Genomic DNA, 144179 nt, shown 5'->3' with positions numbered 1-144179 from the left:
ATCAGGGAGCCACTATTCATATATGGGAGACTCCCGGAACTTCCGGGAGAGGTGGGATGTCTGTCATTGTTCTATTATGAATGATGCCTGCAAGAAAATGAATCTCGGGGTAGTATATGGTGACATGTGGGTACTTTGATAATAAATTTATGTTGAGGTTTGGAGTCTGGTTCACAATGAATAGGCCTGCCGCAGTAAGCAGGCCCCATTGTAACCAGTCTAATTACAATTGCAGTGTTACTGTTTGCTTTGTGGTTCTATTGAATCCAGCAGTACTCGACAGAATACACCCAGTGGTTTATTAGACTCTTTTCGGAACCAGGAATAATGATAAGGAATCTAAATTGTTCTACAATGTACATCTGTGGCTGTGTGTGCAGGAATCAGCTTTTAGCTGTATAGCAGAGGGTGGGACCTCTTAAAAAAACATTTTATAACCTGTTCCAGTTAACTGTCTGCAGAACAGTCATAGTGATGGAAACAAAATCATTAATGGCTGTCGGGAACTAGTCCTGGAGTAGACTGCCTTCTCCTTGGAGACCTGGTCTTTACATTTATTCCACCACAAACCAAGCATAGGAGCTTCTGCAGATTTTGAGCAACACACACAAGGTGCTGGAACAATTCATCAGGCCAGGCAGTAGTTATGGAGAGAAATGAAGGGTTGACGTTATGGGCTGATCTCCTTCAGCAGGCCCTGATGAAGGGTCTCGGCCTGAAAAATGAGCTGTTTATTTCCCTCAACAGATGCTGCCTGATCTGCTGAGTTCCTCCAGAATTTTCAGAGTCACAATCAGGTTTATTATCACCGACATAGGTTGTGAAATCCGTTGTTTGATGGCAGTGGTACAGTGCAATACAGAATAATAAAATATTACTATGTTACAATAAGAAATACAATAAACTAACTAGTGCAAAAAGAAAACAAAATGGTGAAGTATTTTGGTGGAGGAAGAGGCGAAGATGGCGTGATGCAGCTCGCAGCAGCCACTCTGGTGATGAATATCTGTTATCTGTCAAGTAGGGTGCCGTGCGCAATTCTGATTTGATGGAGACAGACGTGAGAGCACGGAGGAGCATCTGGTGAAACTCCTGAAATGCCTGTTTGGCTGCCGCTGCTACCGTGTGATCCAGAATCTCCGGAGGGGAAGGCCCCGAGTCCTCGGCTTTGTTTGTTGCTCGGCAGCCGGGACTGGATCGAAGTGCTCGGCAGAGATGGTGCTCGGTGCTTGGTGTTGGAGAGCTGGTTGGAGGCTCGAAGTTTTCGGACGGACTCAGAGTTGGCTGTGGTCGGGTGCTTCCAGGGCGCTGCATCGGCAAATTTGCAGTGCTGGAGGCTCATGGCAGGGAAAGTTTCTCCTTTCTACCGTCTACGTGAGATGTTGGGGCTATCGGGACTTTGAGACTTTTTTTTACCGTGCCCATGGTCTGCTCTTTATCAAATTACGGTATTGCTTTGCACTGTTGTAACTATATGTTATAATTATGTGTTTTTTGTCAGTTTTAGTCTTGGTCTGTCCTGTGTTTCTGTGATATCATACTGGAGGAACATTGTATCATTTCTTAATGCATGCATTTCTAAATGACAATAAATGAGGACTGAGTGTCCTCATAATCTAATCTAATCTAATCTAAGTACTATTCATGGGTTTCAAGGATCGCCCAGAAATCTGATGGCAGAAATGAAGAAACTGTTCCTAAGATATTGAGTGTGGGTCTTCGTGCTCCAGTACCTCCCCCCTGATGGTAGTAGTGAGAAGAGGGCACATCCTGGGTGGTGAGGGTCCTTAATGATGGATGCTGCCATCTTGAGGCATTGCCTTTTGAAGATGTAGATGTAGTGTATATGGATTTCAGCAAGGCATTTGATAAGTAAGGCTATTGAGAAAGTAAGGAGGCATGGGATCCAAGGAGACCTTGCATTGTGGATCCAGAATTGGGCTTGCCCACAGAAGGCAAAGAGTGTTTGTAGACAGGTCATTTTCTGCATGGAGGCCGGTGACCAGTGGTGTGCCTCAGGGATCTGTTCTGGGACCCCTACGCTTCCTAATTTTTATAAATGACCTGGATGAGGAAGTGGAGGGATGGGTTAGTAAATTTGCTGATGACACAAAGGTTAGGGTGTTGTGGATAGTGTGGAGGGCTGTCAGAAGTTACAGTGGGACATCAATAGGATGCAAAACTGGGCTGAGAAGTGGCAGATGGAGTTCAACCCAGAAAAGTGTGAGGTGGTTCATTTTGGTAGGTCAAATATGATGGCAGAATATAGTATTAATGGTAAGGCTCTGGGTAGTGTGGAGGATCAGAAGGATCTTGGGGTTCGAGTCCATAGGACACTCAAAGCTGCTACGCAGGTTGACTCTGTGGTTAAGAAAGCATACAGTGCATTGGCCTTCATCAACTGTGGGATTGAGTTTAAGAGCCGAGAGGTAACGTTGCAGCTATATAGGACTCTGGTCAGACCCCAGTTGGAGTACTGTGCTCAGCTCTGGTCACCTCACCACAGGAAGGACGTGGAAACTATAGAAAGGGTGCAGAGGAGTCTTACAAGGATGTTGCCTGGATTGGGGAGCATGCCTTATGAGAATAGGTTGAGTAATACCTAGTAAATCAGTTTCTCGATTATATAATGCACTCTCCCATGCTAAAAATGTAAACACATTGTATATTAAAGAGAAGTAGAAGAAAGAAGCGGGGTTGGTACTTTCAGAGGAGGCTTGGGGGAAACTATGCAGCTTTCAGTGGTCCTCGACTAATTCTTTGGCTTGGAGAGAACATTGTTGGAAAAATATTATAAGATACTTCAAGACCCCATATCAGGAAAAATATAGAGATACAAACGTGACGTGTTGGAGAAGGTGCGGCTCCAAGGAGGCAAATCATTTTCATATTTTCTGGGATTGCCCTAAATTAAGTCTATATTGGGAAAGTATTCATAGAACATTAGTTAAGGTACTTAGGTCCCAGATACCTCTGAACTTTGAGACGCTCTATTTGGGGCATGTATTGTTTCTTGAACAGAAGGAAGATATAAAGTTGCTGCAGGCCCTCTTAGCGGCAAGTAAGAAATCAATCACTAGAAAGTGGCTAAATCCAATACCACCGACATTAGAAGATTGGCACGAAATTATCTTGGAAATATTTAAAATGGAAAAGTTGACTTACTCCCTGAGAATTCAAAAAGAAAAATTTTATCAAATCTGGAATAAATGGATTGAATATATAACCCCAATGCGAGCAGACTTTAGATGACTCTCCTGATGATTTATACTGCTCTTCTCATCAACACAGTAATATTGCTAACGTAAGCACCCCTAGTCTAAAGGTCTACTGTTTTTGTTTTCTTTTGGAAAAATAGAGAATTAATACAAGTAAAGGAAAAGATTTGGGAAAGGGATAAAAAATGATAAAATTAAGTAAATAAGTACATAGGGATTGGATAATTATGTCTGCGGGCAGGAGCAAGCACGAACAAGTTAGGATATAAACACCTACAATGGTTGTTACATAGGCTTACATACAACATTTTGGACCAGAAGAAATGGTCCAGAAGAGATTTATGGAAACTATTGTTACTATGTTTCTTAACAACTAATACCATTACTTAGCCTAATAGATTGGAATTACCACTGTACATAATTATCTATTTAAGTGTCTAATTTCCTTTTATATCATCTCAATGTGTACTTAAGAATGTATAAATAATTATACTTTTATACATATAAAAAATGGAAAAGGTTATAAGTGTGGAAAAAGTACATGATACTTGTGAATTCCTTATCCAAATAAAAGTAAAATTTAAAAAAAAAGAGAATAGGTTGAGTGAACTCAGCCTTTTCTCCTTGGAGCTGCGGAAGATGACCTGATAGAGGTGTATAAGATGTATAAGGGGCATTGATCGTGTGGATAGTCAGGGGCTTTTTCCCAGGGCTGAAATGGCTAACACAAGAAGACATAGTTTGAAGGGCATGGAAGCAGGTACAGAGGAGATGTTAGGGGTAAGTTTTTTACTCAGAGAGTGGTGAGTGTGTGGAATGAGTTGCCGGTGACAGTGGTGGAGGCGGATATGATAGGGTCTTTCAAGAGACTCCTGGATTGGTACATGGAGCTCAGAAAAATAGAGGTCTGTGGGTAACCCTAGGTAATTTCTAAAGTAAGTACATGTTCGGTACAGCATTGTGGGCCAAAGGGCCTGCATTGTGCTGCAGGTTTTCTATGTTCTATGTCCTTGATGCTGGGGAGGCTAGTGGTCTTGTTGGAGCTGGCTGAGTTTACAACCTTCTGCAAAGTTCTCTGATCCTGGAGCCCCTTCACATCAGACGGTGATGCAACCAATTTGAATGCTCTCCACGTTAAATCTGTAGAAATCTGCATGTGTCTTTGGTGACATATCAAATCTCCTCAAACTCCTACTGAAATATAGCCTCTGGCGTGACTTCTTTGTGATTGCATCAATACGTTGGGCTTAGGATAGATACCCTGAGAGGCTGATGCAGGATATTAAAGCTGCTCACTGACCCCTCAATCAGGACTGGTATGTGCTCCCTTGACTTCCCCTTCCTCAAGTCCACAATCAGTTCCTTGGTCTTACTGACATTTAGTGCAAGTTCTGACACCACTTAACCAGCCAACCTATCTCACTCCTGTATGCCATCTCGTCCTCATCTGAGATTCTACCAACAGAAGTCGTGTTATCGATGTTATGTTACACAGTTTATAGATGGCCTTTGAGCTGTGCCTAGTCACACAAGAAGAATTTTGAAACGTGCCAGTACGGTTGCTCAGAGAGGAAAGATGAGCGCTATTTGTCACATGTACATTGAAACATGCAGTAAAATACATAATTTGCATCAAATCAAACCAGCGATGATGTGCTGGCAACAGCCGGAATGTATCGCTTCACCTCTGGTGCCAATCGAATATGCCCACAAGTTAATAATCCTAACCTGCATGCCTTTGGAATGTGGGAGGAAACTGGAGCACCCAGAGGAAACCCACGCACTCGCGGGGAGAGTGGTGGGTATTCAACCCCAAACAGTGATCACTGGCACTCTAAAGCAATTGAACTACCGCTACACTGCTGTGACACCTCTAGGAACATAGTACACCACACAGAAATAGGCCCTTTGGCCCATTGAGTCCAGACTGACCACCGAGCACAAATCACATCAATCCCATTTTATTGTCTCCACATTCCCAGTTTCTACCAGCCGCCTACACACTACAGTGGCTAGTTAGCCTACCGACCTGCACAGCTTTGGGAAGAGAAGAGGAACTGGAGCATCCAGGAGGGACCCGCACCGTCACCGGGAGCAGAGAACGTGCAAACTCCACACAGAGATCACCCGAGGTCGGGATTGAACCAGGGTCTCTGGAGCTGTGAGGCAGTGGCTCTACTGGCTGTTCCTCTGCACCACCCTTTATGTTTATAAATTCATAATATTACTCCCATCACTAATCTCGGGTTACTGTCTTTATTGGAAGTAAAGGGCGTTACCATGGAGACATAGCACTCCATGTTAAAACCAGAGCTGATGACTGTGTACAATTTTGAAGTGTGTTGTCCCCAGCCCTTCTGCACCCAATATGGCTGCACGACAAACCCTTTGCTGCATTCAAGGTGATATGCTTACTCAGCAAACCACCGCCTCCTTGTACTCTTCGCCCAGTTTCCCTCACCAGCCGATCGCGTGAGTTTGGCTGCTGAGTGGCATTAGTTTCTGGCAGTGGGAACTCAGCAATTTCTTTCATCTAGTGCCCCAGGGTGAGGTGGTTCCTCTGTGGTGTTTTGGTGTTTTTGTCACGGGCCATGTAGTTCAGCCTGACTCATGCTTGCATCAAAAGGACCAGCAATTTCAGATATACGAACACCCAGCTTCCCTTAAAGTTGCTGTATGATGTGCGGTAGGGATAATAGGTCTCTATGAAGCAGCACATGTCTCAGGAATGCACTCACAGAGGCTCTGCACGCTCGCCAGCCAGCGACAGCTCACCTTGGAATAAGGTTAAATGGAGGTGAAGGTGAAGGGAAGATCGGGGAGTTGAGGAGATCTTTCTTGGCTCCGGCAGCGGAAGGAAATTTTGAGGGGGAAACTCGAGTAGGCCATTTACTCTGACAGATTCACATTCAGATTTACCTACCACAAGTACTTTGAAACGTGCTGAAAAATGCGTTGTTTGCATTAGCAACCAGCACGTCCAGTATGGTAGCATAGTGGCTGACATAACCCTATTACAGAGCCTGTGACCTGGGTTCATTTCCAACCACAGTCAGGAAGGAGGATGTGCATTCTCCCTGTGACTGTGTGGATCTCCTCCAGGTGCTCCAGTTTCCTCCCACATCCCAAAGACAGACGGGTTAACGTTAGTGAACCGTGGGCTTGCTGTGTTGGTGCCGGAAGCCCGACTCAGTCCTTGCTGATTTGATTTGATGCAAGTAAGGCATTTCTCTGTATGCTTCAATGTACCACATGACCAACAAACCTAATCTCTCCAATGTCTAATCCCTTTAAAGCAGAGCTTGACATGTTCTTGATTAGAAAGGGCGTAAAAAATTTCAGGGAGAAGGCAGGAGAATGAGGTTGAGAGGGAAAATAAATCAGTGATGTTCGAATGACGTAACAGACTTGATGGGCTAGATGGAATAAATCTGCAACTCTGTCTTACGGTCTAAATCAGTGACCTCTACTACCAAGAAGAGCGAGGGATAGGATGCATTTGAGGCATTTAAGAGACTATTACACACAGTGGTTATTTTATAAGATACACCCGTACATATGCCTGTTTATGCAGATATTTAATCAGCCAATCAGGTGGCAGCAGCTCAATGCATAAAAGAATGTCGATGTGCTCCAGAGGTTTGGCTGTTGTTCAGACCAAACATCAGAATGAGGAAGAAATGTGACTTTGACTGTGGGATGGTTGTTGGCGCCAGACAAGGTGATTTGAGTATCTCAGTGAGTGACAGTTCTGCAGGTGAAAACACCTTGTTAATGAGAGAGGTCAGAGGAGAATGGCCAGACTGGTTCAGGCTGACAGAGTTAGCTTGACCTTGGTCGTCACAACATTGTGGGCTGAAAGGCCTGTGCTGTTCTAATTTCTATGTCACTAAGCTTGCTGGTGTTCATTATGTAAGGGACATTTTGCAGCTATTAAATTGTACAGTTGCCAGAGGAGTCTGTGTGCGTTGGATAGCATTACTGTTGAACTGCTTGTTGCCTTATCGGGAGGGTGAATGTGTGGAATTGCATACACAGCTTCTCCCTGTGGGGGTACACCCATCTCAAATTCACTCATGAATCTACGCTGTGTCTTTAATCTGCAGGAAGCACATGACAGCAAACAGCCTTATACTGTCACTGACTGCAGTTTGCCCATCCAGGAGTCTCAGGCACAGAACACAGGAACAGGCCTTTCGGCCTGCAAAATTGTGCCAAACCAGTTAAATTAGGAATCAAATAGCCAACTAAACTAATCCCTTCTGCCTACACAATGTCCACATCCTTTCATTTCCTGCCTGTATAAGTGTCTCTTAAAATTCCCTAATGTACGTAACTGCCTCTATCACCACCCCAGGCAGTGCATTCCAGGCACCCACCAATCTCTGTGTTAAAAAAAAACTTGCCCCTCACATCTCCTTTGAATTTACACCTTCTCGGTTTAAACGCATGCCCTCTGGTATTAGACTTTCCAACCCTGGGAAAAATATACTGCCTGTTTTCCCACACTTCCCTGGTAAAAGGTGCGAAAGAGACAGAGCTGAGGGAACAGTGAACAGAGGGGACGTTGTAACAGCATTGAAAGATGAACAGCCTAGAGGTCGGGTGTGTGTGTGTTGGGGGGGGGTGGTAGAATGTCCTAGTAAATTTGCTTCTGGGGCTGGCAAACATCATTATCTGTGAGGCCTGGAGGTGGACAGTGGAGGGCTCTACCCTGCCTGATACAGGTGGACAAAATTATGAGGGTTATAGATAGGGTGAGTGAAAGCTGGCCTTTTGCACTGAGGTTGAGTGAGACTATAACTGAAGGTCATAGGTTAAGGGTGATAGGTAAAATAACTAAGGGGAGTCTGAGAGGAACAACTTCTTTTGGAGGGCGGTACAAGTGTGGAATGAGATGCCAGTGGAAATGCTGGCTGCTGTTTTGATTTCAACATTTAAAATGAGTTTGGATAAGTACATAGATGGGAGAGCTATGGAGGGCTATGTTCTGGGCGTGGGACAATGAGATTGGGCGGAATAACAATTCAGTATGGAGTAGATGGGTCGAAAGGCCTGTTTCTGTTCTGTAATGTTCTATAAATCTCTACGTCTGCTTGGCAATGTTCCGGGCATACATCTATGCCCTTGGTAACTGTGGGGAAAGAAACCCAGTATCTGTGGGTAACATGGAGGTTTTCTGGGACCACAGGGCAAAAGAGGGGATAAATGACATCCAAGGTGGGGATGGGAATGTTTTAATTTAGTTTGTGTCAGTCACTGTTATGGTCTCTGTGTTTCTTGTAGAATAATGAAATTGTAAATTTGCAATGAACACTTTTTTTGTAAATTGGTGGGAGGCTGACAACTGACACGCATTCAAGGGGAGAAGACATATTCCATTTAGCTAATGAATTATAAGATCTGAAAAATTGTCAGATAAAGTTTTTTTTAATAAATTAAATGTCAAAGTGAAAAAAGGGTAGGTTTTATTGGGGTGGGGGCGGATTCCAGGACCAGACAATGTTATAACTTGAAATGAATGCATCAATTAATTATAATTATAATTTGAAACTGTAAATAGTATGTATTGGTGAGGTATGTACAGCTGTAATAATATGAGCTTGTAATCACTGCATAAACCACCTTTGGAAAAGGACCAGAAGGAAATAAAAAAGAATAAAAAGGACAGGGGAATGGGGTTAGATATAAAGTAAAGCACTGTCCCATCACACAGTCCCAGTGCAAGGCACAAGAGTTTGATACAGGACAAAGCTCCCTCTACACCACCTGTTCAAGGTTCGAAGTAAATCTATTATCAAGGTACATAACTGTCACCATATACTACCCTGAGATTCATTTTCCTTCCCAAACACTCACACTAGAGCAAAGAACTGCAACAGAATCCATGAAACACTACACACAAAGACCGACAACAATGAATGTGCCAAAGGAAGCAAACTGTGCAAACACAAAATAGATAAATAATACTGAGAATATGAGTTGTCAAGAGCTTGAAATTGAGTCTGTTGGTCTCTGAGGTGAATGAAGTTATCCACACTGCTCAGGAGCCTGATGTCTGAAGGGTACTGAACTATGCCTGAATCTGGTAGAGTGGGGACCTAACCCTCTTGTACCTGCTTCCTGATGGCAGAAGCGAGGACAGAGCATGGCCTGGATGGACTGCCTACCGGGCAGGGTCAGCAAAGGTCAGATACGGAGTAAGCTCACTGGTAAAGTGCTTTGCCCACAGCTCTAACATCATTACATTTTATTTTATCCCAGGTTCCTAATCCACCCAAAGGGCAATACCTCTGGAAAGGTTATGGAACCGTGGTCTTTCCAACACTCGGGGCTCTTATTCACTTGGAACTGGACAGAGGAAGTCTAAAATTCCATCTCCACAAAGCACAAATGGACCTGGAAGAATTTATGTCGGATTTCCATGCTGTGTTAACAAGGGTGGCCTAGTCAAAGTGCTCAGGAAATTAGTTTTTCCTTCTGAGTAATTCTCCTTCAGTGAAATATGGCAGAGTGCTGGGACAAATTTAATACTTGAGCACGGTGATGTAAATTCAGAAAGCTAGTCCATATGTACACACAGTCAATGTTGGGACACAGTCCCTGTTACATATGCAATCGCTGTTACACACACAGTCCCATTACACACACAGTCTCTGTTACACACAAGTCCCTGTTACACACACAGTCAGTGCTGGGACACAGAGCTTGTTACATGTACAGTCTCTGTTACACATGCAGACCTGGTTACACACTCAACCAGTGCTGGGACAGAGTCTCTGTTACACACTGACCCTGTTGTACAAACAGACCCTTTTACACACTGACCCTGTTGTACAAACAGACTCTGTTACACACACAACCAGTGCTGGGACAGAACCTCTGTTACACACTGACCCTGTTGTACAAACAGATCCTGTTACACACACAAACACTGCTATTCTCTTTCCATTCTCCACCTCACTGTTCATTTTAATGTGATCAGACTGGAGCAACTGCTCAGGCCATAACCACCACCTCACAGGAAGAGCTGAAAGTGGAGTCTTTCATGAATCTTTTATGAGAGTTTAGTTAAATCATTTGGGGGATCAGAGCTTGTGAACTGTTTCCCCGTGGAGACAGTCCCCCCACTGTCAGCGATATGCACATCCCTTTTACAATGTAGCACCTCAGGCAACCCTGGAGACTCTGCTGCCTTCTCCTTCGTTAATTAACCCACTGATGCAGACCGTTAGCTGACAAGTCCACTAACAGTTCGAGTTATCACATTTTCCCTCCCCCACACCACACCAGTAACCAGGTGACCTGACCACAGCTCTGAGTGTCTTCCCTGATTAGCTATCCTCTGGCAAACAAGACAAATCGGCAGAATTCTGTGTGTCAGGAAGTCCCAGTGATCTCTCGTAAACATCAGAGCCGTGCACCAGTGTGTATCCTTTGAGCTATCTCTCGTGAGCCAGCCAGGTTCTATCAGCCTGGGGCCTGGTGCTACTCAAGATAATCTACATGGCTACATAATCTACAGTGGAATCGTATTCCTGGAAGCCCATTGCTTGCTCATCGCTGCTCTCAACTACTTCACCAGTGGGGAAGAGCAGCTACCCCTAGAAGCCTCTGCCCGGAGCTGGAAGCCAACCTCAATAACGTAACCAAATGATATCCTGCAACACTGAATAGATGGTAGGGTGTGATAGTGGGGAGCTTATTTTCCTCTGTTGGGTGTCCAACATACAAAGAAAACTGTATCCCGGACCAGTTTGGTAAACAGAATACACTCAAAGGCCACTTTATTAGGTACATCTCTATACCTGTTCGATAATACAAGTATCTAATCAGCCAATCACGTGGCAGCAACTCAACGCATAAAAGCACGCAGACATGGTCAAGAGATTCAGTTGTTGCTCAGACCAAACATCAGAATAGGGAATAAATGTGATCTAGGTGACTTTGACTGTGGGATGGTTGTTGATGTCAGACGGGTGGTTTGATTCTCTCAGAAACTGCTAATCTCCTTGGATTTGTACACATAACAGTCTTTACAGAGAACAGAGCAAAAAGCAAACAAACAAAAAAAATCCAGTGAGTGCCAGTTCTGTGGGTGAAAATGTCTTGTTAATGAGAAAGTCAGAGGAGAATGGCCAGACCGGTTCGAGCTGAGGGAAGGGCAGCGGTTATTCCAGTAACTACAAGTTACAGCAGTGGTGTGTTGAAGAGCATCTCTGAGCACATGACGCATTGACCCTTGAAATGGACAGGCCACGGCAACAGAAGACCACAAACATACAGAGATACATCCTGTACCCAATAAAGTGGCCAGCAAGGCCACTGAGTGTATGGCCTGAAACAGAGAATTTTGGTTTAGAATCCCTTTCCTGAGGCTTGTCCACATCACTCAGTCTACTGATTTAGCGTGGAGGAGAGGGAGGTCCTCACAGCCTTGGGATATTCTTTTCCAAGTGTCACATCAGTCCAAGATCCCGTCAGGCCCCTCACTCTTCACTCTCCGTGAATTTTATAGCCAGTTTTGAGCGGCAGTCATTCTCTCAAGGGTGGCAGAGTTTTTTGAGAGTGTGTGCCCAAACTGGGGATAATCTTCTAAAAAATTCTCTTGTGCGCCATGGTAATTTTGAGCAGAGATTTTTTTTTGTTAATGAATCAATACCAATAATTATGGATTTTTAAGGAGAAACGATGAGTCTTGTTGCTTATATATGTGTATTTATTGTTTTAATGTACCTGTCTCTTATCTCACCCCTGGCAGTGCATTCCAAGCACCCCCATCACTCTCTCTGTAAAAAGAAACCTCTGACATCCCCCTATAATTTCCTCCAGTCACCTTACAATTATGTCCTTTCATATTAGCCACTTTTGCCCTGGGAAAAGTGTGCTGGCTGTTCACTCTATTTATGCCCCTTATCATCTGGTACACGTCTCATCCTTCTTTGCTCCAAAGAGAAAAGCCAAGGCTTACTCAACCTCTTCTCATAAGACGTGCTCTTTAATCCATCCTGGTCAATCTCCTCTGCACCCTCTTTAAAACTTCCACACCCTTCCCCCTCCTACTTTCAAATCTCTTACCATCTCTTCCTTCAGTTAGTCCTGACGAAGGGTCCCGGCCTGAAACTTCGACTGTACCTCTTCCAAGAGATGCTGCCTGGCCTGCTGCGTTCCACCAGCATTTTTTGTGTGTGTTACATCCTTCCTCTAATGAGGTGACCAGAACTGAATACAATATTCCAACTGTGGTCAAACCAGGGTTTTATAGAGTTGCAACCTCACCTCGTGGCCCTTGAACTCAATCGAAAAGACAACTGAAGAATATCATGATTTCTAAAGATTATTGTTACTGTTCCCTATAAATCACATAAGAAATGTGATATGAAATTATAAGCTTTGGTGCATTACTTTACTTTATACTTTATTTTCGTCAAACAATTGATACTACGACGTACAATCATCACAGTGATGTTTGATACAATGCTTCGCGCTCCCTGGAGTACAAATCCATAGTAAGTATTAAAAATTTAAATTATCAATCATAAATAGAAAATAGAAAAGGGAAAGTAAGGTGGTGCAAAAAAACTGAGAGGCAGGTCTGGATATTTGGAGGGTACGGCCCAGATCCGGGTCAGGATCCATTCAGCAGTCTTATCACAGTTGGAAAGAAGCTGTTCCCAATTCTGGCCGTACGAGTCTTCAAGCTCCTGAGCCTTCTCCCGGAATCAGGTTTAAAGAATCGAGGGGCAGCCAAATGCCAACAATGTTTTTCTTGTGATTGCAAGACCTTGTTGGACATTGGTAATGTATAATACTGCAGATCCCGTTCATTGGTTCGTTGGTGAGACTGACAGCGGGAGAGCTGCATGACCTCCAGCTATTGCACGGACCAGACGCTCATGCCTTTTGCAGCCTCCAAGGGGAGAAGACGCCAAGATGGTGTGGGAGACAGCAGAGAATCAGCGGACACTCAGGAGTCCTGGCTGACCCCTCCTGTTCGTGCTGCTCTCTAGTGTTTGCTAGGTGAAAGACAAGGTAGATTGCATTTGTTTGTGGCTGCACTAGTGCAGCTGTGCGCTTGTTCTTGCAGAAACGCGGCTCCAGGACGATATCCCATGCAGGATCAATCTACAAGCCATGGTACTCCAGGACTTGGGCTGTATTAGTTTTTCTTTGACTACACGTTTTTCTACTGTCGTAATTATATGTGCTAAATGTGTGCCTCGTGCTGCAGCTCGATGACCTTTGTCTGGTCAGGGAGAGTGAGGAGGTGATAGAGAGGAGCTATAGGCAGGTAGTCACCCCGGGACCACAGGAGACAGCGAAGGGGGTAACAGTCAAGAGAGGGAAGGGCAAGAAGCAGGTACTAGAGAGTACCCCAGTGGTTGTCCCCCTTAACAATAAGTATTCCTGTTTGAGTACTGTTGCAGAGGGGACAGCCTACCTGGGGGAAGCAACAGTGGTCGCGCCTCTGGCACAGAGTCTGGCCCTGTGGCTCAGAAGGGTAGGGAAAAGAAAAGGATGGCAGCAGTGATAGGAGACTCTATAGTTAGGGGGTCAGATAGGTGATTCTGTGGACACAGGAAAGAAACGCGGATGGTAGTTTCCCTCCCAGGTGCCAGGGTCGGGGATGTTTCTGATCGCGTCCATGATATCTTGAAGTGAGAAGGAGAACAGCCAGAGGTTGTGGTACATTTTGGTACCAGTGACATAGGTAGGAAAAGGGAGGAGGTCCTGAAAACAGACTACAGGGAGTTAGGAAAGAAGCTGAGAAGCAGGACCTCAAAGGTAGTCATCTCGGGATTACTGCCTGTGCCATTGGAGAGAGGGCAGGGATTCAGATTTCTGGATCATTGGGACCTCTTCTGGGGCAGGTGTGACCTGTACAAAAAGGACGGATTGCACTTGAATCCGAGGGGGACCAATATCCTGGCGGAGAGGTTTGCTAGGGCTATTGGGGAGAGTTTAAACTAGAAATACTGTGGGGTGGGAACCAAACTGAAGTGACGGAGGAAAGGGTGGTTGGCTCACAAATAGAGAGAGCTTGGTGACAGTGCGAAAGGGAGGATAGGCAGGTGATAGAGAAGGGATGCACTCAGACCGATGGTTTGAGATGTGTCTACTTTAATGCAAGGAGTATTATGAATGAAGCGGATGAGCTTAGAGCGTGGATCAGCACTTGGAGTTATGATGTTGTGGCCATTACAGAGCCTTGGATGGTGCAGGGGCAGGAATGGCTACTTCAAGTGCCAGGCTTTAGATGCTTCAGAAAGGATAGTGAGGGAGGCAAAAGAGGTGGGGGCGTGGCACTGTTGATCAGAGATAGTGTCACGGCTGCAGAAAAGGAGGAAGTCATGGAGGGGTTGTCTATGGAGTGTCAATGGGTGGAAGTTAGGAATAGAAAGGGGTCAATAACTCTACTGGGTGTTTTTTATAGACCACTTAATAGTAACAGGGACATCGAGGAGCAGATAGGGAGACAGATTCTGGAAAGGAGTAATAATAACAGGATTGTTGTGGTGGGAGATTTTAATTTCCCAAATATTGATTGGCATCTCCCTAGAGTGAGGGGTTTAGATGGGGTAGAGTTTGTTAGGTGTGTTCAGGAAGGTTTCTTGACACAATATGTAGATAAGCCTACAAGAGGAGAGGCTGTACTTGACCTGGTATTGGGAAATAAACCTGGTCAGGTGTCAGGTCTGTCAGTGGGAGAGCATTTTGGAGATAATGATCACAATTCTATCTCCTTTACCATAGCATTGGAGAGGGATAGGAACAGACAAGTTAGGGAAACATTTAATTGGAGTAAGGGGAAATATGAGACTATCAGGCAAGAACTTAGAAGCATAAATTGGAAACAGATGTTCTCAGGGAAACGTATGGAAGAAATGTGGCAAATGTTCAGGGGATATTTGTGTGGGGTTCTGAGGAGGTACGTTCCATTGAGACATGGAAAGGATGGTAGGGTACAAGATCTATGATGTACAAAGGCTGTTGTAAGTCTAGTCAAGAAGAAAGGAAGAGTTTATGAAAGGTTAAAAAAAACTAGGTAATGATAGGAATCTAGAAGATTATAAGGCTAGCAGGAAGGAGCTTAAGAATGAAATTAGGAAAACCAGAAGGGGCCATGAGAAGACCTTGGTGGACAGGATTAAGAAAAACCCTAACGCATTCTACAAGTATGTGAAGAGCAAGAGGATAAGACATGAGAAAATAGGACCAATCAAGTGTGACAGTGGAAAAGTTTGTATGGAACCGGAGGAAATAGTGGAAGAACTTAATACTTTGCTTCAGTATTCACTATGGAAAAGGATCTTGGCGATTGCAGGGATGACTTACAGTGGACTGAAAAGCTTGAGCATGTAGATATTAAGGAAGAGGATGTGATGGAGCTTTTCGAAAGCATCAAGTTGGATAAGTCACCGGGACCGGATGGGATGTACCCCAGGCTACTTTGGGAAGCTAGGGAGGAGATTGCTGAGCCTCTGGCGATGATCTTTACATCATCAATGAGGATGGGAGAGGTTCCGGAGGATTGGAGGGTTGAGGATGTTGTTCCCTTATTCAAGAAAGGGAGTATGGATAGCCCAGAAAATTATAGGCCAGTGAGTCTTATTTCAGTGGTTAGTAATTTGATGGAGAAGATCCTGAGAGGCAGGATTTATGAACATTTGGAGAAGCATAATATGATTAGGAACAGTCAGCACGGCTTTGTCAAAGGCAGGTCGTGCCTTATGAGCCTGAGTGAATTTTTTGAGGATGTGACTAAACACGTTGATGAAGGTAGGGATGTAGATGTGGTGTATATGAATTTTACTGGTGTATACTGGTGGCGGTGGCAGAGGTGGAAACGATAGGGTCTTTTAAGAGACCCCTGGATGGATACATGGAGTTTAGAAAAATAGAGGGCTATGGGTAAAGCCTAGGTAGTTCTAAGGTAAGAAAATGTTCAGCACAGCTTTGTGGGCTGAAAGGCCTGTATTGTGCTGTAGGTTTTCTATGTTTTTATGTTTCTATGTGACTATTTGCCTTGTGGTGAGCACCTTGGCCTGGAGGAATGCCGTTTTGTTTGGCTATATTCATGTGTATGGTTGAATGACAATTAATCTTGAACTTGAACTTGAGTGACAGAGCAGAATCAATTGGTGGAAAGGCCCTATTCTGCTCCTGTATCTTATGGTCTACGGTCTAAAACTGAGCCAAAATTGCAGGTGGATGCCACTAGGATACTCTGAAGCAATCGCATCTGACCCATGATCATCTCGTCTGAGCATGAAGAGAAGCCAAATAATGGAATCGGTGTGACTTGGCACGCCAACATAAACAAACATAAAATGGTCTGGTAGGTATTACCTCAAGCTGTCTCAGCTGAAAGAAGCCTAGAGGAAGTTCACTTACATGTTCCTGTTAAAAATGCATGCAAGTTCTAACCGAATGGGATTTGATTGCTTTGGAGTTGATGCGGCTGCAGATTTGACAAACACGCTCAAAGTGTTGGAGGAACTCTGCAGGACACGCAGCATCCATGGAGGGGAAATAAAAAGCCCATGTCTCCGGTCGAGACCCTTCGCGAGGACCTGACTTGCTGAGTTCCTCCAGCATTTTGCATGTGTTAGTCGGGATCTGCAGAATCTCTTGTGTTGCATATTTGACAAGTCACTTCAGCGCAGACCTGAGCTTGCTCCCGGCATGGCCAACGATCAGACTGTAGCCCCAAAATTACTTAGTGAAGCTGAGATTTCTCTGAAGATCTGAGGCTCAAATAGACACTGAGCAGTGACAGGTGTTGTGCTTTTGGGCCGAGCTCTGTGTACTTAAATCATTCCCTCCCGGAGGAAGGATGCTCGGCCCATTGCGCAGCAATCCTGTCGGTCCCATTCCCGACATTTTCCACACAGCCCTTCTGAATAAACTAGTTTATTATTGTCACCTGTACTGAGGTAGATGAAAAACTGGTCTTGCATACCGCTCATACAGATCTATCCATTACAACAGTAGATTGAAGTGGTACGAGAAAAGACAGTAACAGAATGCAGAACAATGTGCCACAGTTACAGGGAAAGAGCAGTACAGGCAGACAATAACATGCACAGTCTTCACAAGGTAGGAAGTGAGGTTAGGAGTCCATCTTATCGTATTACGAGACTGCTCAGTAGTCCTATAACAGCAGGATAGAAGGTGTCCTTTGCCTGATAGTATGTGCTTTGAGGCTTTTATGCACCCACCACTGTGTAAAAAAAACTTTCTCTGATATGCTTCCTATACCTTCCTTCAATCACCTTAAAATTATGCCTTCACGTATTAGCCGTTTTCTACCCTGGGAAAAGGGCTCTGACTATCCACTCGATCTATATCCCTTATCATCTTGTATACATCTATCATGTCACTTCTCATCCTTCTTTGCTGCAAAGAGAAAAATCTTAGCTTGCTCAGCCTTTCCTCACAAAACATGCTTCCTAATCCAGGCAGTAAATCTCCTCTGTACTCTCTCTAAAGCTTCCACATCTTTTCTATAATGAGGCAACTGGACCCAATACTCCAAGTGTGGTCTAATTGTGCGGCTATGGCATGCTAGTGCCCAGTTGTGGGGCACTAGTCCAATGTACAGTTGTGCTGGGGATGAAGTTGTGTGAGATGTTATGGCTGTACTCAACCAGGGAAGTCCCACCACAGTCCAAAGTCAGGCTTTGCGGACACTGGAAAGATTTTGAGGGCCCACGACGTCGGACACTCATTAAGCTGTCCATAGCATGCCCTGTGTTTGTACAACTGATTTGGTGCTGCCTTTATTCACTTCAATTAATGGCACCAAAAGTTACAGGGGCACAGCCAGGAGAATGGGTTTGAGCGGGAAAATAAATCAGACATGAATGAATGGTGGCAAAGACTCAACGGGTTCCCATCTCCAACAACCTTATGACCAGCCAACATTACCTCGGGGGTCTTGAACTCGATGCCCCAACAAATGAAAGCCAAATGTCCATATGCCCTCTTTACAGCCCTTTCAACTTGTGTGGCAACTTTGAGGATTTTATGTACTTGGCCTTCAAGATCCCTCTGTTCCTCCACACTTGAACACATTGCCCCATCTTTACGAAATCTCTGCTGATGAGGAAAGAGTTGTGGTAAAAAGGTAACTCTTTCATCCTGCTGTCATTAGGGGCTAGATTGAGGTTTTTGATCCCTTTCCTGTACTCCATCTCATCGATTCTGGTGTTCCAGCCTATAAGCATGGTATCTTTTAAGTTCTGATGCTCTACTTGACCACCTAGTGATGGGAGAAGAGCACACGACCTTGGGGAGCAGAAGCGCTGAGGGACAGGGTGGGTGAAATGTTGAAACCAGTTGTAACCGTCAGAGCTCTGTCAGTCAGGAAATCTAAAATTCAGTTGCAGGTGGGGTTTGAAAGCCAATGTCCAGGAGTCTAGAGGTGAGCTTATTTGGTACTGTGTTCTTGAAGACTGAGCTGTAGTCAATGAATTGCAAACTGACATGTGAGTTCTTATTATCAAGGTGAATGGAATGTACAGGAGTTGGTGTCCTAGGAAGACATACTTTTCCTGTATAGACAGGCAAGGGCTCTAAATTGTCTAGGTTTTAGTTCATGCTGCATTTAGAGTATTTTTCACATCCTCGGTCGTGGAGGAGAAGGTGGCTGCACGACGCAGCGCGCGCGGCCTCTCCAGTGAATGATATCTGTAATCTGTCAAGTAGGGGACCGTGCACAATTCTGATTCGATGGAGACAGACGTGAGAGTACGGAGGAACATCTGGAGAAACTTCTGAAATGCCCGCTTCGCTGCCGCTGCTACTGTGTGGTAACCGGAATCTCCGGAGCAGAAGGCCCCGAATCCTCGGCTTTGCTTGTTTCGGCGGCCGGGGCGAGGTTGAAGGTGCTCGGCAGAGGATGGCGCTCGGGAGGCTGTATCGGAGAGGCTGGTCAGAGGCTCGAAGTTTTCGGACGGATGGACTCAGTGTCGGCTGTGGTCGGCTGCTTCCAAGGCATCGGCAAGTTGACGGTGCCTGGAGGTTTATGGCAGGAAGTTTCTCCCTTTTGCTGCCTGTTATCGGGGACTCGGGAGTCGATCAACTCGGGGATTTTTGAGACTTTTTTTTACGGTGCCCATGGTTTGTTCTTCATCAAATTATGGTATTGCTTTGCACTGCTGTAACTATATGTTATAATTATGTGGTTCTGTCAGTGTTAGTCTTTGGTTTGTCCTGTTTTCTGTGATATCACTCTGGAGGAACATTGTATCATTTCTTAATGCATGTATGCATTTCTAAATGACAATAAAAGAGGACTGAGTGTTCTCATAATCTAATCTAATCCACCTCATCAAATCCAGGCGGCACGATAGCATAGCGGCTAATGTAACACTGACACCGCGCCTACAACTCGGTATCAATTCCCGCTGCTGCCTGCAAGGAGTTTGTACATTCTCCCCGTGTCCGTGTGGGTTTTCTCCAGGTGTTGCTGTTTCTTCCCACTTCCCAAAGACATACGGGTTAGAAGCTTCAATCTCGAACAAGAGAAAACCTGCAAATGCTGGAAATCCAAGCAACGCACACAAAATGCTGGAGGAACTCAGCAGGCCGGGCAGCATCTATGGAAAAGAGTACAGTCGACATTTTGGGCCGAGACCCTTCAGCAGGCCTAGTAGATTATGCGGTCACATGGGTGTAATTTGGTGGCATGAGCTCATTGGGCTGAAGGGCCTATATCTCCAAATAAAATAAAACTAATAAAATCTTTTCCACACAGGAGGTAGATGCTCTAGGCAAGATAATATGCATTGTCTCTCTCTAAATGGCTCCTGCGTTGGGTGTATTTTTGGGTTATTTCAGGGAGCAGTTAACAGTCAGCACAAGGGTGTGTCTGGAGTCACTTATCAGACAGACAGGGCAAGGACATCAGATTTCCTTCCCTGAACAATATTAGTGACCCAGGTGGTCTGGTCAATTCTCAGTCATTGTTAGTGACACTGGGCTCTTATACCAGCTTTGCTAAAGTTAAATTCACCAGTCATTGTTTCTCTTTCCACACACTGTCTGACCTGGTGAGTTCTGTTGAACATTGTGGGCAGGCTACGTTGGAACCAGAGTGTGTGGTGATACTTGTGGGCTGCCCCAGCACACCCTCGAGTGTACCGCTGTTAATGCAAGCAACACATTTCACCGTATGTACAGGGGCTGGTGGCGCAGTGACATCAGCGCTGGACTGCGGAGCGAAGGTTCCCGAGTTCGAATCCAGTTGGGCCGCTCCCGGGCACGCTTTCCACCCGCGCCGGGTTGAGTGTCGAGCTCGCAACTCGGCTTCGTTAAAAAAAACTGCGCTGTGAGAAGGACATGGGGGACCACTCACAGAATCTTTCCTCCAAGACAATCACTTGAAAAAAGTGGTTGCCGAGGTTCTGGCAGAGTATGGCACACACAAAGAAAAAAACGGGATAAATAAACTAGAATCTTGATCTTGACCAACACACAAAATGCTGGAGAAACTCAACAGGCCAGGCAGCATCTATGGAAATGAGTACAGTCCACATCTCGGCCCAAAACATCGACTGTACTCTTTTCTTAGATGCTGCCTGGCCCGCTGAGTTCCTCCAGCGTTTTGCGCTTGCTTTTCCAGCATTTTCTGTTTTTATTCTTTTTTGTTCTCTCCATTCCTCCCCGTCACTTGTTTTCTCAATTTTCTCCTTGAGCAAGAAGAGTCCGTATCACCAACCACCATGTTCTGACACGTTAGCACAGGAGACTACAGATGTCGGAATCAGGAGCCAAAAGCAAGCTGCTGAAGGAACACAGCTGGTCGTGGCAATGTTTTGGGGCGAGCCTGTGCATCAGGACTGACATTACTCCTCTCGCTGCAGTTCTTGCCAGAGCTGCTGAATAATTGTGTCATAGTCAGTTTTTAGGAATCTGAACAACTTCAAGAACTGCAGCTCAATGTTTTCCCGCTCTGGGACTCAGCCTTAAACATCAGGGATTCAATGCTCATTCCCTGCTAACTCCATACCCCAGCCCAGGCAGTAAAGCAGGATTTCTTTTTGATGCAATACTTGTGGCCTGTGAACTATATATCCCTGGTGTCCATAAGAGGATGGGACGGTCTATGTGGTAACAGTGCTCCTTCAGAATAGATAAGGGCCATTGAAGGATTTTGACTGAGTTGGGACAGTGAGTGACTGGAAGACAAACTTCCAGATGAAGGGCTGAAGAGGAGGGAATCTATAAGGAGATCATGGCAGTAAGGAAAGGAAGAAGGGAATCAAAGGGAGGTGATGGGGAGGTGAGGAGGAGGGGTGAGAGGGCAGCCAGAACAGAGAATGGAAAAGTTCCACCAGCATTTTGTTTTCTTTTACTCCAGATTCCAGCAACTGGAAGTCCCTTGTAACACATACAAAATGCTGGAAGAACATCAGCCTCTCAGGAGAGAAATAAACAGTTGACATTTCAGGCCAAAGCTCTTCAGCAGGAAACGTTGACTCCACTATTTTGTGTGTATTTTCCAGCATCTGCAGAATCTCTTGCGTTTATGCAATTTTCTTGTGTCTCCGTGACAAAAGGCTGCGGTGTGGATGACACAGATTGGTCGGGAAGGATATTTTTGAAGGATTTGGAGGTTCATATGATACTTTAGGTATTGGTGCACATTTATAAACAAGATCAAGCGACTGGCATTTTTGCCCAAAGCCTTTGACTCTTTCTGGAAGTCTCTATGAGATACTTTGTGGCTGCTCCCTCCCCACAAGGCAACTACAGCTCCAAGAGCAAGTGAAGAATATTTATTCTCTTTTTTCAGCTTGAGAAATTGCCAATTTAACCCATTAGTTCCTGCTCTGCCGCAGAAATCAGCAACATCGATCCTTCTCAAACTTTCAGCCCCTGTTTAAGTTGATGACTTGCTTTTACGGGAAGGGTCAAATGCAGTATGATTTACAGATTGGCCTAATGGAAGTCAAGGGTGTGGACTGCAGAGAGCAGACGGAGAGTGCTGATAAAGACCTTTCTGTGCAGTTTTCTGAAGCGGGTGCCAGGAGATATGTGAGATGGTCTTGGGCGGGAAGTCTGGTGGATATGGTAACTTAATGAGGAGCCAAGCAGAAAAGGCAAGGAATGTAACAGCTGGAACCAATGCCTACAGGGCTGGTTGATATTTTATTCTGTAGCAGGAAGAGTTGTTAAAAATTTGAAATAATACAGAATATGCTCCAGATATTCGGAGAGCCAGGCGGCCCTGGCCTTGCGGGAGAAGCCAGAGAGTGGTAGTAGATTGCTGGAGGCCAGTGACGTGTCACAGGGATTGGTGTGGGTCCATTATTATTTGTTATCCACAGTACATCAATGACTGGGATAATAACGTGGCAAACTGGAAGAGCAAATTTGCAGATGACACGAAGATCGGGGTGTAGTGGGCAGCAAGAAAGGCTATGAAAGCTCGTTGAGAGATCTGGACCAGCTGGAAAAATGGGTTGAAAATTAGCAGATGTAATTTAACGTCTTTGCTCTCTTCCTTCGCTTTCTCTTTCTGCCCCTTACCGTAGACTAACTTGATTACCAGCGTTCTTTACTGTTTTGAGCACTTAATAAGATGGCTCTAATTTCAATATTTACATTTCATTTTTTACTTCTAGAGAAGTTCTACATCAATATCACTGAATCCAACAACAATGACCCCTGTTCTTGCACATCTCAGACATCAGGAACAATCTTGCTGCATCTCCACACAAAATGCTGGAGGAGCTCAGCAGGCCAGGCAGCATCTATGGAAAAAAGTGCGGTCGAAGTTTCAGGCCGAGACCCTTCATCAGGACTGGAGAAAAGAAGATGAGGAGTCAGAGCTAGAAGGTTGGGGGAGGGAAGGAAGAAACACAAGGTGATAAGTGAAACAGGGAGGGAGGGGAGGGGTGAAGTAAAGAGCTGGGAAGTTGATTGGTGGGAGAGATACAGGGCTGGAGAAGGGGGAATTTGATAGGAGTGGACAGAAGGCCGTAGGAGACAGAAAGGAGTGGGGGGGGGGAAGAGTACCAGGGAGAGGTGATGGGCAGGTAAGGAGATGCGGTGAGAGAGGGAAATGGAAATGGGGAATGGTGAAGGGGGAGAACATTACTGGAAGTTCAAGAAATTGACGTTCGTGCCATCAGGCTGGTGGATGCCCAGATGGAATATAAAGTGTTGCTCTTCCAACCTGAGTGTGGTCTCATCGCGACAGTAGAGGAGGCCATGGACTGACATGTCAGGATGGGGAGAGGAAGTGGAATTAAAATGGGTGGCCACTGGGAGCTCCTACTTTTTCTGGTGGACGGAGCGTGGGTGCTTGGGGAAGTGGTCTCCCAATCTACGTCGGGTCTCACCGATACACAAGAGGCCACACTGGGAGCACTGGATACAGTAGATGACCCCAACAGACTCACAGGTGAAGTGTTGCCTCACCTGGAAGGACTGTTTGGAGCCCTGAACGGTAGTGAGGGAGGAGGTGTAGGGGGAGGTGTAGCACTTGTTCCGCTTACAAGGATAAGTACCAGGGAGGGAGATCAGTGGGGAGGGATGAATGGACAAGGGAGTTGCATAGGGAGTGATCCCTGCAGAAAGCAGAAAGCGGGGAAGAGGGAACGATGTGCTTGGTGGTGGGATCCCGTTCGGTATGGTGGAAGTTCCAGAGATTTATGTGCTGGACACGGAGGCTGGTGGGGTGGTAGATAAGTATAAGAGGAACCCTATCCCTGGTGATGTGGCAGGAAGATGGTGAAGAGGGCATACGTGTGCGAAATGGAAGAGATGCAGTTGAGGGCAGCGTTGATAGTGGAGGAAAGGAAGCCCCTTTCTTTGAAGAAGGAGGAAATCTCCATCATTCGGGAATGAAAAGCCTCATTCTGAGAGCAGATGTGATGGAGACAGAGGAATTAAGAGAGGACGCCGTTTTTACAAGTAACAGGGTAGGAAGAAATGAGTCCAGGTAGCTATGAGCTTCAGTGGGTTTATAATAGACATCAGTAGATAAGCTGTCTCCAGAGATAGGGACAGAGAGATTGAGAAAGCAGAGGGAGATGTGGGAAATAGTTTGAGAAACAAGAGAAAATCTGCAGATGCTGGAAATCTAAACAACACACACCAAAATGCTGGAGGAACTCAGCAGGCCAGGCAGCAGCTACGGAGTCAACGTTTTGGGTCAGGATCCTTTGGCAGGACTGGGGAAAAAAAGATGCGGAGTAGATTTACAAGGTTGGGGGACGGAGAGAGAGAAACCCAAGGTGATAGGTCAAGGGACCTATCACCTTGGGTTTCTCTCTCCGCTCCACCCACCTTGTAAATCTACTCCTCATCTTTTTTTCTCCAGTCCTGCCGAAGGGTCTCGGCCGGAAATGTCGACTGTACTTTTTTTTCCATAGATGCTGCTTGGCCTGCTAGGTAAATTTGAAGGCAAGGTGGAGGTTGGAGTCAAAGTTGATGAAGTCGACAAGCTCTGCATGGGTGCAGGAAGCAGCACCAATGCAGCCGTCGCTGTAGTGTAGGAAAAGTTGGTGAGTGACGCCAGTGTAGGCTTGGAACATAAACTGTTGTACATAGCCAACAAAAAGGCAGGCATAGCTGGGTCCCATGAGAGTGCCCACGGCTATCCCTTTTGTTTGAAGGAAGTGGGAGGACCCAAAAGAAAAAATAATTGAGAGTGAGGGCGTTTCGTGAGAAAGAGGAGAGTGGTAGTGGAGGGGAACTGGTTGGGTCTGGTGTCCAGAAAAAAATGGAAACCTTTGAGACCTTACTGCTGGGAGATGGAGGTGTATAGGGACTGGACATCCATAGTGAAAATAAGGTGTTCAGAGCCAGGGAACCTGAAATCATTGAACAGATGATCTTCTGTGTCTGATACTTTAGGTTTGGCGTCTTGGGTATCAGTGAGATCCGACATAGACTGGGAGACCGCTTTGCCATGCACCTATGCTCCATCCAAAAGAAAAAGCAGGATCTCCCAGTGGCCATCCAGCATTTTGTGTGTGCTGCTCGGATTTCCAGCATCTGCAGGCTTTCTCTTGTTTGTTGCTCCGTCTCCACTTCTGTCTAGGATTTCTATGGGATCGCTTGTCAAATTCTGAACCCCTTCTTTGTGCCTGGTGAAGTCTGGAGGGCAAAGCCGAATATCAATGACGAAATGTAGAGGCCCGAGATATTCATGAGGGTCCAAAGGAGCCACAAGGATCTGGTCACTGGTGTCGGAGGTCGGAAGTTGAGGCTTGAAGGTCAAACCCATGGTCGGTGTCCTGAAGTGAAATCTGAAGCTGGAACCCTAACGTCGGCGAGGCTGAGAATCCGCGGACAGGGACTGCGGGACCTGGAGCTGGCCTGCCCTGTGTTTGGCGGCCTGTCAGGGTGTGTTAGTGGGTAGGTGGGAGACAAGAGAAAAGGGCTTGTTTTGCTGTTGTCCTGTTTTGGTTGGCTGTTGTTCTTGTGCTAACATTGTGGGTATGCTATGTTGTTGCAGGAATATGCGACAACACTTACGGACTGCCTCCAGCATATCCTTGGGTGTGCTGGTTGTTTACACAAATAATGCATTTCACTGAATGTTTCGACGTACATCATCATCATCATCAGGTGCCATGCCCAGTTTGAGCTTTGACTGCCATGGCCCACACACTCCTGTTTCGGGTCAAGTGGATCAATTCATTGGTATTCATTTCCAATTCTCTGGCTGCTGTCTCCATCATCATTTGTCTTTGTCTTCCTCTTGCTTTCTTCCCTTCAATCTTTCCCATAATTACCGTGCATTCTAACTCCTCTTTCCTAATCACATGTCCAATGAAGTTACGTTGCCTTTTCATGATCTCATACACATTATTTCTCTTTTCGTGTTTTCTCTGTTCATGACATCCTCGTTCAATATTGGTTTCATCCATGATATTCTTTGCATCCTCCTCAATAACCACATCTCTGCTGCTACAATTTGTTTCCTCATGTTACTAGATATTGTCCAACATTTTGAGTCATATAACATAACTGGATAAACATAACATTTCAGTACTCTGAGGCGGGTTGTCATTCCTAGTTTAGTACTGGTCAGTATACTCTTCATTCTCATAAAGGTGTCTTTTGCCATCCCTATTCTTCTTTTAATGTCCAAGTCGCACCTGCCATCTGATGTCACCCAGCTTCCTAAGTAGCAAAAGTTTTGTACTTGTTTTATGTCTTCCCCATTTATTCTCAGCCTGCAGATAGGATTCTTCTTCTTTTTGGATATTACCATGCATTCTGTCTTTTTGCAATTGATAGATAGACCCATTTTTACACTTTCTTCAACAATTATATCAATTAAGTTTTGTAGTTCTTCCTCTGTTCTTGCAATTAACACAGTGTCATCCGCATATCTGAAATTATTGATGTGTTCGATGTACACATGATAAATAAATGTGAATGTAAATCTAAGCTTCTGTGAATATACGCCTCATTATGGGTGCCACAGTGGCGTAGCAGTTAATGGAACACTACTACAGCGGTAGTGGCCTGGGTTTACCACTGCCTGCAAGGAGTTTGTACATACTCCCTGTGACCCTCTGGGTGCTCCAGTCTCTTTCCTCATTCCAAAGGTTTTTGCGTTAGAAGGCAATCAGTTACTTAGGTGTAATAAGGAGAGTGGCATGTGCTCTTTGGGCTGGCAACCTGTTACCGTGCATCTCTATATAAAATAAGTAAGAATTGTCCTACTCTGTCTTTATACTGCCACCCTGCTGCCCCAGACCTGGTGAGTAGCTGTAACATTTCAGGTCAATGACTCTTCCTGTGATGGTTCATTGCTTGATTGTACCTGACTCCTGTAACACTTGAGCAAGAGTTTCTCACTGTGCAAGTGATGGAGAAAGAGTTTAGCTACCGGTGAACTGAACTACTGGTCCTGGAGCAGAACATAAAAGTTACAGCAGTGTGGCACAGGAACCCCTGAGTCTGCACCAACTACCAGGTAGCCATTTACACAAAATGCTCTATTGCCCCATTTCACTCTTCCTGCTGTCCCATGAACTTATCACATTCTACCACTGCGCACTGAGGGTAATATACAGCAGGTAATTAACCTACCAACGCACACGTCTTCAGGCTGTGGGAGAAAACCAGAGCATTCAGATGATGATGTCCAAATAATGTCGTTCAGTCAGAGAGTCATAGATTCAAAGTCCAAACTAAATTTATTATCTAAGTACATATATGTCACCATATACAGCCCTGAGATTCATTTTCTTTCAGGCATACTTAAAAAATTCATAACCATAATAGAATCAATGAAAAACTACACCAGCCTGGTGTTCAACCAATATGCAAAAGAAAACACACTGTGCAAATACAAAAAGAGCAAAACAATAATAGGAAGAAGTAAGCAATAAATAATGAGAATGTGAGCTGACAAGTCCTTGAAATTGAGTCCATAGGTTGTGGGAACAGTTCAATGGTGACCAAGTGAAGTGACGCTGAATTTTCGCGTATTCCTAAGGAGTATCCTTTCTTCGTTATTGTGCTTAATGTGCTGGGCCCAGGTCAGGTCTGCTGAAATGATAACACTGAGGAATGTAAAGGTGCTGACCCTCTCCACCTCTGATCCCCTCATGAGGACTGGCTGATGGATCTCTGGTTTCCCCCTCCTGAAGTCAATAATCAGCTCCTTGGTCTTGCTGATATTGAGTGAGAGGTTGTTGTTGTGGCATCACTCAGCCAGATTTTCAATCTCCCTCCTCTATGCTGACTCATCACCACCTTTGAATCAGCCACTGTCAGTGACTTCATCAGCAAACTTAAATATGGCATGGAACTGTGCTTAGCCACACGGCGAGTACAGCAAGGGGTTAAGCTCTCAGCCTTGTGGCATTGGAGCTGTGCTTAGCCACACAGCGAGTACAGCAAGGGGTTAAGCTCTCAGCCTTGTGGCATTGGAGCTGTGCTTAGCCACATGGTGGGTAGAGCAAGGGGTTAAGCCCTCAGCCTTGTGATGCACCCCCTGTGCTGCTGGAGATCGTGGAGGAGACGTTGTTGCCAATTCAAACTGATTACAGTATGCAACGGAGGAAGTCGAGGATCCAGTTGCTCAAGGAGAAATTGAGGCTAAGGTCTTGAAGCTTATTGATTAGTTTTCAGGGGATGATCGTATTTAACGCTGAGCTGTAGTCAATAAGGAGCCTCCTGATGTATGCATCTTTGCTGTTCAGATGTTCCAGGGCTGAATAAAGAACCAATGAGATGGCAGCTGCTGTGGACCTGTTGCACCGGTAGGCAGAATGAAGCAGAACCAAGTTGCTTCTCAGGCAAGAGTTGATATGTTTCATCCTGAGCCTCTCAAAACACTTCATCGCTGTGGATGTAAGTCACTGAGGCAGGGTACGTTCTTCTTGGACACTGCTATAAGCAGACATCCCACCTCTCCTGGAGGTTCCGGGAGTCTCCCCACATATTGATAGCGGCTCCCTGACGCCCGCATATTATATACAATATCCCGGAAATCGATTTTTTTGAGACCGGGCGAGCGAGAGGGAGAGTGAGAGAGAGAGAGAGAGAGAGCGAGAGAGCAGACAGACAGACAGAGAGACAGAGAGAGCGAGTGACAGACGTAGCGAGAGAGCGACAGAGAGAGCATCTTGATTGGTCTCTCTTTGCGCTAAGTAGACCTATCAGTTTTCTCTGTGGGCGGGCTTTACAGTCGCCCTGTCTCTCTCTTTGATTGTCCATCAGTTCAGTTTAGTGTCCTGCAGCGCCATGGCAGAGTGTTCCAAAAAAAAGAAAATATAAAACGTACTACACCCCAGACTACACTAAAGTGTACCCCTGCCTAATAGGGGTAAAAAAAATGACGCCAAATTCTAATCGTGATGTAGAAAGGACATTCAGCATGGTGCGTCAGATTAAGACAGAATTCAGAAGTCAGCTGTCTCACAAAACACTTGTGAATCTGATGTCTTGCAAAATTAACAAATTCATTGACACCGACTGCTATGAGGTTGAGACTTCTGACAAAATGCTCAAATCTGCCAAGCAAGCCACATCACAGTACAAGGAAAGTTTGCAAAAGAAATAGAAAATGCATTAGTATTTAGCTATTAGCATTGAGACTGCCAACAAAATACTCAACAAGGAATATACAAATGTTTGTATATATATATGTGTGTGTGAGTGTGTGTGTAAATAGTTTCAATACGTGATCAAATAAATTGTATTCTTTCATAATCAAACATTCTGTATACGTACACCCTTGGAGGTCGACCGGAGGTGGGGGGGAATGAGTTTTTGCAGGGTGGGATGTCTGTATAAACGAACCTGTGGGTACCTCAGAGTGCCCTAAGGAGAGGTTAGAAATCTCAATGAACATTCCAGCCAGTTGATCAGCACAAGTCTTTAGTACTTGGCCAGGTACCCTCTCTGGGCCAAATGCTTTTCATGCATTCAACCTCCTGAAGGATGCTCGCATATCAGCCTCAGAAACTGAGATCACAGGATCAACAGGAGCTGGTTGAGTTTGTGTGAAAAATGGTCTAAACGAAGTCTAATAGCTAGGCCTAAAAAACAAAACTAACCCCATATGATCTAAACTAAGACTAACATTAGACCTACTCCCCTAATGGCATGAACTAAACCTAAGAACTAGGCCTGAAAACAATCTCCTCAAATGGTCTAAATTAAGCCTGATAACCAGTTCTAAAAACAAAGTGAACTCCCCAAATGGTCTAAATTAAACTTAATCACTAGGCCTATGAATACTGATTCTATCTATAAAATTAAAGTTTTCACAATAGGGCAACATGTTCCCTTTAAATTTAATCCAGACTGGGGACTCCCACACACCCAGATACAAAAGAGGTCTCTGAAAACTACACAATGCAGGAAAGGTATGCCCGCTTTGAATGCAGGTAGAGCTCTGTACATCCCCCATTACAGATATCCCTAATGCAGACCAACTCAAATGGCTCCCCACCCCATTCTGCAGGTAGGTGTATAGCAAGATGATGCTCGATGAATAACCACACCCAACCTAGCCAGGTAAAAGCCTTCTCCGTCAGTCCCTCCTCTCTCACTCTGCCAGGCCCCCATTCTGCCCACCAGGCCCACTCTGTCTGCCTGCCAGAATGCCCTCTCCTCTCCAAGCCCTCACCTCTATCCCCCAACCCTATCCATAACCCTAACCTCCACACTCCTCTCACCTCTATCTGCCAATCCTACCCCTATCCCTAACTCTAACCTCCACACCCCTCTCACCTCTATCTGCCAATCCTACCCCTATCCCTAAGTCTAACTTCCACACCTCTCTCACCTCTATCTGCCAATCCTACCCCTATCCCTAACTCTAACCTCCACACCCCTCTCACCTCTATCTGCCAATCCTACCCCTATCCCTAACTCTAACCAACCTCCACACCCCTCTCACCTCTATCTGCCAATCCTACCCCTATCCCTAACTCTAACCTCCACACCCCTCTCACCTCTATCTGCCAATCCTACCCCTATCCCTAAGTCTAACTTCCACACCTCTCTCACCTCTATCTGCCAATCCTACCCCTATCCCTAACTCTAACCTCCACACCCCTCTCACCTCTATCTGCCAATCCTACCCCTATCCCTAACTCTAACCAACCTCCACACCCCTCTCACCTCTATCTGCCAATCCTACCCCTATCCCTAACTCTAACCTCCACACCCCTCTCACCTCTATCTGCCAATCCTACCCCTATCCCTAACTCTAACCAACCTCCACACCCCTCTCACCTCTATCTGCCAATCCTACCCCTATCCCTAACTCTAACCTCCACACCCCTCTCACCTCTATCTGCCAATCCTACCCCTATCCCTAACTCTAACCTTCACACCCCCTCACCTCTATCTGCCAATCCTACCCCTATCCCTAACCCTAATCTCCACACCCCTCTCCTGGCCCACAACCTCACAAACCTGAGCACTCATTTCCTTCAATCCACCCTCTCAACCCCTCCAGCCTTAGTCACCACCCTTACAATCCCTTATCATATTCATAACCCTCAATCTCAATAACATAGATGGTAGAGACTGAGAAAGATCCCAATAAAGGCAAGTAGTGTTGCACCAGGTTAATGAAGGCATGGGCCAGGTCAAATGGCGGGGTTCATTGTCATGGAAACTCTTGTAACGAGATCAAGAAACATACCACCAGGCTGAAGGATAGCTTCAATCCTGCTGTTATCAGGCTCTTGAATGGATGTCTTGTGTGACAAAATAGACTCTTGACCTCACAATCTACCTTATTATGATTTTGCATAAGGTTTACCTGTACTGTGGTAAATGTGGCACATAAGACCTTAGGACCATAAGAGCAGAATTAGGCCACTCAGCCCACTGAGTCTGCTCTTCCTTTATTATCCTTCTCAACCCCATTCTCTTGTCTTCTCTCCATAACATTTGACATCCTTACTAATCAATCTATACTTTAAATATACCCAATGATTTGGCCTCCAAAACCATCTCTGGTCTTAGACTCTCCCACTACAGGAAACATCCTCTCCGTATTCACTCTCTCTAGGCCTTTCAATATTCGATAGGTTCAATTCTTCTGAACTCCAGCTAATACAGGTCCCGAGCCATCAAGTGCCCTTCATACATTAACTTTTTCATTCCCAGGATCATTCTTGTGAACCTCCTCTGGACCCTCTCCAATGCCAGCACATTATTAGATACACGGTCTAACTCTGCTCACAGTACTCCAAGTACAGTCTGACCAATATTGTTATTCTTATACCTGCATTGTTATTGTTTTACCTTGTTCAGCTTTAATGCACTGTGTTGTGATGTGGTCTGTATGAACAGTGTGCAAAACAGGCTTTTCACTGTATCTTGGTACATGTGACAATAGTAACACAACACCAATACCAATTGCAATACTACGACAGAAATAAGCCCTTCAATCCAACCCCCTCAACGCTGACTGTCGAACATCTATTTATATCAATGCTAACCAATGTCATTTCCTTCTCCCCACATTCTCATCAATCCAGCCCCCACCCCCAGATTTTATCTCTCACCTACCCACTGGGAGTAATTTACAGCAGCAAATTAACTTACCAACTGGCATGGGTTTGGGATGTCGGAGGAAACACAGGCAGCTGCGAGGTAAAGCGATGAACCCGTCCAATGTTTCTCTGTCCTGCACCCTCCAGAAACTTCAGCTTGTCCCAAGCCCACTCAGTAACCCCCCCCCCGGCCCGAGCCCCCCACCGATGGTGGTCTCTGCCATGGGCGATGTCTGCTTCCTCAGCACAACTCAGTCCCATGTGTTTCCAGTTGAGGGTGAGCTCCTGATTTCCTCCTGTCGGTGAACTTCCCCAGGAAGCTCACTGCTGCTCGCCGGAGTGCGTTCCAAATTTAGGAGTTGGGTTTGCACAGGAAGTTAAAAAATAACCATAGTATAAAAAGCTGGAAGTTGAGGGAGACTGCGGTCAGAATCTGTGCGTGATTCACCACAGGACTGAAGAGAGACCGAGCGTAACTAAGAAATCCCTTCCTGACACATTTATACACCTATACACACACACAGACACACACACACACACACACACACACACACACACACACACATACACACACACACACACACACACACACACACACACACACACACACACACACACATCACAGCTACTGAGGCTGCAGTACCAGTTGTCATACAGCAGATATACTGTACCAGCCTTCCCCTGCTGACCTCAGACAGGCAGCTGACCTGACCTGACCTGTGATTTGACCGCAGGTTTAGCCCAGTGCTGATGGATAGCGGGAATTTTCTTTCACATCTTCTTGCTGTTACAGGACATTATCGCCAATGACAATGGGTAGAGTGTAGATATATGGAGAGGGGTGTGTGTGTGTAGGTTATTTTTAGTTTATGACTAGGTTCTGGGCATGCTGATGATGCATACACTTATTGCTCATGAGAACATAGAATGTAAAAGCACAGTACAGGCCTTTCGGCCCATAATGTTGTGCTTACCTTTTAACCTACTCGAAGATCAATCTAACTCTTCCCTCCTACATAGCCCTCCATTTTTCCGTCATCCAAGTGCCTACCTGAGTTTCTTAAGTGTTCCCAATGTATCTGCCTCTACCAGCACCATTGTCACCCGTGTGTGGTGGTGAAGAGGGACTTGCATACACTTGCTCAGTCCCTCTGGTGAAGGTGTTCCTGCAGGATTTAGATCCAGTGAAGGTGAAGGTTGTCGTAGTTCCATTCCGCGCCTTGTGGTGCATCGGGCAGCGATCTGGCCCTTCCTTTAGCATTTGTCTGTTTTTTATGAGGCCGAGTTACTAGCTCGATGCTCAACCCAGCGCGGATGGAAAGCGTGCAAGGAGCCGGCCAGACTCGAACCCGGGACCGTTCGCCTCGAAGTCCGGTGCGGATGCCACTGCACCTCTGGCTGGCGAAGGAGAAGGAGAGGTGATATACATTTCCAATTCAGGATGGTTTGTAGCTCGGAGAGGCAACTACAGGTGGTGTTCTGGGTGCAGCATGTAGGTGCCATGACAAGGAAGGCATGATGGTGCCTCTACCTTCTGAAAAGTTTGCAAAGATTCAGTGTCATCTAAAACTTTGACAAACTTCCATAGATGCATGGTGGCGAGTATACTGACTGTTGACATCATGGCCTGGTATGCAAACACGAATGCCCTTGAACAGCGAAGCTTAGTATCGATATAGCTCAGTCCATTACAGGCAAAGCCTTCCGTAACATTGAGCACATCTTCAGGGAGCGCTGTTGCAGGAAAGCAGCATCCATCAGAATGGACACCTATCATCCAGGCCAGGCTCTCTTCTCACTGCTGCCATCAGGAAGAAGGTACAGGAGCCTTAGGTCCCACACCACCAGGTACAGGAACAGTTATTAACCCTCAACTGTCAGGTTCCTGAACCAGAATGGATAACTTCACTTACCCCAACTGACCAGAGCTCGGTGATGGCCCAACTGCAGAGGAAGAGACGTGGACTTGGAACGAAGAGTTTGCTCAGCTTTAATTAGAACTGTACATAACAAAGGTCAATAATAAACACTAGGCCAACAGAGCTGTTAACAAAAAATCTCACACTGTCACTACAGCTTGAAAGTGGTATCCTCGAACTAAATTAATACCACTCCTTTACAGCATCTATATAAAGCACCAGTGTGCTTTCCTGGAACGTAGGCAAGGGTGAGCAGAAGGGAGTGGAAGTGGAGAGGGAGGGAGTATTGTCATCACTGTGAAAGGAAAGGGGTTAAATACAATTACAAAGAAACACTAATTGGCTGGAATGTCTTCTTTCAGCAGCTCACTTTCGAGAGCGCCGAGATTCTGCAGCACAATCTGTGACTGTGACAGGGCCTTCACCCTAGGTGTCAGAGACCTGTGCCCGCTGGAAGTCCTGGATGAGATACTTGTCCAGGATGTCTCAAGCCGGAACCCAAGAACATTCCCCTGGGCTATACCCCTCCCAATCTACTGGACCCTGCCCCATACTGGCAATATGCCAGGAGATCACAGAATAGACTAAGATGATAAAGCAAAGGCATGCGTTAGTCTTGCGAGACCATAGATCTACGCCTGGAAAGTCTTCACTCTCCAGGGCACAGGCCTGGGCAAGGTTGTATGGAAGACCAGCAGTTGCCCATGCTGCAAGTCTCTCCCTCTCCATGACACCAATGTTATCCAAGGGAAGGGCATTAGGACCCATACAGCTTGGCACCAGTGTCGTCGCAGAGCACTGTGTGGTTAAGTGCTTTGCTCAAGGACGCAGCACGTTCCCTTGGCTGGGGCTCAAACTCACGACCTTCAGGTAGCTAGTCCAATGCCTTAACCATGTGGCCACGTGCCCACACTAAGATGATAATCATCTATCAAACAGGAAAGAGGCGAGCGAAAGTAACTGCAGCAAGGGGGAGAAAGACACTGGCTTGAGCTGGGAAACGTGGAATACTGGGTGAATCCTTATGGATAATGGTAGGTGCAACTTTGTTGATAGCCTTCTCCACTATGAATGGTCCTATATAGCATGGGGCCAACTTATGGCTCTTAGTTCTCAACGGAAGATCTATAGACACCAGCCAGACTTTTCCTCCTGGCTTGAGAGGCCTCACCTGTCAGCAGAGCTGATTGGCTTGCCGGGCATATAATTTCTGGGTGAGCAGCAGAGAAGCCCTGGCCCATCTCCAAATGCGCTTGTAGTGTTGGACCAACTGTTCAGCAGCAGGGACTTGGTCAGGGCAGAGAGGTGGCTGGAATCCCTTTTGGCATTCAGAGGGGACATGGTGGTGAAGGTTGGAAGGAGATTAGTGTGGTCAGTCACTGCACAAATCAGTTGGGAGCTCCAAGTTGTGAGGTTGGAAGAGACAAGGCAGTGCAGGTTTGTCTCCAGCTCAGGGTTCGCTCTCTCAGTCAGGCTGATCGGGGCCGTTGAGGGGGGTGGACTCCTGAGAAGAGGCTGGCTGTGGCCCCCAAAAGAGAACAGAGAGCCTTCGCAAAATGGGACATGAGCTATGGTCCTCGGTCAGACACTATGTCCTGAGGGAAGCCATGCAGCCTGAACACGTGCTGAACCATGAGGGTGACAGTCTCATGAGCTGTTGGGAGTTTGGGAGAGCAATGAAATGGGCTGCTTTAGAGAACCAGTCCACAATTACCAGAATGGTAGTGTTCCCATCTGATGGGCTGATGAAATTCATGGAGAGATGGGTCCAGGGCAGTAAGGCACAGGCAGCGGGCAGGACAGACCAGCAGGGCACGGACATAATGTTGCGTTCTGGGCACAAGTGGAACAGGCAGAGACAAATTCATGGATACCTTGGGACATAGACAGGCACCAAGATCATCTCTTTATAAGTTTTAGCATCTGTTCAATCCCCAGGTGGCCAACCAGAAGGGAAGAATGATCCCACCCTGACACTCTGGGTGGCACAGTGGCAGAGACAAACGGCCATTTGAGAGGTTCCCCATCTGGGCCTGGATCCAACTGTTGGGCAGCCCTCACCTCTGTCTCTATTCCCTGATCATCAGGGCAGCTATGCATGTGTGGGAAAGGATGGGTTCGGGATTGGCATTGCCCTCAGGGATGTCAAGCTGGCAGGAGAGAGCACCTTGGCAGGAGAGAGTATTCTTGGTGCCAGGATGGTCAGTGAGGGTGAAATTAAACCGAGTGAAGAAGAGACTTCAACAGGCTTGACAGAGATATTTCCATTTATTTATTTATTTGGATTACATGCAGAATAGGTCCTTTGGGCCCTACAAGCCACACAGCCCAGCAATGCCTGATTAACCCTAGCCTAATCAGGGGAAAATTTACAATGACCAACTGACCTACTAACCAGTACATCTTCGGACTGTGGGAGGAAACCAGAGCACCTGGAGAAGACCCAACACATTCCATGGGGAGGTCATACAAACTCCCTGCAGATGATGTCAGAATCGAACTCTGAACTCTGATGCCCCCAAGCTGTGATATCGTCTTGCTAACCGCTACACTACTGTGGGAGAGACACTGACACGAATGAACAGTTCACACAGTTTTAATTAGAACTCTACAGAACAAAGGTAAATAATAAATGCTAGGCCAATAGGGCCACTAACTAAAAACTCTCAAACTAACCGGGGCAGTCTTCATTGCCTCAGTGACATGGAGATGCAAAATCAGATCTTGTCCCGACTGACACACTTTCTTTTCAGTCTATCTGGGCTGACATAAGAGCTCCGGTGCCCTGGAAAGGGGAATGACCATCACAGAGAGAGAGTGAAATCTGGTCTTACCTCCAATCTGGGCTGGCACTTAAATTGTCTAAACAGAAAATTATACCTCATACTGGAACCAGGGGACCACTACTGCAAAAGGCTCTGGGCCTAGACCATGCCCCACAGCGACTCACTCCAGGCTCAGATTTCGTTGCCCAGCCCAAAGCTGCTCCCAAGCTCTTCAAACCAGCTCGGTGCTCAGAATGATCCAACCTCGCCCCTGGGCTAGTTGTACAGGCACTGAATCTCCTCTGAACATGCTTCGACCTCTCTTTTCAGCACCCAGAATGATCAGCCTCACTCCTGGGCCCTCTGAACTGGCACCGGAACTCCATCTGCAATGATTCTGCAATACACCATCTTGGCTCATCTCCTGAACTCACCTCACCATTGTTTGCAGCAATAATTTAACACAATTTACCTCAGGAAATGTATTTATAATGATGTTTTTAGTTGGATATAGACCATAAGGTTTAGGAGCAGAATTGAGCCATTTGGCCCATCAAGTCTGCTCCACCATTTCATTCTGGCTGATCCAATTTTTCTCTCAGCCCCAATGAAGTCACACCTCATTCTTCTGAACTCCAGTGACTGCAGGCCCAGAGCCATCAAATGCTCTTCATATGATAAACCATTCAATCTTGGAATAATTTTCATGAAGCTCCTTTGAACACTCTCCAGTTTCAGCACATTCTTCCTTAGAGGCCCAAATTTGCTTCAAGTGAGGCCTCACCAGTGCTTTATAAAATCTCAACATTACGTCCTTGCTTTTATGCTCCAGTCCTCTTGAAATTAATGCTAACTTTGCATTTGCCTTCCTCAGCACAGACTCAACCTGCAAATTAATCTTTAGGGAATCCTGAGCAAGGACTCCCAAGTCCCTTTGCACCTCAGTTTTTGTATTTTCTCTCCATTTACAAAATAGTCAACTCTTTCATTTCTTCTACCGAAGTGCATGATGGTACACTTCCTGAGACTGTATTTGATCTGCCATTTATTTGCCTCTTCTCCTAATCTGTCTAAGTTCTTCTGTAGCCTCACTACTTCCTCAAAACTTCCCCTATCTTCATATCATCTGTAAATTTTGCATCAAATTCATCAATTCCATCATCCAAATCATTGACATATAATTTAAAAAGAATCCGTGCCAACACAGATTCCTGTGGAGCACCACTCGTCACTGGCAGCCAACCAGAAAAGGTTCCCTATATTCCCACTCTCTACCTCCTGCCAATCAGTCACTGCTTTACCCATGATCTTTCCCGTAATATCATGGGTTGTTGCTTGTTAAGCAGCCTCGGGTGTGGCATCCTGTCAAAGGCCTTCTGAAAATCCAAGCACACAACATCAACCCGATTCTCCTTTGTCCATCCTGATTGTTATTTCTTCAAAGAATTCCAACAGATTTGTCAGGCAAGATTTTCCCTTGAGGAAACCATGCTGACTGTGGCCTATTTTATCATGTGCCTCCAAGTACCCTGGGACCTCATCCTTGATAATTGACTCCGACATCTTCTGGGGTCAGACTAATTTGTCTATAGTTTCCTTTCTTTTGCCTCTCTCCCTTCTTGAAGAGTGGAGTGACATTTGCAATTTTCACGTCTTCTGGAACCATTCCAGAACCTAATGATTCTTGAAAGTTCATAACTAACGCCTCCATGATCTCTTCAGCCAGCTTGTTCAGAACTCTGGAGTGTACACCATCTGGTACAGGTGACTTATCTACCTTCAGACCTTCAGTTTCCCAAGAACCTTCTCTCTAGTTATGGTAACTTCACACACTTCATGACCCCTGACACCTGGAACTTCCACCATTCTGTTCGTGTCATCCACAGTGAAACTGATACAAAATACTTACTCAGTTCATCCACTATCTCATTGTCCCCCATTACTACCTCTCCATCTTTGATTTCCGGCAGTCCGACATCCACTCTTCCCTCTCTTTTACACTTTGTGTATCTAAAGAAACTTTTGGTATCCTCTTTAATATTATTGGCTAGCTTACTTTTGTATTCCATCTTTACCACTTAATGACATTTTAGTTGCCTTCCTGAATTGAATTGACTTTATTACACATCCTTCATATACATGAGGAGTAAAAATCTTTGTTATGCCTTCATCTAAATGAGCAATGTGTAATTTATAGTAATTTATAATAAATATTATGTACAACAGGATAGTCAATATAACTTAGAAATACAGTTGTGTCAGCATGAGGTAAGCAGTCTGATGGCCTGGTGGAAGAAGCTGTCCCGGAGCCTGTTGGTCCTGGCTTTTCTACTGCAGTACTATTTCCCGGATGGTAGCAGCTGGAACAGTTTGTGGTTGGGGTGACTCGGGTCCCCAATGATCCTTCGGGCCCTTTTTACACACCTGTCTTTGTAAATGTCCTGAATAGTGGGAAGTTCACATCTACAGATGTGCTGGGCAGTCCACACCATTCTCTGCAGAGTCCTGTGATTGAGGGAAGCACAGTTCCCATACCAGACGGTGATACAACCAGTCAGGATGCTCTCAATTGCGCCTCTATAGAAAGTTCTTAGTATTTAGGGGCCCACACCAAACTTCTTCAACCACCTGAGGTGAAAGAGGCGCTGTTGTGCCTTTTTCACCACACAGCCAGTATGTATAGACCACATGAGATGTTTATGCCAAGGAATTTAAAGCCGTTCACCCTCTCAACTCAGATCCATTGATGTCAATAGGGGTTAGCCTGTCTCTATTAGTCCTGTAGTCCACAACCAGCCCCTTTGTTTTTGCGACATTGAGGGAGAGATTGTTTTCTTGACACCACTGTGTCAGGGCAGTGACTTCTTCTCTGTAGGCTGCCTCATTATTATTTGAGATTAGGCCAATCAGTGTAGTGTCATCAGAAAATATAGTTAGCAGATTGGAGCTGTGGGTGGCGACACAGTCATGGGTATCTGGAGAGTAAAGGAGGGGGCTGAGGGGCTGCTGTGTTGAGGGTCAGAGGGGCAGAGGTGAGGGAGTCCCCTCATACCACCTGCCAACGATCTGACAGGAAGTCCAGGATCCAGCTATACAAGGCAGAGTCAAGGCCGAGGTCTCTGAGCTTCTTGTCGAGCCTGGGGGGAATTATGGTGTTGAATGCTGAACTGTAGTCCAAGAACAGCATTCTCACATGAGCATCCTTCTTCTCCAGATGTGTAAAGACGGTGTGTAGAGTTGTGGCTGTTGCATCATCTGTCGATCGGTTGTGTCGGTAGGCGAATTGTAGGGGGTCCGGTATGAGTGGTAGCATACCGCAAATGTAAACCTTGACCAGCCTTTCAAAGCATTTGCTTATTATTGAGGTGAGTGTGACGGGACGTCAGTCGTTCAGACATGTTATCTTGGTCTTTTTATGTACCGGAACAATGGTGGATGTTAGTTGGTTTTGGTTGGTTTTTTAAAGGCTTCCCAATCCTTTAACTTCCCATTAATTTTTGCGCTATTATATGCCTTCTCTTTGGACTTTATGTTGGCTTTGACTTCCCTTGTTAGCCATGGTTGTGTCATTTTCCTTTAGAATACTTCTTCTTTGCGATGTACATAGCCTCTGCCTTCCGATTTGCTTCCAGAAATTCCAGCCGTTGCTGCTCTGCTGTCATCCCTGCCAATGTTCTTTTGCAATCAATTCTGGCCAATTCCTCTCTCGTGCTGCTGTAATTCCCTTTGCGCTTCTGTAATACTAATACATTTGACTTCAGTTTTTCTCAAATTTCAGGGTGAATTCACTTACACCCTGAGTGATTTCTTAGCTCCCTGACTCCCAGAAAGCTGTCGCGCATGTTCGATACTGCTAGCTTAACTGGAGGTTCTCAATATGATTTATTACTTATGGTTCTATAACTCATGAATCAATTTGTTGTGTTTAGCACATTGGTTATTCGCCCATCTTTGTGTGTAGTTTTACATTGATTCTATTGCGTTTCTTCATATTTACTGTGAATGCCCACAAGAAAATGAATCTCTGGGTAGTATATACAGGCACATATGTATTTCGACAATAAACTTACTCTGAACTCTGATCTTTGATTTTCTTATGTACATGTCACACTGGAGAAGAGTTAGGGTCCAGTTAGACAGCAATTGCAGCAAATATTCTGTAAAGAGAAACAGAAAATATGAAAAGGTTTTGGCAGATACTGCAAAGGGAGAAGAAGAGTTAATGTTTTGTAGTTTGTATGACCTGTTCCATTACCGGCCGTTCCTGCCTTGTAATAGGCAGTCTTTCCTGCTCTTTATTCTTTCTCTTGTGCTGTGTCCTCCCCTTCACGTTCTCTCTACATTTTAAAAACTGTTCTATGTTCTAACTTCTCAAACAACCGTTGACCTCTCTCTCTCTCCCTGCAGATGCTGACTGATGCGCTGAATATTCTGCAATTTTCAAGACATTGAACAGTGCAGCACAGTACAGGCTCTGCAGCCCACGATGTTGTGCCAAGCTTTTAACCTACTCTGAGATCAATCTAACCCTTCTCTGCTACGTAGCCCTCCATTTTTCCCATGTAAGAGTATCTTAAATGCCCCTAATGTGTCTGCCTCTTCCACCACCCCTGGCGGGGCATTCCATGTACCCTCCGCTCTCTGTGTGAAGAAAAGAACTTGCCTTTGACACAAAAACATTTTGTGTTTTTATTTTGGATTACCAACACATATAGACAAGAGATTTATCATGAGAAGGGTTTACCTGGAGTAGCCCAATGAGGTGATGGAACTTCGTTTTGAGTATGAGAGGCTGAGACAAATCTCTCTGAGAAGTTGGGCTGCTCTTTCTCATCTGATGGTCAGCATCACTGTGCAAGAAGCCATGTCTAAAGATGAGGCGAGGAGGAATTTGAATCAAAGAGGTCATTCTTGCCAATGCTCAGTGGGTCAGGCAACATCTCTGGAACTAGAAACAGTGAACGTTTCAGGGCTGAAACCAAAGTCTGGGCTCACAAGTGGAGTGAATGGAACTGATCTGTGAGACAGCAGTCCAGCCTGCATTGGATCCCTGTTATAGAGGAGATCTATGAAGATGTGGACACAGTATAAAGCGGGAGCGAGGAACAGGGTTTGTTTCACTGTTCTTGCTTGGTTGCTTATTGTGGTCTGTCTTGTTCTGTCAAGCATGGTGGGCGTGCTATTTTGGTGTCAGAATGTGTGACAGCACTCGTGCCCTGCCTCAGCACACCTTGGTGTATTGGTTGGTGATGCAAATGGCACTTTGCACTGTTTGTTTCAATATACGTGTGAGAAATAAACTTGTATTTTGAATCTTAAATCTTGAAGCCTGAGTCTTGAATCTACCAAACCGAAGGAGTGGAAGTTTCAGCAGGAGAAAGCACTGGTGTACCAGACAGGGGGTGATGGTGAACTTGCTCTTTCTGATGGTGAGGTTTATCTCATTGCTGAAGGATATCCCCTTGCAAACATAGAACATAGAATAGTACACCAGCCTTTTTTTGGCCCACGATGTTATGAAGAAAGAGCAGGGAGATGGACGATTTAATATAGCTGGCATAGTCTCGCTGGAACCTATGGCTTCCAACTGCACTGTATAGTGCGGAATGTGACCTAATTTTATTTAAAATTTCACAGCTTAACACCCTGCTTTAGGAATGCTGGTAGCTATGAAGTGTTTTCAACGTCCCTGTGCAAACTCAGGCCGGACTTCAAAAAGTTCCTAAACTATTTTGCGAAAAGTTGAATACTTGTCAATTTCAGAATGTGTCATTCACAGACACCGCCCTGCGCGGTATTAATATTAAACAGATGTATTTGCATATAAATCACGTGTGCGAATATTAATCAGAGACTAGTACTGCCGTGGCTCACCATCTGGCAGAGGAGAGGCAACCTGTTACCAAGAAACTTCAGAACCGATAGGGAGTTGAATGAGCGAGTGAGTAAGTGAGGAAGGGAGGGAGAGAAAAACCGCCAGGGCTACCGGGACAGTCCCAGGTTGTAACAGCCCATCCCGGAATTACCATGGCTCTAACAGAAGCAGTTCTGCCTTCCATCAGCTCGTTTGCCAGTCCCATAAACTTTCAAGAGAAGCAAGACGAGATTATCAAGGTAAGACAAGTAAGAGGAGTTTGGGTGATTTGTTGGGGCGCCCGGGGAGTTTCGACTGAGATGGTCAAGATCTGGTCTATTTGCCACCGCACCGTCCCATTACACCTGGAATTCTCCCAGACCGCCACGCTGTCTCCGCGGAGCAGTAAATATGAGTAATCTCAGTTTATTATCGGTTTCCGTGGCCAGGATGCGGATTCCAGAGGAGGAGACTGTAGTTTCGGTCAGACGCAGGCTGAAGCTGAGGTGCGCAGCTGAAGGCAGAGATGTCTCTCTCGTGTCCCGGGAGTCATGTCCTGTAGGAGTTAATACTACGCCTGGTGTGTTACGTACGTGTGGTATGTGGACATGGGGTGTGTGTGTCTACACGTACTTGTGCGGTGTCTGTATGTGAGATGTTTGTATGGGTATATATGCAGTGTGTGTAATATGTATTTATATACTGTGGTGTGTGATGTTTGTGTGTATATATTTTGTCTGTATTTGTTTTTTATATATGCATTGTATATATGTGTTTCATATCTTTGGAGTATGTATTTTCTGTGTATTGGTATATTGTATGTGTATCTGAATGCAATTTGTGTATTTGTGTGGTGTGTGTGTATATTTGATACATGATGTGTGTATATACAGCATTTTATGAGTTGTGTATATGCATTGTGTATATGTGTTGCATATATCTCAAGCATGTACTTATTTATGTGTGGAATGTATTTGTGTATGGGTATTGATATACGATGTCTGTATTTTAGTGTGTGGTGTATATTTGTGTGTGTGTGCGTGCGCGCACATTATCAGATTGTCCTCTGCTAGTACAGAGAATGGTATGATGTTGTGTTATTTGTGAGTGTGGAGATCAGAAAGTCCTGGGGAGTTGATCAAATTGCTTTTTATGTTCACTGGAGGGGGCTTTTTCCTGTGTTAAGCAAGTCAGCAGCCTGTTCTCAGGGGTTTGGATTATCCTTGGGTGGGATGGACAGTCTGGATGTTGGGGGGGGGTGGTGGTGGGGAGCTGTTTGTGATGACAGCTTTCTCAGTGTCTCAGTATTGGTGGTAGGGGAGGGAAGATACATATGTTAGCTGGGAGGCTGGGGAGAGCTCTGGGTCAAGGAGCATCTGTGGGGCATGGGGGGTGTTGGGGAAGAGGGGAGTGGAATTGTTGACCCTGAATGGGTGACAACAAAGTTTGAAGCCTAGTAGTCAGGGTCCCATCATCAGTGAGTTTGGAGTTTGAGGCCTGTTGTTCGGTGATCAGTAGGTCCTGTGGTCGATGCTAAGGACAGGGGTCCAGGAATCGAATCAGAAGTCCGGAGGTCGAGGCCTGTTGGCTGTAGACCCAGGTCTACGAATCTCTGCATGATTGCTGGGGTAGTCAACGGTCCAGTGTGTGAATCTGAGACTGCTGGATGCCGAAGCAGATGGGCTGGCTCGGGGTTAGAGGACTGTGTGTGGGTGTGTAGGGATGGAGGAACAGGGCTTGTTTTGCTGTTATATTGCTTATTGTGTTCTGTTTTGTTATGTCACGTCATGTGTGGGTCTGCCAAGCATTGTGTAGTGACATTTGCAGGCTGCCTCCAGCACACCCTTAAGTGTATTGGTAGTTCACGCAAATGATACACTTCATTCTATGTTATGATGTTCACATGACAAATAAACTTTAATCTTGACATTTTGGGTTGGGATCGTGCATCAGGACTCGTGATGTAGGGGGTTTGACCCAAAAAGCAACAAATCCTCTCACCCCACTGATGCTGCTTGATCTACAGATTTCCTCCAGCGGATTGTTGCTGCAGATTTCAGCATCTGCTTCTGTGTCATGCATTGCATTTATTGCGTGTACCATCAGCTTGCAGAACCCTGCTTGGAGTCCACTGCAACGCACAGAGCACTGCAGGATCTCGGTGGGTCAGGTAGCTTCTGGGGAGGGAAGTGGCCTTGCATTTGGACTGTGTGTGTGTGTGAAGGAGCGATAAGGAGGAGGGAGTGGTGTGGCACCACAGAAGCTGCTGAGTTGCTCCGGCACTTTGTGTGCTGCTCTAGGTTCCAGCACCCGCAGTCTCTCGAGTCTGTTTCTTTCCTCACGCCTGCACTGGTAGTGTGGTGCATTTGGACTTCAGAACAAGAGGCCATGGGTTTGAATCCGGCTGGCTCCTTGCATGCTGTCCAACCATGCTGAGCTGAGTGTTGAGGTAGTAACTCTGCCTCGTAGAGCAGACAAACGCTACAGAAATGGCAGGGTGAATGCCCAATGCACCAAACAAAGCATGGGAGGAACTTTGCTTCCTTATGACATGAGGTGCAAGGGTGCAAGAATCAGAATCGCGTTTCTTTTCACTGACTTTTGTAAAACTTGTTGTTTTGCAGCAGCAGTACAGTGCAATACATCAAAAATACTATAGGTTAAAATTAGAAATATATTGTTAAAAAATGTAGTGCAATAGAGAGCAAAACTATTGAGGTTGGTTCATGGCCCATTCAGAAATCTGGTGTTCGAGGGGAAGGAGCTGTTCTTGAGGCATTGATTGTCTGTCTTCAGACTCCTGTACCTCCTTCCTGGTGATTGTAGAAGTCAGCTCACCCCACTCTCGCAGGGGTGGCTAGCAGCAGTCAGAATACTCCAGCCTTGCAAGCACAATCCCCGATAAAGCCAACAGTCTGTACAAACCAGGATCCCATAGGCAGGGAAAACCCACTGAGCATTTCAAACACAAGGTGTTTGTTTGGCACAGGGTGAATGTTGCCTGTGGTGTTCACCCCAACACAACAGTTTCAGATGAAGGGCAGGGAATGCATGCAAATCTCCCATGGGCAAGTGATTGGCAAAGTGACTCTTATTTGTTTTTTGGCATTACCATTGTGGTTACATGTGTAGTTCTCAAAGCCAGTACCTGTCACTCCAACACTCACCTGTCCTTCTGACCGAGGGTCAGTATACGGGGACACTACACTGACTGTTTGTCGCTATAAGAATGAAATGAGTTGCAGCTGTGTGATATAATTTAAAGCATTTTGAAACTCATTCATATTTCCCGAAAGATAACTTCGTGTAAAGAACGGGACCCAGTTTGTACTGAACACTGTCCCAGAACATGCAATATGATGGTATTCAATTAATCTAGTTTAGTCAGAGACGCACAGACTTACACAAACACAATACAGAAACAGGCCCTTCAGCTGACCCTCAAACACCATTTTATTGTCCCATATTCTCATCACTAACATCCCCTCCCACCACCCACCCTCACCAATTCTACCACTCACCTACATACTGGGGGCAATTTATATTGGCAATTCACCTGCCAACTTGTATGTCTTTGGGATGCTGGCGGAAACTGGAGTAAACATGCACAGTCGCAGGGAGTACATTCAAACTCCGCACAGACAGCACCCAAAGTTGGGAGGGAACCCGGGTCTCTAGAGCTGTGAGGTGGTGGCTGTGCACACTGTGCCATTGGGTCATCCTGATGTCGGCCGGGAGGCAAGTATCTGTCAAGGCATGATGGAGAACTTGCAATGATTTTGTGGCAGCTTTATCAATTGTACCTGAGAAGGCAGGTAGGGGTGCATTATCATGCTTGATGTGAAAACTGTACCCTGTATTTGTCCAGCAGTCCCTCAGTGGCTGCATCAGAATGCCACGCTGGATCACGTGAATGGGACCTGACCCCCAGTTCTCTCTCTCCCAGAAATCAGGACTACAGGAATACGACACTAACATGAGAGGTTCTTCAGATGCTGGAAATCTAGAATAACACACACAAAATGCAGGAGGAATTCAGCAGGCCAGGCAGTACCTTATGCAGAGGGATAAACGGCCGACGATTTGGGCAAAGACCCTTGTACTCGAGTCATTTCGTATGCGACAACAATGTACTGAAGTAGTCAAAGTTGAATTTATTGTGACATGCACAGGTTCACGCATTTGTGGGTGAAATGAAAAACTTGCAGGAGCATCACAGGCAATAGCAATCATTCAGAAGAAAAAACAATCTATACAAAATTATGCAAGAAAGAACATAATTAGAACATAATTAGAACAGCAGTGGTTGGTGCTGCCATACTGGGTTAGAGATAAGGGTTGTGTAGGTTGGTTCCAGCATTGAATAAGACACAGGAGCAGAATTGGGCCATTTGGCCCATCAAGTCTACTCTCCCATTCCATTATTGCTGTTTGTTATTCCTCTCAACCTCATTCTCCTGCCTTCACCCCATAACCTTTCACACCCTTACTAATCAAGAACCTATCAGCCTCCGCTTTAAATATACCCATAACTTGGCCTCCATGGCCACTATGGCAATGAAATTCACAGATTCACCACCCTCTTGCTAAGTAAATTCAAAGTACAATTATTGTCAAGGTATGTATGCCGTATACATGCCTGAGATTTGTCTTGCCCATAGACAGCCATGAAACAAAGAAAATCATGGAACCTATCCAAAGAAAAACATCAAACCCTCCCAGGTGCAAAAGAAAATCGCACACACAGCTACAAAGAAAGCCATATGAAAAACACAGAATATAAAACCCAAAACTGAAAGAGTCCAGGCATATTCAGTTCAGCTCAGTGTTCGTTATCTGCAGGCCGTCCCAGATAACAAGTAACAAGAAGTGACTAGAAACTAGAAATGCATCATAGTGTGAACTATAGCGTTCAATACACAAACCACACTGATTAAACCTTGCCCGACCCAGAACTCCAGCACCATCCTACGACAGCATTGAGAGAGGGGGAGAGACCATTCGAATGCTGGGACCTTCTTTCGGGAGTGGTGAGTGAGAAGGAGAGAGAGGCTGTCAGAAGTAAGGAGGAAATTTCTCATTACCGCTGTTCTAAAGTGACATCCTTCTATTCTGAAGCTTTACCCTTTGTTCCTAGATACCCCCACTATAGGAACATCCTCTCAACATCCACTCTCTCAGCTTTTCAATATTAGATAAGTTCAAAAGGAATAGTTGAAGGGAAGTGGCTGTTCTAGAACCCCTGGAACAAACTGACCCTCAGCATATACAACCTGAGGGGCCACAGATAGACACAAGTGGAAGCAGTTTAAAAACTGCACCCTGCAAACTACCTTTTCCAAAAGCTGCCTTCTGGAAAGCACTCGAGGGCTATTAGAATAAAACGAAACAAAAAACTTCACACCATTTGAAAAGTTTCTTCCCTCGGGCAGTTAATTTGATCGACCTTTCTAGTTTGCCCCCTCCTCCACATCAATCTATTGCCCCTATCACTGCACTGCATTGTAAACACTTTAAACCACTTTTTATAATACTGCTTGCATTGTAAATAGTTGCTGGCATTTGTGTAATTATGCCCATTTTATTCCATATCTGTTCTATAACGTCTAACTTTACTTTTTATGTAACTCTTTATTCTTTCTAATTGTTGAATGTTGTTTTTTGTCACGTGTCGCGCCGACACAGCACAGCAAGTTCCGAATACACGTAAACGTATATGGTGAATAAAGTTGATCCTTGATCCTCTTGTGTCTCTAGTGTAGCAGTTCAGAACACCAGCGACCCGGTCTCATTTCCCGCCACTGTCTGTGAGGACTTTTGCGTTCTCCCTGTGACCGCAAATGTGTTTCCTCCAGATGCTCTGGTTTCCTCCTACATTCCAAAAAAACCACACGAGTTAGTAGGTTAATTGGGTGTCGTGGTCTTATTGCGCCAGAAGAGCCTGTTACTGTGCTGTACCTCTAAATAAAAATAAATTTGTACTTTGAGTGCAGCACTGAACCAGCAAATGGAAGGAGGGTTGGACTTCAAATGACGTGTGTGGATTCTGAGATACATTGCTGTGGTTCGAGAAGGGGAGGGCTGGAAGAATGGACCAGCTATGACATTTCAGGAAATACCAGAAGGAGTTGCTTGAATAACCAGGATTTTTGCTTTCCGTAAATTGAGCAGGATGTTTTTGTTATGAGGGTGGACAAGATTCATACCTGGACGATTGGGTGGAAACATCATTATGTGGAGGACAGATTTGCTCTCACCCCTGGCCAGCTCTGGCTCCATTCCTGGTATGATCTTAAACTTCTCCTCCTTGCCTTCAGGACCCTGTGTTTTGAATGGTTTTCATTGCCACAATCTGGAACCCCTGACCACCGCCATATCTGATCTCCTCACGCCCAGTCTTAACTACACTACCACTTGCTTTCAAACGTCTAACGTCTAAGCTCTAAAATTCCTCCCAGTTTTCTCTCTCCTCTGAGGAACTTCTTTGGCCAGAGGGTGGTGAATCTTTGGAATTAACTGCCATAGTTGGCTGTGGATGTCAAGTCATTGAAGGTGGAGTTGATAGGTTCTTGATTAGTAATGGTGTCAGGAAGAGAGCAGAAGAGTGAAGTTGAGAGGGATAAATAATTAGCCATGATGGAATAGCAGAGCAGACTCGATGGGCTGAATGGCTCAAATCTGCTCATTAATACCTGCCTCATTTTTCACACTTTTATGACTATCAGGTACATGGATGCCTGGGTATGGAGGGCATGGTCCAAGAGCAGGTCGATGGTACTAAGTAGAGTAATAGTCTGGTATGTGCTAGATGGGCTGAATGGCCTATTTGTGCTGTACAGCTCTGTAACTCTACCCATGTTTATGTATGTAATTGCCTCGAATTTTATTCTGAACTGCCCCTATGAAGCTCCCTGGTACACTTCCTTAGTTAAAGTTGCTGAATAAAATATTTATTATTATTGTTTGATTTGATTCAGTGCAATTTTAAAAAAAAGTTATTAAACTTCGAAAAGGTGCAGATGAAGGGTCTCGGCCTGTGACGCCAGCTCTTTATTCCCCTCTCCTATTGGGCAGAAGGTACAAAAGCCTGAAAGCCCAGGCTCAAGGACAGCTCCTATGTCACTGTTATCAGTCTCTCGAACAGACCGCTTGTACGATAAGGGGAACTCTTGGCCTCGTATTCTATGTCGTTATGATCTTGCACTTTGTTGTTTGCCTGCACTGCACTTCCTCTGCAGCTTTTACATGTTATTTTGCCCTGGAATTGATTTGCTTTGTTCTACCTCACTGCACTGTGTAATAATTTGTGCAAACAATATGAAAGATAAGCTTTTCACTGTATCTTCATACAAGTGACCATAATATACCAATACCCAGAGTTACACACACACAAAGTGCTGGAGGAATTCTGCAGGTTGGGCAGCATCTATGGAGCGGAAAAGTCCTGATAAACGGTCTCGGCTTGAAATATCGGCGCTTCGTCCCCCTACATAGGTGCTGCCTGACTTGCTGAGTTCATCCAGCATCTTGTGTATGTTGCATTAAACTACAAATATTTGACGTATACTTTTGGCCTGTCAACAACTATAAAATGTCATGCCTGTACTAATCCATCAGGCACCTTCTGTTGCCTAACGACTTGCTGAAGATTTAAGGCTGAAATCTGAGCAGATTAGCTGCAAATTTCCCACAATTTCTAAGTTAAATTTTGAATAATATTAAACAGCAAAATTTCGTTTTAATGTTGCAGAGTTAATGATCCCTCAGATAAAAGCCACTGGCTCAGGATTAATTTCATATTTATATTTCACATTTTAATGAGTTTAAAATAATTATTACATGGTAATATTTAGCCCTCTTCAGGTGAGAAAAATCAAAGAGTAACTATGAAAGAATTGGTATTTAAGTAGCAATACACAAAATGTTGGGGGAGCTCTCTAAGACAGGCAGCATCTATGGAGGGGAATAAACAAGTCGACGTTTTGGGCCAAAAACCTTCATTATGTTTGGAAAAGGAGGAGGAGGATGCCGGGATAAGAAGGTAGGGTACAGGTGATAGGTGAGACCAAGTAAGGGGACGTTGAGTGGCTGGGGAGGGTGGACGAAGCCAGAAGCTGGGAGGGGATGGTGGAAGAGATAACGTTGAATAAGAAGGAATCTGTTAGGAGAGGGCAATGGACCATTGAAGAAAGGGGAGGAAGAAGGGAACAAAAGGGAGGTGATGTTCAGGTGAAGAGAAGAGAAGGGGTAAGAGGAGAACCAGACTGGGGAATGGAAAAAGAGAGAAGGGGGAGGGAGGAGAAATCACCAGACGTTGGAGAATTCGATGTTCATGCCATCAGGTTGGAGGCTACCCAGATGGAATTGCTCCTTCAACCTGAGTTTGGTCTCAACGTGGCAGTAAAGGAGGCCATGGACAGAGATACCAGAATGGGAATGTGAGGTTGAATTGAAGTGGGTTGCCACCATTCAACGTTTTGGGTCCAGACCCTTCGTCAGCCAGTGATGAAATGTCCAAACTTGAAATGTTGACTGTCCATTCCCCTCCATAGGTGCTGCCTGACCTGCTGAGTTCCTCCAGCGCCTTTGTGTGTTGCTCCAAAATTCCAGCATCGGTAGTCTCTAGTGTCTGCATTTATGGTGTGTTGTAAGGTTTTACAGAGACCTAAGATCTGGAATTCTGTTTGGAACCCTCCCTGTTTCTCTGACATTGTATTTTCCCCTTTTAAGATGTTTCATAAAACCCATCTCATGAGAAGACTTTTCATCACCTTGCTTATAATGTAGCTTAGTCTCAGATTTGGCTTGATATCAGCTGTGAAATGCCTTGGGATGTTTTGCTGTGTGAAGGAGCGTCAGGACATAAGTTGTTGTTGAAGTACAAAATGAAATTTAATGCTCAAATTATTTTAATAAAAGGGTTAGTTCTAAAGGAGGCGCAAATGGAAACAGAAAAACTAATTCTGTGAACCATTGATTCCAGGAAAAGGAATCTATCTGTATCAGCAGGATCAGGATTTAATTGGTTTATTGCAATTCCTGATTATTTAATTACACTGGTAGCTTCCCTGGTGTTGCACAAACGATGTGCTTTATACAATGACAGGGCACGCAATGTACCGTGAGGTGGAGTTGTGTTCAAAATGGTGTTTTACAAAAACATTTGTTGCAGCTTGTTGCAAGATATCTTGCAGTCACAGAGGCTAATTGCGGTTGGGTGGGGATTGTAAGTGCTTGGTGAGTGCTCGTGAACTTCTGTCAACATCAAGTGGGGCAAAGTCGAGAGGAAGAAAATAAAGGACTTTTTCCTTAAGACAAGAGATTATGCAGAATAACATGCACAAAATTCTGGAGGAACTCAGCAGGTCAGGTAGCTTTTATGGAGGGAAATAATGAGTCGATATTTTGGGCCAAGGCTTTTCATCAGGACTCACAAGGACTTTTCTTTCTTGCTTCTTTAGAACATAGAACACTACTGCACAGTACAAGCCCTTTGACCCATGGTGTTGTGCTGACTTTTTAACGTACTCCTAGATCAATCTAACTCTTCCCTTTTACATCGTCCTTCATTTTCCGAACATTCATGTGCCTATTTAAGAGTTTCTTGAATGCTCTCATGTAACTGTCTTTACCAGCACCCTTGGAAGGCCATTCCATCCACCCACCACCCTGTGTATGTATTTAAAAAAAAAACACCTTACCTCTAATATCCCGTCTAACTTTCCTCTAACCATCTTAAAATTATGTCCTCAAATATTAGCCGTTTCCACCCTGGGGTAAAAAGTCTCTGGCTATTCACTCTATCTATGCCTCTTATCATCTGGCACACATCTATCAAGTCACTTCTCATCCTCCTTTGCTCGAAAGAGCAAAGCCTTAGCTTGACATATCTTCAAAAGCCATGCCATCTAGTCCAGACAGCGCCCTGGTAAATCGCCTCTGCACCCTCTCTAAAGCTTCCACATCTCTCTTACATTGAGGTGACCAGAACTGAACACAATATGATAATAGACAATGCACAAAATTGGGAATAAGCACTGAAAAATGCTGAAAGTCCTCAGCAGCAACTGAGATGTTAACCCTGTTCTTTCTTCTATGGATGCCGTCCGATCTACGGAGTATTTCCAGCATCTCAGTTTTCGTTTCTCTCTCAGAAATAGTTGCACTGAAGTGCGGTAGATAGCTATGAGTGCCAATAATACAGAAGTAGGTGTGCTTCAGTAAGGATACTGAGACTCAGCAAGTTGTGACAGAAAGGTTAAATGAGTAGGCAAAAGCTTGGCTAATGGAATTGAATGTCATGCACTTTAAAAGGAGTAAACAAAAGGTGGAAAGCTACCTGATTAGGGAATGGCTGCAGATGAGTGGAATACAGAGGTATTGTGCATGAATCACTAAAGGTGTGTCGATAGCTGAGTAGTTAGCACACTGGTTTTTATTGCAAAGGGGTTGGAATTTCAGTGTAGAGAAATGTTACAATTGCACAGGGTTTTGGAGAGGCCGCACCCTGGAGGATGATAAATAGCTTTGGTCCCCTTATTTTGGAAATGATATGCTGGCATTGAAGGTAAGACAGAAGAGAATCACCAGGCTGGACTTTGCGTTTGGCAAGCTGCCTTATCAAAATATCTAAAAAGAAACCCAGAAGCTGAGTTTATTGTCATCTGCACAGGTGCAATGAAAACCCTGCAGCAGCATCACAGGCAAATGGCATCAGATGGGCAGCGTTCACAAGAAGAGCATAACTTCAGTGTAAACTAGGCACAGTTTTGATATGAATGAACACAATTAGAGCAAAATGAAACCAAGTCCATTTTAGTGCAAAGTGATTGAAGTCATCATAGTGTTGCTAAACTGTAGTGATTAGGATTTTGCCAGTTCAAGAATTGAATAGTTGAAAGGCACTAACTGTTCTTGAACCTGGTTGAGTGAGACTTCAGGCCAATGGCTGCTGCAAGGAGATGGATTTTAAAGAGATATTAGCTTTATTTGTCGCACGTCCATTGAAACATAGCAAAATACATCATTTTGCGTCATTGACCAACACAGTCCAGGGATTGTATGCTGGGGCAGCCTGCAAGTATTGGCCAGTGTAGCATAGCTGTAATTCATTAACCCCATCCGAATGTTGTAGGAATGTGGCAGGAAACCAGAGAAGCTGGAGGAAACGAATGCTATCACAGGGAGAACTTACGAACTCCTTACAGACGGTGGTGGGAATCGAACTCCAATCAGTGATCACTGGCACTGTAAGGCAATTGTGCTAACTACTGCGTCGCCCCATGTCGTGGCCTGGCCTGTATGATGGAGGTCTTCATGATAGATGTTACCTTCTTGTGGCAGCACCTCCTGTAGATGCAGGATTATTACTGGTGGGGAGGGGTGTGCCCGTGATGTTCTGGGCTGAGCCTACTCCATTCAGCTTTTTCAGCTCCTGAGCATTCGAACGGCCTAACACAGAAATGATGTAACCGTCCAAGATATGTTCAGGCATTTTTCTGAATGTCTAAATCTGTTAAACCTACATTCTTTGGAATTTAGGAAAATAAGAGGTAGTCTTATTGAAATAGAAGGGTACAACAGGGGAGATGTTGACTGTTTCCACTGGGGGAGTCTTGAAAAGGAAGACAGAGATATAAGGTAAGATGGACATTATTACAATCTGAAGTGTAGTGCACAGGAATTCCTCCTCACGGAGGGCATTGAGTCTCTGGAATTCGCTCACCTGGTGGGTTGTGGAGGCTGCATTATTGAAGACGTTCGATGAGTGGGTGGATAAATTTCAGAGACGGGGAACCGGCAGAGAAGAGCACTGGAACAGAATGATCATGTTGAATGGCTAGGTGGGCCTTAGAACCAAGAGGCCTCCTCCTTCTATTTTCCTGCGCTTGTGGTTTTCACCCACCTCCAATTGAGGTCCGGTTGCTCTGCTTATTGTACATGAGTGTTACCTTTCCATAATGGAGCTTGTTTTGCTGTTGTTTGGTTGCTTGTTGTGTTCAGTGTTCTGCCAAGCACTGTTGGCATGCTCTGTTGGCAAATGACGCATTTCACGGTGGGTATGTTTCGAAGTGCATCTGATAAAATAAACCTAAATCTAAATTCTGCACATCTGTATATTGTGCGCAGGAGTGTGTTCTATACACAGTGGATTGTGGTTAGTTGGACAATCGTTTAACAGAAGCAGCTGCTTATTTGGGAGAACTCTTAAAGAACAAAAACTAATTGAGAAAATTATTTGGGACACTAAGCCACTTAATTGGGACAAGAGACTGTTGCTGAACAATTTCTAACTAGCATTAGTCATGTGTTCTTGTGTGGCCGTTAGGCACTACACCATGCCTTACAACAGGGGTGGCCAACCTTATACATCCCATGCGTCGATTTTTTTCACGCATGAGTTCAGATGCGATTTTTTTTTCCACACACGAGTTCTATATTAACATTTTTACAAGAATTGAATGGGTGTACAAGAGTTGTATGGTGCATCTGAACTCGTGAGTGAAAAAATTGACACATGGAATGTGAAAGGTTGGCCACTCCTGCCTTATAGTGTATATATATTTTTGGTTTATATATATACTATATATTATATATATTTTTGCCCCTGGTAGGTGGCGAGAAATAAAGAGTAAGACAATTCAGAACTGTTTTTCTGCCCGTGGTTTCAAGGATTCAGGCTTGGAGGTGCCAGAAAGGGCTGGGAGTGAAAATGAAACGATTTCACTACTTCAAGTTAGGAGCAAGATGAATTTGAAGGTATCACCAATCATCTTGAATGTTACAATGAAAATGAAGATTTGGAGGATGCAGTTGTTGAAAACGTTATATGATGGCTGTCCATTATCTACGTTGGGTGTCTGTACTGATCTTGTTCACTTACAATCAATCAAAACAATGCAATGGCATACACTGGATGAATTCCTCTATCAGTAACTAAAGGAACTAATACACAGTTTTATAGTACTGTAGTAGTGTTACATTTTGTTCTTTATTTTACTTGGGTTCATAATTTGTTACTCAGTTAAACGGTAGCTGTCTTTTTTTTAATACCTTTTTAAACTATTTCCATGAAACTTTAGCTAACTGGGGCAGCTGTTCAATAAGGCCAAAATGTACTGGTTTGGATGAGTCCCAATTAATTGTGTTGCGCATGAGTGTGTTATGTTGTCTTAACGGCCACTTTATTAGGTAGACCTGTTTCTTAATGTAAATATCTAATCAGCCACTCAAGGGCCTAATAGCATGAAGAGATGGTCAAGAGGTTCAGCTCAAGTATCAGAATGGGGCAGAATTATTATCTAAGTGACTTTGCCTATGGAATGATAGTTGGTGCCAGACAGAGTGGTTTGCTGGAGGAACACAGCAGGTCAGGCAGCATCTGTGGAGAGAAATAAACAGTTGATGTGTTGGACCAAGACCCCTTTGCGAGGACAAGAATTTGATCTTTATCTTTCAGAGTTTAGAAAAGTAAGTAAGCAGTGGTCTTCTCCAAATATACAACTTTCCACAGGGGCATGGCTGAGTAGATGTGGAGATGTTTTTGCTAGTGGGGAAGTCCTGAACAAATTACAAGATAAAGTGTGGGGTGGGGGTGGGGTCACTGAGAACTAAGGTGTGTGAAATTCTTCCAGTGGGGTGTTGTGGACTTCCAGATTTCTCAACTCCAAAGAGTTGTGGAGTCTGGATCAATGGAGATAAGTAAATTTAAGAAAGAGAGGGGAATTAAGGTTAATGGATTAAAAGGTTTTAAGGTTAATAGTTATTGATAGAGGAATTCATCCAGTGTATGCCACTGCATTGTTTTGATTGATTGTAAGTGAACAAAATCAGTACAGACACTCAATGTAGATAATGGACAGCCATCATATAACGTTTTCAACAATTGCATCCTCCAAATCTTCATTTTAAGGTTAATGTTTTGCGATCTATGTCAGGAGACTGAAACAGTACAGCATATCCTTATTTCATGCCGGAAATTTGCACAGGAAAGGCAACAAAGGTTACAACAATTACGCAAAATAGGACTGGTAGAGAACGATGTTAAAGGCTTATTGGAATGTAGGGAGAGTGATCAGCGGAGGAAATGGTTGTTTAGTTTTTTAAGGGCGACGGGACTGGGAAGACGGCTTTAAAGTGAATGGACAATGGAGGACAATAAATCCTGAAGATGGCAGTAATGCAACAGTATGGATGCCAGCTGCAGTAAAAACTCGAAGAAGAAGATTAATAGAGAACTGGCACAGAAGAGGAAATGGACCTAGGGCAGATCAGCCATTGTTGTATTGAATGATGGTAGGCTTGTAGGGTTGGGAGCTCAGCTCCTATCTCTACTTTTTGGTGTTCTTCTGTAGCTGTGGCCAGCTACACGGCTGAGTGTTTGCCCAGAACCCAGGCTTACAAATGACAGCAGAGCTGGGAGGAGGAGCATCCAAATTCAACAAAACTCAGCAAGTCCTGACGAAGGGTCTCGGCCTGAAACGTCGACTGCACCTCTTCCTACAGATGCTGCCTGGCCTGCTGCGTTCACCAGCAACTTTGATGTGTGTTGCTTGAATTTCCAGCATCTGCAGAATTCCTGTTGTTTGCGTTTAAACTCAGCAAGTGTTTCCCCAGCCTGCTGAATATATATCTAGGATTCAGCTTTCAAACAAAGACACCTTATTCACTTTCACTGAAGAGACAACTCATTCGAATTTACAGGAAGTGAGGTATGTGAACATAAAAGGGGTGCAGGGAGAGGACATTTTGCCCCCCTCCCCTCCCCTCCCCTCAGTCAAAACAATCACAGACAGTCATTTTCAATTCTCAGTCCTTCTCCCAGAGTGGCAATGTCAAATACTAGAGCGTCCTGCTTATGGTGACAAGGAGAAAGGTTTAAGAAATTTTTATCAGGCAGCTTTCTTTTCAAGAAAGTGGTGGGTGCCTGTTAGAGGAGGAGGTGGATGCAGGTACAATGTCAATTTGTAGTGGAGTCCACATTTGATTTGAAATGCACCGTCTCTGGTCTTTGTTCCTGGCCCAATTCCAGATGGAAAAGGCTGGGCACCAGCTTACCTGCCATCGAGGACATTTTTTATTTGTGCTTAACTCAGACGTGAGGATGTTCAGGAGGTGGCATTGAGAAATATTAGCTAGTTAGATAATGGTGAATCTCAATGGGGAAAATAACACTATGGTTGTTGTGCACCCTAGAAGAAATCTTAGTTTAATTGTGGTTTGTGTAATGAAGGTTTTAAAGCTTTTAATTCTTTTAGAAGCATGTTCGCAGAGGTTCATAAAGCTGGAGATCTCACTGCAACATGGCAGGTGCAACTAACTGGGTGATTTTTTTTCACCCAGTTACATGCTATTATCCATTCCAATTTGCCTAGTGTCTCAAAGGTCAAAAGCAGATGCAATTTAGTTGGCTCCTCACTCAACCCTGGAACATCTCTGAACAGTGAAGATGCATATATCAGGATGCTCAGCGTTCAGTAAGACCATACAATGTAGGAGTAGAATTAGGCCATTTGGCCCATCAAGTCTGCTCCACCATTTCATCACAGCTGATCCAATTTTCCTCTCAGCCCCAAACCAATCTCCTGTCTTCACCCTGTATCACTTCATGCTCTGACCAATCAAGAATCTATCAAGCAACACACACAAAATGCTGTAGGGACTCAGCAAGCCAGGCAGCATCTATGGGGAAAAAAATTTCAGGCCGAGATCCATTGGCAAGACATCTATCAATGTATCAGCGTTGGTCTTAATTATAAATAAAGACCTGGCCTCCACATCTACCTGTGGCAAAAGATTCCACGGATTCACCACTCTCTGGCTAAAGAAATTCCTCCTCACCTCCATTCTAAAAGGACGCCCCTCTACTCTAAGGCTGTGTCCTCTGGTCTCGGACTCTCTCACCATAGGAAAAATCCACTGCATGTCCACTCTATCAAGGCCTTTCACTTTCTGATAGGTTTCAATTAGGTCATCCTTCATTCTTCTGAATTCCAGTGACTACAGGCCCAGAGCTATCAAACGTGCTTCACATGACAAGCCATTCAATCCTGGCATCATTTTCTTGAATCTCCTTTGAACCCCCTCCAGTTTCAGCACATCCTTTCTAAAGTAAGAGAGCTAAATCTGCTCACAATACTCACTAGTGCTTTACTGAGGCCTCACTAGTGGTTTTAAAAAGTCTCAACATTACGTCTTTGCTGTTATGTTTGAGTCCTCTTGAAATAAATGCTAACATCACATTTGTCTTCCTCACCACAGACTCAACCTGCAAATTAACTTTTAGGGAATCCTGCAGAAGGATCTCAAACTCCATCTGCGCCTCAGTTTTTTTTTGTATTTTCTCTCCATTTAGAAAATAGTCAACTCTTTGATTCCTTCTACAAAAATGCATGACCATACACTTCCCAAGACTGCATCCCGTCTGTCATTTCTTTGCCCAATTTCCTAATAATCTAAGTCTTTGTGTAGCCTCTCTACTTCCTCAAAACTTCCTGCCTCTCCACCTATCTTCATAGCATCTGCAAACTTTGCAACAAAGCCATCAATCCCATTATCCAAATCATTGGCATATAATGTAAAAAGAATTGGTCCCAATACAGACTCTGGTGGAACAGCACTAGTCTCCTGCAGCAAACCAGTGCTAGATCCTGGGTCACTTTAGTCCCACTCTTTACCTTCTGCCAATCAGACACTACTTTATCTATGTTTGAATGCCATCATCTCCTCAAATCTGATCAATAAGCTTCAAGGCCTTGGCCTCAATACCTCCTTGTGCAATTAGATTCGAGATTTCCTCATTTGCAGACCCCAGTCAGTTCAGATAGGTAACAACTCCTCCCTAACCTCCATCACCACAAGTGCATCACAAAGCTGTGTGCTTAACCCCCTGCTCGACTTGCTTTACACCTATGACTGTGTGGCTAAGCACAGCCCCAATGCCATTTTCAGGTTTGCTGACATCACCATTATCATTGGTTGGATCAGAGGTGGTGACCAACCAGCATATAGGAGGGAGATTGAACATCTGGCTGAGTGGGGCCACAACAACCACTTCTCACTCCATATCAGTAAGACCAAGGAACTGGTTATGGACTTCAGGAGAAGGAAACCAGAGGTCGATGAGCCAATCCTCCTTTGGGGGATCAGAGGTGGAGAGAGTCGGCAACTTTAAGTTTCTCAGTGTTATCATTTTTTTTAGAGGATCTGTCCTGGGTCCCGGACGTAAGTGCCATTACCAAAAAAGCACAGCAGCATGTCATCTAAAACTTTGACAAACTTCTACAGATGTGCAGTAGAGAGTATGTTGACTGGTTGCATATCAGCCCAGTATTGAAAAAGCAGTGCCCTTGAACAGAAATGCCTACAAAAACTAATGGATACAGCCCAGTCTATCACAGGGTATAGCCCTCCCCACCATTGAGCATATCTACATGAAACGCTGTCGCAGGAGAGAAGCATTCATCATTAAGGACCCCCGACCATCCTGGCCATCCTCTCTTCTCACTGCTGCCACCAGGAAGAAAGTACAAGATCCTCAGAACCCACGCACCAGGTTCAGGAACAGTTATCACCCTTCAACTATCAGATTCTTGAACCAACTTCACTCAACTTCATTCGCCCCTTCACTGAACTGTTCCCACAACCAATGGACTCACTTTCAAGGACACTTCATCTTGTGTACTTGATATTTATTGCTTATTTATTATTATTATTTAATTTTTTATTCTTTTTGTATTGACACAATCTGTTGTCGTTCCACATTGGTTGGTTGTCTGTCCTGTTGGGTGCAGTCTTTCATTGATTCTGTTGTGTTTCTTGTATTCAGTCTGAATGCCTGCAAGAAAATGAACCTCAGGATTGTATAAGGTGACGTATATGTACTTGGATTATCCTAAATGTGCTGGCTCCAAGGTTTTGAATGGGCCAGTCGGTTGTATTTTTATAGTATCAGGATGTCCCAAAACCTTTTAAAATGCAGTCACTGCTGTAATGAAAGAATCAGAATCATGTATACTATCACTGACACATGTCATGAAATGTGTTATTTTGTGGCAGCAGTATATAAAAAGATTACTGCTAGTTATATAAGCAATATAAATGTGTAGTGCAAAAAGAGAGAAAGACAAACATGGTCTGTTCAGAAATCTAATGGTGGAGGGGAAGAAGCTGTTCCTAAAACATTGAGCACGTGTCTTCAAGCTCCTGTACCTCTTTATTGATGGTAGCAATGGAAAAAGGGCACGTCCTGGGTGGAGAAGGTCCTTGATGATGGATACCATCTCCTCCTCTTGAGGCATCATCCTGGACGGAGGGGTGGCTGGTGTCCATGGTGGAGCAAGCTGAGCCTACAACAGCCAAAGAAAGGCAATAGCAATTTGTGGACAGCAACCTCCCATGAGCAAGGATATACCAAAGGCCAGATCATTCACTTTAAATGGTTGGATGGGGATAAGTGTTGGATAGGGCACAAAATTCTCCTTTCTGAACAACTCCATTGGAATTTGTCTCTCTGACTAAATGAGTAGTTACGCCTATACTTTAATAGTGCCACTTTGGATGAGTGGGACTTTTAACCCATATTCTCATGAGTCACATCCCATTAGTGACTCATTTATCTGTCACTGCCTCCCGGCTCCACTCCCCTACCTGGCACTACCTGCCTGTCACCTTGCATTCTTCCTCAGTCCGCCAATCACCCTGGTCCCCGTCTCATCACTCCCCCTCTCCCTTTGCACCGGCGATCTTCACTCTCAGTCCGAATGCAGGGCTTTGATGCAAAACGTCAACGATTCCCTTCCTCAGACGCTGCTCAACGCACTGAGTTCTTCCAGCAGATCGCTCCTCCAGTTGGCTGCTGTCTGACCTGTTTGTTATTTCCACCTTTTTTACTTTAGTTCACACTTTCTACAGTTAGTTTTATTAATTTTCAGACTCCAATGATTATCTTTATTTGTTACATGTACATTGAAACTATTGTGTCAACAACCATAGTCTGAGGATTTGCTGGAGGTAGCCTGCAAGTGTTGTCACACCACCGATGCCAACATAGCAAGCCCACAACTTACTAAACGCAACCCGTATGTTTTTAGAATGTGGGAGGAAACTGGAGCACACGGAGAAAACCCATACGGTCATGGGGAGAACATACAAACTCCTTACCGGCAATGGCGGGAATCGAACCCTGATTTCAGGTTGCCGGCGCTGTAAACCAATTGAACTAACCGCTATGCTACACGTAAGAGTTCCAGACAGTTCCTGAACCAGGGTGAATTTGGCGCAGGCAGTGAGTCAGAGAGTGAATCTCGGATGTAGGTGAAGTCAGGCCAGAAAACTTCCCCCTCTGCATCCTGTTCCCAGCCAATGTCAGCAAACAACTTCTGTAATTAGCTGATGTTCCCTGACTGCGTGAGCACAAAGCTGCGGAACCTGTTGGGTCGAAGAGGAATCTGCTGGTTTGTCTCATTACTGAGGTCACACAGAGCACCCCATTTGGCTTCACTCTCCTTCACTGTATACCCCAACAGCGAACTAATTCAGCCAACGCACCTGATGCCCTCTGCAAGATATAAACCGTTTGCGGGCTTGCTAATTCAATGCAATTAACATTAAGTAAAGACAATTAATTCATTTTGGTCAACTGTGGTTGCCTGTGAGTCAGGAGATTGGCATGTAAGTCTGTGCAGAGGGAGTGCTGCCTTATGGGAGGGGAAGAGAAATGATGAGCAGCTCCCTGTTGGACAGAGACAATGCTACACGGGGAAGGAATGGGCAGTGATCCTGTGTGTCGTGGACTGGTTGAATTCCTCCAGTATTTTGGGTGTTACTCTGGTTATTGCTTTCGGTTTATTAAACTGGAGAGGATTCAAAGGACATTCATGAAAATGATTCCAGGATTGAATGGCTTGTCATATGAAGAACATTTGATAGCTCTGGCTAGAATTCGGAAGAATGAGTGGTGACCTCATTGAAAACTATTAAATGGTGAAAGACCTTGATAGAGTGGATGGGGAGAGAACGTTTCCCATGGTGGGGGAGTCTCAGAATAGAGAGGAATTTCTTCAGCCAAAGAATAGTGAATCTGTGGATTTCTTTGCCACAGGCAGCTGTGGAGGCCAAGTATTTATGTATATTTAAGGCAGAGGTTGATAGATTCTGGGTTGATCAGGGCATGAAGGGATATGGGGGGGAAAAAGCAGGAGATTGGGGCTGAGAGGAAAATTGGATCAGCCATGATGAAATGGTGCAGCAGACTCGATGGGCCAAGTGGCCTAATTCTGCTCCTATATCTTATGGTCTTATTACTGCCACATGTACGAAGATACAGTGACGAGCTTGCCTTGTATGCTGTTCATACAGGTCAATCCATTACACAGAGCATTGAGATAGAACAAGGTAAAAATAAAATGCAAAATGCCACAGAGAGAGTGCAGTGTAGGTAAACAAAATACACAATCATTAACAAGGTAGACTGTGAGGTGAATTTTTCCATTTTATGGTACAAGAAGTCCTTTTACAGGCTGATAATAGCAGGATAGGAGGTGTCCTTGAGTCTGTAATATATGCCTTCAGGCTTTTGTATCTTCTGCATGATTGGGGGGGGGGGTGGGGAAGAAGAGAAAATGTCCGGGGAGGTGTGGAGTCTTTCATTATGCTGGCTGCTTTACTGAGGTAGCGAGAAGTGTAGACAGAGTCTACGGAGGTTAAGCTGTGTCCACAACTCTGTGGTTTCTTGCAGTTACATACAGATGTTTCCATACCTAGCCATTATACATCCAGATAGGATGCTTTCCTTCCATAATGCAATGTTACTGAAATATTTAATCATTTATTTACATTAACCTCAATGCACTGTCTGGATCATTTGTGTCCCCATTAGAGATCCTGAGGCATCTGATATTTGGACATCTCCTTGCCTCACCGCCCTGGTGCCCTGGCTCGATCCTGACCTTGGGTGTTGTCTATACAGAGTTTGTATGCGTTTCTCCCCCACGTGCTCCTGTTCTCTCTCTCATCCCCATGACAGACAGGTTGGTCGTTATTTTAGCGACTGTGACTTGCCCCTGGCGTAGGTGGGTGGTAGGACGATTGGAAGCGTGTGGGACGGAAGATATAACTGGGAAAATTGGACTGCTCCATTAGCAAACATTGTCTCAGTGAGACTGAAAGGCCTCTTTCTGCATTTTCTGAGTGTGTGCTCGTGGTCTTCTGCTGCTGTAGCCCATCCACTTCAAGGTTCGATGCGTTGTGCATTCGGGGATGCTCTTCTGCACACCACTGTTGTAATGTGTGGTTATTTGAGTTACTGTCGCCTTCCTGTCAGCTTGAACCAGTCTGGCCATTCTCCTCTGACTTCTCTGATTAACAAGATTTTTTTGGCCACTGAACTGCTGCTCACTGGATGTTTTTTTTTTGTTTTTCACACCATTCTCAGTAAACTCTAGAGACTGTTGTGCATGTAAATCCCAGGGTTCAGCAGTTTCTCAGATACTCGAACCACCCTGTCTGGCACCAGCAATCATCCACAGTCAAAGTCACTTGGATCACCTCTTTCCCTATTCTGATATTTGGTCTGAACAACAACTGAACCTCTTGACCAGGCCCGCATGCTCTTATCCTTTGACATGCTGTCACAATATGGGCTGATTAGATATTTGCATTAGTGAGCAGTTGTGCTTAATAAAGTGCTCACTGAATGCATGTTGTAAGGAAATAGAGAATTAATATGACAAATATTGGGATGCCCCAAGACCTTGAACAGCAGTGTGTTGCTACCTTCTAACTAAAGGACTGGATGTGACAGTGTATGACAATTATTGAAGCGTCATCTGGTTTATTACTGAGTGGCAAACCATCTGCTGGAAGAACTCAGTGGCCAAGCAGCATCTGTGGGGGTAAGGAGAGGTGGGGAGGGGGAAACTTTGTCACATGGTGTGAGCAGAATTATCTGCAGCTTAATGTGAAAAAGACTAAGGAGCTGGTGGTAGACCTGAGGAGAGCTAAGGTACCGGTGACACCTGTTTCCATCCAGGGGTCAGTGTGGACATGGTGGAGGATTACAAATACATGGGGATGCGAATTGACAATAAACTGGACTGGTCAAAGAACACTGAGGCTGTCTACAAGAAGGGTCAGAGCCGTCTCTATTTCCTGAGGAGATTGAGGTCCTTTAACATCTGCCGGACGATGCTGAGGATGTTCTACGAGTCTGTGGTGGCCAGTGCGAACATGTTTGCTGTTGTGTGCTGGGGCAGCAGGCTGAGGGTAGCAGACACCAACAGAACCAACAAACTCATTCGTAAGGCCAGTGATTTTGTGGGGATGGAACTGGACTCTCTGCCGGTGGTGTCTGAAAAGAGGATGCTGTCTAAGTTGCATGCCATCTTGGACAATGTCTTCCACCCACTACATAATGTACTGGTTGGGCACAGGAGTACATTCAGCCAGAGACTCATTCCACCGAGATGCAACACAGAGCGTCATGGGAAGTCATTCCTGCCTGTGGCCATCAAACTTTACAACTCCTCCCTTGGAGAGTAAGACACCCTGAGCCAATGGGCTGGTCCTGGCTTATTTCATAATTTACTGGCATCATTTACATATTACTATTTAACTATTTATGGTTCTATTACTATATTATTTATGGTGCAACTGTAAAGAAAACCAATTTCCCTCGGGATCAATAAGGTATGACTATGAATATCGACAGTTCAGGTTGTATCCCTGCACTGGGGCTGAGGGTCTATTTAGTGATTTAGCAAAAAAGCTACCAGCTTGAAGACCACGTTGGAGGATTGTGATCCCAGGTAGGATGTCTTTGGAGTGTTGGGTGGTCCGTCGGTTGTTGAGTGTGAGGGAAGCAGTCGGTAAGGTCCCTGCCTCTGTGCCTGAGTCACTGAGCAGCAATGGGTTTGAACCAGTCTGTGTGGGAGCCACCTGTGGAGTATTGGTTATCTGTTCCTTTTAGCAGAATATGGACATTAACGGTGAGGATTAATCATTAAGGATAGGGTCTCAGGATACTTGGAGGCACATGATAAAATGGGCTATAGTCAGCATGGTTTCCTCAAGGGAAAATCTTGCCTGAGAGATCTGTTGAAATTCTTTGAAGAAATAACCAGCAGGATGGACAAAAGAGAACAGGTTGATGATGTGTACTTGGATTTTCGGAAGGTCTTTGGCAAGATGCCACACATGAGGCTGCTTAACAAGCTACGAGCCCCTGGCTTTACAGGAAAGATTCTAGCATGGATAAAGCGGTGTTTGACAGGCAGGAGGCAAAGAGTGGGGATAAAAGGAGCCTTTTCTGATAGGCTGCTGTGTTCCACAGTGGTCCGTGTAGGGATAGATTCTTTTTATCTCATATGCCAATGACTTGGAAGATGTAATTGATGGCTTTGTTGCAAAGTTGCAGATAATGTGAAGATAGGTGGAGGGGCAAGTAGTTTTGAGGAAGTAGAGAGGCTACAGAAGGACTTGGACAAGGTAGGAGAATGGGCAAAGAAATGGCAGATGGAATACAGTGTCGGGAAGTGCATGGCCATGCACTTTGGTGGAAGAAATAAAATGGCCGACTATTTTCTAAATGGCAAGAAAATACAAAAAACTGAGGTAAAAAGAGACTTGGGAGTCCTTGTGCAGGATTCCCTAAAAGTTGTTACAGGTTGAGTCTGTGGTGAGGAAGGCAAATGCAATGTTAGCATTCATTTCAAGAGGACTAGAATATAAAAGCAAGGATGTAATGTTGATACTTTATAAAGCACTGGTGAGGCCTCACTTGGGGCATTGTGAGCAGTTTGGGCCCCTTATCTTAGAAAGGATGTGCTGAAACTGGAGAAGGTACAAAGGAGGTTCACGAAAATGATTCCAGGATTGAACAGCTTGTAATGTGAAGAATGTTTGATAGTTCTGGGTCAGTACTGACGAAAATTTAGAAGATTGAGGGGTGACCTCATTGAAATCTATTGAATAGTGAAAGACCTTGATAGAGTGGGTGTGGAGAGGATGTTTCCTATGGTGGGGGAGTCCAAGAACAGAGGACGCCGCCTCAGGATAGAAATGTGTGCTTTTAGAACAGAGATGAGGAGGAATTTCTTTAGCTCGAGAATGGTAAATCTGTGGAATTCTTTTCCACAGGCAGCTGTGGAGGCCAAGTCTGTATGTATATTTAAGACAGAGGTTGATAGATTCTTGATTGGTCAGGGCATGAAGGGAAACTGGGAGAAGGTAGGAGATCGGGGCTGAGAGAAAAATTGGAGCAGCCATGATGAAATGGCCTAGTTCAGCTCTTGTCTCTTATGGTGTATGGTCTTATTAATTGGTAGAGCCAATACTTGTTGCTTACCCCTAATCTCTCTTCAGTAAGTGTTTTTCTGGGACATTCAAGATTCAACCACATTGGTGATCCTGGAGTTACATATCAACGAGACAAGGCAAAGAGGGTAAATCGAACATTACAGCACGGCGGGGGCCCTTCGGTCCGTGACGTGCCAACCTTTTAACCTGTTCTAAGATCAATCTAACCCTTCTGTCCTTCAGAGCCCACCATTTTTTCTGTCATCCGTCTGCCTATCTAAGAGTTTCTTAAATGCCCCTAATTTATCTGCCTTGGCAGGGTGTTCCACACACTCACCTCCTCTGTGCAAAAAAAAACAACTTGCCTCTGGCATCCACACTATACTTTCCAATCACCTTAAAATTGTGCCCACTTGTATTAGTCATTTCTGCCTGGAATAAAAGTCTTTGGCTGCCCTTCATCCAAAGAGAAAAGCCCTAGCTCAGTCAACCTATGTTCATAAGACATGTTCCCTAATCCAGACGGCATCCTGGTAAATCTCTGCGTCCTCTCTAAAGCTTCCACATCCTCCTGTTGATTTCTTTCCCTGGAGAATGCTAGTGAACCATGTGGATGTTTACAACTATGGATGTGCATGCACAGATAATCTTGTAGTCTTTATTACTTCTGATTAGTTTTTTTTGCCAGGTATTTAACATTTGCTGTTTATCCCTTCTCTACTCAGTTATCAAGGTAAAAGTGGCTATTAGTCTCGGGTCTGTACTCACTGGAGTTTAGAAGAATGAGGGAGGATCTCATTGAAACCTATTGATTATTGAAAGGCCTAGGTAGTGTACACTGAGCGGAGACTTCCAGTTGGGGTAGAGTCTAGGGCCTGATGGCACAGCCTCAGAATACAAGGATTTCAAAGTTCAAGTAAATTTATTATCAAAGTGCTAATATGTCACCTTGAGCAACCATGAGATACATTTTCTTGTGGGCATACTCAATAAATCTGTAAACAGAATGATAACCATAACAGAATCAATGAAAGACTGCACCAAATTGGGCGTTCAGCAAGGCTGCAAAAGACAGCAAACTATGCAAGTACACAAAGAAAGAAATAATAATAAATAAGTGAGCCATAAATATTGAGAATATGAGACGAAGAGCTCTTGAAAGTGAGTCCATAGTCACGTGGAACATTGCAATGATGGGGCACGTGAGGGTGAGTGAAGTCATCCCCTCTGGTTCAAGAGCCTGATGGTTGAGGGGTAATAACTGTTCCTGAACCTGGTGGTTTGAGTCCTGAGGCTCCTGTACCTTCTTCCTGATGGCAGCAGCAAGAATAGAGCATAGCTCGGGTGGTGGGGGTCCCTGACGATAGATGCAACCTTCCTGCGACAGCGTTTCGTGTGGATGTGCTCAATGGTGGATAGGGCTTTGCCCATGATGGACTGGGCCACATTCCATACTTTTTTGTGTGTCTTTTTTTGGTCAAGGGCATTGGTGTTTCCATACCAGGCTGTGATGCAGCCAGTCAATATACTCTCCACCATACATCGACAGAGGTTTGTCAAAGTTCTAGATGTCATGCCAAATTTCTGCAAACTCCTAAGGAAGTGGAGGTGCTGCTGTGCTTTTTTTTGTAATTGCCCTTGTGTGCTGGGACCAGGACAGGTCCTCCAAAAATAATAACACGGAGGAATTTAAAGTTGCTGACCCTCTCCACTTCTGTTCCTCTGAACACTGGCTCATGGACCTCTGCTTTCCTCCTCTTGAAGTCCATAATCAGCTCCTTGGTCTTGCTGATGTTGAGTAAGAGTTTGCTGTTGTGGCACCCCTCAGCCAGATTTTCAATCTCCCTCCTAAATGCTGATTTGTCACCACCTTCGATTGGATGTACAATGGCAGTGTCATCAGCAAAGCTGAATATGGCATTAGACTTGTGCTTAGCCACAAAATGAGTAGAGCAGAGACCTAAGCACACAACCTTGTGGTGCACCTGTGATGTTGGAAACCGTGGAAGAGATGTTGCTAATCTGAACTGCAAGTGAGGAAATCGAGGATCCCATTGCACAAGGGGGTACTGAGGCCTAAGTCTTGGAGCTTAGTGACTAGTCTTTGAGGTGATGATGGTATTAAATGCTGATTTTTTCCGTTGATAAAGAGCATCTTGATGTATGCATCTTTGCCATCCAGGTGTTCTAGGGTTGAGTGAGTTTCTGTCCAGTACAGGGATGAGGAGGAATTTCTTTAGCCAGAGTGTGGTGAATCTGTAGCATTCATTTCCACAGATGGCTGTGGAGGCCAAGTCATTGGGTATATTTAAAGTGGAGTTTGATTGGTTCTTAACTAATAAGGGCGTCAAGGGTTACAGGGAGAAGGCAGGAGAATAGGATTAATAAATCAGCCACGATGGAATGGCAGAAGACTTGATAGGCAGAGTAGCCTAATTCTGCTCCTATGCCTTGTGGTTTAATGTGCCATATCTACTTCATCCCCCGCAGGGAGTGGGAGATGTAGAGATGAGGGAGCGGCCGTCCAAAGCAATAACAAAAGAGAAACTGGATTTCCGTCTCTTTCACTGATTGTGTGTGACGAAATAGTTTAGCTGCAAAAATGAGGCAATGTAGGGAGCACCTGTAATGTGGAGTATGGCAGCGTGTTGCACAACATCTAATGCAAGCAAAGATTTTGCTACGTTAGAAAATCAAAGGCTTAGTAAAAGGGATGGGTTTAAAATGCCAGAAAGACTAGTGCTCCTGGTCTTTGAACTGGGAAAACAAGTTGGAAGACTATTTTAAGCAGAGCTTTGTAGGTTCAACATTGTGTTCCGTGGGACTGTCACAACCTTGAGATTTTGGTACATATTTTGCAGCTTTTTGTTTCCAAATAAAATAACATGTGATTTGCCTTTCTTGTTCCCCTGAAGAGGAATTAAGCAGGTTTGTCCTGACTTCTCATGAGTTTAGAGGAATGAGAGGAGATATGATTGGAAATTTACAAAAATCTATGGAGGCCTGATTAGGTGGATGCAGGACACTGGGATGTCCATGGTAAGGGGCAATAATCTCAAAGTAAGGGGTTGCTCACTCGGGGATAAGATGAAAAGATATTTCTTTACCTGTGGAGCAATGGATTGTTGAAATTCTCACCCAACAGAGCTGTGGAGGCTCAGTTGCTGAGTTGATTCAAGATGGAGCCAGACAGAATTTTAGATAAAGATGAAATTTTTTTAAAAGATTATCTTTATTTGCCATATGTAAATTGAAGCATTTAAATATATTGTGAAATGCGTTGTTTGCATCAAATTAAATCAGTGAGGATCATGCTGACAGTCCGCAAGTGTCGCATTCTTCTGGAGCCAACGTAGCATGACCAAAACTCACAAACCTAACCTGGACAGCTTTGGAATGTCGGAGGAAACCAGAGCACCCGGAGGAAACCTACACAGTCACAGGAAGAAAGTAGAAACTCCTTACAGACATTGGTGGAAATCGAACCTCAATCTTACAGCTAATGCTGTAATAATATTTTGCTAACTGCTACACTAAGGGTTTACACTAACCGTGTAAGGGTACGAAGGGATATGGGGCTAGTGCAGGGGGAAATGATTAGCCATGATCTTAATGAGTGCCAGGAGAGATGCAAGGACAATCTTTACCTGCTGACAGCCTCTCCAAAATAATCTTTTCAAGTTCCTGTTTAATGCCATCAAAAAAAGTATGCCCCAATTTAGGAGTAAGAGTCATACAGCCCATCAGCCCAACTGCTCCATGCTGTTCAACACTCCCACCTAAGCTAATCCTCTTTGCTTACATTTGGCCCATATCCTTCCGAACTTCTCCAATGCATATATCTGGTGTAGTACCTTTTTAAATGTTATTAATATACCTGTCTCAACCACTTCCTCTGGCAGCTCATTCCATATGTTGACCGCCCTCAGGAGGATCAAAACGGAACACAATATTCCAAATGTCAACTCACCAACTTCTTATGGAACTGCAACATAACGTTTCACCTTCTGAAGGTTGCAGGCCGGTGTGGCAAAAGCCTTCCTTGCTACCTTGTCTACCTGGGGCACCACTTTCATGAAAACATGTACCTGTACTTCTAGATTTATCAGTCCTCCTAGATTCTTCCAAGATCCTTGCCATTTTGTGAAAAGACTGCTGCTTTATATGATGGTTATCCACTGCCCAGTGTGGAATGAGATGGAATCTCCAGGGAGCTTCCCAGTCCTCTGAGCAATATACTCCCAAAAATCTTCATGGATGCTTCATTTCCTCCTCCCACTTCCAAAACTTTCCATGGCCTCAAGACATCCTAAAATGCTTTGTGGTTATTGGAATGATTTCTAGTGTTTTCAATACTGTAACACCAAACCACAGTAACTATTTTAGGTATAGCCAGATCCCACAATTGGCAGTGCTTTAATTGCCAGACAATACCAGAACACCAGGGAAGTTGCCCCTACTTTTAGATACAAGACCATAAGATATGGGAGCAGAGTTATACCATTTAATCCACTGAGTTTTCCCCACCACTCAATCATGGCTGATTTTTTTTTCAGCCCCCATTCTCCCACCTTCTCCACGTAAGCCTTAAACACCTTGTCAATCAAGAACAAATCAATCTTTGCCTTAAATAAAGAGGAAATCTTGACCTCGCAATCTTATCTCGTCATGGCCCTCATAGCCTATTTTCTGCCTGCACTACATCTTTTCTGTAACTGCAGCACTTTAGGTCAAGTCCATAAGACATAAGAACAGAAACAGGCTGTTTAGACATCGAGAGTCTGCTCTACCTATTTGATCATGGCTAATTTATTTTCCTTCTCAACTCCATTCTCTTGCCTTCTTTCTTCAGCCTTTGATGCCCTTTGTAATCAAGAACCTACAGTCCTCTGTTTTAAATATAGACCATAAGATATAGGAGCAGAAGTAGGTCATTTGGCCCATTGAGTCTGCTCCACCATTCAATCACGGGCTGATCCAATTCTTCCAGTCATCTCCACTCCCTGCCTTCACCCCATACCCTTTGATGCCCTGGCTAATCAAGAACCTACCTATCTCTGCCTTAAGTACACCCAATGACTTGGCCTCCACAACTGTCTGCGGCAATGACCTTCACAGGTTCTCTACACTCTGGGTGGAGAAGTTCCTCCTCATCTCAATTTTAAGGACATCATTTTATTCTGAGAGCCGAAATAGAGACAAGGAGTCTTTTGCATCCATTTGAGGGAGAAGATTCATCTGAAACTGGGCATCTCCATCAATGCAGCACTTTCTCCTGTTCTGCCTGGCAGAAATCCCAAACTATGTATTGGGGAATGGTCTGGTTGTAACCCTTGATATCCATGCTTTTTAATTCAGGAACGCTCCTAATATAATTAGCATTATCACCTTCCTCGTCCATGAGGGAGGGATGAATCGGGGTATTATTGAAGCAGATAGAGTAAGACCCTATCTACGTAGGATCACTAGAGTAAGCTTATGTGGTTTTCGTCCAAGACAGCTCCAAACAGAGAGCATTAGAGCCCCCGCCATCACCAACACAGCTAATCCTCCCTGGGGCTGAGCGCTCTCTCCTTGCTGCGTCTCCAACCTCTCTTCATTCCAAGAAGCCAAGAAGATGCTTGATACACGGACAAGTCTGAGCACAGATCGGAATCTGCTAGCTGACATTGCAACATAGTCAGGGCCTCCCTGCTAGCTCTGGACCCGTGCCAAATGACTTGCACAATGACATGCTACAGCAGAGAATAAACATACGTTTCTCAATTATTCATTAATTAAGCAATAAAATCATAAATGTTTTAAAAGTGAGTTTATCCAGGTTTTTGACTAAATACATTGGGAACATTGTAGCTGCTCTGCGATGGTGTGGGATACACTTTTTTTCGACTGGGAGGGAGGCCTTTCTCGTGCTGAGGGGAGGAATGGTCTTTCCCACAATGGGGTGTACACTCTGTCCAGGACAGTGGCAATGCTGAGCAAGATCCCACAGAAATGAGTAGCCGAGGGAGTGGCTTGCATGGGTGGTGTTTGGGCTGGACACTGTAAACTGGGAAGGGATGAACTGTCGACATTTAAAACGGATATGGCCATAGATCGGGTCCCAACTTAAAGACTATCAAGACAAAGGAGCAGAATTAGGCCATTTGGCCATTTGATCATGTCTGATTTATTTCCTCTGAACCCCATTCCCCTGCTTTCCCTCTGTTTCGTTTGACACCACTACTAATCAAGACCCTATCTGCCTGCACTTTAAGTATCTGCTAGTCTTTGTCTTTGGTCATGGATTCATACAACAAGGAAATGAACCATTCGGCCCACCATTACCATGCTGACCGTCAAGCATCTGCCTACTCTAATCTTGCACTGATCCCATCAATTTCCCTGCCCCCCTCCCACCCACCCAGTTTTCTGCCACTCGCCAATACGCTGGGGAAAATTTACAGTGGCCAATTAACCCTTCAGCCCGTGTGTTTTTGGCAGAAACCACAGTATACCGGGAGCAGACCCACCAGGTCACAGGGAGAAAGGTTGCAAACTCCACAAAGACAATACCCAAGGTTGAGGTTAAACCTGGGTCAGCAGAGCTGTGGGGCAGCTGGTCTCCCTGCAGAGCAGTTCTGCCACTGGATCCTCGGGTAGTGAAGAGTCTTTGTTGTGACAGGTCAGGCACAAAAACAAATTAAAAACACAGGAGATTCTGCAGATGCTGTTCATCTTGAGCATCACGTAGCACCTGTAGAGGGGAATAAGCAGATGAAGGGTCTCGGCCTGAAACATCAACAGCTTTTCCCCTCCATAGATGCTGCCTGACCTGCTGAGCTCCTCCAATATTTTGTGTGTGTTGCAAAAACAAATAACCACACAGCAGACATGAACTCTTGGTGGTTACATTTGTTTCTTGATGTTTGTTGAGGGATAAGTACTGGCCAGGGTACTCTGGAAATCTCCCCTGGTTCCATCGAAGAGTGGGAAGGAATTGCTGCTGTTATGAGAAGCCAGGTGGGGCAGTAATACAACTAGAACCACCTTCTGTGCCATAATTCCCTGTAGTTGTGAATTTTTCCAAAAAGCGGTGTGGGACATTTTCTGCACCAGTAGTAATTGGTTCCAACTGGAACAACTTCCTGAGCTGAGATGCTTTAGGTACCATCTGGGAGCCTGAAACTGCCCAGGTGCAAGTGGACACAAAAAAAGCATCCATAGTGTTCGTGTGCACCAGTCCTGTCAAAGTTCTAAGGGGTGCCCAGATACTGGGACATGGAACTGGAAAGCCAAAGCTCAATGCCTGCGATTCTGTGAGTCTGCTGGAGGCTGGAGGCCAAAGAGGATGGCCTATCCTGGGGTTAGAGGACTGTGTATGTGGGGAAGGAGGGAGGAACAGGACCTGTCTCACTGTTGTTGCTTTGTCACTTGGAATGATCACTTTTGTTGTGTTCAGCCGAACACGGTGGGCATGCTGTACTGGCTCTGGAATAAGTGACGATGCCAGTTGGCTGCTCCCAGCACATCCTTGAGTGCGCTGGTTGTTAATGCAAATGCTGCGTTTCACTGTACGTTTTCGATGTACACCTGATAAATTCACTCGGAGGCCACTTCATTAGGTACTGTATTTGAGTTGCCGTCTCCTTCCCGTCAGCTTGAACCTATCTGGCCATTCTCTTCTGACCTCTCTCATTAACAGGCCGTGAAAATCCCAGGAGATCCGCAGTTTCTGAGATACTCAAACCACCCCATCTGGCACCAACAATCATTCCACAGTCGAAGCCACTTAGATCACATTTCTTCCCCCATTCTGATGTTTGGTCTGAACAACAGCCGAACCTCTTGACCATGTTTGCACACTTCTGTGCATTGAGCTGCTGCCACGTGATTGGCTGATTTTGATATGTGCATTGGTGAGCAGGTCTACCTAATAGAGTGGCCACTGATTGTATCTAAAGGTGTATAAATCCTGCAAAGTGAGAGAGCATGTCGAGGGAACAGTGAGCGAAATGGGTGAGTTCTTGGGCTTTATAAAGAGAGAGAACCAGTGCAAAAGTAGGCAGTTACATTGGAATTGTACACAGCGCTGTTGATTGTACAGCACAGTGACGCAATGGCCAAGCCGCTGCCTCAAAGCTCCAGTCACCTGGGTTCACTCCTGACCCCTGCTGCCTGTGTGGGGTTTGCACGTCTCCCTGGCACGGCGTGGATTTCCCCAAGATGCCCCTGTTTCCTCCCACTGCAGACGTGTGGATTGGCCAGTTAATTGGGACAGGGGGAAGTGGCAGATTCCGAGGGGCGTTGATAGGAATGTGAGGAAAATAAAAATGGGATTAGTCCAGAATTAATGTCACCGTCCAAATTAAATTTATTATCAAAGTATGTACCTGTCACCATATATTACCCTGAGATTAATTTTCTTGTAGGACTTCACAGTAGAATAAAGAAATACAACAGAATCAATTAAATGTTACATACAAAGACTGGCAGGTCGAATTTGTTATACCTGTGCATACATGTACTAGTGACAATGAAATGCTTACTTGTAGGCTGTTCAGCTCACGGTGCTATGCTGAACTTTTAATCTACTTTAAGATCGATCTAATACTTCCCTCCATTTCGCTATCATCCACGTACCAAAGAGTCCCTTAAGTCTCCCTAATGTACCTGCCTCTACCACCATCCCTGTCAGAACTTTCCATGCACTTGTACATCCTCCCATACTTTCTTCCAGTCAAAATTATGTCCCAATGAACACCAAGTAGGTAGCACAAAGAGTGCAAAACAAGTGAGGTGGTATTCATGGGATCATTATCCATTCAGAAATCTGATGGCGGAGGGGAAGAAGCTGTTCCTGAGGAGTTGAGTGTGTGTCTTCAGGCTTTTGCACCTCCTCCTTGATGGTAGCAATGAGAAGAGAGCACGTCCTGGATGATGGGGGTACGTAATGATGGGTGCCGCCTTTTTGAGGCATTGCCTATGGAAGTGTCCTCGATGCTGGGGAGGCTCGTGTCCATCATGGAGCTGGCTGAGTTTACAACTCTCTGCAGCCTTTTCCGATCCAGCGCGGTGGCCCCTCCATTCCAGATGGTGATGCAACCAGTTAGAATGCTCTCCAACACACCTCCACACTTTGTGTTTTAAAGAAACAAACTTTGTCCTGCACATATTATTTGAACTTGTACCCTCTCATCGTAAATGTATACCCTCTGGTATTAGACACTTCAACCATGGGGGGAGGAGAGTGCTTCTTATCCACTCTAACTATGCCTCGCATAAACTTATAAACCTTAATCTGGTCTCCCCCCAACTTCAGCTTCAGTAAGGAGTCAAGAAAGGAACTGGAATGGTGAGAGGGGGTTGCAAAAGAATAACTTGGAGTGATGTGGGGGAAAAATTCAGAGAACAGGATTATTCTACTGGGAGCCAGCACCAGATACAATGGGCTGAAGGGCCCTCCATGATTCTCCAACGAGGCCCCCAGATCCCTGGTGATTATCCCTGACTGGCGCTGACCCAGGCTCACATCCCGTCAGTGGAGGCAAGCCCCTTGATCTCTTGGACCAGCCGAGGGTGGTGAGGAAGCTCTGGCTGGGAATGCATGCGAGGCAGAGGAAGTAAGCCAATTGTGCCGTCATCACTCCAACGCCCTGCAGCAGTCACGCAACCCGGCACTCCTGCAGCCGGTTACTGGGGCAGGCGGTAAGCCAGTGAACAGCTGGGAGCCTCGCACTCTGAGGTTAACAGTTGCACTACCTCACTTGGACAACAACACTTCTGTTCTCAGCTTATCCAACTGCTGGTCTCTATTTGAATATATTGTTCTGATTAGAGGCAGTTGACTGCTAATTCCAGTCTGTGGAAAGCAATGGAATAGGAAATCAGCCAATGATAATTGTTCACAACAGGGAACAAAGTTTATAAAAGAGAGAGATAGCAATCAAACTAGACTTCACATGACTCATAATAAACCTGTTCCGTTGGTTCCAGAATGTTTGCACTAGAAGGAAAAGGCTCAGCATTTATTTCGCTTTATTTTCAACTTGGTCGCAATTTACTTAATTACACCAAGTGGACAATTTATTAGGTACACTTGTACACCTGCTCATGAATACAAATATCTAATTGGCCAATCATGTAGCAGCAACTCAATGCTTAAAAGCATGCAGACATTGTCAAGAGGTTCAGTTGTTGTTCAGGCCAAGCATACGAATAGGGGAAAGAAATGTGACCTCAGTGATCTTTGACTGTTGGTGCCAGATAGGGAGGTTTGAGTATCCTCTGTAAGTCCTCCCTGTGGAGTGTGTGGATCTTCTCTAGGTCCTCTGGTTTCCTCCCACAGTCCAAAGATGTGTCTGGTAAGTTAATTGGTCATTGTAAATTAGCCCATAATTAGGTTAGGGTTAAATGGGGGTTGTTGGGTGGTAGGACAGCTGGTCGAGTCCTGTGTGGAGTTTGTATGGTTTCCTGTGACTATATTAGATCTGTGTTTTGCTTCCCCCCCCCCCCACCACCTGACCCCCTTCCCTGGGTGTTTCAGTTTCATCCCAAAGGCATGCAGATTGGTAGTTTAATTAGCCACTCCAAATCCCCCCTAGTGAGGGATAGAATCTAGGGGAGTTCAGATTTTGAATTTAAGATTTAGATTTATTTATCACGTGAATTGAAACATAAATATAGTAAAATGTATTGTTTGTGTTAACAACCAACACACCAAGGATGTGCTGGGGTAGCCTGCAAATATTACCACACATTCTGGCACTAATATAGTCTGCCCATCATGTTCAGAAAAGTGACAGGGTTGATGAGTATGCAGGGAGAATAAAAATTGGGACTAGAGTAAAATGGGTGATTGATAGCCAGCACAGACTCAGTGGACTGAAAGGCCTGTTTCCTTGCTGTATCCCTCTGACCCCATAACTCTATTTCCAGGTTTATATCTACTGTATCCTCCTGAAATGCTGGATCTTTTAGATGTTTATTCACCCAAGATTTCCTAATTAAATTCTCTTCCTTTTTTGGACGTTCTCACTGTTGCCCATTTGATGAGAACAGCCATATGTGTAATACTATATATAATAAAAACTGCAGATGCCAGAAATCTGAAACAAAAACAGAAAATGGTGGAAACACTCAGCAGGTCAGGCAGCATCTGTGGAGAGAGAAAGAAGAATTAATGTTTCAAGTCTAAGACCCTGTATCAGAATGTGCTGGTCAGTAGTATGGATCCTATGGTCTTGTACTTGAATCATGAACTTTGTTTCTAACTCCACAGAGGCTGCCTGGCCTGTTGTGTGTTTCCAGTTTCTGGATAGTACCTTTACGTAGTAACACATTTCAAAGCGGCTTCACATGAGTGTGCTTGGACACGTACTGACTCCCAGCTTGGAAAGACGTTGTTAGGATTTATTCAAAGCTGCCAGGGTTGGCCACAGCTAGCCTCTAAGAGGCAAGAAGGGTGTCGATGTCTAGGGATGGTGGTCCATGGGTTGGAGCCTGAACACCAGAAGGCAAGGCCACCAGGCGGAAAGTACAGAAGCATGAGGTCCCACATCACCAGGCTCAGGAACAGCTACTTTCCTACAAACATCAGGTACTCTAATCGACCTGTAAAACCCTAGCCCTCCCTCAGCACCGGAGTACCATGGATCACCTTTAGCACTACCACAGACTTGTCTCTGTGTCTTCTAAATTTGCATTAAGGTCTTAATTTTTGCAGAATGATTTTCTCTCTCTTGCTTCACCGGCTATAATTCAAGCATAATTTAATCCCTGTGTGTTGTCTGTGCCTGTGATGCTGTCTCAAGCAGATATTTCATTGTACCTCTAGCTCCCCATAGTCGTACTTGTGACAATAGGTCTGACCTGACAACGGTGGAAAGATTAGAAATTGCAAATGGACAGTTTAGGGGACAATGTTTCATCTAGGTCTAGAGGAGATGGGACCAGGTAGTGGCCTGGCCAGAGGTATGAATAGCTGGACAGCCTGTAACCCGGGTACCCAGGAGAGCAGGGGTTTCAAGGGACTAGGTCTGATGCAGGAATATTGCAATCAAACGTTATCACTGAGCCTCTTAACCTTTGTGTTTCAGTGGTGGGAGGTCGAGGACAATTCCACGAAGCAGAACTCCGGCAAGAACCCTGTCGGAGATGGACCCCGGCTGGTCCTGGCCCCTGAGCAGATCAAGCGCGAGGACGAAGACTTTGGCTCGTTCTTGGACCTGGATCTCCTCCTGTCAGACCTTTCTGGTGCAGAAACTGGTGCTGGCACACCCGTGGCCCCTGGTCACCCGCTGGCACACATGCCGGAGGGCAGTGGTGGCAAATTCAAGAGGGTGGCCCACCAGCCCACGGACTGGAACAGCTCAGACACACCAGCCACCAGCCTCGTGGCTGAACTCTTGTCCACCGACGTCCAAACTAGCCAGCTGAGACCTGACACCCAGGCGGTATGCGCGGACCCCCGAAATAAGACCTACACCAATTTGGGGGGCATGGATCAGGGAGCAACCATGCCACAGAGGGAGAGACTGGTGACCTGCCCCCCCATGCCAATGGGAAGTGGTGGTCCTGGGGCTCAGAAAGCGGACCGCATGGTGCCAGTGAGCTCTGGTGCCAGGCCCCTGGTGGATTACAAGCCCAGCCTGATGCTGACGTGCCATCCTGTCCGCCACTTCTACCCCCAGGTAGCAGAGGCTCCTGGAGATATAAGGACCCAGCCCAGGGACCAGCAGGTCTCCCAGTACCAGCTTGCCGAGCACTATCAACACCAGCACCAACTTCAACAGCAGGGCGCCCACAACTACCACCTGCTCTCCCGGAACCCCTCCTACTACACCCAGCAGCCCCCCCATCTGTACCAGGGGCATATCCACTTCTATACGTCCAACCTCAAGGGGGCCCTACCTGGGCACACCCCCATCCTTTCGGCAGCCTCCCCACTCTTGCCGGCCAGCGTCGCTGAGGAGCCCAAGCACAAGCGGACTCGGAAGACCTGGGCAAGGAAGAGAGTGGCCAGCCACAACTGTGAATACCCCGGATGCGGAAAAGTCTACACCAAGAGCTCCCACCTGAAGGCCCACCTTCGCACCCATACAGGTAACGAGGGAGGGAGAGAGAGAGAAAACGCGAACGCGCGCGCGCTTGGGTGCACTTGGAGGTAGTGAAATGTTGCAACTGATGGTTCAGCTGAGAAGGGTGCAGAGAAGATCTGCCCAGAGATTGCCTGGGTTGAGTCTAAAGCTGCAGCCTCATAGCTCCAGAGACCCCAGTTCAATCCTGACCTTGGTGCTGCCTGTGTTGGGTTTCCACGTTCCCCCTGAGATGTAAAACATGGAACAACACTCACAACGTGCTGGAGGAACTCAGCAGGTTGGGCAGCATCCGTGGAAAAGATTGGTCGACGTTTCGGGCCGGAACCCTTCGACAGGACTGTAGAGGGAAGGGGCAGAGGCCTTTGTGAACCTGGAACTGACCAGCCTTCTCCTTCCCACCCTCACCCCACCTTCTTTATAGGGCCTCTGCCCCTTCCCTCTACAGTCCTGACGAAGGGTTCCGGCCCGAAACGTCGACCGATCTTTTCCACGGATGCTACCCGACCTGCTGAGTTCCTCCAGCGTGTTGTGAGTGTTGCTTTGATCCCAGCATCTGCAGATTATTTTGTGCTTAAAACATGGAACAGTTTGGCCCACAGTGTTGTGCTGTCCTTAACCTACTCCAAGATCAACCTAATCCTTCCCTTCCACATAGCCATCCATTTTTCTATCATCTTTGTGGTTACTTGAGTTTTGTAAATATCCCTAATGTATCTACCTCCCCCACTACCCCTGGCAGTATGTCCCATGCACTTGCCACTCTGTGTGTTTTTTAAAAAAAAACTACCTCTGATATCCATAACTACCTCTGATATCCATTCCATGCTATTTCCTCCAATCACATTAAAGTTATGCCCCCCCATATTAGCCATTGCTGCTTTGGCACTGGCTGTCCACTCTATATATGCACGTTATCACCTGGTACACATCTGTCAAGTCACTTCTTCTCTCCTTCACTCCAAAGAAAAACGCTCTAGCTCACTCAATCTTTCCCAATAAAATGTACTCTGTAATCCAGGCAGCATCCTGGTAAATCTCCTCTGTACCCTCTCCAGAGCTTCCACATCCTTTCTACAATGAGGTGACCAGGTGTGGTCTAAACAGAGCTTTATAGAGCTGCAACATTACTTCGCTGCTCTTGAACTCAAAAGCCCTGACAAATGAAGGTCAATACATTGCCCTATCAACTTGCACAACAACTCTGAGGGCTCTGTGGACTTTGATTCCAAGATCCCTCTGTTCCTCCACCCTGCTAAGAATCATGCCATTAATCTTCTGCTCTGTCTTCAAGTTTAACCTTCCAAATGCATCATTTCACACTTCCTCAGATTGAAGTCTATCTGCCACCTGTCAGACCAGCTCCTTAGGTACAGTATAGGGAGAGATCGGATTGGCTGTGCGTTCTCCCTGGAGTGAAGGAAACGGAGGGAGAGGGACATAAAATTACAAGAGGCACACCTCAATGAACGGCTGTCCAGGTGAAGGGTCTTGATCCATTCCCTCCCCTCCACCAATCAGTTTCTCTAGCATTTTGCTTGTTGCTGGTTAGGAGAGACTTCGATAGGGTTAGAGAGTCAGCATCTATTTCCCATGATACTTGAGCGCATAAGTTGAGGGTGACAGGAAGGACTTTTAAAAGGGATTTTTAATTTATTTAGAGATTAAAAAATGAGATACAGCCATCCGGCCCAACAAGCCTATGCCACCCAGTCACACTCATGTGACCAATTAACATACTAAATTTGTAGGTCTTTGAAGTGTGGTAGGAAACCGGAGCAGCCAGAAGAATTCCACATGGTCATGGGTAGAACGAACGGTCTCTTTATACTCACCAGCAGAAATGAATCCGGGTCGTAAACACAAAATAATCTGCAGATGCTGTGATCAAAGAATAAAGTATATTGATCCTGACGAAGGGTCTCGGCCTGAAACGTCGACTGCACCTCTTCCTACAGATGCTGCTTGGCCTGCTGCGTTCACCAGCAACTTTGATGTATGTTGCTCAAAGTATATTGATGTTGCCTGACCTGCTGAGCTCATTCAGTGAATCTGGTCGCTGGCACTGTATAGCGTTACGCTAACCAGTCTGCTCAACAGGGCTCAACTGGGATTTGAACCTGCAACCTCTTGCACATAAGTCTATACGTGTCCCTAATGGAGAATCATATCTCTAGACCAATGAACCACTGATTTGTGGCGGTAGTTCTTCTACACAGTGGCTAGTATTTGGAACGTGCTGGCAGAGATGGTGATCAATCAAGTACAAGAGGCATTTAGACGGTACTTGAATAGGCAAGGTGTGGAAAGGTAAGCATATGTGTAGGTAAATGGGATTGGGATAGGCTAATGTAAATGGGCTGAAAGGACTATTTCTATGCTACCTGTCTCTTTGATTATGATATCCCAAAATACAACATAACCTGCCAGCTTCTACTCTTTCTCCATCCCCCACCTTTTTCTGGCTTCTTCCCCCTTCCTTTCCAGTCGTGATGAAGGGTCTCGGCCAAAACATCAGCTCTTTATTCCACTCCACAGACGCTGCCTGACCTGCTGAGCTTTTCCAGCATTCCGTGTGCGTTGCTCTGGATTTCCAGCACCTACAGAATCTCTCATGTTTTTAAGCACTGTTGGATGTTGTCTAGGAATTGCAGCAACCAGTTAGAACTTGTTGAAGGTTCCTACAGGGGGGGAAAATAAAAGTTAGATGAGCTGGTTTCAGGGAGGAGGGATTTCAGCTCTAAGGATGGACTGGAGAAGGTGGTTGTTCTCAGACTAAGGGAAGTTTTGGAGGGGACCTGATGGTTTGGGGAGGGAGATCAGATGGAGATGTTCAAGGACCAGTGGGAACAAATTTAGAGTTTGGATCTGCAGGTGGAAAATTATTATAGACTCTACCCACCAGCAAACTGGCTTTTCCAAAAGCTCCCCTCTGGAAAGCGCTACAGGCCTAACAAAACAAAAACTTCATGCCACTTTAACCTTGCCCGTGGCAGTTAATCTGATCAACCATTCTAGTTAGTCTTTTCCCTTGCACCCCCTTCTATCTGCTACTCCTGTCACTACACTGTGAACACCTTAAACTTCTTACAATGTTGTTTACATTTTAGGTAGATGCTGCTATTATATATTTATATGGCGCGTGGCCAAGTGGTGAGGGCGTCGGGCTCACAATCTGAAGGTCGTGGGTTCGAGTCTCGGCCAAGGCAGCGTGTTGTGTCTTTGAGCAAGGCACTTAACCGCACGCTGCTCCACTGTCCACCCAGGGTACCGGCAAATGCTGGGGGTTAACCTCGCGATAGACTGGTGTCCTATCCGGGGTGGGGAGTCTCGTACTCTCAGTCACTCCACCCCACAGAAACCAGCGTAAGCACTGGCCTGATGGACCACAAGGCTCGGGACAGACTTTAACTTTAAATTATATATTTATGCACATTTTATTCCATATCTGTGTTTTAACCTCTAACTTGAGTGTTTATATAATTCTTTTATGATATATGTTGGTGTTTTGTTGCAAGTCGCACCAACACACCACAGCAGATTCCTGATGCATATAACTATACATGGCGAATAAAGTTGATCCTTGAAGAGACTGCGAGGGAAAAGACTTAAACCAAGAGCGATGATGTGCCTGCACATTGGTGCCACGGGTAAAGCCACTGCCTCACAACACTAGAGACCTGGGTGCAATCCTGACCTCTGGCACTGTCTGTGTGGAGCTTGCATGTTCTCCCTATAGGTATCCCTGGCCCATTGCTCTACATCCCAAAAATTGTGGGGGCTGGTGGGTTAATTAGCCGCTATAAACTTGGTGAAAAGTGGAATCTGGCGGGAGTTGGTGGAAATATGGGGAGAATAACATCAAAGTTAAAAGTAAATTTATTAACAAAGTTCATATATGTCACTATCTCCAACCCTGAGATTCATATTCTTGCAGCATTCACAGTAGAACTAAGAACTACAATGGAATCAATCACAATCTGCACGCCAAGACTGACAAACAACCAATGTGTAAAAGACAAACGGTGCAAATACAATGATAATTTAAAAAAAAATAAAACCGCGAGCTTGAGTTGTAGTGTCCTTGAAAGTCAGTGTGTAGGTTGTGGGGTCAGTTCAGTGTTGAACTGAAGAACAGGATAAGTGTAAATTGGCAAAAACTCAGTGGGCCGAAGGGCATGTTTCCAAGCTGTATCTCTTTCTGATTGTTTGTCTCAGTCGTCCGGGTCATTGTATAGCAAGCCGTAGTATACCTAGGCAACTGGACTTGCTGTGTTGTCTAGATGTTCCACCACTCACGCAAGAGGCTCCTTCAATTCTAATCCGTGGTGGGTAGTTTCCCAGTTTATAAACTGAGTTGTTTAAAGGTATAGCAATCAGGTGAGGGTTGTTAAGACTCGTAGAGGTAATGAGAGGGTCATTAGTCTTGAGAGGGTGTGAACTGTGGTGGGGACGTTAGGACTGTACTGTAAATTGCTGATTGCTGGTATCTTACCCCCACCCCCTCTGTACAGGAAGGGCTAACACCTCGGGTTGAGACTCGGCTGTATACCTACACCTACAGGGCAAGGGGCATTCCTTTGATAACAGTGTGCACCTTTTGGGCAGGGAGGACAGATGGTTTGAAAGAGCGGCTAAGCCTGATTTATACTTTTGCGTCAACGCGACGCCGTAAGTACGGCGTCGCCGCAAACCCTACGCAGAGCCGACGCGGATCCCTATGCCAGAGCCTGACGCGTACCTCTCCCAAAATGTAACTGCACGTCGCGGCAACGCAGAACGCAACAGCTGTGATTGGTCTGCTTGATAGCATCGCATTTCATCCTACACTGCAATAGCTTCCCATTGGGCGACTGAAGGGCAGGGAAGGAACTCTGGCTGCGACGCTTTCCGTAAAGCTTTACAGACCTCCGAAATTATGGAGGACACATTTCGCTTTTACGAAAAAAGACGCTCGCTTCTTGTTTACCCCGAGAAAGACTACCATGACCAGGAAGCCTTGCACGGGCGGGTGTGTGCACATGTGCGATGTGCCCGAATTGCAGAGTGACGCGGACACACCATCGCACACGTATAAATGCTCACAACGCGCGTAGGCCTCTTGCATAGGTTATGGCGTCGAGTTGACGCAGAAGTATAAATCAGGCTTTAAAGAAGCTATCTTTGTCAATATGGAAAACCCATCTCTGACCAGAGGGAGTGGGATACAACACCACCTATCAGTTACTTACGACGCAGTCCTAACATCTCTACCTTGGCACCTCCACAATGGTTCACACCTCCATCCATGCAAAGATAAGACTAACGACCTTCTCATTACTTCTGTGACTCTTAACGACCCTCATCTGATTGTTACACCTTTAAGCAACTCAGAGGTTATAAACCAGGAAACTACCCACCATTGATTAGAATTGAAGAAGCCTCTTGGATGAGTGGCAAAACATCTTCTAGACAACACAGCAAGTCCAGTTGCCTTGATTTAGATTAGATTAGATTATGAAGACACGTAGTCCCCTTTTATTGCCATTTAGTAATGCATGCATTAAGAAATGATACATTATTTCCTCTGGTGTGATATCACAAAAACACAGGACAAACCAAGACTGAAAAAAACTGACAAAACCACATAATTATACATATAGTTACAAATAGTGTAACAATACCGTAACTTGATGAAGAAAGTCCGTGAGCACAGTAAAGTTCAAAGTTTCTCAAATGTCCCACATCTCACGCAGACGGGAGAGGGAAGAAAAACTCCCTGCCATGCCGACCACAATCCGACTCTGAGTCATCTGTAAACTTCGAGCTCTGATCAGCTCTCCGACACCGAGCGCCATCTCTGTCCGAACGATTCAACCTCTTTCTCGGTCACCGAAAGCAGGCGAGGCCGGGGATTTTGAGGCCTACCCTCCGAAAGATTCCCGACCACACAGTAACGACAGCAGCGGATGGGCGTTTCAGAGATTTCTCCAGATGTTCCTCTGTGCTTTCACGTCTATCTCCATCAAATCAGAAATTGTCCACGGCCCCTATTTAACAGATAAAATATCATTTTTCACCAGAGAGCTGCACACGCATTTACTACTTGATATTTCTGATTGTATGAACCGGAGTTCACTACCTGAATTACTATAAATTACACATTTAGACAGAGATGTAATACAAAGAGTTTTACTCCTCATCTATGTGAAGGATGTAAGAAATGAAGTCAATTCAATTCAAGGGGTTGAGGCGACCTTGAATATCTTCTGGAGGGAAGATAGGACAACTTGCAGGGGAAAGGGAAAGAATGGGGGGGGGGAATTGAGGAGTTGACCTTGCTAGCAGCTGTTGTGGATTTGATGGGCTGGATGAGTTCTTGTGCGGTTACAAGCCTCAGTTTTGAAATTCTCCGACAGATCTCTCCATTGGCTCTCTCTAGCCTCCACTGGTCACAAAAAACCAGCTTCTCTGGTTGAACAACTCTGCCGCATCTCCACCCTGCTCTGCTAGCAGCCTCCTGGCTTACAGTCAACAGCTGCAAGCAGGCGTGCCTTGAGCTACCTCCACCCATGCTCCGCGATTACCTCCACTAGAACAGCTGCCTCACCCTCCTTTATCTTTAAAACCTACTCCTGATCTCCTGAGGGTGGCATGGTGGTGCTTCCACTGCCCGAGACCTGGCTTCTACCCTGAGCTCAGGTGCTGTCTGTGTGGAGTTTGCAGGTTCTGCCTGTCACCATGTGGGTTTCCTCCCACATCCCACACTCTGGATGATGCCAGAGTGTGGAGCCACCCCCAAGCACAACCTTGGGTTGTGTTGGTTGTTATTGCAAGCAATGCATTAAAGTCCAGAAATTCCGTGGATGCTGGAAATTCGAAGTAAAACACACAAAATGCTGCAGGAACTCAGCAGCATCCAAGGAAATGAACAGACAGTTGATGTTTCAGGCTGAGACCCTTCTGCAGGATTTGCGTCTCCTGGCTGCAATAAACTGTCTGTTTCGCTGTACGTATGATAAATCTGAATCTCAGAGATGTGTGGACCACTAGGTAAATTAACTGCTCATTCTCAAGGTAGTATATGGTAATGTATACAGACTTCCACAATGAACTTGCTTTGACTTTGGCTTTTAAATTGTCTTGAGTACATGGGTGAGTGGTAGGAACTGTGAGGAGCTGATGGGAATGTGGGGGGAATTAAATGGGGTGAGTGTAGGATTGATGTAAGTAATTGATACTGATTGCTCCATTCTGTTCCTGTTGAGTAGTCTCTGTTTGTATTTCTTGGATCTTCTGCTTCGTGGCTATTTCTATAGGATCTCTCTGTAATGGAACATTTGTGGATACTTTACTTTGTTAAAATTGCTATAGTAATGCAAGGTGCTGTAAACTCATTTCTCTGTCATAGGATCGCTAATGAGGTTAACCAATATTTGGGTGCTGGTGGACTGAGGGGAGAGGTGAATTTCAAATGATCATTTATTCTAATTTCACTTTGCCAGTACTGACAAAGGGTCTTTGACCTCATTTATTGACTGTTTCTTTCTCCACAGATGCTGCCTGACCTGCTGAGTGTTTTTAAGTATTTCCTGTTTTTATCTCAAATTTCCAGCATGTTGTCATTTTTTCTTTTTGATTTTCATGTAAGTTTTAGATTTCATCCACTTGCCTTGGGCGCTCTATGCCCCAAGACCAGTTCTGTTATCTCTACTCCATCAGAACCCAGGACGTTGCATCTCTGTAGGTGTCACATGTGCCTGGATTTGTTAGTGACCTACAGGGAGTGAGCAGCATCCCCTTTCCAACTAAAGCTGACTGCACAGTCTTCTTCCATCTAAGCTCAAAATTGCCTAGGGGCTGCTCAGTTTCTAACGGCGGGTTTTGAAAAACCAAAATAAAAATCCGCAGATGCTGGAAACCTGAAATAAAAATAGGAAATGCCAGAAACAATCAGCTAGTTAGACAACATCATGAGGCAACATTTCAAATCCTTGACCTTTTAATAGAACAGGTTCAGTAACTCTATCTGTTCCCTCAAAATGCCTTTAAACTCATTCTGTAATCTCCTACATTGTACTCAATGTTAATATCTTTCCAGTAATACCCTGGGCTCTTAGCTCATTTAGCAGCCTCAAGTGTAACATCTTGTCAAAGGCCTTCTGAAAATCCAAGTACACAACGTACCCCAATTCTCCTTTGTCTATCCTGCTTGTTATTTCTTTAAAGAATTTCAACAGATTTGTCAGACAAGATTTTACCTTAAGGAAACCATTCTAACTTTGGCCTATTTTGTCATGTGCTTTCAAGTACCACAAAACCATATCCTTAACAATCAACTCCAACATCTTCTCAACCACTGAAGTCAGGCTAATTGGCCTATAATTTCCTGTCTTCTGTCTCCCTCCCCCCCTTCCCGAAGAGTGGAGTGACATTTGCAATTTTTTAGTCCTCCAGAATCATGCCAGAATCTATTGAATCTTGAAAGATCATTACTAATGCCTCCACAATCTCTTCAGCTACCTCTTTCAGAACCCTGGAGTCCATCAGGTCCAGGTGACTTATCTACCTTGACACCTTTCAGTTTCCCAAGCACCATCTCCCTAGTAATAGCAACTGCACTCACTTCTGCCCCTTAACACTCGAGAACTTCTGGTATACTGCTGGTGTCTTCCATAATGAAGACTGATGCAAAATACTTATTCAGTTTGTCCCCCATTATTATCTCTTCAGCGTTGTTTTCCTGTGGTCTAATATCTACTCTTGCTGCTCTTTTATACTTTAAAATCCTTTGGTATCATTTTTGATGTTATTGGCTAGCCTACTTTCATATTTCAACTTTTTCCTCCTTATGGCATTTTTTAGTTGCCTTCTGTTAGTTTTTAAAAAAATTTCCCAACCTCTAACTTCCTGCTAATTTTTGCTCCATTATATACCCTCTCTTTTGCCTTTATGTTGGCTTTGACTTCCCTTGCCAGTCACGGTTGCATCATCCTGCCTTTAGAATACTTCCTCTTTGGGATGTATCTATCCTGTGCCTTCTGCATTGCTCCCAGAAACTCTAGCCATTGCTGCCTTGCCATCGTCCCTGCTAGTGTCTCCTTGCAATCAACTTTGTTCAGCTCCTCCCTTGTGCCTCTGTAATTTCCTTTACACCACTGAAGTACCAATACATCTGACTTTAGCTTCTCCCTCTCAAATTGCAGGGTGAATTCTCAGATTATGATCACTGTTTCCTAAGGGTTTCTTTACCCTTAAGATCCCTAATTATATCCAGTTTATTATGCATCACCCAATCCAGAATTGCTGATCCCCTAGTGGGCTCAACCACAAGCTGTTCCCAAAAGTCATCTCAGAGGAATTCCACAATTTCTGTCTTGGAATGAGAGAAATTCTCTCTTAGCAGATGGAGTTCAACCTGGAGAAGTGTGAGGTGGTACACTTTGGAAGGACAAACTCCAAGGCAGAGTACAAAGAAAATGGCAGGATACTTGGTAGTGTGGAGGAGCAGAGGGATCTCGGGGTACATGTCCACAGATCCCTGAAAGTTGCCTCACAGGTGGATAGGGTAGTTAAGAAAGCTTATGGGGTGTTAGCTTTCATAAGTCGAGGGATAGAGTTTAAGAGTCGCGATGTAATGATGCAGCTCTATAAAACTCTGGTTAGGCCACACTTGGAGTATTGTGTCCAGTTCTGGTCACCTCACTATAGGAAGGATGTGGAAGCAGAGGAGATTTACCAGGATGCTGCCTGGTTTAGAGAGTATGGATTATGATCAGAGATTAAGGGAGCTAGGGCTTTACTCTTTGGAGAGAAGGAGGATGAGAGGAGGCATGATAGAGGTGTACAAGATAATAAGAGGAATAGATAGAGTGGATAGCCAGCTCCTCTTCCCCAAGGCACCACTGCTCAATACAAGACGACATGGCTTTAAGGTAAGTGGTGGGAAGTTCAAGGGGGATATTAGAGGAAGGTTTTTTACTCAGAGAGTGGTTGGTGCGTGGAATGCACTGCCTGAGTCAGTGGTGGGGGCAGATACACTAGTGAAGTTTAAGAGACTACTAGACGGGTATATGGAGGAATTTAAGATGGGGGCTTATATGGGAGGCAGGGTTTGAGGGTCGGCACAACATTGTGGGCTGAAGGGCCTGTACTGTGCTGTACTATTCTATGTTCTATGTATGAATCCATCATCAACTTGATTTTCCCCAATTTATTTGCATATTGAAATCCTCCATGATTAACGTTACATTGTCTTTTTGACGTGCTTTTTCGATCTCCCACTGTAATACGTAGACCACATTCTGGCTGCTATTTGGAGCCCTGTTTTTCACTCCCTTCAGGGTCTTATTGCCCTTGCAGTTTCTTAACTCTACCCCAAGGATTCTACATCTTCCAATCCTATGTCACCTCTTTCTGAACATTTGATTTCATTTTTTTTTTGCCAGCAGAGCCACTCCTCCTGCTCTGTCTCTCTGTCTGTTTTTTTTTCAATAGATTGGATATTAAGCTCCCAACTACAATCGTCTTTCAGCCATGACTCCGTGTTACCCACAACGTCATACCGGCTGATCACTTAACTGCGTTGCAAGATTATCTACCTTAATTTGTGTACGGTGTGCATTCAAATATAACATCTTCAGTCCTGTATTGGTCACCCCTTTTCAATTTTGTCCTCTCTTTTAGACTGCAACCCATCCCACTGACTGCAATTTTGCCCCATCATTTGTGTATACTTCGTGACAGTCTTACTATACACTACCTCTACTTGTAAACCAACACCCTTGTCCTTAGCCCTATCACTCCAGTTCCCACCCCCCTGCCAAATTAGTTTAAACCCTCCCCAACAGCTCGAGCAAACCTGCCCACAAAGATATTGGTCCACCTCTGGTTCATGTGTAGCCTTACCCTTTTGTACAAGTCATGCCATCCCTGGAAGAGATCCCAATGATCCATAATTCCGAAAGCCTGCCCCCCACACCAGTTCCTCAGCCACATATTCATCTACCAAATCATCCTATGACTGGTGTGTGGCAAAGGCAGCAATCTCAGAGATTATTACCCTGGAGGTCTTGCTTTTCAACTTTCTACCTAGCTCCCAAATTCTCTCTTTAGGACTTCCTCTCTTTTCCTTCCTACGTCATTGGTACCAATATGGACCATGATATCTGGCTGTTTACTCTCCCCATTTAGAACGTTGTGAACATGATCCAAGATGTTCCTGACCCTGGCACCTGGGAGGCAATATACTATCTGGATTTCTTTATCATGTCTGCAGACTCTCCTATCCACTCCTCTGACTATGGAATCTCCTAACATCAGTGCATTCCTCCTCAGACCCCCTCCCCTCGAGCCACAGCACCAGGGGAAGAGACCTGGTCGCTATGGCTTCCCCCAGTAGGTTATCCCTCCCAACAGTATACAAAGCGTTATACTTGTTATTGAGGGGAGCACCCACAGGGGTACTTTTTACCAGATTTCCCTTCCCACTCCTGACAGGCACCTATTCACCTATCTCCTGCAACCTAGGGGTGACTTAACTCCCTGTAGCTCAGTTCTATCATCTCCTCACTTTCCCTTAACAGCCGAAGGTAATTGAGTTGCAGCTCCAGTTCTTCAGCGTGTTCCTTGGGGAGGTGCAGCTTAGTGCACCTGGTGTAGATGTAGTTTTCTGGGTGGCTAGAGGGCTCAGGAATTGCCACATCCCACATGTATGTCGTGACATGTGTGTGAAGTTTCTGGTTCTGCGGCAGCAGTGCAGTGCAATACTTTTCTTAAAAAATAAGTCGTGCAAAAACAGCCAAAGAGAGGTAGTGTTCTTGAGTTCATGGACTGTTCAGATATCTGGAAGAAGCTGTTCCTAAAACGTTTAGTGAGTGTCTTCAGGCTCCTGCACCTCCTCCCTCGTGGTAGAAATGAGAAGAAGGCAATTCCTGGATGATGAGGATCCTTAATGATGGATGCCATATTCCTGAGCCATCACCTTTTGAAGACACCCTCAATGGTGAAGAGGGTAATGACCATGATGGAGGTGAGGAGGAGGAGTGAGGCAAGTGTCCTATTCTTCTGCCTCCACAGATACTTCCTGAGCTGCTGAATTCCTCCATCAGAGTTTTGCAGAACATCAGTTTCATTCCCCCCCGCCTTCCTTCCAGATACATTTTCAAGAAACTGATGGTCTCCCTGCAAAGTGTGTTGTTCCCTCCAGAACGCAGAGCATAGGCTAAATTTTATGTCTCTTGGTTAAGATTTGAACCCTCATCTTTCTGTTTCAGATTGTGTAACAGACAGGTGGTGGGGTGCGGGATAATGGGAAGGAATCTTTTGTCACTTTGATGGGCTGAGTGGCCTAATTCTACTCCTATGCCTTGTTGTCTTTATAACTTCAGTAACCCGGATTAGGTCCCTATCAAATGATTTATTTCAAGTTTACCTTTATATTCTGGAATCAAAAGTACAGTATTAAATTTGCAGATGATTTCAAATTCAGAAAGAGCTGAGCTCACTGAGAAACTCCAGGAGGACATGAAAATAGCATGAAAGGGCAGCGCAGTAGAGTAGCAGTTAGCATAAAGAGGTACAGTGCGAGACGCCTGGGTTCAATTGTCATTGCTGTCTGTTGGGAGTTTGTACGTTCTCCCTGTGACCATGGGGGTTTTCTCCGACCAAGCATAGCAAAAGGCTACCCTAGCACATTCCCGGACTGTGTTGGTCATTGACACAAATGAGGCATTTCACTGTACGTTCTGATGTACGTGTGACCAGTGAAGGGAATCATTATCTCCTTTTAAAAAAAAAATTGCTGAAAGGGCAAATAATTGCGAGGTGAAGTTTATCAAACTGTGTGTTGGTGCTTTTTGGTGGGCAAGTAGAGAGTTCACTTCTGGAAGGAGTCCAGGTGCGGTGGAAGGACAAAGAGCTGCAGGAACACGAGTGCATCACTCACCGCACATGTAGTAGTATTATGGTATTGGTTTATTATTGTCATATGTACTGTGATGCATACCATCTGAACAGGCCATTCAGCCCACCGATTCTGTACTGACAATCACCCACCCATTTCCACCAATCCTGCGTTAATTCCATGTTTTATTCTCCATGCATTCTCAGTGGATTCCCCGCTATTCCACTACTCACCTACACACTAGGGGTAATTTGTGACAGTTCCAAGTTAATTGGTGACTGTAAATCGACATGGGGAGAACATGCAAACTCCACACAGACAGAACTGAGGTCAGGTTTGAACACTTTTTTTTTACTGTCAACTTTAAAAGTTCTGGCTTCCCCACCATCCCTGTGCCTGTGTGTGTTTCCAGCTGGTGCCCTGGTTTCTTCCCACATCGCAGAGGCGTATTGGTAGTTTGGTTCGAGTCACAAAGAGATACAGCATAGAAACAGGCCCTTCTGGAGTATGGTCGCCTAGTGGTGATTTATCCCAGTTGTGTTGTGAAAATTTGCCAAGGTTTACAATGAACATGGAAGTTGTGAACAGATCGTTGATGAGCTGGTAATGATAGATTGCACCCATCACGGCACACGACTACCAATGTGCAAAAAAAAATCAACAAACTGTGCAAATACAAAAAGAAAGAAAAAATGTTAGTAATAATAATACTAATAAACAAACATGAGAATTTCCGTAGTTGCTGGAAATCCAGAGCAACACACGCAAAATGCTGGAGGATCTCAGCAGGCCAGGCAGCATCTATGGAAAAGAGTGAACTGTTGCCATTTCAGGCCGAGAGCCTTCGTCAGGACTGAGAGGGAATCGGGGAGATGTCTGAGTCAATGGTGGGGGAGGGGGAGGAGGATAGCTGCAAGGTGATGGGTGAAGCCAGGTGGGTGGGAAAGGTCAAGGTCTGGAGAAGAAAGGATTTGATAGAGGAGATTGGAGAATAGGAAAAAGGGAAGGAAGAGGAGACCCAGGGGAAATAATACTAGGCAGGTGAGAAGAAGTAAATGGTCAGAGTGGGGAATAGAGGAAGGGTGAGGGGGGAGGGGAAGTTTGTTCACTGGAAGGAGAAATTGATATTCATGCTATGAGGTTGGAGGGTACCCAGTTGACATAAGATGTTGATCCTCCAGTCCGAGGGTGGCCTCATCTTGGCACAAGAGGAGGCCATTGATCGACACATCGGAATGGAAATTGGAATTAATTAAATAATAATAAATAAATAATCAATAAACATCAAGAACATGAGATGAAGCGTTCTTGAAAGTGAGTCCATAGGTTATGGCAACAGTTCAGTGATAGGACGAGTGAAGTTATCCCCTCTGGTTCAATAGCCTGATGGTTGAGGGGTAACAACTGTTCCTGAACCTGGTGCTGTGGTCTTGAGGCTCCTGTACCTTTTTTCTGATGGCAGCAGCGAGAAGGGAGCATGGCCTGGGTGGTGAAAGTTCCTGTTGATGGATAATGTTTTCCTATGACAACATTTCATGTAGATGTGCTCAACGTTGGGGAAAGCTTTTCCCATGATGGACTGGAGCATATCCACAACTTTCTGTAGGAATTTCCGTTCAAGGGTATTGGTGTTTCCATACCAGGCTATGATGCAACCAGTCAATATACTCTCCACCACACATCTATAAAAGCTTGTAAAAATTTTAGATGACATGCCAAACCTTTGCAAACTTCTAAGAAAGTAGAGGTGCTGCCTTGCTTTCTTTATAATGGGAGTTATGTGCTGGACCTAGAACTGATCCTCTTGAATGATTACACTGCGGAATTTAAAGTTGCTGACCTTTTTCATCTCTGATCCTCCCAATGAGGATTGGCTCATGGACCTCTAGTTTCCTCCTCCTGAAGACAATAATCAGACTGTACACAGAAAACCTGAGAAGAGAGTGGCTAATTTGAGTTTATTTTCCACCAATCAATTGTTGAGTCTCCTCTCCAGTTGGACAGAGACCTGCTTCACTTCCAGTTGGCCAGTCGAAGACCCCTTTCCCACCCCAGACATCTCCCCTCTCCCATCAGGCAGAAGATCAAAAAGTTTGTAAGTATGTGCCACCTAGCTAATGGTAGTTGTTAGGAGAGGCATAGCCCAGATAGTGTGGATCTCTGATGATGGAGTTGCCTTTTTGAACTAGGTTTATGATCAGGAAATCCAGGAGGGAAGGGCATGAATGGAGAATGGATGTAAGACTATGTTACATGGACATAAAACAGTACAGTACAGGCCTACAATGTTGTGCCAACTTTTTTTCCCTGCTGTAACATTAATCTAACCGTTCCCTCCTACGCAGCCCTCCATTTTTCTGTCACCCTTGTTAACAATCCTATGTTTCCCCTTTGCAGGAGAGAAGCCTTACCACTGCAACTGGGAAGGCTGCGGCTGGAAGTTTGCCCGCTCTGATGAGTTGACCCGCCATTTCCGGAAACACACAGGCCACCGCCCCTTCCAGTGCCATCTTTGCGAGCGGGCTTTCTCCCGGTCGGACCACCTGGCTCTCCACATGAAGAGGCACATGTGAACTACCCGTTTCCCCCCACAAGTGGCCCTGCTGCACATGGACAATCTCCCTACAACCGACCACTTGAGGAGGCGGGGCCGTGGACGGACCTACGGGGTCATCAGTCACAAGTGGGGGTGGGGGAGGGGGGTGGAAATTTTCAGCGGTGCGGAGACCTGTGGCGAGGAGGTTGTGTGGAAAGCTGATTGAAGGCAGTGCGTTATTGGGCACCTGTCCTCCATGGTTGGGAAGCAGACAGAACCTCTTCCCCACTACAAAGGACAGGAACCTGGTCATGAGCTGGCGTTGTGTGCTCCGCTGTCCTGGCATGACTCGTGTGGACCCCCCAGCCACTCTGCCCCACCAAAGGGCACAGGTTCACACTGTTCCCGACCTGGGCACAAACTACAGGCGGAGTGGAGACCTCTGCCTATGGTCCTGTACACTCACCTGAGAACTCAGCCCCAGCCCTGTGTGCCTGGTGTTGGCCGAGGCACAATTTCCTTGGAGCTGACGTTGTGTGAGTGTGAGATGGGGTCCTCCAGAGAGCGGGTCTGGCGTCTTTCAGTACAGTCCCTGTGTAGCCTACAGTTCCTCCACACAACACGGCGCTGGAGGAAGCTGGGGCCATTGAGTGCCTGTGACTCCATGAAGATGTGCACTCACTGGAATCCAGCACTGAATGGCCATTCTGGTGAACGCAATGAGATCCCTTGCAAGCTACCCACAAGCGTCCACAGACACACAGCTGAAGGCACCTGCAGGAAGACACGTGGAGTAACACCACATGGAAACAGGCCCTACAGCCCACCAAGTCCATGCTGCCCGTCCAGCTAGTCCCAATTCCCTGTGTTCGGCCTAACCTCTCCAAGCCCCACCACCTACCTGTCCAAGTGCTTCTTAAATGATACTATTGTCCTTGCCTCAATCACTTCCTCTGGCAACTCATTCTATATACTCACCCCCTTTGGGGGAAAAAGTTGCCTCTCAGGTCCCTTTGAATCTTTTCCCTCTCACCCTCAAGTTATTCCCCCTCGTTTTGGACTCTTCTACCCTGGGGAAGAGACTGTTATCGTCCACCCTTTCTATGCATCTTATAATTTTAAACCCTTTGTTAAGGTCCACCTCATTGTCCTACATTCCAAGGAATGAGCTTGTTATCGAGTATTGTCGTCCTCTGGAACACATGCACTGGGGCCTGGTTAGGTTTCCTGCCTCCACCTCCTCTCTGTTCTGAACCCCAGGCACCTGTAGAGTGAAATAATTTTCCCCCTAGTTTTTCTTTAATTCAGCTGCCAATTACATTCAATCAACAGCCACTACATCACACGCTTTCCTTTCCTTCCTCTTCACCCTCTCTTGGCCTCTCGTGACTTTGCTAGTCTCGTCTCCCTGCCCAAGGAGTTTATTCTGGTAGGCAATGGCGTTCACTGCAGAGTTCAACCTGCCCCTCTAAACCTGCTTCTAGCAGAAGAGATGGAGAGACAGGTCAAAGGTCTCCAGTGACATCTTAAAGAGGCCCTGAGTACGTCTTTAAAAGATTTATCCCCATACTGTCAGTCCCACCTTTCTACCTTCCCATCTTTACATCTGACAATTCCACCCATCCAAATATCCCCATAATCTTCCAATCCCACTTCTCATATTCCCAATCCCACTTATTCCTCAGGAATATGTGAAAGATGGGTTGGGGAGATGTGGGGAGAATCTGGATTACCAACACATCCCATTGACCCACCTTCTGTCAGAGATGGATCCCAGCTCCCTTATTTGTCCCACTTCTTTTTCCAGGATGATTTTAATTAGGCTCAATTTCCATTCGGGCTCTGGTCTGTCCTTGGGATTTCAATGTTTTGTTGTATGAAGCATTTTCTTGGACCCACTGTAAATAGCATCGAGTTCAAGGAGCAAACAATGTAAATAGATCACTATGGAGCAATAAATCTTGTCTAATTAGGGTGGGTGTTTATTTTGTATTTCTGCCCTGATGGTTAAGCTGAAATAAAGTATTTGAATACAGTCAATTGGGACTGCTACGTGCATAGATTCAACCTATCCTCTCTCCATTGCAGGGAAGTTTTAAATGAAGCGAATGCAATGCACAGTAAAGATGGCAGTAGTTCCAAGCCTTGGGAAGGTTGTAAGGCTTGCTGTCTGCGTCCATGAATGGAAGAAGATGAGGTTTGGTTTGGGGTGACTAACCTGATCAAATTGCATGGTAGCAGAGTGGTTAGAGTAATGCAATTAAAGCACCAGTGAGCTGGGTTCAGTCCCTGCCACTATCTGCAAGGGGTTTGCACGTTCTCCCCGTGATGGTGTGAGTTTCCTCTGGGTGCTTTGGCCACCTCCCACACTCTAAAAACAACATGGGTTAGTAGACTAATTGGTCACATGGTACAATTGGACAGCTGGGGTTCATTGGGAAGATGGGCCTGTTGCTGTGTTGTATCTCTGAAAACAGTAACATAATTGAATTAGGGATGGAGTAAGTTTTACAGAGTGTCTTAAAAGGAGAAGGGAGAGATGATGGAGGGAACTCCAAAGTTCAGGGAATTGGTGAAGGATGGAAATAGAGGAAGATAAGATGGCCAGGATTAGAAGAGTGCAGGGTCTTAGAAGGTTGTAAAGGAGGAAGGGATAGTCAGACATGAGATTCTGCAGATGCTGGAAACCTGGAGCAATCCACACAAGATGTTTGAGGAGGGAAATGGGCAGTTGATGTTTCAGGCTGAGTCCCTTCATCATGATTCCATAGAGGTTGCTTGACCTGTGGAGTTCCTCCAGCATTTTGTCTGCGTTGCTAGGAATTGGTGAGCATGAATGTTGCAGGGCCAGATGAGTTTAGTGAGATAGAGAAGGGTGAGGTCGTAGGGGATATATGCGATGGAATTCTAAAATGGAAGTATTGCTTAGCTGGGTGAGTGTGGATGGGTGGATGTGGTTTTGATGGGAGACCTCCAGTTAATGTGGTGCATTGGCATATTTGCCCGAAGATGATAGTAGTCAGGATGAGGGTTTTGGCAGCTGGAAGGTGTAATGCTGAAGCCTACAGGGGCATTGGTCAGTCCTGACTTGGAGTACTGCGAGCAGTTTTGGCGCCTTATCTAAGAAAGGATTTGCTGACATTGCAGAGAGTCCAGAGGAGGTCCACGAGAATGATCCCGGAAATGAAAGACGCAACATATGAGGAAGCATTTAACAGCTCTGGGACTGTGCTCACTGGAATTTAGAAGAGTGAGGGGTGATCTCATTGAAAACTATTGAATAGTGGAAGGCCGAGATAGAGCGGACGAGAAGAGAATATTTCCTGTACAGAGGGGAGTCTAGGACTAGAGGACACAGCCTAAGGATAGAAAGATGTCCCTTTAGAACAGAGATGAGGAGCATTTTTTTTTTAGCCAGAGGTTAGTGAATCTGTGGAATTCATTGCCACAGATGACTCTGGAGGCCAAGTCATTGGGTATATTTATTTATTTGGTGATACAGCGCAGAATGGGCCCTTCTAGCCCAATGAGCCTGCCACCTAGTAACCCACTGACTGAACCCTAGCCTCATCACAGGACAATTTACAACAACCAGTTAACCTACTAACTGGTATGTCTTTGGACTGTGGGAGGAAACCGGAGCACGTAGAGGAAATGTACGCAGACACAGGGAGAACGTACAAATTCCTTACAGTCAATGATGGAATCGAATGCTGAGCTCCAATGCCCTCGAGCTGCAGTAGCGTCACGCTAACTGCTATGCCACCGTGTTTTAAAGTTCAAAGTGGCAAAGTAAACTTATTATTGAAGTACATACACTGTATGTCACCATATACAACCCTGGGATTCATTTTCTTGTGGGCATACTCAATAACTTTATAGAATAATAACCATAATAGAATGAATGAAAGACTACACAACTTTGGCATTCATCCTGAATACAGAAGACAACAAACTCTGCAAACACAAAAATAAACAAAAAAAACAAATAAATAAACAATAAATACTGCGAACATAAGATGAAGAGTCTTTGCCAGTGAGTCCATTAGCTGTGAGAATTATTCAATTATGAGGTAAGTAAAGTTATCCCCTTTGGTTCAAGAGCCTGATGATTGAGGGGTAATAACTGTTCCTGAATCTGGTGGTGTGAGTCCAGAGGCTCCTGTATTTTCCCGATGGCAGCAGTGAGACGAGAGCGTGTCCTGGGCGGTGAGGGTCCCTGATAATGGATGCTGCTTTCCTGCAACAATCTTTCATGTAGATGGGCTCAGTGTTTGGGAGGGCTTTACCTGTGATGGACTGGGCTCCATGCAGTACTTTTTGAGGGATTTTCTATTCAAGGACTTTGGTGTTTCCATACCAGGCTGTGATACAGCCAGTCAATACACTTTCCACCATACATCTATAGAAGGTTGTCAGAGTTGCAGATGTCATGCTGAATCTCCATAAACTCCCAAGGAAGTAGAGGTACTGCCATGTTTTCTTCGTAATTGCACGTACGTGCTGGGACCAGGACAGGTTCCCCTGAAATAATAACACTGAGGAATTTAGAGTTGCTGACTTTAAGGTGGAGGTTAAGGGAGTCAAAGGTTATAAGGTGAAGGTAGGAGATTGGGGTTGAGAGGGATAATAAATTGATCACGATGACAGTAGAACAAATAAATAACTATTGATAAACTACACAAAAGCAAAGACTGACAAACAACCAATGAGCAAATAAATAAATAAATCATGCTGAGATCATCAGTTTTGGAATCAACTCAGAGTTGAGATGAGTGAAATTATTCATCCTGGTTCAGAAACCTAAAACTGGTGGTGTGAGATCCTTTGATCTCCAGTCCCTGCCTGTTCATGTGTCTGTTTGAATGCCTCTGAAACGTAGCTATCGTATCTGCTTATGGCTGTGTGTTTTAGGTGCCTACCTCTTTCTATGTAAAAGACTTTAGTATTTATATTGCACTCGTCTCATAAATCTTCTTTAAGCTCCCCACTCACACTTTACAGCTATACCTTCTGGTATTTGACGTTTCCACTCTGGGAAAGTACTCTATATACCCTATTGATGTTTCCCATAATCTTATGCCCTTCTGACAATGTAGAGGAAACAAGGCAAGTTTATCCTAATACTCTCTAAACAAGGCAACAGCCTAGTGATCCTTCTCTGTACTCTCTAAAGCCACCACATCCTTCCTCTAATATAGTGACCAGAACTGCACACCATAGTCGATGGCTGAGGAATAGAGCTCCTGATGGGATCAAAGACTACGGCTATACTGGACGCTAGTTACAGCTCATCCTGTCCTCACTGTCTATCAAACCCCCGCTAAGTTGTGAAGGGAACCCACAGGTGGTAGAACGAGAGATTCTGCAGATACTGGAAACCTGGAGCAACACACAACGCTGGAGAAATCCAACAAGTCAGGTAGCATCTTTGGTAGGGGAAATGAACTGTCAGCGTTTGAAACTAAGATCTTTCATTACGCATCCTGAACATGAATCATAGTCGTGAGGAAGGATCTCGGCTGGAGATGTTGATTGTTTATTCCTGTCCACAGATGCTGCCTGACCTGCCGAGTTCCTCCAGCATTTTGTGTCCGTTGCTCCGGAATCCTGAGGGGATGGCCACACTGAGGGAGGGCAATGGTTTGAATGGAGTCGACAAGTTAATGACGGAGAAGGGGATTTGTTGGTGTAGATCAGTAACCACAGAAATGCAGCAGACAAGTGAAGCAAAGTCGGACTGCTCAGGTTTGAGAGCATGAATCAGCTCCAGCTGAGTCGGGGCAACAGAGGAGGAAGGACACCGTGTTGTCTGAGAATGTACTGTGTGGATAGTGTTGGTGAGAGTGTAGAAATCTTGGGTATTCAAGGCTCTGACTAGTGGGGTTCTCAGCAAAATGTCTGGTCGTTCTCCAACTACCCTGCTGACACAAACCCTTCTGGACATCACACTGAGAAAAATGCCGGGAAATAATCGGTTGAAGTGTAGACAGGGGACCATTTTCTACACAGCTAGTTAGTTGGATGGGATATCTGGGAAGGGTACTTTGTCCAAAAGGTGGTGTAAATCTGGATCCTCACCTCCGTTCTGCAGAGATTCTGGCAGTCAACATGGGCTTTTAAAGTGAGAATTGATGTGTGTGTGTGGTGAGGGTGCTGATTGTGGAAGTAAGGGGGAAGGAGGTATATAAATGCAAAAAAGAAACTTTGTTTGAAATGAGAGACTTTATTGGATGCTTTTTGCAGGCCTTTACTTGCTGCAAGGCAAAACCTAACATCACGAATGGCTGTGATGCCTCACTCCCAGATGAGCCCAATGCATTTTATAATGCGTTGAAAGGGAAAATAAACTACATCAGTGCAAATCCCTGCAGCATCTGGCGACCCTGTGACCTCTGTCCTGGAGGCTGACATCAGAACATCTTTCAAGAGGGTGAACGATTACAAAGCATCAGGACCTGGTAGGGCACTGAAAGCCTTTACCAACCAACTGGCTGGCATGTTAAAGGACATTTTCAATCTCTCACTGCTGTAGGCAGAGGTCCTCACCTGCTTCAAAAGGCAAGAAGCATACCAGTGGCCAGGAAGGGCAGGGTGAGGGGCCTCAATGACTACCACCCAGTTGTACTCACATCCACCGTGATGAAATGCGTTGAGAGGTTGGTCGTGGCCAGAGTCAACTCCTGCCGAAGCAAAGACCTGGAACCACTGCAATTTGCCTTTCACCAGAATAGGTCCATAGTAGATGTTCAACACCGTCACGCCCTCAGTTCTAATCAACAAGCTCCAAATCCCCCCCTCTGCAACTGGGTCCTTGACATCCTCACTAGGAGACCACAGTCAGTGTGCGTTGGAAATAATATCTCTTCCTTGCTGACAGTCAACACTGGCACAACTCAAGGATGTGTGCTCAGCCACTGCTCTACTCCCTCTGCACCCATGACTGTGCAGCAAAGCACAGCTCAAACACTATCTATAAATTTGCCGATGACACAACTATTGCGGGCCGAATTTTAGGTGGTGACGAGGAGTGAGGGGTGAGATAGATCAGCTGGTTGACTGGAGTTGCAACTCCAACTTTGCATTCAATGTCAGTAAGACCAAGGAATTGACTCATCACTTCTGGAAGAGGAAGTCAAGGGAAGACACATTGAGGGATCAACAGTGAGGAGTTTCAAGTTCCTGGGTGTCAACTTCTCTGAAGATCTACCCTGGCCCAATGTATTGATGCAATTGCAAAGAAGGCTTGACTGTGGCTATATTTCATTAGGAGTTTGAGGAGATTTGGAGAGCATTTTAACTGGTTGCATCATTGTCCAGTATCAAAGGGACTCTCAGCATCAAGAACATCTTCGAAAGGCAATGCCTCAAAAGACAGCATCCATCATTAAGGACCCTCACCACCCAGGATTTGCCCTCTTCTCATTACTACCATCAAGGAGGAGTTACAGCAGCCTGAAGACAAAAGTTCAATGTTTTAGGAACAGCTGCTTCCTCTCCACCATCAGATTTCTGAATGGACTAATGAACCTCACTTCTTTTGCTCTTTTTGCAGTAATCATTTAAACTAATTATATATTTCTTATACTTTATACAGAATTTTATGTATTGCACTGCACTGCTGCCACAAAACAACACATTTCATGATATATACCCGTGTTAGTGAACCTGACTCTGCTTCTGAAAATGAGATGGCAGAGCTAACGTAGATTCATTTGGGATAGTGGACTAGATTAGCTGCATGGCCTCCCGGCCAATGTCCAGTCCCTACCCACGCTCTCACTCCTGGTGGAATATGTTGTCCTACACCACGTTGGAGATGGGGAGCTGGGTACACCTCTTTCCACAGCTCTCATGTCAACGGCAGATAGTATTGGAATTGAAGTTAGAATTGGAATTGGTTTATTGTCGCCACATGTGAATATGGTGAAGAGCTTGCCTTGCATTCTGTTCATTCAGACCATATCTTTGCATGGTGCATCGAGGTAGAACGGGTAAGGCAATAACAGAATGCTGAATGAAGGGTAACAGTTACAGAGAAAATGCAGTGCAGATAATCAGTAAGGTCAAGTGTCCGACCTATCATACTAAGGAACTATTTAATAGTCTCACAACAGCAGGGTGGAAGCTGTGGTGCAAAAGAACTTCAGGCTTTTGTATCTTCTGCCCGATGGAAGAGGACGCATAGAGAATGTCCAGCTGATCCCAAATAAAGGACTTCTGGAATTGTGTACTTCTGCGGAATGCAGGAAACATGGAGGCCAATCTTCACACAGCAAGATCCAACACAAAGTACTATGACACTGGTCACTTTTATCTGTTTAACTGCAGATGCTGGAGATCCAAAATAAAACAGAAGATGCTGGAAGATCAGGCAGTGTCTGAGGAGAATAGTCATAGTCATAGTCATACTTTATTGATCCCAGAGGAAATTGGTTTTCGTTACAGTTGCACCATAAATAATTAAATAGTAATAAAACCATAAATAGTTAAATAGTAATATGTAAATTATGCCAGGAAATAAGTCCAGGACCAGCCTATTGGCTCAGGGTGTCTGACCCTCCAAAGGAGGAGTTGTAAAGTTTGATGGCCACAGGCAGGAATGACTTCCTATGACGCTCTGTGTTGCATCTCGGTGGAATGAGTCTCTGGCTGAATGTACTCCTGTGCCCACCCAGTACATTATGTAGTGGATGGGAGACATTGTCCAAGATAGCATGCAACTTAGACAGCATCCTCTTTTCAGACACCACTGTCAGAGAGTCCCGTTCCATCCCCACAACATCACTGGCCTTACAAATGAGTTTGTTGATTCTGTTGGTGTCTGCTACTCTCAGCCTGCTGCCCCAGCACACAACAGCAAACATGATAGCACTGGCCACCACAGACTTGTAGAACATCCTCAGCATCATCCGGCAGATGTTAAAGGACCTCAGTCTCCTCAGGAAATAGAGACGGCTCTGACCCTTCTTGTAGACAGCCTCAGTGTTCTTTGACCAGTCCAGTTTATTGTCAATTTGTATTCCCAGGTATTTGTAATCCTCCACCATGTCCACACTGACCCCCTGGATGGAAACAGGAGTCACCGGTACCTTAGCTCTCCTCAGGTCTACCACCAGCTCCTTAGTCTTTTTCACATTAAGCTGCAGATAATTCTAACCACACCATGTGACAAAGTTTCCTACCGTAGCCCTGTACTCAGCCTCATCTCCCTTGCTGATGCATCCAACTATGGCAGAGTCATCAGAAAACTTCTGAAGATGACAAGACTCTGTGCAGTAGTTGAAGTCCGAGGTGTAAATGGTGAAGAGAAAGGGAGACAAGACAGTCCCCTGTGGAGCCCCAGTGCTACTGATCACTCTGTTGGACACACAGTGTCCTGTGACCTCGTGGGTTTCTTCCCACATCCGTAACGTATGTGGGTTGGTGGGTTCATTGGCCATTGTGAATTGCCTGCAGTGTGGGGTGACCAGTGCAATCAGGGGTGCCCGTGGAAGGGAGAATCAAATGGATTAGTGTTTCGTGGGAATGTGGGGAGAATCAAATGGATTAGTGTTTGGTGGGTCAGTTTGGACTTGCTGGGCCAAAGAGCTTGCTTGCTTGCTGACTGATTCAACGACTGAGAACAGGTCAGGATTACATAGAACAGTACATCACAGAACAATGATAGCCCACAATGTTATGCTGACCTTTATAAGCCTTCTCTATGATCCATCTAGCGCTTCTGTCCTACACAGACCACAGCCCTCCATTTTTCATTCCTGCATGTGCCTATTTCTGAAATGCCCCTAATGTATCTGCCTCTATCACCACCCCTGACAGCATGTTCCACACACACACACACACACACCTGTGTAAAAAATACCTACTGCCACGGGAGGCAGACAAGTGGGTCACGGTTAGGAGGGGGAAGGGGAAAAGGAAGGTGATGGGGAGTACCCCGGCGGCTGTGCCCCTTAACAACAGGTACTCCTGTTTGAGTACTGTTGGGGGGGACAGCTTACCCGGGGGAAGCGACAGTGGCCCTGCCTCCGGCACAGAGTCTGGCCCTGTAGCTCAGAAGGGTAGGGCAAGGAAGAGGAGGGCAGTTGTGATAGGGGACTCGATAGTAAGGGGGTCAGATAGGCGATTCTGTGGACGCAGTCCAGAGACTCGGATGGTAGTTTGCCTCCCTGGTGCCAGGGTCCGGGATATTTCTGATCGTGTCCAAGATATCCTGAAGTGGGAGGGTGAAGAGCCAGAGGTCCTGGTACATATAGGTACCAATGACATAGGTAGGAAAAGGGATGAGGTCCTGAAAGAAGAATATAGGGAGCTAGGAAGGGAGTTGAGAAAAAGGACCGCAAAGGTAGTAATCTCGGGATTACTGCCTGTGCCACGCGACAGTGAGAGTAGGAATGCGATGAGGTGGAGGATAAATGCGTGGCTGAGGGATTGGAGCAGGGGGCAGGGATTCAAGTTTTTGGATCATTGGGACCTCTTTTGGCGCAGGTGTGACCTGTACAAAAAGGACGGGTTACACTTAAATCCTCGGGGGACCAATATCCTGGCAGGGAGATTAGCGGGGGCTACTGAGGTGACTTTAAACTAGAATGGTTGGGGGGTGGGAATCAAATTAAAGCGGCTAGGTGTGAGGAGGTTAGTTCACAACAGAGGGATGGGAACCAGTGCAGAGAGACAGAGGGGTGTAAAGTGAGCGTAGAAGCAAAAAGTACAAAGGGGAAAAGTAAAAGTGGCAGGCCGACAAATCCAGGGCAAGCATTAAAAAGGGCTAAGAGAGTTGTAAAAGAGTGCCTGAAGGCTTTATGTGTCAATGCAAGGAGCATTCGTAATAAGGTGGATGAATTGAAAGTGCAGATTGTTATTAATGATTATGATATAGTTGGGATCACAGAGACATGGCTCCAGGGTGACCAGGGATGGGAGCTCAACGTTCAGGGATATTCAATATTCAGGAGGGATAGACACGAAGGAAGGGGAGGTGGGGTGGCGTTGCTGGTTAAAAAAGAGATTAACGCAATAGAAAGGAAGGACATAAGCCGGGAAGATGTGGAATCGATATGGGTAGAGCTGCGTAACACTAAGGGGCAGAAGACGCTGGTGGGAGTTGTGTACAGGCCACCTAACAGTAGTAGTGAGGTCGGAGATGGTATTAAACAGGAAATTAGAAATGTGTGCAATAAAGGAACAGCAGTTATAATGGGTGACTTCAATCTACATGTAGACTGGGTGAACCAAATTGGTAAAGGTGCTGAGGAAGAGGATTTCTTGGAATGTATGCGGGATGGTTTTTTGAACCAACATGTCGAGGAACCGACTAGAGAGCAGGCTATTCTGGACTGGGTTTTGAGCAATGAGGAAGGGTTAATTAGCGATCTTGTCGTGAGAGGCCCCTTGGGTAAGAGTGACCATAATATGGTGGAATTCTTCATTAACATGGAGAGTGACGTAGTTAATTCAGAAACAAAGGTTCTGAACTTAAAGAGGGGTAACTTTGAAGGTATGAGACATGAATTAGCTAAGATAGACTGGCAAATGACACTTCAAGGATTGACGGTGGATATGCAATGGCAGGCATTTAAAGGTTGCATGGATGAACTACAACAATTGTTCATCCCAGTTTGGCAAAAGAATAAATCAAGGAAGGTAGTGCACCCGTGGCTGACAAGAGAAATTAGGGATAGTATCAATTCCAAAGAAGTAGCATACAAATTAGCCAGAGAAAGTGGCTCACCTGAGGACTGGGAGAAATTCAGAGTTCAGCAGAGGAGGACAAAGGGCTTAATTAGGAAGGGGAAAAAAGATTATGAGAGAAAACTGGCAGAGAACATAAAAACAGACTGTAAAAGCTTTTATAGATATGTAAAAAGGAAAAGACTGATAAAGACAAATGTAGGTCCCCTGCAAACAGAAACAGGTGAATTGATTATGGGGAGCAAGGACATGGCAGACCAATTGAATAATTACTTTGGTTCTGTCTTCACTAAGGAGGACATAAATAATCTTCCAGAAATAGTAAGGGACAGAGGGTCCAGTGAGATGGAGGAACTGAGCGAAATACATGTTAGTAGGGAAGTGGTGTTAGGTAAATTGAAGGGATTGAAGGCAGATAAATCCCCAGGGCCAGATGGTCTGCATCCCAGAGTGCTTAAGGAAGTGGCCCAAGAAATAGTGGATGCATTAGTGATAATTTTTCAAAACTCGTTAGATTCTGGACTAGTTCCTGAGGATTGGAGGGTGGCTAATGTAACCCCACTTTTTAAAAAAGGAGGGAGAGAGAAACCGGGGAATTATAGGCCGGTTAGCCTAACGTCGGTGGTGGGGAAACTGCTGGAGTCAGTTATCAAGGATGTGATAACAGCACATTTGGAAAGCGGTGAAATGATCGGACAAAGTCAGCATGGATTTGTGAAAGGAAAATCATGTCTGACGAATCTCATAGAATTTTTTGAGGATGTAACTAGTAGAGTGGATAGGGGAGAACCAGTGGATGTGGTATATTTGGATTTTCAAAAGGCTTTTGACAAGGTCCCACATAGGAGATTAGTGTGCAAACTTAAAGCACACGGTATTGGGGGTAAGGTATTGGTGTGGGTGGAGAATTGGTTAGCAGACAGGAAGCAAAGAGTGGGAATAAACGGGACCTTTTCAGAATGGCAGGCGGTGACTAGTGGGGTACCGCAAGGCTCAGTGCTGGGACCCCAGTTGTTTACAATATATATTAATGACTTGGAAGAGGGAATTAAATGCAGCATCTCCAAGTTTGCGGATGACACGAAGCTGGGTGGCAGTGTTAGCAGTGAGGAGGATGCTAAGAGGATGCAGGGTGACTTGGATAGGTTGGGTGAGTGGGCAAACTCATGGCAGATGCAATTTAATGTGGATAAATGTGAAGTTATCCACTTTGGTGGCAAAAATAGGAAAACAGATTATTATCTGAATGGTGGCCGATTAGGAAAAGGGGAGGTGCAACGAGACCTGGGTGTCATTATACACCAGTCATTGAAAGTGGGCATGCAGGTACAGCAGGCGGTGAAAAAGGCGAACGGTATGCTGGCATTTATAGCGAGAGGATTCGAGTACAGGAGCAGGGAGGTACTACTGCAGTTGTACAAGGCCTTGGTGAGACCACACCTGGAGTATTGTGTGCAGTTTTGGTCCCCTAATCTGAGGAAAGACATCTTTGCCATAGAGGGAGTACAAAGAAGGTTCACCAGATTGATTCCTGGGATGGCAGGTCTTTCATATGAAGAAAGACTGGATGAACTGGGCTTGTACTCGTTGGAATTTAGAAGATTGAGGGGGGGATCTGATTGAAACGTATAAGATCCTAAAGGGATTGGACAGGCTAGATGCAGGAAGATTGTTCCCGATGTTGGGGAGGTCTAGAACGAGGGGTCACAGTTTGAGGATAGAGGGGAAGCCTTTTAGGACCGAGGTTAGGAAAAACTTCTTCACACAGAGAGTGGTGAATCTGTGGAATTCTCTGCCACAGCAAACTGTTGAGGCCAGTTCATTAGCTATGTTTAAAAGGAAGTTAGATATGGCCCTTGTGGCTACAGGGGTCAGGGGGTATGGAGGGAAGGCTGGGTTCTGAGTTGGATGATCAGCCATGATCATAATAAATGGCGGTGCAGGCTCGAAGGGCTGAATGGCCTACTCCTGCACCTATTTTCTATGTTTCTATGTTTCTATGTTTCTGACATCTCCCCTAACTTCACTCGCCTTAAAAGGATGTCCTCTGGCTCTGTGGGACTTCTTGTGATCTTTTGCTGCTTTCTTGTGGATAATTCAAAGGATTTATGGATTCAAAGTACATTTTTTATCAACATATGTATGTGATATATAACCCTGAGATTCGACTTCCCCACTGATAGGCTTGAATAATAGCAGAACCACATATGGAATAAAAAGACGATATAAAAGAAGTGAAATGAGTTGCTTTGTGACCTGTCTTGAGGATGTCGTCCTTGGTAGCATTGCTCGCTGGCGCCATCTTCTGGAATGCATCCACACTGCATTCTTCCAGATGCATTCCAGAATGGAATTCTTCCGGAAATGCATTCGGTACTGGATGAATCAGAATCAGGTTGATTAACACAAGGGATTCCGCAGATGCTGGAAATCCAGGGCAACACACCCAAAATGCTGGAGGAACCCAGCAGGGCCTGATGATGGGTTATGGCCTGAAACGTCAACTGTTAATTCATTTCCACAGATGCTGCCTGACCTGCTGAGTTCCTCCAGCATTTCGTGTCAGGTTTATTAATATTGACATATACAACGTAGAACAGCACAGCACAGTACAGGCCATTCAGCCCATGATGTTGTGCTGACTTTTTAACCTACTTTAAGATCAATATAACCCTTCCCTCCTGCATTGCCCTCTATTTTTCTGTAATTAATAGAAGTTATGATGTTAACTTTGTTGATATAAAAGTTACAGGAGATAACAAGAATAAATAAACAGTGTAAAAGATAAATGAGCTTATGTTGATGTTATCACCAATCTGTACTGAAAATGGTCTCCCTATGAGGACATCAAGAGTTCAAATGCTGAGGGGGGTACAGGGGCCCAGGTTTTGAAACATGATGATTAGTGCTGAGGGGATGATGGTTTAGAATACCAAGCTGTAATTCGTATACAGCGTACATATGTTTGGTTGTTGCCTAGGTGCTGAAAGCCAAGTGGAGAACCAGTGAGGTTGTATCTGTTGTAGACCTATTGGAGTGGTAGGCAAGTTGCAATGGGTCCAGGCCCTTGCTTAGGCAGCAGTTAATTCTCGCCATGGCATGATCAACCTCTCAATGCACTTCATCAGAATGGAAGTGAAAGCTACTGGCGAATAGTCGCCAAGCCAGCTCACCCTGCTCTTCCTGGGTATAACTGATGCCCTTTTGGAGTAGGTGCAATGGGTATTAGAGACATCCCTTGGAGAACGGGTTTTGTTATGATCTGGACCTGTGACATCCCACTGTCATCTGGGGAGTCGAGATGTAATCTATTAAACAAATCTGTGTTCAAAGAAAGCTGGAAGCATGATCTGTGAGCATGGTGATTTGGAACTAAAATCAGCCATTCCTACCCTGTAGCAGAATCAGAATCAGGTTTATTATCATTTGCGTCATGAAATTTGTTGTTTTGTGGCAGTAGTACAGTGCAATACATTAAAAATTAGTATAAGTTACAAAAACAGATACCTAGTACAAAAGAGGACAAGCAAGGTATTGTTCATGGGTTCATGGACCATTCAGAAATCTGATGGCAGAGGGGAAGAAGCCGTTCCTAAAACTTTCAGGCTCCCGTAATTAGAAGAGGACATGCCTCGAATGGTGAGATCCTTAATGATGGATGCCACCTTCTCGAGGCCCTGCCTTTTGAGGATATCGTTGACGATGGGATGGTTTGTGCCTGGGCTGGAGCTGAGTGAGTTTAAAACCCTCTGCATTCCCCTTCGATCCTGCGCACTGGAGCTTCCACACCAGGTGGTGCTAGAACCACCCGTAAGTTTTCCTGCTTCAAACTCAGAAGCAGCTCGTCAAACCATTAAGTTCACAGGTGGACAAGACCTACTGTCAACAGCAAGATATCAGTTTGGTAACTACAGAATAGGTGATAAGGTAGTGTGTAATTATTTCGTTTCTCAGGAGCAGTGCAATCATAACAAATGCAACACTAAATAATAAACATAACAATAAATAGTAAAACACAACAGCCACATGTCAGTTAAAATCAGTTATAAGTGTCCAGTGCAAGTTAAAAGTGTCCAAAGCAGAGTCAGGTGGAGCAGCTATTTAGCAGTCTGACTGCCTGTGGGAGGAAGCTGTTTAGTAGCCTTGTGGTTTTAGTTTTGATGCTCCTGTAACGTTTGCCTGATGGCAGAAGAACAAACAGTTCATGGAGAGGGTGTGAGGGGTCTTTAATGATGTACCGTGTCTTCTGGAGGCATCGACTCTGAAAGAGGTCTTGGACAGAAGGTAGGGAGACCCCAATAACCTTCTCTGCTCCCCTAACCACCCTCTGCAAGGCTTTTTTGTCGACAGCACTGCAGCTGGGGTACCAGGTTGTGATGCAAAAGGTCAGCACACGCTCAACCACGCCTCTGTAGAATGTAGTTAAGATGTTAGTGGGGAGTGATGGGCAGTGATCACAATGCTCCTCCCTCCCTCTCTCACACTCTCCCACTCTCAATTTCCTCTCTCTCACACTCTCATTCTCTCACTCATTCCATCTCTCTCCTTTTCTCTACCTCTCTCTCCCTCCTCTGCCTCTTTCTCTCTCATTTCAGTCCCATTCTCTTTCTTCTTCCCTCTCATTCTTCTCTTTCATTCTCTGCTTCTCTCTTTCAATCTGTCACTACACCTCTCTCCTTCACTTCCATTCTCCCACTCTCACTCTCTCGTCTTTCTCTCACTCTCCCTCTGTCACCCTCTCCCTCGTGCAGCTCCCCTTCTCCTGGAAAATCTCTGGCGGCAGCCGAGTTCTGGCCATCCTGCACTCATCACAAGGGGGCAGCAGTTGGCCACCAATGATTCCTGCCTTTGCTGTCCAATTAGTGTTCACCTTGCATTGAGTCATTCCAAAAAGGACCAACCCATTAAGAGCTGACCATCAAGTACCCACTTATTTGCAAGGTTACATTCCCAAGTATCAGCATTTATTTTACAGCCCACTGTCTCCAAGCAAGTTAACTGTTCATCCAGATGCTAATGGAGTCGAAGAGTTACACAACATGTAAAGAAACCATCAAGACCAGCACATCCCTGCTGACCAGTGAGCCCCATCCCTGCGGACCAGTGAGCCCCGATCCCTGCTGACCGGTGAGCACCCAACCCTGCGACCAGTGAGCACCCATCCCTGTGGACCAGTGAGACCCCATCCCTGCGGAACAGTGAGCCCCCATCCCTGCGGACCAGTGAGCACCCATCCCTGCTGACCAGTGAGCACCCATCCCTGCTGACCAGTGAGCCCCCATCCCTGCAGACCAGTGAGCACCCATCCCTGCTGACCAGTGAGCCCCCATCCCTGCTGACCAGTGAGCACCCATCCCTGTGGACCAGTGAGCACCCATCCCTGCTGACCAGTGAGCACCCATCCCTGCGGACCAGTGAGCACCCATCCCTACTGAGCAGTGAGCACCCATCCCTGCGAAACAGTGAGCACCCATCCCTGCGGACCAGTGAGCACCCATCCCTGTGGACCAGTGAGCACCCAACCCTGCTGACCAGTGAGGACCCATCCCTGCTGACCAGTGAGCACCCATCCCTGTGGACCAGTGTGCACCCATCCCTGCGGACCAGTGAGCACCCATCCCTGTGGACCAGTGAGCACCCATCCCTGTGGACCAGTAAGCACCCATCCCTGTTGACCAGTGAGCACCCATCGCTGCTGACCAGTGAGCACCCATCCCTGTGGACCAGTGAGCACCCATCCCTGCTGACCAGTGTGCACCCATCCCTGCTCAGCAGTGAGCACCCATCCCTGCTGACCAGTGAGCACCCATCCCTGCGGACCAGTGAGCACCCATCCCTGCTGACCAGTGAGCACCCATCCCTGCTGACCAGTGAGCACCCATCCCTGCTGAGCAGTGAGCACCCATCCCTGCGGACCAGTGAGCACCCATCCCTGTGGACCAGTGAGCACCCATCCCTGCTGACCAGTGAGCACCCATCCCTGCGGACCAGTGAGCACCCATCACTGCTGACCAGTGAGACCCCATCCCTGCTGACCAGTGAGCACCCATCCCTGTGGACCAGTGAGCACCCATCCCTGCGGACCAGTGAGACCCCATCCCTGCGGAACAGTGAGCCCCCATCCCTGCGGACCAGTGAGCACCCATCCCTGCTGACCAGTGAGCACACATCCCTGCTGACCAGTGAGCCCCCATCCCTGCGGACCAGTGAGCACCCATCCCTGCTGACCAGTGAGCCCCCATCCCTGCTGACCAGTGAGCACCCATCCCTGTGGACCAGTGAGCACCCATCCCTGCTGACCAGTGAGCACCCATCCCTGCGGACCAGTGAGCACCCATCCCTACTGAGCAGTGAGCACCCATCCCTGCGAAACAGTGAGCATCCATCCCTGCGGACAAGTGAGCACCCATCCCTGTGGACCAGTGAGCACCCAACCCTGCTGACCAGTGAGGACCCATCCCTGCTGACCAGTGAGCACCCATCCCTGTGGACCAGTGTGCACCCATCCCTGCGGACCAGTGAGCACCCATCCCTGTGGACCAGTGAGCACCCAACCCTGCGACCAGTGAGCACCCATCCCTGTGGACCAGTGAGACCCCATCCCTGCGGAACAGTGAGCCCCCATCCCTGCGGACCAGTGAGCACCCATCCCTGCTGACCAGTGAGCACCCATCCCTGCTGACCAGTGAGCCCCCATCCCTGCAGACCAGTGAGCACCCATCCCTGCTGACCAGTGAGCCCCCATCCCTGCTGACCAGTGAGCACCCATCCCTGTGGACCAGTGAGCACCCATCCCTGCTGACCAGTGAGCACCCATCCCTGCGGACCAGTGAGCACCAATCCCTACTGAGCAGTGAGCACCCATCCCTGCGAAACAGTGAGCACCCATCCCTGCGGACCAGTGAGCACCCATCCCTGTGGACCAGTGAGCACCCAACCCTGCTGACCAGTGAGGACCCATCCCTGCTGACCAGTGAGCACCCATCCCTGTGGACCAGTGTGCACCCATCCCTGCGGACCAGTGAGCACCCATCCCTGTGGACCAGTGAGCACCCATCCCTGTGGACCAGTAAGCACCCATCCCTGTTGACCAGTGAGCACCCATCGCTGCTGACCAGTGAGCACCCATCCCTGTGGACCAGTGAGCACCCATCCCTGCTGACCAGTGTGCACCCATCCCTGCTCAGCAGTGAGCACCCATCCCTGCTGACCAGTGAGCACCCATCCCTGCGGACCAGTGAGCACCCATCCCTGCTGACCAGTGAGCACCCATCCCTGCTGACCAGTGAGCACCCATCCCTGCGGACCAGTGAGCACCCATCCCTGCGGACCAGTGAGCACCCATCCCTGTGGACCAGTGAGCACCCATCCCTGCTGACCAGTGAGCACCCATCCCTGCGGACCAGTGAGCACCCATCACTGCTGACCAGTGAGACCCCATCCCTGCTGACCAGTGAGCACCCATCCCTGTGGACCAGTGATCACCCATCCCTGTGGACCAGTGAGACCCCATCCCTGCGGAACAGTGAGCCCCCATCCCTGCGGACCAGTGAGCACCCATCCCTGCTGACCAGTGAGCACACATCCCTGCTGACCAGTGAGCCCCCATCCCTGCGGACCAGTGAGCACCCATCCCTGCTGACCAGTGAGCCCCCATCCCTGCTGACCAGTGAGCACCCATCCCTGTGGACCAGTGAGCACCCATCCCTGCTGACCAGTGAGCACCCATCCCTGCGGACCAGTGAGCACCCATCCCTACTGAGCAGTGAGCACCCATCCCTGCGAAACAGTGAGCACCCATCCCTGCGGACAAGTGAGCACCCATCCCTGTGGACCAGTGAGCACACAACCCTGCTGACCAGTGAGGACCCATCCCTGCTGACCAGTGAGCACCCATCCCTGTGGACCAGTGAGCACCCATCCCTGCGGACCAGTGAGCACCCATCCCTGTGGACCAGTGAGCACCCATCCCTGTGGACCAGTGAGCACCCATCCCTGTTGACCAGTGAGCACCCATCGCTGCTGACCAGTGAGCACCCATCCCTGTGGACCAGTGAGCACCCATCCCTGCTGACCAGTGTGCACCCATCCCTGCTCAGCAGTGAGCACCCATCCCTGCTGACCAGTGAGCCCCCATCCCTGCTGACCAGTGAGCACCCATCCCTGTGGACCAGTGAGCACCCATCCCTGCTGACCAGTGAGCACCCATCCCTGCGGACCAGTGAGCACCCATCCCTACTGAGCAGTGAGCACCCATCCCTGCGAAACAGTGAGCACCCATCCCTGCGGACCAGTGAGCACCCATCCCTGTGGACCAGTGAGCACCCAACCCTGCTGACCAGTGAGGACCCATCCCTGCTGACCAGTGAGCACCCATCCCTGTGGACCAGTGTGCACCCATCCCTGCGGACCAGTGAGCACCCATCCCTGTGGACCAGTGAGCACCCATCCCTGTGGACCAGTGAGCACCCATCCCTGTTGACCAGTGAGCACCCATCGCTGCTGACCAGTGAGCACCCATCCCTGTGGACCAGTGAGCACCCATCCCTGCTGACCAGTGTGCACCCATCCCTGCTCAGCAGTGAGCACCCATCCCTGCTGACCAGTGAGCACCCATCCCTGCGGACCAGTGAGCACCCATCCCTGCTGACCAGTGAGCACCCATCCCTGCTGAGAAGTGAGCACCCATCCCTGCGGACCAGTGAGCACCCATCCCTGCGGACCAGTGAGCACCCATCCCTGCTGACCAGTGAGCACCCATCCCTGCGGACCAGTGAGCACCCATCCCTGCTGACCAGTGAGCACCCATCCCTGCGGACCAGTGAGCACCCATCCCTGCTGACCAGTGAGCACCAATCCCTGCTGACCAGTGATCACCCATCCCTGCTGACCCATGAGCACCCATCCCTGCTGACCAGTGAGCACCCATCCCTGCTGACCAGTGAGCCCCCATCCCTGCTAACCCGTGGGCACCCATCCCTGCTGACCAGTGAGCACCCATCCCTGCTGACCAGTGAGCACCCATCCCTGCGGACCAGTGAGCACCCATCCCTGTGGACCAGTGAGCACCCATCCCTGCTCAGCAGTGAGCACCCATCCCTGCTGACCAGTGAGCACCCATCCCTGCGGACCAGTGAGCACCCATCCCTGCTGTCCAGTGAGCACCCATCCCTGCTGACCAGTGATCACCCATCCCTGTTGACCCGTGAGCACCCATCCCTGCTGACCAGTGAGCACCCATCCCTGCTGACCAGTGAGCCCCCATCCCTGCTGACCCGTGAGCACCCATCCCTGCTGACCAGTGAGCACCCATCCCTGCTGACCAGTGAGCACCTATCCCTGCGGACCAGTGAGCACCCATCCCTGTGGACCAGTGAGCACCCATCCCTGCTGACCAGTGAGCACCCATCCCTGCTGACCAGTGAGCACCCATCCCTGCGGACCAGTGAGCACCCATCCCTGTTGACCAGTGAGCATCCATTCCTGCTGACCAGTGAGCACCCATCCATGCTGACCAGTGAGCACCCATCCCTGCGAACCAGTGAGCACCCATCCCTGCTGACCAGTGAGCACCCATCCCTGCTGACCAGTGATCACCCATCCCTGCGGACCGGTGATCACCCATCCCTGCTGACCAGTGAGCACCCATCCCTGCTGACCAGTGAGCACCCATCCCTGTTGACCAGTGAGCACCCATCCCTGCGGACCAGTGAGCCCCAATCCCTGCTGACCAGTGAACACCCATCCCTGTTGACCAGTGAGCACCCATCCCTGTTGACCAGTGAGCACCCATCCCTGCTGACCAGTGAGCACCCATACCTGCGGACCAGTGAGCACCCATCCCTGTGGACCAGTGAGCACCAATCCCTGCTGACCAGTGAGCCCCCATCCCTGCTGACCAGTGAGCAGCCATCCCTTTGGACCGGTGAGCACCCATCCCTGCTGACCAGTGAGCCCCCATCCCTGCGGACCAGTGAGCCCCCATCCCTGCTGAGCAGTGAGCACCCATCCCTGCGGCCCAGTGAGCACCCATCCCTGCGGACCAGTGAGCCCCCATCCCTGTGGCCCAGTGAGCACCCATCCCTGCTGACCAGTGAGCACCCATCCCTGTGGCCCAGTGAGCACCCATCCCTGTGGCCCAGTGAGCACCCATCCCTGCGGACCAGTGAGCACCCATCCCTGCTGAACAGTGAGCATCCATCCCTGTTGACCAGTGAGCACCCATCCCTGCTGACCAGTGAGCACCCATCCCTGCGGACCGGTGATCACCCATCCCTGCTGACCAGTGAGCACATATCCCTGCTGACCAGTGAGCACCCATCCCTGTTGACCAGTGAGCACCCATCCCTGTGGACCAGTGAACCCCCATCCCTGCTGACCAGTGAGCACCCATCCCTGCTGACCAGTGAGCACCCATCCCTGCGGACCAGTGAGCACCCATCCCTGTTGACCAGTGAGCATCCATTCCTGCTGACCAGTGAGCACCCATCCCTGCGGACCATTGAGCCCCCATCCCTGCGGACCAGTGAACACCCATCCCTGTTGACCAGTGAGCACACATCCCTGTTGACCAGTGAGCACCCATCCCTGCTGACCAGTGAGCACCCATCCCTGCTGACCACTGAGCACCCATTCCTGCTGACCAGTGAGCACCCATCCCTGCGGACCAGTGAGCCCCCATCCCTGCTGAGCAGTGAGCACGCATCCCTGCGGACCAGTGAGCTCCCATCCCTGCTGACCAGTGAGCACCCATCCCTGCTGACCAGTGAGCACCCATCCCTGCGGACCAGTGAGCACCCATCCCTGCTGACCCGTGAGCTCACATCTCTGCTGAGCAGTGAGCACCCATCCCTGCGGACCAGTGAGCACCCATCCCTGCGGCCCAGTGAGCACCCATCCCTGCTGACCAGTGAGCACCCATCCCTGCTGACCAGTGAGCACCAATCCCTGCTGAGCAGTGAGCACCCATCCCTGCTGACCCGTGAGCACCCATCCCTGCTGACCAGTGAGCACCCATCCCTGTGGCCCAGTGAGCCCCCATCCCTGCTGACCAGTGAGCACCCATCCCTGACGACCAGTGAGCACCCATCCCTGTTGACCAGTGAGCACCAATCCCTGTGGACCAGTGAACCCCCATCCCTGCTGACCAGTGAGCACCCATCCCTGCTGACCAGTGAGCACCCATCCCTGCGGACCAGTGAGCACCCATCCCTGTTGACCAGTGAGCATCCATTCCTGCTGACCAGTGAGCACCCATCCCTGCGGACCATTGAGCCCCCATCCCTGCGGACCAGTGAACACCCATCCCTGTTGACCAGTGAGCACACATCCCTGTTGACCAGTGAGCACCCATCCCTGCTGACCAGTGAGCACCCATCCCTGCTGACCACTGAGCACCCATCCCTGCTGACCAGTGAGCACCCATCCCTGCGGACCAGTGAGCCCCCATCCCTGCTGAGCAGTGAGCACGCATCCCTGCGGACCAGTGAGCTCCCATCCCTGCTGACCAGTGAGCACCCATCCCTGCTGACCAGTGAGCACCCATCCCTGCGGACCAGTGAGCACCCATCCCTGCTGACCCGTGAGCACACATCTCTGCTGAGCAGTGAGCACCCATCCCTGCGGACCAGTGAGCACCCATCCCTGCGGACAGTGAGCATCCATCCCTGCTGAGCAGTGAGCACCCATCCCTGCGGACCAGTGAGCACCCATCACTGCGGCCCAGTGAGCACCCATCCCTGCTGACCAGTGAGCACCCATCCCTGCTGACCAGTGAGCACCAATCCCTGCTGAGCAGTGAGCACCCATCCCTGATGACCCGTGAGCACCCATCCCTGCTGACCAGTGAGCACCCATCCCTGTGGCCCAGTGAGCCCCCATCCCTGCTGACCAGTGAGCACCCATCCCTGACGACCAGTGAGCACCCATTGCTGTTGACCAGTGAGCACCCATCCCTGCTGACCGGTGAGCACCCATCCCTGCTGACCAGTGAGCACCCATCCCTGCTGACCGGTGAGCACCCATCCCTGCTGACCAGTGAGCACCCATCCCTGCTGACCAGTGAGCACCCATCCCTGCGGACCAGTGAGCACCCATCCCTGCTGACCAGTGAGCACCCATCCCTGCGGCCCAGTGAGCACCCATCACTGCTGACCAGTGAGCACCCATCCCTGCTGAGCAGTGAGCACTCATCCCTGCGGACCAGTGAGCACCCATCCCTGCGGACCAGTGAGCACCCATCCCTGCGGCCCAGTGAGGACCCATCCCTGCTGACCAGTGAGCACCCATCCCTGCGGACCAGTGAGCACCCATCCCTGCTGACCAGTGAGCACACATCCCTGCTGAGCAGTGAGCACCCATCCCTGCAGACCAGTGAGCACCCATCTCTGCGGACCAGTGAGCACCCATCCCTGCTGAGCAGTGAGCACCTATCCCTGCGGACCAGTGAGCACCCATCCCTGCTGAGCAGTGAGCACCCATCCCTGCGGACCAGTGAGCACACATCCCTGCTGAGCAGTGAGCACCCATCCCTGCTGACCAGTGAGCACCCATCCCTGCGGACCAGTGAGCACCCATCCCTGCTGACCCGTGAGCACCCATCCCTGCTGACCAGTGAGCAACCATCCCTGCGGACCAGTGAGCCCCCATCCCTGCGGACCAGTGAGCACCCATCCCTGTGGACCAGTGAGCACCCATCCCTGTGGCCCACTGAGCACCCATCCCTGCTGACCAGTGAGCACCCATCCCTGCGGACCAGTGAGCACCCATCCCTGCGGACCAGTGAGCACCCATCCCTGCTGAACCGTGAGCACCCATCCCTGCTGAACAGTGAGCACCCATCCCTGCTGACCAGTGAGTACCCATCCCTGCGGAACAGTGAGCACCCATCCCTGCTGACCAGTGAGCACCCACCTCTGCTGAGCAGTGAGCACCCATCTCTGCTGAGCAGTGAGCACCCATCCCTGCTGACCAGTGAGCACCCATCCCTGCTGACCAGTGAGCACCCATCCCTGTTGACCAGTGAGCACCCATCCCTGCAGACCAGAGAGCACCCATCCCTGTTGACCAGTGAGCACCCATCTCTGCTGACCAGTGAGCACCCATCCCTGTGGACCAGTGAGCACCCATCCCTGCTGAAAAGTGAGCACCCATCCCTGTGGACCAGTGGGCACCCATCCCTGCTGAAAAGTGAGCACCCATCCCTGCGGACAAGTGTGCACCCATCCCTGCTGAGCAGTGAGCACCCATTCCTGTGGCCCAGTGAGCACCCATCCCTGTGGACCAATGAGCACCCATCCCTGCTGACCAGTGAGCACCCATCCCTGCTGACTAGTGAGCACCCATCCCTGCGGACAAGTGTGCACCCATCCCTGCTGACCAGTGAGCACCCATCCCTGGGGACCAGTGAGCACCCAACCCTGCTGACCAATGAGCACCCATCCCTGCGGACCAGTGAGCACCCATCCCTGTGGACCAGTGAGCACCCATCCCTGTGGACCAGTGAGCACCCATCCCTGCTGACCAGTGAGCACCATCCCTGTGGACCAGTTAGCACCCATCCCTGCTGACCAGTGAGCACCCATCCCTGCTGAGCAGTGAGCACCCATCCCTGCGGACCAGTGAGCACCCATCCCTGCGAACCAGTGAGCACCCATCCCTGCTGACCAGTGAGCACCCATCCCTGCTGACCAGTGAGCACCCATCCCTGCGGACCGGTGATCACCCATCCCTGCTGACCAGTGAGCACCCATCCCTGCTGACCAGTGAGCACCCATCCCTGTTGACCAGTGAGCACCAATCCCTGCGGACCAGTGAGCCCCCATCCCTGCTGACCAGTGAACACCCATCCCTGTTGACCAGTGAGCTCCCATCCCTGTTGACCAGTGAGCACCCATCCCTGCTGACCAGTGAGCACCCATACCTGCGGACCAGTGAGCACCCATCCCTGTGGACCAGTGAGCACCCATCCCTGCTGACCAGTGAGCCCCCATCCCTGCTGACCAGTGAGCAGCCATCCTTTTGGACCGGTGAGCACCCATCCCTGCTGACCAGTGAGCCCCCATCCCTGCGGACCAGTGAGCCCCCATCCCTGCTGAGCAGTGAGCACCCATCCCTGCGGCCCAGTGAGCACCCATCCCTGCGGACCAGTGAGCCCCCATCCCTGTGGCCCAGTGAGTACCCATCCCTGCTGACCAGTGAGCACCCATCCCTGTGGCCCAGTGAGCACCCATCCCTGCTGACCAGTGAGCACCCATCCCTGCGGACCGGTGATCACCCATCCCTGCTGACCAGTGAGCACCCATCCCTGTTGACCAGTGAGCACCCATCCCTGTGGACCAGTGAACCCCCATCCCTGCTGACCAGTGAGCACCCATCCCTCCTGACCAGTGAGCACCCATCCCTGCGGACCAGTGAGCACCCATCCTTGTTGACCAGTGAGCATCCATTCCTGCTGACCAGTGAGCCCCCATCCCTGCGGACCAGTGAACACCCATCCCTGTTGACCAGTGAGCACACATCCCTGTTTACCAGTGAGCACCCATCCCTGCTGACCAGTGAGCACCCATCCCTGCTGACCACTGAGCACCCATCCCTGCTGACCAGTGAGCACCCATCCCTGCGGACCAGTGAGCCCCCATCCCTGCTGAGCAGTGAGCACGCATCCCTGCGGACCAGTGAGCTCCCATCCCTGCTGACCAGTGAGCACCCATCCCTGTTGACCAGTGAGCACCCATCCCTGTGGCCCAGTGAGCCCCCATCCCTGCTGACCAGTGAGCACCCATCCATGACGACCAGTGAGCACCCATCGCTGTTGACTAGTGAGCACCCATCCCTGCTGACCGGTGAGCACCCATCCCTGCTGACCAGTGAGCACCCATCCCTGCTGACTAGTGAGCACCCATCCCTGCGGAGAAGTGTGCACCCATCCCTGCTGACCAGTGAGCACCCATCCCTGGGGACCAGTGAGCACCCAACCCTGCTGACCAATGAGCACCCATCCCTGCGGACCAGTGAGCACCCATCCCTGTGGACCAGTGAGCACCCATCCCTGTGGACCAGTGAGCACCCATCCCTGCTGACCAGTGAGCACCATCCCTGTGGACCAGTTAGCACCCATCCCTGCTGACCAGTGAGCACCCATCCCTGCTGACCAGTGAGCACCCATCCCTGCGGACCGGTGATCACCCATCCCTGCTGACCAGTGAGCACCCATCCCTGCTGACCAGTGAGCACCCATCCCTGTTGACCAGTGAGCACCAATCCCTGCGGACCAGTGAGCCCCCATCCCTGCTGACCAGTGAACACCCATCCCTGTTGACCAGTGAGCTCCCATCCCTGTTGACCAGTGAGCCCCCATCCCTGCTGAGCAGTGAGCACCCATCCCTGCGGCCCAGTGAGCACCCATCCCTGCGGACCAGTGAGCCCCCATCCCTGTGGCCCAGTGAGTACCCATCCCTGCTGACCAGTGAGCACCCATCCCTGTGGCCCAGTGAGCACCCATCCCTGTGGCCCAGTGAGCACCCATCCCTGCGGACCAGTGAGCACCCATCACTGCTGAACAGTGAGCATCCATCCCTGTTGACCAGTGAGCACCCATCCCTGCTGACCAGTGAGCACCCATCCCTGCGGACCGGTGATCACCCATCCCTGATGACCAGTGAGCACCCATCCCTGTTGACCAGTGAGCACCCATCCCTGCTGACCAGTGAGCACCCATACCTGCGGACCAGTGAGCACCCATCCCTGCTGACCAGTGAGCAGCCATCCCTTTGGACCGGTGAGCACCCATCCCTGCTGACCAGTGAGCCCCCATCCCTGCGGACCAGTGAGCCCCCATCCCTGCTGAGCAGTGAGCACCCATCCCTGCGGCCCAGTGAGCACCCATCCCTGCGGACCAGTGAGCCCCCATCCCTGTGGCCCAGTGAGCACCCATCCCTGCTGACCAGTGAGCACCCATCCCTGTGGCCCAGTGAGCACCCATCCCTGTGGCCCAGTGAGCACCCATCCCTGCGGACCAGTGAGCACCCATCCCTGCTGAACAGTGAGCATCCATCCCTGTTGACCAGTGAGCACCCATCCCTGCTGACCAGTGAGCACCCATCCCTGCGGACCGGTGATCACCCATCCCTGCTGACCAGTGAGCACCCATCCCTGCTGACCAGTGAGCTCCCATCCCTGTTGACCAGTGAGCACCCATCCCTGTGGACCAGTGAACCCCCATCCCTGCTGAACAGTGAGCACCCATCCCTGCTGACCAGTGAGCACCCATCCCTGCGGACCAGTGAGCACCCATCCCTGTTGACCAGTGAGCACACATCCCTGTTTACCAGTGAGCACCCATCCCTGCTGACCAGTGAGCACCCATCCCTGCTGACCACTGAGCACCCATCCCTGCTGACCAGTGAGCACCCATCCCTGCGGACCAGTGAGCCCCCATCCCTGCTGAGCAGTGAGCACGCATCCCTGCGGACCAGTGAGCACCCATACCTGCGGACCAGTGAGCACCCATCCCTGCTGACCAGTGAGCAGCCATCCCTTTGGACCGGTGAGCACCCATCCCTGCTGACCAGTGAGCCCCCATCCCTGCGGACCAGTGAGCCCCCATCCCTGCTGAGCAGTGAGCACCCATCCCTGCGGCCCAGTGAGCACCCATCCCTGCGGACCAGTGAGCCCCCATCCCTGTGGCCCAGTGAGCACCCATCCCTGCTGACCAGTGAGCACCCATCCCTGTGGCCCAGTGAGCACCCATCCCTGTGGCCCAGTGAGCACCCATCCCTGCGGACCAGTGAGCACCCATCCCTGCTGAACAGTGAGCATCCATCCCTGTTGACCAGTGAGCACCCATCCCTGCTGACCAGTGAGCACCCATCCCTGCGGACCGGTGATCACCCATCCCTGCTGACCAGTGAGCACCCATCCCTGCTGACCAGTGAGCTCCCATCCCTGTTGACCAGTGAGCACCCATCCCTGTGGACCAGTGAACCCCCATCCCTGCTGAACAGTGAGCACCCATCCCTGCTGACCAGTGAGCACCCATCCCTGCGGACCAGTGAACACCCATCCCTGTTGACCAGTGAGCACACATCCCTGTTTACCAGTGAGCACCCATCCCTGCTGACCAGTGAGCACCCATCCCTGCTGACCACTGAGCACCCATCCCTGCTGACCAGTGAGCACCCATCCCTGCGGACCAGTGAGCCCCCATCCCTGCTGAGCAGTGAGCACGCATCCCTGCGGACCAGTGAGCTCCCATCCCTGCTGACCAGTGAGCACCCATCCCTGCTGACCAGTGAGCACCCATCCCTGCGGACCAGTGAGCACCCATCCCTGCTGACCCGTGAGCACACATCTCTGCTGAGCAGTGAGCACCCATCCCTGCGGACCAGTGAGCACCCATCCCTGCGGACAGTGAGCACCCATCCCTGCTGAGCAGTGAGCACCCATCCCTGCGGACCAGTGAGCACCCATCCCTGCGGCCCAGTGAGCACCCATCCGTGCTGACCAGTGAGCACCAATCCCTGCTGAGCAGTGAGCACCCATCCCTGCTGATCCGTGAGCACCCATCCCTGTTGACCAGTGAGCACCCATCCCTGTGGCCCAGTGAGCCCCCATCCCTGCTGACCAGTGAGCACCCATCCATGACGACCAGTGAGCACCCATCGCTGTTGACTAGTGAGCACCCATCCCTGCTGACCGGTGAGCACCCATCCCTGCTGACCAGTGAGCACCCATCCCTGCTGACCGGTGAGCACCCATCCCTGCTGACCAGTGAGCACCCATCCCTGCGGACCAGTGAGCACCCATCCCTGCTGACCAGTGAGCACCCATCCCTGCGGCCCAGTGAGCACCCATCACTGCTGACCAATGAGCACCCATCCCTGCGGACCAGTGAGCACCCATCCCTGTGGACCAGTGAGCACCCATCCCTGTGGACCAGTGAGCACCCATCCCTGCTGACCAGTGAGCACCATCCCTGTGGACCAGTTAGCACCCATCCCTGCTGACCAGTGAGCACCCATCCCTGCTGAGCAGTGAGCACCCATCCCTGCGGACCAGTGAGCACCCATCCCTGCGAACCAGTGAGCACCCATCCCTGCTGACCAGTGAGCACCCATCCCTGCTGACCAGTGAGCACCCATCCCTGTTGACCAGTGAGCACCAATCCCTGCAGACCAGTGAGCCCCCATCCCTGCTGACCAGTGAACACCCATCCCTGTTGACCAGTGAGCTCCCATCCCTGTTGACCAGTGAGCACCCATCCCTGCTGACCAGTGAGCACCCATACCTGCGGACCAGTGAGCACCCATCCCTGTGGACCAGTGAGCACCCATCCCTGCTGACCAGTGAGCCCCCATCCCTGCTGACCAGTGAGCAGCCATCCCTTTGGACCGGTGAGCACCCATCCCTGCTGAGCCGTGAGCACCCATCCCTGCGGCCCAGTGAGCACCCATCCCTGCGGACCAGTGAGCCCCCATCCCTGTGGCCCAGTGAGTACCCATCCCTGCTGACCAGTTAGCACCCATCCCTGTGGCCCAGTGAGCACCCATCCCTGTGGCCCAGTGAGCACCCATCCCTGCGGACCAGTGAGCACCCATCCCTGCTGAACAGTGAGCATCCATCCCTGTTGACAAGTGAGCACCCATCCCTGCTGACCAGTGAGCACCCATCCCTGCGGACCGGTGATCACCCATCCCTGCTGACCAGTGAGCACCCATCCCTGTTGACCAGTGAGCACCCATCCCTGCTGACCAGTGAGCACCCATACCTGCGGACCAGTGAGCACCCATCCCTGCTGACCAGTGAGCCCCCATCCCTGCGGACCAGTGAGCCCCCATCCCTGCTGAGCAGTGAGCACCCATCCCTGCGGCCCAGTGAGCACCCATCCCTGCGGACCAGTGAGCCCCCATCCCTGCGAACCAGTGAGCACCCATCCCTGCTGACCAGTGAGCACCCATCCCTGCTGACCAGTGAGCACCCATCCCTGCGGACCGGTGATCACCCATCCCTGCTGACCAGTGAGCACCCATCCCTGCTGACCAGTGAGCACCCATCCCTGTTGACCAGTGAGCACCAATCCCTGCGGACCAGTGAGCCCTAATCCCTGCTGACCAGTGAACACCCATCCCTGTTGACCAGTGAGCTCCCATCCCTGTTGACCAGTGAGCACCCATCCCTGCTGACCAGTGAGCACCCATACCTGCGGACCAGTGAGCACCCATCCCTGTGGACCAGTGAGCACCCATCCCTGCTGACCAGTGAGCCCCCATCCCTGCTGACCAGTGAGCAGCCATCCCTTTGGACCGGTGAGCACCCATCCCTGCTGACCAGTGAGCCCCCATCCCTGCGGACCAGTGAGCCCCCATCCCTGCTGAGCAGTGAGCACCCATCCCTGCGGCCCAGTGAGCACCCATCCCTGCGGACCAGTGAGCCCCCATCCCTGTGGCCCAGTGAGTACCCATCCCTGCTGACCAGTTAGCACCCATCCCTGTGGCCCAGTGAGCACTCATCCCTGTGGCCCAGTGAGCACCCATCCCTGCGGACCAGTGAGCACCCATCCCTGCTGAACAGTGAGCATCCATCCCTGTTGACCAGTCAGCACCCATCCCTGCTGACCAGTGAGCACCCATCCCTGCGGACCGGTGATCACCCATCCCTGCTGACCAGTGAGCACCCATCCCTGTTGACCAGTGAGCACCCATCCCTGCTGACCAGTGAGCACCCATACCTGCGGACCAGTGAGCACCCATCCCTGCTGACCAGTGAGCCCCAATCCCTGCGGACCAGTGAGCCCCCATCCCTGCTGAGCAGTGAGCACCCATCCCTGCGGCCCAGTGAGCACGCATCCCTGCGGACCAGTGAGCCCCCATCCCTGTGGCCCAGTGAGCACCCATCCCTGCTGACCAGTGAGCACCCATCCCTGTGGCCCAGTGAGCACCCATCCCTGTGGCCCAGTGAGCACCCATCCCTGCGGACCAGTGAGCACCCATCCCTGCAGAACAGAGAGCATCCATCCCTGTTGACCAGTGAGCACCCATCCCTGCTGACCAGTGAGCACCCATCCCTGCGGACCGGTGATCACCCATCCCTGCTGACCAGTGAGCACCCATCCCTGCTGACCAGTGAGCACCCATCCCTGTTGACCAGTGAGCACCCATCCCTGTGGACCAGTGAACCCCCATCCCTGCTGACCAGTGAGCACCCATCCCTGCTGACCAGTGAGCACCCATCCCTGCGGACCAGTGAGCACCCATCCCTGTTGACCAGTGAGCATCCATTCCTGCTGACCAGTGAGCCCCCATCCCTGCGGACCAGTGAACACCCATCCCTGTTGACCAGTGAGCACACATCCCTGTTGACCAGTGAGCACCCATCCCTGCTGACCAGTGAGCACCCATCCCTGCTGACCACTGAGCACCCATCCCTGCTGACCAGTGAGCACCCATCCCTGCGGACCAGTGAGCCCCCATCCCTGCTGAGCAGTGAGCACGCATCCCTGCGGACCAGTGAGCACCCATCCCTGCTGACCAGTGAGCACCCATCCCTGCTGACCAGTGAGCACCCATCCCTGCTGACCAGTGAGCACCCATCCCTGCTGACCCGTGAGCACCCATCCCTGCTGACCAGTGAGCACCCATCCCTGCGGACCAGTGAGCACCCATCCCTGCGACCAGTGAGCACCCATCCTGTGAGCACCCATCCCTGCTGACCAGTGAGCACCCATCCCTGCTGACCAGTGAGCACCCATCCCTGCTGACCGTGAGCACCATCCCTGCTGAGCACCCATCCCTGCGACCGTGACCATCCCTGTGACCAGCACCCATCCCTGCGGCCCAGTGAGCACCCATCCCTGCTGACCAGTGAGCACCCATCCATGACGACCAGTGAGCACCCATCGCTGTTGACTAGTGAGCACCCATCCCTGCTGACCGGTGAGCACCCATCCCTGCTGACCAGTGAGCACCCATCCCTGCTGACCAGTGAGCACCCATCCCTGCTGACCAGTGAGCACCCATCCCTGCTGACCAGTGAGCACCCATCCCTGAGGACCAGTGAGCACCCATCCCTGCTGACCAGTGAGCACCCATCCCTGCTGACCAGTGAGCACCCATCCCTGCGGACCAGTGTGCACCCATCCCTGCGGCCCAGTGAGCACCCATCCCTGCTGACCAGTGAGCACCCATCCCTGCGGACCAGTGAGCACCCATCCCTGCTGACCAGTGAGCACCCATCCCTGCTGAGCAGTGAGCACCCATCCCTGCGGACCAGTGAGCACCCATCTCTGCGGACCAGTGAGCACCCATCCCTGCTGAGCAGTGAGCACCCATCCCTGCGGACCAGTGAGCACCCATCCCTGCTGACCAGTGAGCACCCATCCCTGCTGACCAGTGAGCACCCATCCCTGCGGACCAGTGAGCACCCATCCCTGCTGACCAGTGAGCACCCATCCCTGCTGACCAGTGAGCACCCATCCCTGCGGACCAGTGAGCACCCATCCCTGCTGACCAGTGAGCACCCATCCCTGCTGACCAGTGAGCACCCATCCCTGCGGACCAGTGAGCACCCATCCCTGCTGACCAGTGAGCACCCATCCCTGCGGACCAGTGAGCACCCATCCCTGCTGACCAGTGAGCACCCATCCCTGCTGACCAGTGAGCACCCATCCCTGCGGACCAGTGAGCACCCATCCCTGCTGACCAGTGAGCACCCATCCCTGCGGACCAGTGAGCACCCATCCCTGCGGACCAGTGAGCACCCATCCCTGCGGCCCAGTGAGCACCCATCCCTGCTGACCAGTGAGCACCCATCCCTGCGGACCAGTGAGCACCCATCCCTGCTGACCAGTGAGCACCCATCCCTGCTGACCAGTGAGCACCCATCCCTGTTGACCAGTGAGCACCCATCCCTGCTGACCAGTGAGCACCCATCCCTGTTGACCAGTGAGCACCCATCTCTGCTGACCAGTGAGCACCCATCCCTGTGGACCAGTGAGCACCCATCCCTGCTGACCAGTGAGCACCCATCCCTGTTGACCAGTGAGCACCCATCCGTGATGAAAAGTGAACACCCATCCCTGCTGACCAGTGAGCACCCATCCCTGCGGACCAGTGAGCACCCATCCCTGCTGACCAGTGAGCACCCATCCCTGTGGCCCAGTGAGCACCCATCCCTGCTGACCTGTGAGCACCCATCCCTGTGGACCAGTGAGCACCCATCCCTGCTGACCAGTGAGCACCCATCCCTGCTGACTAGTTAGCACCCATCCCTGCGGACAAGTGTGCACCCATCTCTGCTGACCAGTGAGCACCCATCCCTGCGGACCAGTGAGCACCCAACCCTGCTGACCAGTGAGCACCCATCCCTGCTGACCAGTGAGCACCCATCCCTGTGGACCAGTGAGCACCCATCCCTGCTGACCAGTGAGCCCCCATCCCTGTTGACCAGTGAGCACCATCCCTGTGGACCAGTGAGCACCCATCCCTGCTGACCAGTGAGCACCCATCCCTGCTGAGCAGTGATCACCCATCCCTGTGGACCAGTGAGCACCCATCCCTGCTGACCAGTGAGCACCCATCCCTGTTAACCAGTGAGCACCCATACCTGCTGAAAAGTGAGCACCCATCCCTGCTGACCAGTGAGCACCCATCCCTGCGGACCAGTGAGCACCCATCCCTGATGACCAGTGGGCACCCATCCCTGTTGACCAGTGAGCACCCATCCCTGCTGACCAGTGAGCACCCATCCCTGCGGACCAGTGAGCACCCAACCCTGCTGACCAATGAGCACCCATCCCTGCGTACCAGTGAGCACCCATCCCTGTGGACCAGTGTGCACCCATCGCTGTGGACCAGTGAGCACCCATCCCTGCTGACCAGTGAGCACCATCCCTGTGGACCAGTTAGCACCCATCCCTGCTGACCAGTGAGCACCCATCCCTGCTGAGCAGTGAGCACCCATCCCTGCTGAGCAGTGAGCACCCATCCCTGTGGACCAGTGAGCACCCATCCCTGCTGACCAGTGAGCACCCATCCCTGCTGAGCAGTGAGCACCCATCCCTGTGGACCAGTGAGCACCCATCCCTGCTGACCAGTGAGCCCCCATCCCTGTTGACCAGTGAGCACCATCCCTGTGGACCAGTGAGCACCCATCCCTGCTGACCAGTGAGCACCCATCCCTGCTGAGCAGTGATCACCCATCCCTGTGGACCAGTGAGCACCCATCCCTGCTGACCAGTGAGCACCCATCCCTGTTGACCAGTGAGCACCCATACCTGCTGAAAAGTGAGCACCCATCCCTGCTGACCAGTGAGCACCCATCCCTGCGGACCAGTGAGCACCCATCCCTGATGACCAGTGGGCACCCATCCCTGTTGCCAGTGAGCACCCATCCCTGCTGAGCAGAGAGCACCCATCCCTGCGGACCAGTGAGCACCCATCCCTGCTGACCAGTGAGCACCCATCCCTGTGGACCAGTGAGCACCCATCCCTGCTGGCCAGTGAGCACCCATCCCTGCTGACCAGTGAGCACCCATCCCTGCTGAGCAGTGAGCACCCATCCCTGCTAACCAGTGAGCACCCATCGCTGCGGACCAGTGAGCACTCATCCCTGCAGACCAGTGAGCCCTCATCCCTGCGGACCAGTGAACACCCATCCCTGCGGACCAGTGAGCACCCATCCCTGTTGACCAGTGAGCACCCATCCCTGTGGCCCACTGAGCACCCATCCCTGATGACCAGTGAGCACCAATCCCTGCGGACCAGTGAGCACCCATCCCTGCTGACCAGTGAGCACCCATCCCTGTGGACCAGTGAGCACCCATCCCTGCTGACCAGTGAGCACCCATCCCTGCTGACCAGTGAGCACCCATCCCTGCTGACCGGTGAGCACCCATCCCTGCTGACCGGTGAGCACCCATCCCTGCGGACAAGTGAGCAACCATCCCTGTTGACCAGTGAGCACCCATCCCTGCGGCCCAGTGAGCACCCATCCCTGCTGACCAGTGAGCCCCCATCCCTGCGGACCAGTGAGCACCCATCCCTGCTGATCAGTGAGCACCCATCCCTGCTGAGCAGTGAGCTCCCATCCCTGCTGACCAGTGAGCACCCATCCCTGCTGACCAGTGAGCACCCATCCCTGCTGAGCGGTGAGCACCCATCCCTGTGGCCCACTGAGCACCCATCCCTGCTGACCAGTGAGCACCCATCCCTGCTGACCAGTGAGCACCCATCCCTGTGGCCCACTGAGCACCCATCCCTGCTGACCAGTGAGCACCCATCCCTGCTGACCACTGAGCACCCATCCCTGTGGACCAGTGAGCACCCATCCCTGCTGAGCAGTGAGCACCCATCCCTGCTGACAAGTGAGCACCCATCCCTGCTGAGCAGTGAGCACCCATCCCTGCTGACCAGTGAGCACCCATCCCTGCTGACCAGTGATCACCCATCCCTGCTAAGCAGTGAGCACCCATCTCTGCTGAGCAGTGAGCACCCATCGCTGCTGAGCAGTGATCACCCATCCCTGCTGACCAGTGAGCACCCATCCCTGCTGACCAGTGAGCACCCATCCCTGCGGACCAGTGAGCACCCATCCCTGCTGACCAGTGAGCACCCATCCCTGCGGACCAGTGAGCACCCATCCCTACCTTCCGGTGAGCACCCATCCCTGCTGACCGGTGAGCACCCATCCCTGCGGACCAGTGAGCCCCCATCCCTGTTGACCAGTGAGCACCCATCCCTGCTGACCAGTGAGCACCCATCCCTGCGGACCAGTGAGCCGCCATCTCTGCGGACCAGTGAGCACCCATCCCTGTTGACCAGTGAGCACCCGTCCCTGGGGACCAGTGAGCACCCATCCCTGCTGACCAGTGAGCACCCATCCCTGCTGACCAGTGAGCCGCCATCCCTGCAGACCAGTGAGCACCCATCCCTGCTGAGCAGTGAGCACCCATCCCTGCTGACCAGTGAGCACCCATCCCTGCTGAATAGTGAGCCCCCATCCCTGCGGACCAGTGAGCACCCATCCCTGTGGACCAGTGAGCACTCATCCCTGTGGCCCACTGAGCACCCATCCCTGCTGACCAGTGAGCACCCATCCCTGCGGACCAGTGAGCACCCATCCCTGCTGACCAGTGAGCACCCATCCCTGTGGACCAGTGAGCACCCATCCCTGCTGACCAGTGAGCACCCATCCCTGTGGACCAGTGAGCACCCATCCCTGCTGACCAGTGAGCACCCATCCCTGCTGACCAGTGAGCACCCATCCCTGCTGACCAGTGAGCCCCCATCCCTGTGGCCCACTGAGCACCCATCCCTGCTGACCAGTGAGCCCCCATCCCTGTTGACCAGTGAGCCCCCATCCATGCGGACCAGTGAGCACCCATCCCTGTTGACCAGTGTGCCCCCATCCCTGCGGACCAGTGAGCACCCATCCCTGCTGACCAGTGAGCACCCATCCCTGTGGACCAGTGAGCACCCATCCCTGCTGACCAGTGAGCCCCCATTCCTGCGGACCAGTGAGCCCCCATCCCTGCTGACCAGTGAGCCCCCATCCCTGCTGACCAGTGAGCACCCATCCCTGCTGACCAGTGAGCACCCATCCCTGTTGACCAGTGAGCCCCCATCCCTGCGGACCAGTGAGCACCTATCCCTGTTGACCAGTGAGCCCCCATCCCTGCTGACCAGTGAGCACCCATCCCTGCTGACCAGTGAGCACCCATCCCTGTGGACCAGTGAGCACCCATCCCTGTGGCCCAGTGAGCACCCATCCCTGCTGACCAGTGAGCACCCATCCCTGCGGACCAGTGAGCACCCATCCCTGTGGACCAGTGAGCACCCATTCCTGCTGAAAAGTGAGCACCCATCCCTGTGGACCAGTGAGCACCCATCCCTGTGGCCCAGTGAGCACCCATCCCTGCTGACCAGTGAGCACCCATCCCTGCGGACCAGTGAGCACCCATCCCTGTGGACCAGTGAGCACCCATCCCTGCTGAAAAGTGAGCACCCATCCCTGTGGACCAGTGAGCACACATCCCTGCTGACCAGTGAGCACCCATCCCTGCTGAGCAGTGTGCACCCATCCCTGCGGACCTGTGAGCACCCATCCCTGCTGAAAAGTGAGCACCGATCCCTGCTGACCAGTGAGCACCCATCTCAGTGGACCAGTGAGCACCCATCCCTGCTGAGCAGTGAGCACCCATCCCTGCTGACCGGTGAGCACCCATCCCTGCGGACCAGTGAGCACCCATCTCTGCGGACCAGTGAGCACCCATCCCTGCTGTCCAGTGAGCACCCATCCCTGCTGACCAGTGAGCACCCATCCCTGTTGACCAGTGAGCACCCATCCCTGCTAAGCAGAGAGCACCCATCCCTGCTGACCCGTGAGCACCCATCCCTGCTGACCAGTGAGCCCCCTTCCCTGTTGACCAGTGAGCACCCATCCCTGCTGACCAGTGAGCACCCATCCCTGCGGACCAGTGAGCACCCGTCCCTGTTGACCAGTGAGCACCCATCCCTGTTGACCAGTGAGCACCCATCCCTGCTGAGCAGAGAGCACCCATCCCTGCTGACCCGTGAGCACCCATCCCTGCGGACCAGTGAGCCCCCATCCCTGTTGACCAGTGAGCACCCATCCCTGCTGACCCGTGAGCACCCATCCCTGTGGACCGGTGAGCACCCATCCCTGCGGACCTGTGAGCACCCATCCCTGCTGACCAGTGAGCACCCATCCCTGCTGAGCAGGGAGCACCCATCCCTGTGGACCAGTGAGCACCCATCCCTGCTGACCCGTGAGCTCCCATCCCTGCAGACCAGTGAGCACCCATCCCTGCTGACCCGTAGCACCCATCCCTGCTGACCATGAGCACCCATCCCTGCTGACCAGTGGCACCCATCCCTGCGACCAGTGAGCAGCACCCACCCGCACCGTAGCACCCATCCCTGCTGACCAGTGAGCACCCATCCCTGCTGACCAGTGAGCACCCATCCCTGCGGACCAGTGAGCACCCATCCCTGCTGACCAGTGAGCACCCATCCCTGCTGACCAGTGAGCACCCATCCCTGCTGACCAGTGAGCACCCATCCCTGCGGACCAGTGAGCACCCATCCCTGCTGACCAGTGAGCACCCATCCCTGCTGAGCAGTGAGCACCCATCCCTGCGGACCAGTGAGCACCCATCCCTGCAGACCATCCCTGTGAGCACCCATAGCACCAGTGAGCACCCATCCCTGCTGACCCGTGAGCACCCATCCCTGTGGACCGGTGAGTACCCATCCCTGCGGACCTGTGAGCACCCATCCCTGCTGACCAATGAGCACCCATCCCTGCTGAGCAGGGAGCACCCATCCCTGTGGACCAGTGAGCACCCATCCCTGCTGACCCGTGAGCTCCCATCCCTGCAGACCAGTGAGCACCCATCCCTGCTGACCCGTCAGCACCCATCCCTGCTGACCAATGAGCACCCATCCCTGCTGACCAGTGTGCACCCATCCCTGCTGACCAGTGAGCACCCATCCCTGCTGACCAGTGAGCACCCATCCCTGCTGACCAGTGAGCACCCATCCCTGCGGACCAGTGAGCACCCATCCCTGCGGACCAGTGAGCACCCATCCCTGCTGACCAGTGAGCACCCATCCCTGCTGACCAGTGAGCACCCATCCCTGCTGACCAGTGAGCACCCATCCCTGCTGAGCAGTGAGCACCCATCCCTGCTGACCAGTGAGCACCCATCCCTGCTGACCAGTGAGCACCCATCCCTGCTGACCAGTGAGCACCCATCCCTGCGGACCAGTGAGCACCCATCCCTGCTGACCAGTGAGCACCCATCCCTGCTGACCAGTGAGCACCCATCCCTGCGGACCAGTGAGCACCCATCCCTGCTGACCAGTGAGCACCCATCCCTGCTGACCAGTGAGCACCCATCCCTGTGGACCAGTGAGCACCCATCCCTGCTGACCAGTGAGCACCCATCCCTGCTGACCAGTGAGCACCCATCCCTGCTGACCAGTGAGCACCCATCCCTGCTGACCAGTGAGCACCCATCCCTGCTGACCAGTGAGCACCCATCCCTGCGGACCAGTGAGCACCCATCCCTGCTGACCAGTGAGCACCCATCCCTGCTGACCAGTGAGCACCCATCCCTGCTGACCAGTGAGCACCCATCCCTGCTGACCAGTGAGCACCCATCCCTGCTGACCAGTGAGCACCCATCCCTGCTGACCAGTGAGCCCCCATCCCTGCTGAGCCCCATCCCTGTGACCAGTGAGCACCCATCCCTGCCATGAGCACCCATCCCTGTGACCAGTGAGCACCCATCCCTGCGACCAGTGAGCACCCATCCCTGCTGACCAGTGAGCACCCATCCCTGCGACCAGTGAGCACCCATCCCTGCTGACCAGTGAGCACCCATCCCTGCGGACCAGTGAGCACCCATCCCTGCTGACCAGTGAGCACCCATCCCTGCTGACCAGTGAGCACCCATCCCTGCTGAGCACCCATCCCTGTGAGTGAGCACCCATCCCTGCTGACCAGTGAGCACCCATCCCTGCTGACCAGTGAGCACCCATCCCTGCTGACCAGTGAGCACCCATCCCTGCTGACCAGTGAGCCCCATCCCTGTGACATGACACCCATCCCTGCTGACCAGTGAGCACCCATCCCTGCTGACCAGTGAGCACCCATCCCTGCGGACCAGTGAGCACCCATCCCTGCTGACCAGTGAGCACCCATCCTGCGACCAGAGCCCCATCCCTGGACCATGAGCACCCATCCCTGCTGACCAGTGAGCACCCATCCCTGCTGAGCCCCATCCTGCGACAGTGAGCACCCATCCCTGCGACCAGTGAGCCCCCATCCCTGCTGACCAGTGAGCACCCATCCCTGCTGACCAGTGAGCACCCATCCCTGCGGACCAGTGAGCACCCATCCCTGCTGACCAGTGAGCCCCCATCCCTGCGGACCAGTGAGCACCCATCCCTGCTGACCAGTGAGCACCCATCCCTGCGACCAGTGAGCACCCATCCCTGCTGACCAGTGAGCCCCATCCCTGCGACCAGTGAGCACCCATCCCTGCTGACCAGTGAGCACCCATCCCTGCTGACCAGTGAGCACCCATCCCTGCTGACCAGTGAGCACCCATCCCTGTGACCAGTGAGCCCCGTGAGCACCCATCCCTGCTGACCAGTGAGCACCCATCCCTGCGGACCAGTGAGCACCCATCCCTGCTGACCAGTGAGCACCCATCCCTGCTGACCAGTGAGCACCCATCCCTGTGGACCAGTGAGCACCCATCCCTGCGGACCAGTGAGCACCCATCCCTGCTGACCAGTGAGCACCCATCCCTGCGGACCAGTGAGCACCCATCCCTGTGGACCAGTGAGCACCCATTCCTGCTGAAAAGTGAGCACCCATCCCTGTGGACCAGTGAGCACCCATCCCTGTGGCCCAGTGAGCACCCATCCCTGCTGACCAGTGAGCACCCATCCCTGCTGACCAGTGAGCACCCATCCCTGTGGACCAGTGAGCACCCATCCCTGCTGACCAGTGAGCACCCATCCCTGCTGACCAGTAGTGAGCACCCATCCCTGTGGACCAGTGAGCACACATCCCTGCTGACCAGTGAGCACCCATCCCTGCTGACCAGTGAGCACCCATCCCTGCTGACCAGTGAGCACCCATCCCTGCTGACCAGTGAGCACCCATCCCTGCTGACCAGTGAGCACCCATCCCTGTGGACCAGTGAGCACCCATCCCTGCTGACCAGTGAGCACCCATCCCTGCTGACCAGTGAGCACCCATCCCTGCGGACCAGTGAGCACCCATCTCTGCGGACCAGTGAGCACCCATCCCTGCTGTCCAGTGAGCACCCATCCCTGCTGACCAGTGAGCACCCATCCCTGTTGACCAGTGAGCACCCATCCCTGCTAAGCAGAGAGCACCCATCCCTGCTGACCCGTGAGCACCCATCCCTGCTGACCAGTGAGCCCCCTTCCCTGTTGACCAGTGAGCACCCATCCCTGCTGACCAGTGAGCACCCATCCCTGCGGACCAGTGAGCACCCATCCCTGTTGACCAGTGAGCACCCGTCCCTGGGGACCAGTGAGCACCCATCCCTGCTGACCAGTGAGCACCCATCCCTGCTGACCAGTGAGCCGCCATCCCTGCAGACCAGTGAGCACCCATCCCTGCTGAGCAGTGAGCACCCATCCCTGCTGACCAGTGAGCACCCATCCCTGCTGAATAGTGAGCCCCCATCCCTGCGGACCAGTGAGCACCCATCCCTGCGGACCAGTGAGCACCCATCCCTGATGACCAGTGAGCACCCATCCCTGGTGACCAGTGAGCACCCATCCCTGCTGACCAGTGAGCACCCATCCCTGCTGACCAGTGAGCACCCATCCCTGCTGACCAGTGAGCACCCATCCCTGCTGACCAGTGAGCACCCATCCCTGTGGACCAGTGAGCACCCATCCCTGCTGACCAGTGAGCACCCATCCCTGCTGACCAGTGAGCACCCATCCCTGCTGACCAGTGAGCCCCCATCCCTGTGGCCCACTGAGCACCCATCCCTGCTGACCAGTGAGCCCCCATCCCTGTTGACCAGTGAGCCCCCATCCATGCGGACCAGTGAGCACCCATCCCTGTTGACCAGTGTGCCCCCATCCCTGCGGACCAGTGAGCACCCATCCCTGCTGACCAGTGAGCACCCATCCCTGTGGACCAGTGAGCACCCATCCCTGCTGACCAGTGAGCCCACATTCCTGCGGACCAGTGAGCCCCCATCCCTGCTGACCAGTGAGCCCCCATCCCTGCTGACCAGTGAGCACCCATCCCTGCTGACCAGTGAGCACCCATCCCTGTTGACCAGTGAGCCCCCATCCCTGCGGACCAGTGAGCACCTATCCCTGTTGACCAGTGAGCCCCCATCCCTGCTGACCAGTGAGCACCCATCCCTGCTGACCAGTGAGCACCCATCCCTGTGGACCAGTGAGCACCCATCCCTGTGGCCCAGTGAGCACCCATCCCTGCTGACCAGTGAGCACCCATCCCTGCGGACCAGTGAGCACCCATCCCTGTGGACCAGTGAGCACCCATTCCTGCTGAAAAGTGAGCACCCATCCCTGTGGACCAGTGAGCACCCATCCCTGTGGCCCAGTGAGCACCCATCCCTGCTGACCAGTGAGCACCCATCCCTGCGGACCAGTGAGCACCCATCCCTGTGGACCAGTGAGCACCCATCCCTGCTGAAAAGTGAGCACCCATCCCTGTGGACCAGTGAGCACACATCCCTGCTGACCAGTGAGCACCCATCCCTGCTGAGCAGTGTGCACCCATCCCTGCGGACCTGTGAGCACCCATCCCTGCTGAAAAGTGAGCACCGATCCCTGCTGACCAGTGAGCACCCATCTCTGTGGACCAGTGAGCACCCATCCCTGCTGAGCAGTGAGCACCCATCCCTGCTGACCGGTGAGCACCCATCCCTGCGGACCAGTGAGCACCCATCTCTGCGGACCAGTGAGCACCCATCCCTGCTGTCCAGTGAGCACCCATCCCTGCTGACCAGTGAGCACCCATCCCTGTTGACCAGTGAGCACCCATCCCTGCTAAGCAGAGAGCACCCATCCCTGCTGACCCGTGAGCACCCATCCCTGCTGACCAGTGAGCCCCCTTCCCTGTTGACCAGTGAGCACCCATCCCTGCTGACCAGTGAGCACCCATCCCTGCGGACCAGTGAGCACCCATCCCTGCTGACCAGTGAGCACCCGTCCCTGTTGACCAGTGAGCACCCATCCCTGTTGACCAGTGAGCACCCATCCCTGCTGAGCAGAGAGCACCCATCCCTGCTGACCCGTGAGCACCCATCCCTGCGGACCAGTGAGCCCCCATCCCTGTTGACCAGTGAGCACCCATCCCTGCTGACCCGTGAGCACCCATCCCTGTGGACCGGTGAGCACCCATCCCTGCGGACCTGTGAGCACCCATCCCTGCTGACCAATGAGCACCCATCCCTGCTGAGCAGGGAGCACCCATCCCTGTGGACCAGTGAGCACCCATCCCTGCTGACCCGTGAGCTCCCATCCCTGCAGACCAGTGAGCACCCATCCCTGCTGACCCGTCAGCACCCATCCCTGCTGACCAATGAGCACCCATCCCTGCTGACCAGTGTGCACCCATCCCTGCGGACCAGGGAGCACCCATCCCTGCTGACCAGTGAGCACCCATCCCTGCTGACCAGTGAGCACCCATTCCTGCGGACCAGTGAGCACCCATCCCTGCGGACCAGTGAGCACCCATCCCTGCTGACCCGTGAGCACCCATCCCTGCTGACCAATGAGCACCGATCCCTCCTGACCAGTGAGCTCCCATCCCTGTGGACCAGTGAGCACCCATCCCTGCTGACCAGTGAGCACCCATCCCTGCTGAGCAGTGAGCACCCATCCCTGCGGACCAGTGAGCACCCATCCCTGCAGACCAGTGAGCACCCATCCCTGCTGACCCGTGAGCACCCATCCCTGTGGACCGGTGAGTACCCATCCCTGCGGACCTGTGAGCACCCATCCCTGCTGACCAATGAGCACCCATCCCTGCTGAGCAGGGAGCACCCATCCCTGTGGACCAGTGAGCACCCATCCCTGCTGACCCGTGAGCTCCCATCCCTGCAGACCAGTGAGCACCCATCCCTGCTGACCCGTCAGCACCCATCCCTGCTGACCAATGAGCACCCATCCCTGCTGACCAGTGTGCACCCATCCCTGCGGACCAGGGAGCACCCATCCCTGCTGACCAGTGAGCACCCATCCCTGCTGTCCAGTGAGCACCCATTCCTGCGGACCAGTGAGCACCCATCCCTGCGGACCAGTGAGCACCCATCCCTGCTGTCCCGTGAGCACCCATCCCTGCTCACCAATGAGCACCGATCCCTCCTGACCAGTGAGCCCCCATCCCTGTGGACCACTGAGCACCCATCCCTGCTGACCAGTGAGCACCCATCCCTGCTGAGCAGTGAGCACCCATCCGTGCGGACCAGTGAGCACCCATCCCTGCAGACCAGTGAGCACCCATCCCTGCTGACCAGTGAGCACCCATCGCTGCGGACCAGTGAGCACCCATCCCTGCGGACCAGTGAGCCCCCATCCCTGTTGACCAGTGAGCACCCATCCCTGCTGAGCAGAAAGCACCCATCCCTGCTGACCCGTGAGCACCCATCCCTGCGGACCAGTGAGCACCCATCCCTGCTGACCAGTGAGCACCCATCCCTGCTGACCAGTGAGCCCCCATCCCTGTTGACCAGTGAGCACCTAATCCTGCTGACCCGTGAGCACCCATCCCTGCGGACCGGTGAGCACCCATCCCTGCGGACCAGTGAGCACCCATCCCTGCTGACCGGTGAGCACCCATCCCTGCTGACCGGTGAGCACCCATCCCTGTTGACCGATGAGCACCCATCCCTGCTGACCATTGAGCACCCATCCCTGCGGCCCAGTGAGCACCCATCCCTGCTGACCAGTGAGCACCCATCCCTGCTGACCCGTGAGCACCCATCCCTGCGGACCGGTGAGCACCCATCCCTGCGGACCAGTGAGCACCCATCCCTGCTGACCGGTGAGCACCCATCCCTGCTGACCGGTGAGCACCCATCCCTGTTGACCGATGAGCACCCATCCCTGCTGACCATTGAGCACCCATCCCTGCGGCCCAGTGAGCACCCATCCCTGCTGACCAGTGAGCACCCATCCCTGCTGACCAGTGAGCACCCATCCCTGTTGACCAGTGAGCACCCATCCCTGTGGACCAGTGAGCACCCATCCCTGCTGACACGTGAGCACCCATCCCTGTGGACCAGTGAGCACCCATCCCTGCTGACCAATGAGCACCCATCCCTGCGGCCCAGTGAGCACCCATCCCTGCTGACCAGTGAGCACCCATCCCTGTGGACCAGTGAGTACCCATCCCTGCAGACCAGTGAGCACCCATCCCTGCTGAGCAGTGAGCACCCATCCCTGTGGACCAGTGAGCACCCATCCCTGCTGACCCGTGAGCACCCATCCCTGCTGACCAATGAGCTCCCATCCCTGCTGACCAGTGAGCACCCATCCCTGCGGACCAGGGAGCACCCATCCCTGCTGACCAGTGAGCACCCATCCCTGCGGACCAGTGAGCACCCATCCCTGCTGACCAGTGAGTACCCATCCCTGCGGACCAGTGAGCCCTCATCCCTGCGGACCAGTGAGCACCTATCCCTGCGGACCAGTGAGCCCCCATCCCTGCGGCCCAGTGAGCACCCATCCCTGCGGACCAGTGAGCACCCATCCCTGTTGACCAGTGAGCACCCATCTCTGCTAATCACGCCTTCCAGCGCTGGGCCTATAGCTTTCCGTGTCTAGGTGATCCAGGTGACCTCCCTGCTCTCTCCGGCACTATGATCCAGGTATTCACCGTTCTCTGGGTGAAGAAACTCCCCTTTACATCATCTCTAAATCCCTCACCTTGTCCCCTAATCTGAGGAAAGACATCTTTGCCATAGAGGGAGTACAAAGAAGGTTCACCAGATTGATTCCTGGGATGGCAGGTCTTTCATATGAAGAAAGACTGGATGAACTGGGCTTGTACTTGTTGGAATTTAGAAGATTGAGGGGGGATCTGATTGAAACGTATAAGATCCTAAAGGGATTGGACAGGCTAGATGCGGGAAGATTGTTCCCGATGTTGGGGAGGTCTAGAACGAGGGGTCACAGTTTGAGGATAGAGGGGAAGCCTTTTAGGACCGAGGTTAGGAAAAACTTCTTCACACAGAGAGTGGTGAATCTGTGGAATTCTCTGCCACAGCAAACTGTTGAGGCCAGTTCATTAGCTATGTTTAAAAGGAAGTTAGATATGGCCCTTGTGGCTACAGGGGTCAGGGGGTATGGAGGGAAGGCTGGGTTCTGAGTTGGATGATCAGCCATGATCATAATAAATGGCGGTGCAGGCTCGAAGGGCCGAATGGCCTACTCCTGCACCTATTTTCTATGTTTCTATGTTTCTATGTTTCAGTTAGACTAGAGGGAAAAGTTTTATTCAATTGCTTCGGGAAAGGTTTCTTTTGAAACCGTTTGATAAGTGCTGATTATAAACGTAAGATAATTCTGCAGATGCTGGAAATCTTGAGCAACTCACACAAAATCCTGGATGAACTCAGCAAGTGAGGCAGCATCTGCATCTGTGAAGGGAAATCAGAAGTTGTGAAGTGAAGACTTTAACTTCTTCAGGGTAGGCATACCTGAAAGAGACCGCAGTGGAGCAGCAAAGTTGAATTCCTCCGTCATTCTGTGTATATTGTGACGTGTAGCTGGTAGAGTCTTTATTACAGACTGGATCTATCAAAGACAAGATCGCATAGGTTTAAGGGAAGAGGAAGGAGTCTTACAGGGGACTTGAGGGATGGGTTTTACAAACAGTGAGTGTTTGAAATCTAGAGCATGCCGACAGATGAGATGGGAGAATCAGATACAACCACTAAGCTTATAGAAAGATTAAAGAAAGATCAGCTTTATTTGTATCATGTACATTGAAGCATCAAGACATACAGTGAAATCTGTCATTTGTGTCAATGACCGACAGAGTCTGAAGGTGTGCTGGGGGCAGCCCGCTGATGTTGCCATGTTTCCGGCACCCTGGTGAGACCACACCTGGAGTACTGTGTGCAGTTTTGGTCTCCAAATTTGAGGAAGGACATTCTTGCTATTGAGGGAGTGCAGCGTAGGTTCACAAGGTTAATTCCGGGATGGCGGGACTGTCATATGTCGAAAGATTGGAGCAACTGGGTTTGTATACTCTGGAATTTAGAAGGCTGAGAGGGGATCTTATTGAAATGTATAAGATTATTAAGGGATTGGACACGCTGCAGGCAGGAAGCATGTCCCCGCTGATTGGTGAGTCCAGAACCAGAGGCCACAGTTTAAGAATAAGGGGTAGGCCATTTAGAACGGAGTTGAGGAAAAACTTTTTCACCCAGAGAATGGTGGATATATGGAATGCTCTGCCCCAGAAGGCTGTGGAGGCCAAGTCTCTGGGTGCTTTCAAGAAAGAGATGGATAGAGCTCTTAAAGATAGCGGAATCAGAAGTTATGGGGATAAGGCAGGAACTGGATACTGATTGTGGATGATCAGCCATGATCACAGTGAATGGCGGTGTTGGCTCGAAGGGTCGAATGGCCTACTCCTGCACCTATTGTCTATTGTCACATAGAGCATGCACAAGTTACTAACCTGAATCTGTATGTGTTTGGATAGTGGGAGGAAACAGCAGCACCCGGAGGAAACCTACGCATTCATGGGGAGAACATGCAAACTCCTTACAGACAGCGGTGGGAATTGAACCCCGATCTTACAGCTGGGGATGTACAGTGTTATACTGCCATGTTACCATGCTGCTTAAGACGCAGTAAGACAGGCACTTGAACAGGCAAAAGAGAGAAGGGTAAGACCTAATGCGGGTGGCTCGGTAGCTCAGTGGTTTGCGTAAAGCTTTGGAATACCTGCGATCCACGTTCAATTCCTGCCTCCGTATGTACATTTGAATTCAATCATTGGATGGTTATTCCAGGCTTTGGGATTGGAGGTTCAGCAGTTTAATCATGATACGTCTGCAAGGGAGAAAGCCAGGGAAGGAGAAGGGAAGGGCCTTACTGAGCTCGTTGTGTGTGTAACGTGGGGATGAAATCTGGGGCAGGAGCAGACGGAGACCGGAGAGAGGACGGCAGATGTTGCCTGACTGTTGTCAGAAGCAATGTTCCACCTCAGGTGTGTACATGTACCTGCGCACACATCTTTGGCTACCAGCGCACAAAAGAGTTTAAACTGCATTCAAAAAAGATTGTCATCCTCTACCTCGTTGGCGTGTAAGTTATATTTCATGATCGAACACAATCACGTTTCCTTTTCCAGTTTCTGACATGGACTGTGT

At 48.9% G+C, this 144179-nt stretch overlaps 1 protein-coding gene across 1 annotated transcript; it reads left to right on the top strand.

The window, feature by feature from the left end:
* The first annotated feature begins 42759 nt into the window (after positions 1 to 42759).
* LOC134339238 (Krueppel-like factor 1) lies at positions 42760 to 97621 on the top strand. Its single transcript, XM_063035579.1, has 3 exons — positions 42760 to 43019; positions 79131 to 80136; positions 95410 to 97621. Exons 1-3 carry the CDS (start codon positions 42933 to 42935, stop codon positions 95583 to 95585), a joined length of 1269 nt encoding a protein of 422 aa, XP_062891649.1. The 5' UTR covers positions 42760 to 42932; the 3' UTR covers positions 95586 to 97621.
* The last annotated feature ends 46558 nt before the right edge of the window (positions 97622 to 144179 follow it).

This window comes from Mobula hypostoma, chromosome 29 (genome assembly GCF_963921235.1).
Source record: "Mobula hypostoma chromosome 29, sMobHyp1.1, whole genome shotgun sequence".
NCBI lineage: Eukaryota > Metazoa > Chordata > Chondrichthyes > Myliobatiformes > Myliobatidae > Mobula > Mobula hypostoma.
Note: the sequence above shows the minus strand (reverse complement) of the source record. Positions and strands in the feature narration are given on the sequence as shown.

Excerpts from the sequence above, each read along its gene's own strand:
- LOC134339238 (XM_063035579.1), top strand. The coding sequence starts at position 42,933 with ATGGCTCTAACAGAAGCAGTTCTGCCTTCCATCAGCTCGTTTGCCAGT. Across the intron at positions 43,020-79,130 it reads AGCAAGACGAGATTATCAAG|TGGTGGGAGGTCGAGGACAA; the intron begins GTAAGACAAGTA and ends TTTGTGTTTCAG. Across the intron at positions 80,137-95,409 it reads CCACCTTCGCACCCATACAG|GAGAGAAGCCTTACCACTGC; the intron begins GTAACGAGGGAG and ends TCCCCTTTGCAG.